General features: G+C 45.4%; 1 long non-coding RNA gene across 1 annotated transcript; it reads left to right on the forward strand.

Moving 5' to 3' along the window:
* Positions 1 to 29,243: 29,243 nt before the first annotated feature.
* LOC135056870 (uncharacterized) lies at positions 29,244 to 100,385 on the forward strand. The gene is made up of 3 exons (XR_010244090.1): positions 29,244 to 29,661; positions 52,426 to 52,456; positions 100,318 to 100,385. It is a non-coding gene; the product is annotated as an uncharacterized LOC135056870 (long non-coding RNA).
* Positions 100,386 to 144,179: the final 43,794 nt, after the last annotated feature.

Here is a 144,179-nt window from a genome sequence, read left to right on the forward strand (position 1 = left end):
GTGGACCAATAATTTGCGGGCAACTTTCAACATTCAGCCACTGCTTGCCACTCCTATATGGGTTAGGTGTTTGTGCCGCACACTTGTGTCGCTTAGCTTAGTCATACAGCTACCTCATTGCACCTCTTTTTCTTCTTTGCATGATGTGTGTCACGAACCGGTCTCTCACCTTTGCGGGTTCTGGGGTTCATCCGTTGCCAGTGCGGTTGCTCGCGGTGCGGTGCACCCGTGTGGGGACGCGGCGTGATCAGTGGCACAGGTAATGCAGAGTCTGGGAACTGTGAGTGCGGGGACCAAATGGCCTAAGGCACTGCGGTGTGTCTGCTGTATAGGAGGTGGCCATGTTGGAGACCAAATAGCTAATACAGAGCACTTGTGAAAACACCTGTGGGCAGGTGTAAGCCAATCCCGTGCTTGTGCTGCCTTTAAGTAGGCTGGGATTATGTTACTCTGGGCCAGTGCTTTGTTGTATCAACGCTGTGCTCTAGTTCTGAGCTCTCTCCGTGCATTCCTGTGTGATTCCCGTGGTCCAGATATCGCCTCCGTTCCCAGAGGTCCGTCTGCAGCCTTCACTGCTAAAAGATCCACCAGCTCCCCGCTGTGCTGTCAGTTAATTGCACACCTACTGGAAGCAGTTGGATTCCCAGAGTCTTGCATGAGGTTACCTTGTCTGCCTACCATACAAAGTTTGGAGGATTCCTTTACCCTCAGCTGTTCGTTTGTTCTACTCAGCATTTAACCCATTCATCACCTTGTCATCAGCTACAGTTTCACAGTGATCTCCGGAATCTGCAAGTAACCCAATTCAGTACTTTTATTTTCTATGTTACCATAACAAGGATAATTCTTCACAGCTTCTCAGTTAACTCTCAAAACTTCATTGCAAATCCTTACAGTTATTTCTTCATGTCCGCATTAACTAGTTAAACACATTCTGCAGTTCAGCATCAAAGCTTGTTTATATTTGGACAATTCAACATTTATTCATCAGCTTGTTTTATATACAGTACCATGAACATTTCTTTTATTTGTCTTTGAGATTTATCCTGCATATTATTTCTGCCATTCCTGCAATACTTCAGTATAATATGATGATTAACAACTTGTCATTTAACTCTTTACTGGAATTGTTAATTTCAATAAATATATGAAACGGAACCTTCTTCGTCCTCCCTGCTTTCTTCATACCCCAGCACCTACACCTGTGGTTGGTCCCGGGTTAACGGATTCACAAAAACACCCGGACCTGACAGTAAGCACTGGCCACATGGATCCGTCAAGTGACCAATTCGCAGGAGGCGGTGCTACGTCAGATATCCTTTCCCGTCTGGAAAACCAGGAGTCTATACAGACACAAATAGTGCAGTTTATGCAAACTATGGCAGACCGTTTAGAGACTCTTCATACGGCTATTAAAACGTCTCAAGTCCAGATTCCAACTCCGGTTGTCCCAGTTACCACTACAGTTTCTCCTGTGACGCTGCCTACGTCCCGCTTGCAGTTACCCTCTCCGAGTAAGTTTGACGGAACTCCAAAACTTTGCAGAGGATTCCTGAATCAATGCGAGATCCAGTTCGAACTGTTGTCCGCCAGTTTCCCATCAGCTCGTTCTAAGGTTGCATATATTATTGCCCTCCTCTCCGGTCAGGCTCTGGAGTGGGCATCACCATTATGGGAAAGGGGTGATCCTATCCTCTCTAATTACAAGGAGTTCGTATCATCCTTCCCGAGAATCTTTGACGAACCAGGCAGAACCACCTCAGCATCTTTGGAGATTCTCCGTCTACGTCAAGGTTTACGTCCTGTCAGTCAATATATTATTCAGTTTCGCACGTTGTCTTCAGAGTTAAACTGGAATGAGGAGGCCCTGATCGCCGCGTTTTGGAATGGACTTTCAGAGAAAATCAAGGATGATTTAACTATCCGGGATGTGCCAACTAAACTGGATGAATTGATTTCTCTCTGTAACAAACTTGACCTACGCTACAGGGAGCGATGTTTAGAGAAATCCAGGGCAGAGCGATCCAGTCCACGTTATCATCCTAGGCCTCGACAAGATTCTTCATCACAGTCTCCGGTAACGACAGAAGAACCTATGCAGATTGGGCGCTCTCGCCTCACAGAGGAGGAACGACTTCGTCGTCGACAGGGTAACCTCTGCATGTACTGTGGGTCTTCCGAACATTTGGTTAAATTCTGCAAACTCCGACCGGGAAACTCTCGCTCCTAGCTTATTCAAGAGAGGTTAAGCTAGGAGTTACTTTAGAATCACGTTCTGGGAAAGAGCCGACCTTGTCTATTCAATTAGAAGTTCCAAGTTCTACAGTGAAAGTTTCAGCTCTCCTAGATTCCGGGGCAGCCGAGAACTTCATCTCCTCAGCCTTTGTCATACGGTCTAAAGTTCAAACCATGCCTCTGGAAGCAGCAGTTGCTGTTACAGCAGTGGATGGAAGTCGAATTCCAGATGGTATAATTACTCATCGAACCGTATGTCTCAAGATGAAAGTTGGTGTGCTCCATTCCGAATACGTCTCCTTCTACGTGATTCCCAAAGCCTCTCAAGATGTGATACTTGGTTTACCTTGGCTGCAGAAGCATAATCCTCAACTTAATTGGCAAACCATGGAAGTCCTTTCGTGGGGTAAATCTTGTACCAAGGACCGTTTAGCCTCAATTGTACCTCTCCGGTCAATTACCCTCCCCGACCTACCTCCGGTGTATCAATCTTTTGCGGATGTTTTCAGTAAACAAGCAGCAGACTCTCTACCTCCTCATCGCGAATGGGACTGCCCAATCGTCCTGGTTCCGGGTAAAACACCTCCTAGGGGACGAATTTACCCGCTATCCATCCCAGAGACGCAAGCTATGTCTGATTATATACAGGAAAATCTAACCAAAGGATTTATCAGACCATCTTCTTCACCTGCAGGAGCCGGATTCTTCTTCGTTAAGAAGAAGGACGGTGGGTTACGACCATGCATAGATTACCGTGGACTCAATGAGATCACTGTGAAAAACAAGTACCCATTACCCTTAATTCCAGAATTATTTGACCGGGTAAAGGGAGCTACTGTGTTTACAAAATTGGATCTCCGAGGGGCCTACAATTTAATCCGCATCCGGGCAGGGGACGAGTGGAAGACTGCTTTTAATACCCGGGATGGGCATTACGAATACCTTGTAATGCCTTTTGGTCTTTGTATTGCACCTGCAGTTTTTCAAAGCTATGTGAATGAACTTTTTCGTGATCTTCTCTACAAGTGTCTAGTAGTGTACTTGGATGATATCCTAATATTCTCTACGGATCTAAAGTCTCACCGTCACCAAGTTAAAGAGGTACTGACACGTCTGAGGAAAAATCAACTCTATTGTAAGTTAGAGAAGTGCACTTTTGAAGTATCTTCCATACCGTTCCTTGGTTACATCATTTCTGGATCAGAGCTATGTATGGATCCCGGTAAGGTACAAGCTATCCGAGATTGGTCCACTCCTACAACTCTCAAGGGGATTCAGCGATTTCTTGGCTTTGCTAATTTCTATAGGAGATTCATTAAGAATTACTCTTCGTTAGCTGCTCCCATCACAGCCCTAACTCGCAAGGGAGCAAATCCTACGAACTGGTCTTCTGAAGCAATCAAAGCCTTCTCCAATTTAAAGCAAGCCTTTGGGTCAGCCCCCATTCTTCGACAGCCTGATTTGAATCGTCCCTTTCTACTAGAGGTGGATGCATCTACAGAAGCAGTAGGAGCTGTGTTATCACAAGTCTTTGAAGATAAAAAGGTCCATCCCTGCGGATATTTCTCCCGTAAGTTCCTCCCGGCAGAACGTAATTATGCAATCGGTGAGCAAGAGTTACTTGCCATCAAGTTGGCATTTGAGGAGTGGAGATACCTTCTAGAAGGAGCACAACATCGCATTACAGTTTATACTGATCATAAGAATCTTCTGTATCTGCAGTCAGCTCAGTGTTTGAATCCACGACAAGCTCGATGGGCGCTTTTCTTCACACGATTCAATTTCAAGCTCACCTATCGACCAGGGTCTCAGAACAAAAAGGCAGATGCCCTTTCCCGGTCCTTTGCTTCTTCTGAATTAAATGATGCTACCACAAATCAAGCCATTGTGAATCCTACGTCCTTTTTAATGACTCGAACCTCTCCAGTTCCTCCGCCTGGCAAGACCTTTGTCGCCACAAGTCTTCGAAAACGGCTGCTTACCTGGGCTCACTCCTCTTCCTTCATGGGTCATCCTGGGGATCTAAAGACTCTCAAATTTATTCAACAGTCTTATTGGTGGCCACGTCTCAAAGCCGATGTCCAAGAGTTTATAGCAGCATGTCCTAAATGTGCCCAACATAAGAGTCCAAGAAGTTCTCCACCAGGTTTATTACATCCATTATCCATACCCAAACAACCGTGGACTCATATCTCAATGGATTTCGTGACCGATCTACCTCCATCAAAAGGGCAAAATACCATTTGGGTGATAGTGGATCGATTTTCGAAAATGGCACATTTCATTCCATTAACTGGGTTACCATCAGCCCCTTTACTAGCCAGATTGTTCATCTCTGAAATCTTCAAGTTGCATGGCCTTCCTCGAGAGATTATCTCTGATCGGGGAACACAGTTTGTGGCCAAGTTTTGGAGGTCGCTTTGTTCATCTTTAAATGTCAAGTTGAATTTTTCTTCTGCATATCATCCTCAGACAGATGGACAAACTGAGACAGTCAACCAAGACCTTGAAACATTTCTCCGGCTATATATATCGTCCTCACAGGATGACTGGGTTGACTACCTTCCATTGGTAGAATTTGCTCATAATAATCTCTTCCATTCATCTTCAGAATCTACGCCCTTTTATATTAACTTCGGCTTTCATCCTCGTGTGCCAGAGTTCCATCCATTGCCAGCCCTAGAGGTTCCAGCGGCAGATCAAGAGCTTCAACGTCTATCTAGAATCTGGAGTTGTGTACGTAAGTCCTTGGTCAAAACTTCCGCTCGTTATAAATCTTTTGCAGATAGAAAACGTAAAGCTGTACCGAATTACAAAGTGGGAGACCAAGTTTGGATTTCTACGCGCAATCTCAGGTTCAAAGTTCCTTCTAAGAAATTTGCTCCCAAGTTTATTGGTCCATTTCCCATTGTAAAGGTACTCAACCCTGTGTCATACAAAGTCAAGTTGCCACCGTCTTTGAGAATTCCTAACGCCTTTCATACATCTTTACTGAAGCCTTTGATTCTCAATAAGTTCCGTACTACCCAGTCCAAATCTCCTAAAGTTCACTCTTTGCAGAATGAGGAATTTGAAGTTAAAGAGATTGTGGACTCACGTTCCCGATATGGACGTTTACAGTTTCTGGTCGACTGGAAGGGTTACGGTCTGGAGAGATCCTGGGTTTTCTCTGAAGATGTTCATGCTCCAAGACTGGTACAGAAATACTTCTCCAAAAACCTGACAAGGTTCAAAGGTGTTCGGAGACCACCCGTAGAAGAGGGGGTACAGTCACGAACCGGTCTCTCACCTTTGCGGGTTCTGGGGTTCATCCGTTGCCAGTGCGGTTGCTCGCGGTGCTGTGCACCCGTGTGGGGACGCAGCGTGATCAGTGGCACAGGTAATGCAGAGTTTGGGAACTGTGAGTGCGGGGACCAAATGGCCTAAGGCACTGCGGTGTGTCTGCTGTATAGGAGGTGGCCATGTTGGAGACCAAATAGCTAATACAGAGCACTTGTGAAAACACCTGTGGGCAGGTGTAAGCCAATCCCGTGCTTGTGCTGCCTTTAAGTAGGCTGGGATTATGTTACTCTGGGCCAGTGCTTTGTTGTATCAACGCTGTGCTCTAGTTCTGAGCTCTCTCCGTGCATTCCTGTGTAATTCCCGTGGTCCAGATATCGCCTCCGTTCCCAGAGGTCCGTCTGCAGCCTTCACTGCTAAAAGATCCACCAGCTCCCCGCTGTGCTGTCAGTTAATTGCACACCTACTGGAAGCAGTTGGATTCCCAGAGTCTTGCATGAGGTTACCTTGTCTGCCTACCATACAAAGTTTGGAGGATTCCTTTACCCTCAGCTGTTCGTTTGTTCTACTCAGCATTTAACCCATTCATCACCTTGTCATCAGCTACAGTTTCACAGTGATCTCCGGAATCTGCAAGTAACCCAATTCAGTACTTTTATTTTCTATGTTACCATAACAAGGATAATTCTTCACAGCTTCTCAGTTAACTCTCAAAACTTCATTGCAAATCCTTACAGTTATTTCTTCATGTCCGCATTAACTAGTTAAACACATTCTGCAGTTCAGCATCAAAGCTTGTTTATATTTGGACAATTCAACATTTATTCATCAGCTTGTTTTATATACAGTACCATGAACATTTCTTTTATTTGTCTTTGAGATTTATCCTGCATATTATTTCTGCCATTCCTGCAATACTTCAGTATAATATGATGAATAACAACTTGTCATTTAACTCTTTACTGGAATTGTTAATTTCAATAAATATATGAAACGGAACCTTCTTCGTCCTCCCTGCTTTCTTCATACCCCAGCACCTACACCTGTGGTTGGTCCCGGGTTAACGGATTCACAAAAACACCCGGACCTGACAATGTGCTGTTTGGCAGTGGCATAACTCCCGCCCCCGCAGCCACTGCTGACGCTTGGAGGTGCAGGGCTGCGGGGGCGACGCCACTGATTGCTGCTGTGAGTCCGGGAAGCAGCCGGAGGGCACAGTGCGCGCCTCTCCTGTGTGTCCCTCCTGGGTCTCCGGCGGTGTGTCTTTTAAATGAAATGCCGGTTCATGAGCCAATCAGAGCTCGTGGAACGGCAGCCAATCAGGAGCCAAAGCTGTCGGTCCACGAGCTCTGATTGGCTCATGATTGGCACTTCATTTGACTGGCACGCTGCTGGAGACACAGAATGGACACAGCCAGGAGAGGCACGCGCTGTGCCCGCCGGCTACTTCCCGCACAGCAACAAGGGAGGGGGTGTACCTGGCACTGAGGGGGCATATTTGGCACTGGGGGCATATGTGTAGCTGGCACTGGAGAGCGGCATATGGGGCACTGGGGGCATGTGTTTCTGGCGCTATGGGGGCATATTTTTAACTGGCACTGTGGGGGAATATATGGCACTTGGGGCATATGTGGCACTGGGAGCACAGCCCTAGCAACAAGCATTACCCACTGGTAACAAGCACAACACCCAGCTCATGAAATCCCTGGCAACAAGCATTAGCCCCTAGCAACGAGCATGACACCCAGCACATGATACCCCTGACAACAAGCAATACACCTAGCGCATGAAACCCCTGGCAATGAGCATGACACCCTGAGCATGAAAATCCCTGGCACTGTGCATGGAACCAAGAGCATGAAACCCCTGGCAATGAACAAGTAATTTACAAGTAATTAGAAGCCTTACTGTAGGGCTTAATGTGTAATGGGCATTGCGGTGTGTGTCATAATTTATCACGGACATTGCGGTGTGTGTCATAATGTGTCAAAGGCATTACGGTGTGTGGTATACTATATCATGGGCATTGTGGTATGTGGTATAATGTCTTGGGGCATTGCAGTGTGTGGCATAATGTATAATGGGCATTGCGGTGTGTGGCATAAGGTATAACAGGCATTGCGGTATGTGTCGCAGGCATTACCGTGTGTGGTATACTATATCTCGGGCATTGTGGTATGTGGTATAATGTCTCAGGGGTATTGCAGTGTGTGGCATAATGTATAACGAGCATTGCGGTGTGTGTCATAATGAGTCACAGGCATGATGGTCTGTGGTGTACTGTATCACAGGCATTGTATGTGCTGTAATGTCTCAGGGGTATTGCAGTGTGTAGCATAATGTATAATGGGCATTGCGATGCGTGGCCTAATGTGTCACAGGCATTACGGTGTGTGGCATAATGTGTAATGGGCATTATTGTGTGTGGCATAATGTCTAAGGGCCATTGCAGTATGTGGCATAATGTATGCTGGGCATTACTATAAGGAGGAAATATGACAAATAATGTAAGGGGCATGAATCAGGATCATTTTTTTTCCTGGCCAACGTCTGGGTGTGTAGGTTGCAAAACTAGGCAGATTCATCACTTTGCTAGTGACAATTATGGGGGGGCGCACCAGAGAATGTTTTGGCTTGGGGGAGAAAAAATGTAAAGTTACGCCACTGCTGTTTGGGGCCTATTTTTTTTTAATCTGCCATCCTGTCTGCCACTGCAGTGCCACTCCTAGATGGGTCAGGTGTTTGTGCCGCACACTTGTGTCGCTTAGCTTAGCCATCCAGCTACCTCATTGCACCTCTTTTTCTTCTTGTCATGATGTGCTGTTTGGGTACTATTTTTTATTTAAGTGCCCTCCTGTCCACTGCAGTGCCACTCCTAGATGGGACAATTGTTTGTTTCGCTTAGCTCAGCCATCCAGCTACCTCATTGCACCTCTTTTTCTTCTTTTCATGATGTGCTGTTTGGGGCCTATTTTTTAAAAATCTGTCATCCTGACTGACACAGCAGTGCCACTCCTAGATGGGCCAGGTGTTTGTGCTGCACACTTGTGTCGCTTAGCAAAGTCATCCAGCTACCTCGGTGCAACCTTTTGGCCTAAAAACAATACTGTGAGGTGTTCAGAATAGACTGGAAATGAGTGAAAATTAATGTTATTGAGGTTAATAATACTGTAGGGTCAAAATTACCCTCAAATTTGGTGATTTTAGCTGTTTTTGTGTTTTTTCAAAAATCATCCAGATCCAAAACCAAAACCCGAAAGGGTGGTTTTGGCAAAACCAATCCAGATCCAAAACACAAGTAAGAATCGAGATCCAAAACCAAAACACGAAAAGTGCCAGCCGCACATCTCTACTCGAGAGATGCTCAATCGGATTCGAGTCTGGGCTCTGGCTGGGCCACTCAAGAACATTCGCAGAGTTGTCCTGAAGCCATTCCTTTGTCATCTTGGCTGTGTGCTTAGGGTCATTGTCCTGCTGAAAGATGAACCATCGCCCCAGTCTGAGGTCAAGAGCGTTCTGGAGCAGGTTTTCATCCAGGATGTTTCTGTACATTACTGCATTCATCTTTCCCTCTATCCTGAATAGTCTCTCAGTTCCTGCCACTGAAAAACATCCCCACAGCATGATGCTGCCACCACCATGCTTCACTGTAGGGATGGTATTAGCCTGGTGATAAGCGGTGCCTGGTTTCCTTCAAACATGAGGCCTGGCATTCATGCCAAAGAGTTCAATCTTTATCTCATCAGACCAGAAAATTTTGTTTCTCATGGTCTGAGAGTCCTTCAAGTGCATTTTGGCAAACTCCAGGTGGGCTGCCATGTGCTTTTTACTAAGGAGTAGCTTCCGTCTGGACACTCTACCATACAGACCTGATTGGTGGATTGCTGCAGAGATGGTTGTCCTTCTGGAAGGTTCTCCTCTCTTAGCAGAGAAATGTTGTAGCTCTGACGGAGTGACCATTGGGTTCTTGGTCATCTCCCTGACTAGGGCCCTTCTCCGCTGATTGCTCAGTTTAGATGGCCGGCCAGCTCTAGGAAGAGTCCTAGTGGTTCCAAACTTCTTCCATTTACGGATGATGGAGTGCTCATTGGGACCTTCAAAGCAGCAGATATTTTTCTGTACCCTTCCAAAGATTTTTGCCTTGAGACAATGCTGTCTCGGAGGTCTACAGACAATTCCTTTGATTTCATGCTTGATTTGTGCTCAGACATGCACTGTCAAGTGTGAGACCTTATATAGACAGGTGTGTGCCTTTCCAAATCATGTCCAATCAACTGAATTTACCACAGGTGGACTCCAATTAAGCTGTAGGAACATCTCAAGGATGATCAGAGGAAACAAGATGCACCTAAGCTCAATTTTGAGCTTCATGGCAAAGGCTGTGAATACTTATGTACATTTGATTTCTTAGTTTTTTATTTTTAATAAATTTGCAAAAATCCCAAAAAAACTTTTTTCACTTTGTCATTATGGGGTATTTGTGTAGAATTTTGAGGGGAAAAATGAATTTATTCTATTTTGGAATAAGGCTGTAACATAACAAAATGTGTAAAAAGTGAAGAGCTGTGAATACTTTCCGGATGCATTGTATATATATATATTTAAGGGCGGTTAAAGTAATGTTCTGTAGAAAGTTAAAGAAATAACAAAATCAGTATATTGATCTGGTAAGACTGTACTGTATGCCACCTTAACTAGCACTAGACCTGCCACTAAGGTTTCCTGATTTTCCATTCATAAAATCGCTGATGACCTCATACAGAACATTTTATCATTGGGTCATCATTCAGGAGCACTGCACCACTGCTTTAAATATAACAACAAAACACTGTTAGGAATCTGGGTTACACTTAGATTACTTTTTTACAAATACGTCTTAGACACCATAGCTTATGTGCCTCCAATGGATTCTTCCATTTAACCAGCAGCATATTTTCATCCAATAAAAGAATGCAACATCTACCTGAAGGCAAATTCAACACTGTGAAAATCGATTTCCCTAAATGTTAAATCTTTTTAATGTAGAAATAAATACAGCTAATTATTTTCATTTCTCAATGATAAAATGCAAATTGTCAGCTCACAGAGATCACTGCCGTTTTATTGCTATTACAAATAAGAGAATTGTTTGCTTATATTTTCCAGCTATGTGGTCTATTCAATTAGTCAGAAAAATTGCACTTTTCGACCTTTTTAGGTCGAATCTGGATTCAACCTATTTCTTTCCAGTGTCGAAAAATCCGACTTGTCAGAAAACACGTGGATTGGCGGATTAGCCGCCGATCCACGTTTTTTGTCGAATTTGCGGGCGTTTCTCCCATTTTGACTTTAAAAAGTCGATTCAACTTTAAAAAAACGTTGGATCGTTATTGTCAAAAACCTGTCAGAAATGCCTGCAAATTGAATAGTGAAGTGTCTAATTGAATATACCCCTATACAGAAAACATTGCGACCATCCACTGAGAAAATTCCAACAGACATTATATTTTCTATAGACCCTGCAGAAAAACCTAATGACTTCACTAAAACCCCAAACTAATATATCTATTGATATGTTACTTGGAAACAAATCATTAGAGATGTGCACCGGACCTTTTTTGCTGGTTTTGGTTCTAATTCATTGTCCGGTTTTAGTTTTGGATCCAGTCTTGGATTTCATCCGTGACTGGTTTTATTTTTGGTTTTGGTTTTTTTTTCTTCAAAAAATTGACAAAAAAGCTATAATCACATAATTTGGGTTATTTTTGTTCCTTAGGTACCATTAATTTCCAGTCAATTTTGACCACTTCACATCTCACAATCTTGTTTTAATCCTCTTTAGTCCTAAGGCTGCTGTGAGCTGGCTGCAGTGGTGCAATCTGCAGGTATGCTCGGGTATGGAGTACCGTTAAGAATTTGTCAGGAGGTACACAGTAAACACCCACTGCACACCTGTGACTGCCATTAACACAATTATAATGCGTTGCTGAGCAACAAGACCATGGTGTTCGGCAGCATGATGGCGCCTCCCACTTTGTTAGGGCTACAGCGAGCGCATTGGCACTGAGCGGCTTCTGTTCTTCACAGGCTTAGCTGCTGGGCATGTCTCTGGCTTCCCTGTGTGGGGTAATTCATTTTATATATAATGTGGACACTAATATATATTTCTATTATTATGGAGGCATTACTATATATTTTTATTGTAATGTTGGACACTACTATACAGTATATGTCTATTATTATTGGGCATTACTATATTATTCTATTGTAATGTGGACACTACTATATATTTCTGTTGTTATTATTAGGGCTTTACCATATATATTTCTTCTGTAATGCGGGACAGTACTATATATGTCTATTATTATGGTGGCATTGTCACTGACCTGAGTTGAGAGAGTTGAGAACTTGGGGGTTCTTCCGATGGTCGGGAAGAGGAACCGCAGCTGTGCCGGAGTAGGGACGGCCGGATATAGGTCTTCCTCATGCAGGATCAAAACGGCAACTGTAGTTCGAGAACGATGCTGAAGAATCACCTATTGAAGGGGAGTTGAGAGCAATGCTGGAACGCACTGAATGATGGAAGACTTGCGGGCAAATGCTGAAGCACTCGGATTTTTGAGAAACTTGTGAACGATGCTGAAGCACACTGAGCGGTGAGAAACTTGTGAGCGATGCTGAAGCACACTGAGTGGTGAGAAACTTGTGAGTGATGCTGAAGCACACTGAATGCACTGGAGTTTGTACAGCGGGGAGACACACTGGATGTCGGAAGTACTGTAGACTTGTAGGGGAGAGAAACACGCTGAATGCTGGAAGCAGTGGAGACTGAGAGGCAGAAGAACACGCTGAATGCTGGAAACACTGGAGACTGTGAAACAGAGGGACACGCTGAATGCTGGAAACACTGGAGACTGTGAAACAGAGGGACACGCTGAATGCTGGAAACCCTGGAGACTGTGAAACAGAGGAACACGCTGAATGCTGGAAACACTGGAGACTGTGGAACAGAGGAACACGCTGAATGCTGGAATCACTGGAGATTGTGAAACAGAGGAACACGCTGAATGCTGGAAACACTGAAGACTGTGGAACAGAGGAACACGCTGAATGCTGGAAACACTGGAGCTCAAACAGCAGAGAGCCACACTGCACAAAGGAGCACTGAAGTATACTACTAAGAAGAGACGATACTCAGGCGCCAGGCTCTATCCGGCATCCACCTTTGAATTCCCCGTCTTCCTCTGATTGGTGGAGGGGAGCCAGCGACGTCACCCGCCCACCACCCACATGATAGCCAGACGTAATGGCGGCGCCCACACTCCGGGGAACCGCCGGGAGCAGCTCCCACCAGACGCCGGGACCCGGCGACCACCGGAGGCGAGGACCGCCAGGAGGACCAGCAGGCATGCAGGGGTAAGCGCGGCAGCCGCTGCCCCTGGTTTGTGATAGTAGCCCCTCCTCCAGGAGTGGCCCCCGGACACTTACCGGGCTTCGTTGGATGTTTGGAATGGAAAATCCGAACTAGTTGAGTAGCAGTGACTTCGGAAGCTTTTACCAAACTTCTTTCCTCAGGACCATAGCCTTTCCACTCCACTAGGTACTAAAGATTTTCGTGGTAGTAACAAGAGTCGAGAATCGTTTTGATCTCAAATTCTGTTCCAACTTCGGTCTCCACCGAGACTGGACTAGGGGACTCTGACTGGAAACGATTTAAAATGAGAGGCCGAAGGAGAGAAACATGGAAAGAATTTGGTACACGAAAGTGAGAGGGCAAACCCAATTTGCAGACTACAGGGTTCAGGACTTGCAAAACTGGATAAGGCCCGATGAACCTTGGAGCAAATTTCATAGCGGGCACTTTTAGATGGAGGTTGCGGGTGGAGAGCCATACCCTGTCGCCAACCTTGTATTGAGGAGCTGCTCGTCGTCTTTTGTCTGCAAAGAACTTGTATATCGAATGGAGATTTTCCTGAGATTAGCATGAACCTTACTCCAGATTTGACTGAAGTGCCGAAGAGTGGAAGTAACAGCAGGAACATCCTCTGAAGGAAGGAGTGGTAATTCTGGAATTCGTGGATGGAATCCATAATTGATGAAGAATGGGGACTCACCAGTGGAAGCGTGATACAGATGGTTATGGGCAAACTCAGCCCAGGGTAACAGCTCCACCCAGTCGTCCTGTGAAGGAGAGAGATAAATGCGGAGAAATGTCTCTAAATCCTGGTTGACTCGTTCGGTTTGACCATTGGTTTGTGGATGATAAGCAGATGAGAAATTGAGTTTTATTTGTAACGCCAAGCAGAGAGCCCTCCAAAACCTTGCAGTGAACTGTACCCTTCGATCAGAGACTACTTCCTGAGGTAACCCATGCAAGCGAAAGTGTTCTCGGATATATAGTAGAGACAACTTGGGAGCCGTTGGTAGACCTGTCAACGGTACAAAGTTTGCCATTTTTGAAAAGCGGTCAATAATCACCCAGATGGTATTGCAACCCTTGGAGAGAGGTAACTCAGTAATGAAGTCCATAGAAATATGGGTCCAAGGTTTCCTAGGAATGGACAGTGGACGAAGCAAACCAGCAGGAGGCAAACGAGGAGTTTTGTGCTGGGCACACTGAGGACAAGAGTTAACATAATCTTGAATATCCCTCCTCATGGTGTTCCACCAATATGACCTTCGTAGAAATTCAAACATTTTCTGGGCTCCCGGGTGACCGGAGAACTTGGAGATATGGGCCCACTGCAGTATCTTTGGTCGAAATTCAACCGGTACAGACATTCTCCCAGGAAGAGGACCTAGAGAAGTAGGATCTGCAGAAATGGAAACTGGACTGAGAATTAAACTCTTCTCAAGGGAATTATCTTCATCCGAGGCCGTTAGGGAACGGCACAGAGCGTCAGCTTTGGCATTGAGAGTCCCAGCCCGGTACTTAATAACAAACGAGAACCGAGTGAAGAAAAGCACCCATCTAGCTTGACGGGGGTTTAGACATTGGGCAGTTTTGATGGGCAGTACGGATGGTGTAATGGTTAGCATTACTGCCTCACAGAACTGAGGTCATGGGTTCGATTCCCACCATGGCCCTAACTGTGCGGAGTTTGAATATTCTCCCCGTACTTGCGTGGGTTTCCTCCGGGTACTCCGGTTTCCTCCCACAATCCCAAAAATATACTGGCAGGTTAATTGGCTCCCAACAAAATTAACCCTAGATTGAATGTGTGTACATGTGGTAGGGAATATAGATTGTAAGCTCCACTGGAGCAGGGACTGATGTGAATGGGCAAATATTCTCTGTAAAGCGCTGCGGAATATGTGTGCGCTATATAAATAACTGGTAATAAATAAATAAATAAATAAATATACAACAAGTTCTTGTGATCGGTGTAAATAGTAATTAGATGTTTAGCACCTTCCAATAAATATCTCCATTCTTTTAAGGCAGATTTTATTGCCAAAAGTTCTTGATTTTCAATAGTGTAGTTTTGTTCAGCAGAGGAGAACTTACGAGAGTGGAAACCACATGGATGCAACTTCCCATCAGAAGAGTACTGTGAAAGAACGGCTCCGATGCCGACTGAGGAAGCATCGACTTCCAAGAAGAATGGTTCTATGAAATTTGGCTGTTGGAGTACCGGAGCTGACATAAAAGCTGATTTCAACCGGGCAAAAGCTACAATGGCTTCAGAAGACCACAGACTTGGATCGGACCCCTTTTTTGTCAATGCAGTAATGGGTGCAACAATGGTGGAGAATCCCTTAATGAATTTTCTGTAGTAATTTGCAAAGCCCAGGAATCTTTGTACTGCTTTGAGAGAGAGAGGCTGAGTCCAATCCCGAATGGCCGTGAGTTTTTCCGGATCCATGCGAAGCTCCGTACCTGAGATGACATAACCGAGAAACGGAATTGAAGGGACCTCAAAGGTACATTTGGAAATTTTGCCGTAGAGACGGTTTCTTCGTAGACAGACAAGTACCTCTTTGACCTGTACTCGGTGCTCCACAAGATTCTTGGAAAAAATCAGAATGTCATCCAAATACACCACTACACTTTGATATAATATATCTCGGAAGACTTCGTTTACGAATCCCTGGAAAATGGCAGGAGCATTACTGAGGCCGAACGGCATTACCAGATATTCGTAATGCCCATCCCTGGTATTGAAGGCAGTCTTCCATTCATCCCCCTGTCGGATGAGTATAAGATTATAGGCTCCTCTCAAGTCGAGCTTCGTAAAAACATGGGCTCCACGAACCCTATCAAATAGCTCCGTGATTAGTGGCAAGGGATATTTATTCTTAATGGTGATATCGTTTAAGCCATGATAATCGATACATGGTCTTAACCCCCGTCCTCCTTCTTCACGAAGAAGAAACACGCTCCAGACGGGGAGGTATGTCAGATTGTGTTTGGTCTGTGTCCCCGGAGGGGGCGCTAGTGGGTCAGTGGAGGTGGAAGGAAGGAAACGAGGAGGTTGAATAACGTTCCTGCGCATGAGCGCAAAGGTATTTTTATTAGGCAGATGTATAACAGTTATTGCAGCAGAAATAATAATAACAGGTGAAAAAAGTCAATCACTCAGTAATGAATCTGAAAGTCTATGGCAAATGAATGATAAATGAATTTGAGAAATAATATCCAGAATATAAATCAGAAGAGCAGAATGTCTTATGGATTGGTTCTGGCTTGGAAACCAGTGCAGGGTTAAAACGGGAAACTAGGCAGTAGATGATATGGCAAACCTGAGCATAAGCAGGAGACCGACTCACAGTGCAGGTGATGGGCACTGGCAGCAGCAAGCTGTGTCACAGGTGGAGGAAATGAACGCACCTGGAGTTTGTCTTCAACTGCAGGCTGAAGCACACAAGGTGGTGATGAGTGTGAGGCCTTATGCAGGTTGCAGGTATTGCTGAGCCTTGAAGTTCCACGGGAGAATGCAGAGTAACCAGGAGTATAATGTTCTTAGCAGAGAACCAGGAACTCAGGAGAGACAGGAACCGATCCTTTCATGTAGGTCGCAGATAGACACAAAGTCCAGGATGCCTGTGAGCTGTACCTGTAGCCTCCTATATACCCCATGGTACGCAGGGATTGGATGAGTGCAGGAAAGGTGGGTGCGGCCACGCACCGGATTGGCCGCAGCATACTGGCTATTGCAGACTGTCATGGCGGCGCCCACGCCGCGGCCCAGCGGGGACGCGGCGCGCTACACGCCTGCTGTCTCAGCAGTGCCCCCAGGATCCAGATGATGACCCATGGCAGGGGCATAGGCGACCGGTGACCGCAGGGAGCCAGGACGGAGTCCGCAGCGGCGGACGGATGTCAGCCTGGTAAGTCGATTCCTGACAGTACCCCCTCCTTTAGGGGTGGACACCGAACACCCACGTGGTTTGGAGGGATGAGTGCTGTGGAAAACACGGACCAACCTAGGAGCATGGACATCAGATGAATTCACCCAGCTTCTCTCCTCTGGGCCATAACCGCACCAATCGACCAGGTACTGGAGACGTCCATACCGGCAACGGGAGTCCAGAATCTTGTTGATCTCAAATTCCACGCCCCGCTGAGTTCGGATCTTGGGACCTGCTGGAAGAGTATTCTGAAAGCGGTTTAGAACTAAAGGTCTGAGGAGAGAAATGTGAAAGGCATTAGGTATACGAAGTGAAGATGGTAATTTCAACTTGTAAGCCACTGGGTTGATGACACTCTCAATAGGGTAAGGACCAATGAAGCGTGGTGCAAACTTCATGGAAGGAACCCTGAGACGAAGGTTGCGGGTTGATAACCAAACTCGATCCCCAGGTTTCAAATAGGGAACCGCACGTCTCTTGCGGTCGGCAAAGATCTTATATCGACTGGAGGCTTTTTTGAGGGAAACGTGAATCTTTTTCCAAATGGTTGAAAACTGAGTTAGTGCAGAAGTGGCAGCTGGAACATCCATATGAGGAAGCTCTTGGAATTCAGGTACACGGGGATGTTGCCCATAAACTGCAAAGAATGGTGTCGTATCAGTGGCAGTATGATATCGAAAGTTATGGGCAAACTCGGCCCACGGGAGCAGATTGAACCAATCATCCTGGGAAGATGACACATATAACCTTAAAAAAGTCTCAAGTTCTTGATTGACTCTCTCTGTCTGCCCATTCGTCTGAGGATGGTATGATGACGAGAATTTCAATTTTACCTGCATGGCAGAACAGAGGGCCCTCCAAAACCTCGCTACAAACTGTACCCCCCGATCAGATATTATTTCAGAGGGTAAACCATGTAAGCGGAAAATCTCCTGTATGAAGATTTGGGCAAGTTTCGGGGCAGAAGGGAGACCCTGGAGGGGAACGAAATGAGCCATCTTGGTGAATCTGTCCACTACAACCCAAATGGTATTATGTCCCTGAGAAGATGGAAGGTCAGTGATAAAATCCATGGACAGATGAGACCAAGGACGACTAGGGACAGACAAGGGTTGTAACTGACCTGCTGGTGACTGACGAGGAGTCTTGTGCTGCACACATTTAGGACAGGATGCCACGAAATCCTGGATGTCCATTTTCATCTTTGGCCACCAATATGATGCGGAAAGGAACTTGAATGTCTTCAGGACACCAGGATGACCAGTGAACTTGGACTGATGGGCCCAAGATAGCAACTTGGGACGGAGCTCTGAGGAAACAAAAGTCTTACCAGGAGGAGGAGCTGGGGAGACTTGAGAGGCAGCGAAAACCACGGGACTCAGGATGGAATGTGGCACAGAGTCAGATGTTCCTTCTTCAGATTCCATGGATCGGGATAATGCATCGGCTTTCACATTCTGTGAACCTGGGCGGAAATGAAGCTTAAAATTAAAACGTGAGAAAAACATAGCCCACCTGGACTGGCGAGGGTTAAGGCACTGGGCTGCTTTTAAATAAAGCAAGTTCTTATGATCCGTGAAGATGTTAAACGGATGTTTGGCCCCTTCTAGGAGATATCTCCATTCCTCGAGAGCCAGCTTGATTGCCAGTAACTCTTGATCTCCCACGGAGTAGTTAGCTTCTGCAGGAAGAAACTTGCGAGAATAGAATCCACACGGGTGGACTTTCCCATCAGATCCCTTCTGGGAGAGAACAGCACCTACCCCAACTGTAGAGGCGTCTACCTCCAACTCGAATGGTCTGTCGACATCTGGCTGTGACAGCACTGGAGCAGACATAAAGGCTAGCTTGATTTTCCGGAAGGCTGCCAAGGCTTCTTCTGACCAGTTGGAATGATCTGCCCCTTTCCGAGTCAGGTTGGTAATAGGAGCGATGAGAGTGGAGAATCCTCGAATAAATTTTCTATAGTAGTTGGCGAAACCCAGGAACCGCTGGATAGCTTTGAGGGAAGTTGGAATGGACCAGTTGGCAATGGCTTCCAATTTCGTCGGGTCCATCTGAAGATCCGATCCGGAGATTATATAACCCAGAAAGGGTATAGAGGGAACTTCAAAGGTGCATTTAGATAGTTTCCCGTAGAGACGATTCTCACGAAGACGTCGGAGAACTTCACAGACTTGTAGGCGATGAGATGGAAGGTCTTGAGAAAAGATAAGAATATCATCTAGGTAGACAACGAGGTATTTATACAGCATATCTCGAAAAATTTCATTCACAAAGTGTTGGAATACCGCTGGAGCATTACTCAACCCAAATGGCATTACCAGGTATTCATAATGGCCATCTCGAGTGTTGAAAGCTGTTTTCCACTCGTCACCACTCCGGATTCTGATGAGATTATAGGCACCGCGGAGATCTAACTTGGTGAAAATGCGGGCCCCCTTAACTCTATCAAAAAGTTCGGTAATGAGTGGTAAAGGATAACTATTCTTGATGGTAATGTCATTGAGACCCCGATAGTCAATGCATGGACGCAGTCCTCCATCCTTCTTTTTGACAAAGAAGAAACCTGCACCAGCGGGTGATGATGACGGACGGATGAATCCTTTCTGGAGATTCTCTCGGATGTAATTACTCATCGCCTCTGTTTCAGGAACAGATAAAGGGTAGGTGCGCCCCCTAGGTGGCTTCTTGCCAGGAAGGAGATCGATGGGACAATCCCATTCCCTATGGGGCGGCAGAATATCAGCAGCCTTTTCACAGAAGACGTCTGCGAAGTCTTGATAAACTGCTGGAAGACTTAGCTGTGACTTTACTTCGGTTGATTTAATGGGACACACTTGGGCTAAGCAGGATTGGTGACAATGTGAACCCCATGAGGTAAGCTGCAACGTTGTCCAGTTGAACTGTGGGTTATGTAGCTGGAGCCAAGGCATGCCCAAGACAATCTCCTGGGTGGCCTGAGGGATGACCAGGAACTTGATCAGTTCTGAATGAAGAAATCCAACTCCCAGAACCACTGGGGTAGTTTGATGTGAAATGTTCCCCTTAGAGATTCTACTACCATCCACAGCAGTAATGTATACAGGACAAGAAAGTTCACAGGTAGACAGACGAAATTTATTTACGGCAGCTTGGGTGATAAAATTTCCTGCAGCACCGCAGTCCACTAATGCTGACGCAGACTGGAGCCCAACGGAGGTTTCTAGCGTCACTGGAAGAATGAGGTCTTGTTGGGAAGGAGCTTGACTGAGAGATCCTAACTTGACTCCTCCCTTACAAGTCAGGATCTGGCGTTTCCCGAACGCATCGTGCAGGAGTTAATTTGATGACCCGCAGCAGCACAGTACAGGCAGAGCCTCTCCCGTATTCTTCTTGCCCGCTCTTCAGGAGATAGGCGGGACCTATTAATCTGCATAGGCTCGTCAGAAGAGGGAGACTGGAACTGTACAGGAGGTATGTACCTTGGTCTGCGAGACTCACTCCGAGCGCGTTCATTATTGCGTTCGCGGATGCGAGAGTCCAGCTTAATACATAGGGAGATCAAATCAGGCAGTTGAACAGGAATGTCACGGGTTGTCAATTCGTCCTTGATCCGATCCGAAAGACCGTGCCAGAAGGCTGCTACCAGAGCTTGGTTGTTCCACTGGATCTCTGCAGCCAACGTCTGGAACTGGATGACATATTGTCCCATGCTTCGGTTACCTTGACGAAGTTGGATCAGGTCTGCCGAAGCTGATGTTGCTCGACCAGGTTCGTCAAAGATCCGTCTAAAGGTTGACACGAAGTCTGAGTAGTTGTTGATCAGAGGGTCAGCACGTTCCCACAGAGGAGACACCCAACTCAGAGCAGAACCAGAGAGTAAGGAAATGATGTAGGCAACCTTGGACCTTGGTGTGGGAAAGTTATGTGGCAATAACTCAAACTGTATTTCACACTGATTGAGAAAGCCGCGACATAGTTTAGGACTGCCATCATATTTGCTCGGCACGGGCAGGTGCAGGCGTGATACTGGAACTGATGCAGCCGACGTAGAAGAATTTACAGCACTGGCAGGTGCTGGAGTAACTGGAACAGTAGGTGAAAGTACACTGGGCAGGGATTGCTGCAGTGTATCCAATCGGGAGGACATCCCTTGTAGAAAGTGAAGCATCTGCTGCTGCGCAACCTCTTGACCATCCAGACGGGAGACCAGATCTTGCAAGGCCTCTGACCCCACACTCCGTCCACCATCCGAGTCCATCGATCCTGGACTTACTGTCAGATTGTGTTTGGTCTGTGTCCCCGGAGGGGGCGCTAGTGGGTCAGTGGAGGTGGAAGGAAGGAAACGAGGAGGTTGAATAACGTTCCTGCGCATGAGCGCAAAGGTATTTTTATTAGGCAGATGTATAACAGTTATTGCAGCAGAAATAATAATAACAGGTGAAAAAAGTCAATCACTCAGTAATGAATCTGAAAGTCTATGGCAAATGAATGATAAATGAATTTGAGAAATAATATCCAGAATATAAATCAGAAGAGCAGAATGTCTTATGGATTGGTTCTGGCTTGGAAACCAGTGCAGGGTTAAAACGGGAAACTAGGCAGTAGATGATATGGCAAACCTGAGCATAAGCAGGAGACCGACTCACAGTGCAGGTGATGGGCACTGGCAGCAGCAAGCTGTGTCACAGGTGGAGGAAATGAACGCACCTGGAGTTTGTCTTCAACTGCAGGCTGAAGCACACAAGGTGGTGATGAGTGTGAGGCCTTATGCAGGTTGCAGGTATTGCTGAGCCTTGAAGTTCCACGGGAGAATGCAGAGTAACCAGGAGTATAATGTTCTTAGCAGAGAACCAGGAACTCAGGAGAGACAGGAACCGATCCTTTCATGTAGGTCGCAGATAGACACAAAGTCCAGGATGCCTGTGAGCTGTACCTGTAGCCTCCTATATACCCCATGGTACGCAGGGATTGGATGAGTGCAGGAAAGGTGGGTGCGGCCACGCACCGGATTGGCCGCAGCATACTGGCTATTGCAGACTGTCATGGCGGCGCCCACGCCGCGGCCCAGCGGGGACGCGGCGCGCTACACGCCTGCTGTCTCAGCAGTGCCCCCAGGATCCAGATGATGACCCATGGCAGGGGCATAGGCGACCGGTGACCGCAGGGAGCCAGGACGGAGTCCGCAGCGGCGGACGGATGTCAGCCTGGTAAGTCGATTCCTGACAAGGTAGAGAGACGGATGAATCCTTTAAGAAGATTTGACTTAATATATTCCGACATAGCCTGGGTCTCAGGTAGTGATAAGGGATACGTGCGACCCCGGGGTGGCATCTTCCCGGGGATAAGCTCAATGGGACAGTCCCAGGGTCTATGGGGTGGTAACTGATCAGCCGCCTGTTCAGAGAAGACATCTGCAAACTCCCGATAGATCTCTGGAAGGAGTTCTTCATCCGACCTGGAAGATGCACGGAGCGGATAAACGGGTGTGATGCAACTAGAGTGACAAAACGAACTCCAGAACAATATTTGCGATGACTTCCAGTCGACGTGAGGGTTATGAGTTTTGAGCCAAGGCAACCCCAGGACAAGATCGTGGGGCATCTCCGGAATCACTAGGAACTCTAAACGCTCTTGATGTAGAGCTCCGACCTGTAGCTTGATGGGCTTTGTGCGACTGTAATAAGACCATTGGTTATTTTGGTACCGTTGATAGCAGTCAACGTAATAGGTCGTTTGATAGGCTGCAGCTTTAAACCCAGCCTCTGAACACAAGAAAGAGAAACAAAATTCCCTGCAGCCCCAGAGTCCAGTAGGGCATTAAGGGGTTTGGCAACTGACTCAGAAAACAGAGACACGGAGAGTAGACAATCCACAGTCGGAGAAGATTTGGTCGTGACCCCCAACTTGACTCCACCAGAACAAGCTAGGCCTGCCTGTTTCCAGGACAGGATTTACAGAACTTGATAAAGTGATCTGCGGCTCCACAGTAAAGGCAAAGTTTACCCTCACGACGGCGCTGTCGTTCCTCCGGAGACAGTCAAGATCGGTTAATTTGCATGGGTTCATCCGGACATGGTACAGCCGCTTGCCTAGGAGAAGGAAGCCGTAACCTGGACCGATCCGACCGACTACGTTCACCACCACGCTCCTGCATGCAGAGGTCCACCTTGACGCAGAGTGAGATCAACTCTTCTAGTGGATCCGGCAGATCCCTAGTGACCAGCTCATCCTTCAGGCAGTCAGAGAGCCCGTTCCAAAAGGCGGCCCTGAGAGAGTCATTATTCCAGCGTAGTTCTGAGGCAATGGTCTGGAAATGAACAACGTAATGACCCACAGTACAGGAGCCCTGACGAACACGAAGCAAATCAGAGGAAGCGGCGGTCGCCCTGCCGGGCTCGTCGAAGATTCTTCGGAAGGACGCAATGAAATTGGTGTAATTGGAAACCAATGGATCAGATCGTTCCCATAACGGAGACACCCAATCCAACGCTGAGCCTTCTAGCAAGGAAATAATATAAGCCACTTTAGACCGATCCGTGGCAAAATTGTGTGAAAGAAGTTCAAAGTGCACCTCGCACTGGTTAAGAAAACCGCGGAAATTCTTTGAATTCCCATTATAGCGGGAGGGAGTAGGAAGCTGAAGACGTGACCTGATTCCAGCCGAGGGTTGGACATTACTGGAAACGGCTACCGGAGCGGGTACAGGAACAGGAGCCGGAACCACTGAAGCTAGAGATGCTTGAATTTGATCCAGACGGCCGGACAATTCCTGGAGATACTGCATCACTTGGCCCTGTGCCGCCTCTTGACTCTGAACTCGGGAAGCCAAATTTTGGATGGCGCTTGACTCTGTGTTCCGATCCCCTGGGTCCATGGGGCCCGAGTATACTGTCACTGACCTGGGTTGAGAGAGTTGAGAACTCGGGGGTTCTTCCGATTGTCGGGAAGAGGAACCACAGCTGGGCCGGAGTAGGGACGGCCGGATATAGGTCTTCCTCATGCAGTATCAAAACGGCAACTGGAGTTCGAGAACGATGCTGAAGAATCACCTATTGAAGGGGAGTTGAGAGCAATGCTGGAACGCACTGAATGATGGAAGACTTGCAGGCAAATGCTGAAGCACTCGGAGTGGTGAGAAACTTGTGAGCAATGCTGAAGCACACTGAGTGGTGAGAAACTTGTGAGCGATGCTGAAGCACACTGAGTGGTGAGAAACTTGTGAGCGATGCTGAAGCACACTGAGTGATGAGAAAGTTGTGAGCGATGCTGAAGCACACTGAATGCACTGGAGTTTGTACAGCGGGGAGACACACTGGATGTCGGAAGTACTGTTGACTTGTAGGGGAGAGAGACACGCTGAATGCTGGAAGCAATGGAGACTGTGAGGCAGAAGAACACGCTGAATGCTGGAAACACTGGAGACTGTGAAACAGAGGGACACGCTGAATGCTGGAAACACTGGAGACTGTGAAACAGAGGAACACGCTGAATGCTGGAAACACTGGAGACTGTGGAACAGAGGAACACGCTGAATGCTGGAATCACTGGAGACTGTGGAACAGAGGGACATGCTGAATGCTGGAAACACTGGAGACTGTGGAAGAGAGGAACACGCTGAATGCTGGAAACACTGGAGACTGTGAAACAGAGGGACACGCTGAATGCTGGAAACACTGGAGACTGTGGAACAGAGGAACACGCTGAATGCTGGAAACACTGGAGCTCAAACAGCAGAGAGCCACACTGCACAAAGGAGCACTGAAGTATACTACTAAGAAGAGACGATACTCAGGCGCCAGGCTCTATCCGGCGTCCACCTTTGAATTCCCCGCCTTCCTCTGATTGGCGGAGGGGAGCCAGCGACGTCACCCGCCCACCACCCACGTGATAGCCGGGCGTAATGGCGGCGCCCACACTCCGGGGAACCGCCGGGAGCAGCGCCCGCCAGACGCCGGGACCCGGCGACCACCGGAGGCGAGGACCGCCAGGAGGACCAGCAGGCATGCAGAGGTAAGCGCGGCGGCCGCTGCCCCTGGTGTGTGATAAGCATTACTATGTATTTCTATTGTAATGTGGGACTCTGATATATACTGTATGTCTATTATTATGGGCATTATTATATATTTATATTGTAATGTGGGACACTACTATATATTTCTATTATACCGGGGGTACTACTACAGTATGTAATTCTGTTTATAATGGGGGCATTACTATGTATTTCTACTTTACTGGGGGCATTACAATATATTTCTATTATACTGGGGGCATTACAATATATATCTATTATACTGGGATTATTACTATGTATTTCTATCATACTGAAGGCACTACTATATATTTCTAGCCTTGCCTCCTGAGTGCAAAGAAAAGGGACTATGCTGTGTTGTCACACCCCTAGTGTAATGTAGCCACTCAACCTAGTGTCATGTGGTCATGCCCCCTCATGGCACGTGACCACGCCCATTTTTCTGCACAATCAGTACCACTAAGGAAATATTTCTACTTGCACCACTGACTGGCTGGTTACTATGCGACAGAGTAGCGGCACACACACACTGCAGTTTATAGCACATCTAATGCTGCTTTCACATCGCAAAACCTGCTTTTGAAATGGTATTTGAAACGGTTCTTAAAACGGGTCTGAGCAGTTAAACCCCTTTCACATCTCATGTTGTAACCAGTAAATTACCATTTCATTCCCGTTTTGGTACCTTTCACACTGAACCCGTTTCACCCATAGAAAACAGTGGTTGTCATTATAAATGGACTTTTCTGGCCCACACATTATTATTAATCACTAATTAATTCATTATTAATAATTTGGATAGTCGTACGATGGAACCCAGCAGCTTGAAGCATATCTATTTTTATTAGATGGGATTAGGTACTTGGTTTGTCTTTTTTGGAGGCACAAGTATTATTTATATATTTTTTAATTTTTTTTTTTTTTTTTTAAGATGGAATGGTTAAAAACACGGAAAAAAATGGCGTGGGGTCCCCCCTCCAAAGCATAACCAGCCTCGGGCTCTTCGAGCTGGTCCTGGTTCTAAAAATGCGGGGAAAAAATTGACAGGGGATCCCCCGTATTTTTAAAACCAGCACCGGGCTCTGCGCCTGGTGCTGGTGCAAAAAATACGGGGGACAAAACGAGTAGGGGTCCCCCGTATTTTTCACACCAGCATCGGGCTCCACTAGCTGGACAGATAATGCCACAGCCGGGGGTCACTTTTATGCCGTGCCCTGCGGCCGTGGCATTAAATATCCAACTAGTCACCCCTGGCCGGGGTACCCTGGGGGAGTGGGGACCCCTTCAATCAAGGGGTCCCCCCCCCCCCCAGCCACCCAAGGGCCAGGGGTGAAGCCCATGCTAACATATGAGACCCCTCTCCCCGAATGCCGGGACATCACGTGACTCCTGTCACTGAAGTCCCTTCAGCCAATCAGGAAGCGCTACTGACCGGCGGGTGACCCCACCGCTAGCCGCAAACTTCCCACCATTGAAAGTAATGGAGCGGCTTTGCGATGCGCTGTCTGACAGCTCAGACAGTGCACAGCCAATCAGGTGAGCGCCACGGAAGTAGCGCTTCCTGATTGGCTGAAGGGACTTCAGTGACAGGAGTCACGTGATGTCCCGGCATTCGGGGAGAGGGGTCTCATATGTTAGCATGGGACCCCTTTCGGTCCGCAGGTCCGGGTGTTCGTTTTCTTTTTTTGCCAAGTCCGTGGATTTATCTCTGGACCATGGCTGAGGTGAGTATATTGAACTTTTATTTTCAGGTACCCCTGGATTCTACATGGAGAAGAGGACCGATGTCGGCGTGTGAACATAGGTAAGTATGTGTGTGTCGGCAGTGTGTAATAAAGTTTTACTGTCGACGGTGTCTGTGTCCTGTTTTTATTTGGGTATTTTTTTTCCATTAGAACTACAGGTACCAGCGGGCCAGTTTTTCTCCCGCATGCTGGTACTTGTGGTTCTCCAAGTACCAGCTTGCGGGGGAGGCTTGCTGGGACTTGTAGTACTACTGGAAAAAACAATATCTTTTCATTTACAACAAAGGCTATCAGCCCCCCCATCCGCAGCCCATTGGATGGGGGGGGACAGCCTCGGGCTTCACCCCTGGCCCTTGGGTGGCTGGGGGGGGGGGGGACCCCTTGATTGAAGGGGTCCCCACTCCCCCAGGGTACCCCGGCCAGGGGTGACTAGTTGGATATTTAATGCCACGGCCGCAGGGCACGGCATAAAAGTGACCCCCGGCTGTGGCATTATCTGTCCAGCTAGTGGAGCCCGATGCTGGTGTGAAAAATACGGGGGACCCCTACTCGTTTTGTCCCCCGTATTTTTTGCACCAGCACCAGGCGCAGAGCCCGGTGCTGGTTTTAAAAATACGGGGGATCCCCTGTCAATTTTTTCCCCGCATTTTTAGAACCAGGACCAGCTCGAAGAGCCCGAGGCTGGTTATGCTTTGGAGGGGGGACCCCACGCCATTTTTTTCCGTGTTTTTCACATTTAAACGTTTATAAAGCCACTCTCTCATGTGTCTCCTGTGTTTTCCAAGCTGTTTCCTGGTTGTGGCTGGTGACATCACACATGGAGACAGCCTATCATCTTCTGGGGCTTGCAAATACCGTTTCAGACCCTTTCACACTGCACAGTGAAATGGGACTGAAACGGGTAGGACCCTGCTTTTTTACCGTTTCAAAATACCGGTATTTTGAAAACGGTAAATTGAAGGGGACCCTTTCACATCGCAGCTTGACCCGTTTAGGAAGCCAGTTAAAACGGCAAAATACCGGGTATAAGCTGCGGTGTGAAAGGGGTATAAGAAACATTGCCACACTGCAGTGGCAGAAATTAAAAGTGGTGAATGACTAGTGGCAGCAGCTGCAGCGCCAGGATTTGGATGATCTTTTCCAAACTGATCATTATCCATTTTTCAATTGGCAGATCATCGTGTGGAGTCACAGGGCTTATGGCTGCACATGAACAAAGAACATGAACAATAGATCTGTATATATATATATATATATATATATATATATACACACACACACACATTATATATATAGATCGACTGGAAAGGATACCCAATTGCGCTACGTGGGGATCTAAAGCAGCACATCTAAAAGAACCTCCTGTTAGTCAAGGTCCAGGACAAACATATACAAAACAGATCAGAGGGCGCTAGATTCCGAAGTACTGTTCAAATAGTATATTAAAATTACTATGCAATAAAATTTACAATTTATTCAAATAAAATTTATTCATAAAAATAAGGATTTTTCTGGATTTACATTCAATAGTTTATGTATTTCTTTGTTGAGATACAAACACTGTGCAACATCACTGTAAGACAATAGATAGACCCAATGCGTTTCGTCCCTTAAGGGACTACCTCAGGAATACAAAATCTAAATGATAGAATAAAATGACTAATTATATAAACAGTACCAATTCCTAGATAATGCATATGATTATCTATAATCATACGTACTGAATGCTCAGATAATGAGGTAGAAGTAACTTGATGAAATATAAACACCTCTATTCTGTATTGGTTAAAAGTGGGTTTAAAAAACCTAATAGGAGAAATTATATAATTTACCTTAAACTCACGAAAGAGGATAGGTGGGTGTACAGGTGGTGTGGAGAAGTTCAATTACATACCAGGTTATGCAAAAGAAAATACTCAAGTATATAGTGCTCAGTGATGTTTCGTGATATTAGCAATATGTACAGTATATATAATACTTAATGTCCATATGCAGAGAAAAAGTCCCAAATCCAGATAACTTTCCTTCAGAAGCTGTTATTCCGTTCTGATGGGGGATAGCCTCCTATTTGCGTGTGTATCTCATGACGATATGGAATATAAAATAATAAAACATCATGGTGCAGTACATCCTTAAGGTTGCAATACGATGTATATTATTATACATCGTGTACCCAGCATAATTAATGTTTATTATTGGAATGATATATATGTGCTATGAATGGGTTTCTGGTTAAGAAGACAGGTTGCTATGGAACCTATGGGCCACGATACTTAAAGTATGGGTTACAGTAGAAGCATATTTGCATGGTTTCTGGGTGATCAGAGGCATTTATATAAGCGGTATTGCGGTATCCAAGCGCGTTACCATGGAGCCTGGTTCCCATGGAGATGCATGGCGGAAATCACAACATTGATGGGCGGAAGTGTCCCGTAGTATGGAACACTGAAGCTAGACTGGGAATCGAGGCAATGGAGCGCGTCACCATGTAGATAAGTTTCCATGGAGACGTGCAGCGGAAATGAGATCAATGTAAGGGCGGAAGTATCCCGTAGTATGGGATACCTGTCTGATATACAGGAAATAGTAAACATCAATTACAACGCAGGGTATGCTGGGTACACGTGGAGATGCGTTGCCATGGCAACCCGTTTTCCAAATTAAATGCTTATTTGTATAAATTTCCGGTGGTTGGGTTTAAATATCCTTGTTGTACTAGCACTCTTGTTCCTTGATAAAGGGTAGAAATGCGTTGGAAGAGTGCAGGCGAGACACATTGTTTTTCTCCCTTGAGGTTGGAATTGTTACAACATCAGACTGGTAATTGCTGTTTTCGGCCGACGGCCTTACCTGTGAATTATATTTCACCCCACGGAGGATCATACATATGTGGCACTTGTCCAGTTGTATATAATATTTAAATTTTTATTAATAAAATGCCCTTTTAAAATATATTGATATTCCCACATTCTCTGCATGGGAGGAGGGGATGCTTTTGGATACTCTGTTAAAAGAAACCGTTATGTGAGGATCAACATCTTTGGACAAGTGAGTACGGTACGCATCATTATATGTGACAGATAAAGATACCTTTACGTGAGGATAGCTACATATAACACTGTGAGTGGGGTACGCTTCAGTGGATCAATAATAATAATAATATACATCGTATTGCCACCTTAAGGATGTACTGCACCATGATGTTTTATTACTTTATATTCCATATCGTCATGAGATACACACGCGAATAGGAGGCTATCCCCCCTCAGAACGGAATAACAGCTTCTGAAGGAAAGATATCTGGATTTGGGACTTTTTCTCTGCATATGGACATTAAGTATTATATATACTGTACATATTGCTAATATCACGAAACATCACTGAGCGCTATATTCTTGAGTATTTTCTTTTGCATTGTATTTTCTATAAGGGTGAAGTGGCCCTTCTCATCCTCAAGTGGCTGCACAAGTGTGTTTGCGCCTTGGGTTACTGACTATTTTTTGTTTATACATACCAGGTTATATTCACAAATAGATGGTATCTCAACACGGGTGGTCTAAATGTGACCTGTTTAATAGTAATGGATAATGGAGGGGATTTACACATAACCTCATACATATGATATTAATGTGACTAAAAGTGGAAGGAGGAGCATACATACTGGTAACAAATGAAAAAACATATAGCACTGAACTTTGGTGGATGATAACCAGCCTTCTGCATGTAAAGTAATAAACTTAATATGCCTAAAACAGTCAATTAATAAATTTTCAGTATAAGAATATTTGAAAGCTCATATTCATCAACTTGGCAATAATTAACATGTTCAAAAGAATAGTAAATTTATACATAGAACAATTTTATATCGAACAATATTTAGTGACAAAATACATGATAAAAATATAGTAGAAAAAATATATAGCTATATATATATATATATATATATATATATATATATATATATATATCCAACAACAGGCTGATTTCAGCAGACGGAAGCTTTAGAGTATGTATGATAGTAAGATAAAATACTGTTATAGCATATACATAATTCCTTACAAAAATATATTTATATTAATGATGATACATAGTCATAAGAAGAGCCTTAATAAAAGGATTCTAATTTTAACAACATAGTTATCAATATATGGGAGCAGTGAAATTAAATAAAAATAAAAACCCCTATTGATACTTACAATGGGACAGTGTGCGCCTTTCAGAGTTCAGTGGATTACTGAGAGGGAGAATTGGAAGCACTACTATGATGTCATTTCCTCTTATACTTTTTAATGGGTTATGTTGATTATATGCAAAGAGAGGGCATAAGGAGTTAAAGGAGATGTCCTATTTATACAATGCAATGAAGCCAACAAAGCGTTTGGGTGCATAAATACGTTTGAGTAGTGAATATAATGTGTGGGAAGCACAGTAAAGTGTTTAAAAAGACGGTGGAATGCATTTCCGGTATGCGCCATGTAACTTCCGGCTATGCATTCCACTCATCCAGCTGGACTTCCTGTGTAGTGCAAGCTACCTAGATTGCGCTCCTGGAGAGGGAAAGAACTCCAATAGAGTAAATAGAAGGGGAGGAGTTACTGGCTTGATAGACAGCCTCATGGACCAGTATAATAAATAAATAAATAATGGGGGTATGACGTATTTTTGGTATGCATTCCATAGTAGAGGAATATAATATATATGCGTTCCATACATCTATTTTACATATTAACAAAAGTGATTACTAATAAAAAAAAATTTTAGATTATAAGATTGGCTCTATTATAAAATGGCACTATTATATAGTATTATACATGAGATTAAACAAAATAATGAGTTTAGGGAATATAATTCCTAAATTATACAGTTGGAGCAGTCTTAACCAGAATAAAGTGGCTCAAATATATCTAATAGCAGGAGAAAGATTCAGGGCCAGTGCATAGAGTGAGCATGAATCATTAAATAGTGATGTGTTATTCTGCATAGAAACGGAAATCAGTGTCTGTCAAGACCAGACCAGTAAAAAAGTCAGTGATGGATAATAATTATGCCTGTGATGGAGCAGGAGAGGTAAGTAATATAATGGGGAGGTAAGTATCCATATACATAATTTAGTATCCAAAGACTGTATCTGGTTTAAATAGTGTGAAAAACATAGAGCAATATCTACAAATAGGTGCTTACCGATGAAGATACCTTCTAATTACAAATTCATTGGGACCAACCCTATACATTACATAGACCAATAACTGAGTAGACGGTAAAGTAAAAAAGGGGAAAGACCACTCAAAAGCATATGGGCAATAGTAATCGGATCTATCGTCTGAAGGGGATCAGGAAAAATAAAAATATTCCCTGTCCTTTTAAACAAGTATAATAGTGATTAAAATACAGTGGATATAACGAGAAAATGGCAAGGGACAAAGAGAATAAATGTAAGTATCAATAACCATGTGATTTTCAATGCTCTCATATTTACAATTTCAGCAAAAGATACTATAGTTCTAGGATAGATATATGTTATAAAGACTCACCAAATCCTCTATTACTGTAAAGATGGAAATATATATCATATCATGTAATGAATTAAGAGCATTGCTAATGTTAGAGAGGATGTACTACAGCTAACAATTAAATTGGTCTACATCTATGCCCTCATTCAGACCACAAGGGGTTAAGTAATTAAGGGGGACATTTACTAAGCAGTGATAAGAGCGGAGAAGTGAGCCAGTGGAGAAGTTGTCCATGACAACCAATCAGCACTACAGTAACATCTATAATTTGCATACTATAAAATTATACAGAGCTGCTGATTGGTTGTTGGGGCAACTTCTCCACTGGCTCACTTCTCCCCTCATATCACTGCTTAGTAAATGTCCCACTTAGGGTAAAAATCCAGAAACTTTCTCTGTTTGCTAGGTTCAAATCTCTGCTACCACCTCCTATCGGTTCCTTGATATGTTCTAAAACCGTAAACTGGAAAATGGATGGATTGACCTCTGATTTATGCCTTTCAGCATAATGACGGGGTAGACTATGAGTTTTAACTTTATTTTTTTATATTGCGCATGTGTTCCTGTATTCGGATTGTGATCTGTCTATTGGTTTTCCCTACAGAACTTAATTTGCAGCTGCATGTGATTTTGTATACAGCATATTCTGATTTGCAGGTCACTAGACTAGTTAGCGTATACATCCTGCCAGTATCTAACTTGTCGCTGAACTTAGTCCAGTCTAAAAATTTGCAGTAAATGCATCGGTTGCAAGTTATACAACCTGTCCTATTGGATGTTAGAAAGTTCTGATTCACAGGAGGTAAGGTTTTTTTCAGTTGTAATTTACTTGGAGCCAGGATACTTTTACGGTTTCTAGATCTATGAAAGACCAAATTTGGTCTCGGTGGACGGTGCGGCCCTAGAATGGGGTCTCTCAAAAGGATCCCCCCCAGTGATGGTCCAAGACTTTACGCATGAGAGAGTTTTCTTTGTTGAATTGTGTGATAAAAGTTCTGTGTTGCCAATCCCTCTTTTTTTTAGGTCTGGACATTAGAAGATCTTCTCTATTTCGTGAAGAGACTTTCGACCGTGCATAATCAATTAAAGATTGGTCATACCATATTTGTATAAAACGGTCATATAGAACTTGTGACCGAATCCAGTAGTCTTTGAGGTTGCTACAATTTCTTCTGACCCAAAGGAATTGGGAATAGGGAACTCCTTTTTTGCAAGTCGCATGGTTGGCAACTTGAATAGGGGATATTCAAAGTTGAAGATGTCTTGAGGAAGGCTCCTGTTGAGCCGAAACGCGTCGACAACCACTGGGCACTGTGAAACCTCTTTTCAACTTTGATAGACAACGACTGAGGTATTTTTGATTCTTATCATTTATCTGCAAATTATGAAGTCCGGACATTTTGTATTGGTGCAGATTATGTTTTTAATGATTTTTTAAGAAGCATTTTTGTTGATATTTTATATGGATGTTTGTCGATTTTTTGTCTGTATTTTTTTATATACATCCCAACTATGGGAATTTTGTGTATAATAAACTTAAAAAAAAAAGATACGGATTGAGCGGCACATCCTTTTCTCTTTGTTTTGGGACCATCAAAATTGACACCTGGTTCCTGTGTTTGAGACGGGTGTGGATACAAAAAGAAACCCAGATGCGAATATCTCTACTTCCTTTAGTGTGAGTGTGGTACGCATCCTTTCACTGTAACAATAGGGGAAAAGATACCTTTATATACTTGACTCATCTATATTTTTAAAATATTCAACTATACATCTGGTCCTAAATCTAAGACGGGTGTGGATTTGAAAATGAAAAGAAACCCGGATAGGAACGTCTTTGCATTATTTCTCATGAGTGTGGTATGCACCATAATTGCTGTAATTATAGAGGAAAAAGATACCTCTATATCTCTAAGTGAGTTTAGGTATGCATTTCCTTGCATGTTAGCTGGTGAAGGCTCCACAGAAGGGGTGAAGAAATATAAAGAAACCTTTATGTGCACGAACACTCTCCCTTAGTGTGAGTCTGGGGTACGCACCTCATATAGACTATTCTTTCTGGTGTTTTTTCCACCCCTGTTGGAACAAGGACTGTTTTCTACATATAAAAGAGGATTGCACAAAACAATATCACACATTGTATGTTTAATTTTTTGTTTTTACATAAAAACATCGAGATCAAATCATCAACATTGAACCTTCTGATGATTAAGAAATTGAAGAAACAACACATCTACAACTGATAAGGGACGTACATGTTATATGTGTTCTGTTATTTATTAGGGCGCTTATACTGGAAGAGTTTGCCTTCTTTTTTTTGCAATTTCTGTTTTTGTGGGGTGTGGTGACACCCTATTAGACAATCACTACCAGTTAAAGCTGCCTTGCGCACATTTTGAGTTCCCCATTTCTCTGCTACTATTGAATAGGGGATATAACTGTTTGCATCGACTGGTTTGAAAAAGGTCCTGGTTTGTATTAGTTCTCCTGGTGTGCTGATTAACTACAAATCCAGATATTCAATGGTGGATTTATCCTTTTTTGGGGTTAACCGTAGATTGTCATTGTTGGCATTGATGTAGGCCATAAGCTCATCAATCTTCTCAGGATCACCTTGCCAAATAATGATAACATCGTCGATGTACCATTGGTACAGGATGATGTATTCTTCATATTTTGAGCCATACACAGAGTTTTCTTCCCATCTATTCATAACGAGATTTGCATAGGATAAGGCAAATTTTGTCCCTATAGCTGTTCCTTGTGTTTGAAGATAAAATTTGCCATTGTATTCAAAATGGATGTGTTCTAAAATAAAGCGAATGCAGTCAACAATGAATGCAATCTCTCTCTGATCAGACCATTGGTTAATCTCTAGTGTGGTTCTGATGGCTTCTATTCCCTTTATATGGGGTATAGAAGAGTAGAGGGCTTGAACATTGATGGTCAGCCAGGTCATTCCTGAAGTCCAAACCAGGTCTTTGATTTTTTTGTAGGATGGATGTTGAATTTTTAGGGTGTGACCTGTTCTTTAGAACATGAGGTAGTAGTTTTAAATCCACATAATGTGAGAGGTTCGAAGTTAATGAATTTATGCCGGCAATGATAGGTCTTGCTGGAGGGTGGTCTTTGTTTTTATGGGCCTTAGGAATATGATAGAAGATAGGGGTCTTAGGAAATTTCACTAGAAGGTAGTTGTATTCTTCAATACACAGGCAACCTTCGTTATGTCCTCTGTTAAGGAGTATATAGAGTTGTTCATAAAACTCATTTGTAGGATCTTCACTTAATGATTTGTAGGTATTTTCGTCTAACAAGATCTTATCCAATTCATCCATATACGTCTGTCTGTCTGTCTTGCACTACAACGGCACCCCCCTTATCAGCTTGTTTGATAGTGATGTTTTCTGCCCTCTTTAATGCTTTAGTGGCTTATTTTTCCTGTGGATTGAGATTGCTGGAATACCTTATGTTTTAATTTTTCTAAAATCGTCTTTCACAGAATCAAAAAATATATCAAGGTGGCTACCTCTGGACTCTACAGGATAGAAGTGAGATGGTGGAGCTACGAATGGTCTTGATTTAACAGGTTGACAAGTTTCAAGTCTCAAGTAAAAAAAAATGTCTTTGAATAGTGAGATTACGTATAAATTTATTAAGGTCTATGAACAGATCAGATTTATCAAGGAGATGGTCTGGAGCGAACTTAAGACCTTTCTTTAATACTGAATGCTCAGTTATTGAAATTTTCTTCTCAGAGTTGTTAATGATCCTGTTTGGTGCTCTCTTGTGTCGCATAACCTCTTTTTTTCTTTGGGGATCTGTCCCCTTCTTCTTGCTCCTCCTTTCCCCCAAAACTTCTTTTGAGGCCTTGTGGGGAATCTAACCATGTAAACAGATCCTCCTTCCATTGTCTTTGTGGTAAAGAGGGTCTTTTCTCCATTCTGTCTCCTAAGAAATGAAGACGTTGTCTTGCTTCGGGAGTAGGTGATCTAAATAATTCATATCTATTATCGTCACCGTACCTCTCATTTCTCCTGCTGTAATTGGAGGGGATCCTTATACATTGATGTCTGTAGCCCCCTGAGTATTCATCTATCTGATGTTCCCATATTGCTCGAAAGGTCTCCAGGGTTGAAAATATTGTTTATTGTAGGTGAACTCATAGTATGACTCTCGTCTATAATGTTCACGGTTCTGTGGATTTTCAACTTTAGAGGTGAACTTTCTATAGTTATAGTTCTTTTCAGCTTGGTTATTCATATTTGGCTGATTGTGGACTTGACCACAAGCATAATCCCTTTTGTCTCTTAAAAAATGTTTGTTTCCTAGAGATAATTTCTTTCTCTAGGTTGTCTATCTTATACTGTAAGTCCTTAATGTCCCTCTGGTACTCCTCACTTTCCTCAAACTTGGTAACTGCTGACTCAATTTTGGCTATCTCATCTTGGAGCCTATTTCGCTTTTTCGATCATTGATAATCAGATTCATTCATTTGGCCGATCATTCATCCAATGTTTAATTCCAGATCTTAAGGAACGGCATATTGCTGCCTCCAAACGTGGGTGATTTTGATAGCCTTAAACCCCTAGGGATGCTGCCGACTTCTAGTTATTTCTCTAAAGTAATTATATCGTACCAAAGGAATTTAAATAACTATAGTATTCATCTTCATCTTCCTCAAACTGAACCACCTGTTCTTCCTCCATGAATATATTTCTAGCTTTTTGGGACCTCTTGGTCCTATCTAAGCAGATGGGCATCTCACAGCTGCAGAAGGGTAGCTAACAGGAGATATGTATGGACAGGAAAGGATACCCAATTGGGCTACTTGAGGATCTAAAGCAGCACCTCTAGAAGAACCTCCTGTTAGTCAAGGTCCAAACAAACATATACAAAACGGATCAGAGGGCGCTAGATTCCGAAGTACTGTTGAAATAGTATCTTAAAATTGCTATACAATAAAATTCACAATTTTTATTCAAGTAAAATGTATTCATATTAATAAATAGAGCATCTGTACAGTTTAACAGAGATGTCTTCAGATTTCTTCGGCTTTACATTCAATAGTTTATGTATTTCTTTGTTGATATACAATCACTGGGCAACATCAATGTATAACAATAGATAGATCCAACGTGTTTCGTCCCTTAAGAGACTTCCTCAGGGGTGCAAAATCTAAATGATAGAATAAAATGACTAATTATATCAATAGTGCCAATTCCTAGATAATGCATATGATTCGCTACAATCATACGTACCGAATGCTCAGATAATGAGGTAGAAGTAACTTGATGAAATATAAACACCTCTATTCTGTATTGGTTAAAAGTGGGTTTAAAAAAACCTAATGGGAGAAATTATATCATTTACTTTAAACTCACGAAAGAGGATAGGTGGGTTGAACAGGTGGTGTGAAGAAGTTCGAATACATACCAGGTTATATTTGGTATTAAATCACATCATGTTGTGGCTCCATTTTGAGGAGGAGACTATTCACAAATAGATGGTATCTCAACACGAGTCTAAATGTGACCTGTTTAATAGTAATGGATAATGGAGAGGATTTACACCTCATACATATGACATTAATGTGACTAAAAGTGGAGGGAAGAGCATAAATACCGGTGACAAATGAAAGAATATATAGCACTGAATTTTGGTGGATGATAACCAGCCTTCTGCATATAAAGTAATACTACACAATATACAGCTGCTTGTGAACAGCCACTTTAGATGGACACCTCACAGCCAAATTACTGCGCAGCATACAGCAGTGTGTCCCCTATGCACTGAATATACACAGAGCACAGCCACTTGTAAGTCTGGAGTCTGACACAGCACAGCCAATACAGCAGCGCAACATACAGTAGCGTGCCTGAGAGTGAAATTGTGCCAAGTCCTGGCAGCAACGAGAATCTGACAACAGAAGGATGACATTTTGCCTCAAAGTGGAATCCGAGTCTGTTAGGAAAAAGTCTTAGCTTGGTAAGACTCTGGGGCAGATGTATTCACCTGTAGAAGGCATAAGGAAGTGATAAACCAGTGATATGTGCAAGGTGATAAAGGCACCAGCCAATCAGTTTCAATATGTAAATTAACAGTTAGGATCTGATTGGCTGGTGCCTTTATCACCTTGCACATATCACTGGTTTATCACTTCCTTATGCCTTCTACAGGTTAATACATCTGCCCCTCAGATCCCTGAATTTTTTAGCAGCTCGGATTACAAGGAATTTGAACCACTCATCTCTGCAAAGAAAGCACACTGGATGTATATGATAAGGATTTATCAATAGGATGCAGATCAGGATAAGAGATTGTTACATAATTTTCAAAATTCTTGTCACAATCCTTCTTTCTTTAGACCTTTTAACCTTATCTTTGATGTACAAAGCAAATTTAAATATTGATAGACAATGATGCTGACCTTTAGATCTCATCAATTTGGTTGAGAACCAACCCTGGCATTCTGAAGGTACTTGTAACTTATATGTCAGATAAAATCGTGCTAAAATAAACAGTCTCCATCACTCAAATAGCTTTTAGTAGTCTGATCACAGCATAGTATCTCACAGCATACAGTGATTGACAGTGTTATGCTCCGTGCAAAGCAGTGGCACCGCACAGTGTCACATGCATGCTGTAGATACAATTCATCTAACATCCTGTTAATGTTAGTTATATATTGAACATCAATAAATGAATAACAAGGGCACATAATCACGTTAAGTAGTTGGACTGATATGGTTAATAGCATCATTGATGGTATTATACTTACTGGCCAAATATGGTGTCACATGACAGATGTGAGGCAGCAAGTAATGTGGCCAGTCGTGGATAATCCTACCACTTTAATGCAATAGTAGCAAAAGGTGACAAACGAAGAGGTCTGAGTGTCCACATCATCTGTGCAAATAATATATAATAATAATATTAATAATAATAATAATCGTTGAGTTAATCTAAATATTCTATCCTAAATGTAAATTAATTAATATAATTTCAAAGGTACATTCGCTGAAAATCCAGTCTACAAAAATTCCCAGAAGACCATATAACAGCACCTAATTATGTAATATAATATCCACCATTCACTAATAAAATTCTGAAATAATTACAGTACTGGTGTAATAAAAGATGTGCATATGAATAAAAGCAATTTTTTTTTTTTTAACTTTCTGGTATTGTTAGGTACTATATTATTATTAGTGATGTGCACCGGAAATTTTTTGGGTTTTGTGTTTTGGGTTCGGTTCCGCGGCCGTGTTTTGGGTTCGAACGCGTTTTGGCAAAACCTCACCGAAATTTTTTTGTCGGATTCGGATGTGTTTTGGAATCGGGTGTTTTTTTCAAAAAACCCTAAAAAACAGCTTAAATAATTGAATTTGTGGGTCATTTTGATCCCATAGTATTATTAACCTCAATAACCATAATTTCCACTCATTTTCAGTCTATTCTGAACACCTCACACCTCACAATATTATTTTTAGTCCTAAAATTTGCACCGAGGTAGCTGTGTGACTAAGCTAAGCGACCCAAGTGGCCGACACAAACACCTGGCCCATCTAGGAGTGGCACTGCAATGTCACACAGGATGGCCCTTCAAAAAAATACTCCCCAAACAGCACATGACGCAAAGAAAAAAAGAGGCGCAATGAGGTAGCTGTGTGACTAAGATAAGCGACCCAAGTGGCCGACACAAACACCTGGCCCATCTAGGAGTGGCACTACAGTGTCACGCAGGATGGCCCTTCAAAAAAATACTCCCCAAACAGCACATGACGCAAAGAAAAAAAGAGGCGCAATGAGGTAGCTGTGTGACTAAGATAAGCGACCCAAGTGGCCGACACAAACACCTGGCCCATCTAGGAGTGGCACTGCAGTGTCACGCAGGATGGCCCTTCAAAAAAATACTCCCCAAACAGCACATGACGCAAAGAAAAAAAGAGGCACAATGAGGTAGCTGTGTGACTAAGATAAGCGACCCAAGTGGCCGACACAAACACCTGGCCCTTCTAGGAGTGGCACTGCAGTGTCACGCAGGATGGCCCTTCAAAAAAATACTCCCCAAACAGCACAAGACGCAAAGAAAAATGAAAGAAAAAAGAGGTGCAAGATGGAATTGTCCTTGGGCACTCCCACCCACCCTTATGTTGTATAAACAGGACATGCACACTTTAACGAACCCATCATTTCAGCGACAGGGTCTGCCACACGACTGTGACTGAAATGACTGGTTGGTTTGGGCCCCCACCAAAAAAGAAGCAATCAATCTCTCCTTGCACAAACTGGCTCTACAGAGGCAAGATGTCCACCTCATCATCATCGTCCGATTCATCACCCCTTTCACTGTGTACATCCCCCTCCTCACAGATTATTAATTCGTCCCCACTGGAATCCACCATCTCAGGTCCCCGTGTACTTTCTGGAGGCAATTGCTGCTGGTGAATGTCTCCACGGAGGAATTGATTATAATTCATTTTAATGAACATCATCTTCTCCACATTTTCTGGAAGTAACCTCGTACGCCGATTTGCTGACAAGGTGAGCGGCGGCACTAAACACTCTTTCGGAGTACACACTGGAGGGAGGGCAACTTAGGTAGAATAAAGCCAGTTTGTGCAAGGGCCTCCAAATAGCCTCTTTTTCCTGCCAGTTTACGTACGGACTGTCTGACGTGCCTACTTGGATGCGGTCACTCATATAATCCTCCACCATTCTTTCAATGGTGAGAGAATCATATGCAGTGACAGTAGACGACATGTCAGTAATCGTTGGCAGGTCCTTCAGTCCGGACCAGATGTCAGCACTCGCTCCAGACTGCCCTGCATCACCGCCAGCGGGTGGGCTCAGGATTCGTAGCCTTTTCCTCGCACCCCCAGTTGCGGGAGAATGTGAAGGAGGAGATGGTGACAGGTCACGTTCCGCTTGACTTGACAATTTTCTCACCAGCAGGTCTTTGAACCTCTGCACACTTGTGTCTGCCGGAAAGAGAGATACAACGTAGGTTTTAAATCTAGGATCGAGCACGGTGGCCAAAATGTAGTGCTCTGATTTCAACAGATTGACCACCCGTGAATCCTGGTTAAGCGAATGAAGGGCTCCATCCACAAGTCCCACATGCCTAGCGGAATCGCTCTGTTTTAGCTCCTCCTTCAATGTCTCCAGCTTCTTCTGCAAAAGCCTGATGAGGGGAATGACCTGACTCAGGCTGGCAGTGTCTGAACTGACTTCACGTGTGGCAAGTTCAAAAGGTTGCAGAACCTTGCACAACGTTGAAATCATTCTCCACTGCGCTTGAGTCAGGTGCATTCCACCTCCTTTGCCTATATCGTGGCCAGATGTATAGGCTTGAATGGCCTTTTGCTGCTCCTCCATCCTCTGAAGCATATAGAGGGTTGAATTCCACCTCGTTACCACCTCTTGCTTCAGATGATGGCAGGGCAGGTTCAGGTGTTTTTGGTGGTGCTCCAGTCTTCTGTACGCGGTGCCTGTACGCCGAAAGTGGCCCGCAATTCTTCTGGCCACCGACAGCATCTCTTGCACGCCCCTGTCGTTTTTTAAATAATTCTGCACCACCAAATTCAAGGTATGTGCAAAACATGGGACGTGCTGGAATTTGCCCAGATGTAATGCACGCACAATATTGCTGGCGTTGTCCGATGCCACAAATCCCCAGGAGAGTCCAATTGGGGTAAGCCATTCTGCGATGGTCTTCCTCAGTTGCCGTAAGAGGTTTTCAGCTGTGTGCGTATTCTGGAAAGCGATGATGCAAAGCGTAGCCTGCCTAGGAACGAGTTGGCGTTTGCGAGATGCTGCTACTGGTGCCGCCGCTGCTGTTCTTGCAGCGGGAGGCAATACATCTACCCAGTGGGCTGTCACAGTCATGTAGTCCTGAGTCTGCCCTGCTCCACTTGTCCACATGTCCGTGGTTAAGTGGACATTGGGTACAACTGCATTTTTTAGGACACTGGTGACTCTTTTTCTGAGGTCTGTGTACATTTTCGGTATCGCCTGCCTAGAGAAATGGAACCTAGATGGTATTTGGTACCGGGGACACAGTACCTCAATCAAGTCTCTAGTTGGCTCTGAATTAACGATGGATACCGGAACCACGTTTCTCACCACCCTGGCTGCCAAGGCCTCAGTTATCCGCTTTGCAGCAGGATGACTGCTGTGATATTTCATCTTCCTCGCAAAGGACTGTTGGACAGTCAATTGCTTACTGGAAGTAGTACAAGTGGTCTTCCGACTTCCCCTCTGGGATGACAATCGACTCCCAGCAGCAACAACAGCAGCGCCAGCAGCAGTAGGCGTTACACTAAAGGATGCATCGGAGAAATCCCAGGCAGGAGAGGACTCGTCAGACTTGCCAGTGACATGGCCTGCAGGACTATTGGCTTTCCTGGGTAAGGAGGAAATTGACACTGAGGGAGTTGGTGGTGTGGTTTGCAGAAGCTTGGTTACAAGAGGAAGGGATTTAGTGGTTAGTGGACTGCTTCCGCTGTCACCCAAAGTTTTTGAACTTGTCACTGACTTATGATGAATGCGCTGCAGGTGACGTATAAGGGAGGATGTTCCGAGGTGGTAAACGTCCTTACCCCTACTTATTACAGCTTGACAAAGGCAACACACGGCTTGACACCTGTTGTCCGCATTTGTGTTGAAATAATTCCACACCGAAGAGCTGATTTTTTTTGTATTTTGACCAGGCATGTCAATGGCCATATTCCTCCCACGGACAACAGGTGTCTCCCCGGGTGCCTGACTTAAACAAACCACCTCACCATCAGAATCCTCCTAGTCAATTTCCTCCCCAGCGCCAGCAACACCCATATCCTCATCCTGGTGTACTTCAACACAGACATCTTCAATTTGACTATCAGGAACTGGACTGCGGGTGCTCCTTCCAGCACTTGCAGGGGGCGTGCAAATGGTGGAAGGCGCAAGCTCTTCCCGTCCAGTGTTGGGAAGGTCAGGCATCGCAACCGACACAATTGGACTCTCCTTGGGGATTTGTGATTTCGAAGAACGCACAGTTCTTTGCTGTGCTTTTGCCAGTTTAAGTCTTTTCATTTTTCTAGCGAGAGGCTGAGTGCTTCCATCCTCATGTGAAGCTGAACCACTAGCCATGAACATAGGCCAGGGCCTCAGCCGTTCCTTGCCACTCAGTGTCGTAAATGGCATATTGGCAAGTTTACGCTTCTCCTCAGACGCTTTTAATTTTGATTTTTGGGTCATTTTTTTACTGATCTTTTGTGTTTTGGATTTTACATGCTCTGTACTATGACATTGGGCATCGGCCTTGGCAGACAACGTTGATGGCATTTCATCGTCTCGGCCATGACTAGTGGCAGCAGCTTCAGCACGAGGTGGAAGTGGATCTTGATCTTTCCCTATTTTTTTAACCTCCACATTTTTGTTCTCCATATTGGCCTACCGTACTGCTATATACAGTATAATGGACCTGGTGGACACTGTCAGCAGACTGCGTTTATAGTATAAAGAAAAAAAGACACCACAGGTATACAATGTAGATGGATGGATAGTATACTTTATGTATGACGACGAGTGACTGAAGACACAGAGGTAGGTACAGCAGTGGCCTACCGTACTGCTATATACAGTATAATGGACCTGGTGGACACTGTCAGCAGACTGCGTTTATAGTATAAAGAAAAAAAGACACCACAGGTGTACAATGAAGATGGATGGATAGTATACTTTATGTATGACGACGAGTGACTGAAGACACAGAGGTAGGTACAGCAGTGGCCTACCGTACTGCTATATACAGTATAATGGACCTGGTGGACACTGTCAGCAGACTGCATTTATAGTATAAAGAAAAAAAGACACCACAGGTATACAATGTAGATGGATGGATAGTATACTTTATGTATGACGATGAGTGACTGAAGACACAGAGGTAGGTACAGCAGTGGCCTACCGTACTGCTATATACAGTATAATGGACCTGGTGGACACTGTCAGCAGACTGCGTTTATAGTATAAAGAAAAAAAGACACCACAGGTATACAATGTAGATGGATGGATAGTATACTTTATGTATGACGACGAGTGACTGAAGACACAGAGGTAGGTACAGCAGTGGCCTACCGTACTGCTATATACAGTATAATGGACCTGGTGGACACTGTCAGCAGACTGCGTTTACAGATTGTCCTTGGACCTCCATTATAGGATATTGGAAGATCTGCAGACAGTTTTGAGCTGGTGGCCATGGTGTATCTCCTGGTGTGGTCATGTATTGTACCCAGATTGATATGGAGAGGTGATTTGCCTGGGGGTGAAGATGGATAAGGCTAGGAGAAAAGCGGATGCTCTTGTGTCTCGGAGAGTGTTGGTCTGAGAGGTTTCATTATAGAGCACTCACAGATTATGTTTAGGGACACCCGCTTGTTTCATGCAGACAGTATTCATTTAACAGATGAGGGCTTAGTTTTGGTTTTGAAGGAGATATTTAGAGATTTAGATGGCATTTGTGTAGGCATGGTGGTGAGTTTAGATCCCCTTTTGGGGCACCATTTGTAGGGGTAAGAAGGGCTGTCTAGTGGCTATGTCAGGGGAATGATTAATTTAGGTGCACTCTCTAGCAATGCAAAGGTTGTCTGGTTTCAATTTCTGTGAGATCAGCAGCACTGGCTGTCTGGCTGTGCTCTGCTTGGCATTGTTAGGGGGTTGGAGCCCTGTAAAGTATACTTGCTCTATAAGGCAATTGGCCCTGCAAGTATTACAATTAGAGATGAGCGGGTTCGGTTCCTCGGAATCCGAACCTTTCCGAACTTCAGCCTTTTTACACGGGTCCGAGGCAGACTCGGATCTTCCCGCCTTGCTCGGTTAACCCGAGCGCGCCCGAACGTCATCCCGCTGTCGGATTCTTGCGAGGCTCGTATTCTATCGCGAGACTCGGATTCTATATAAGGAGCCGCGCGTCGCCGCCATTTTCACACGTGCATTGAGATTGATAGGGAGAGGACGTGGCTGGCGTCCTCTCCGTTTAGATAGAGAGTGAGACACTTGATTTACTAGTAATTTAATTTTAGTAATTTTGGGGAGCATTAGGACTGGAGTACTCAGAGAGTGCAGAGTTTTGCTGATAGTTATACTAGTGACCAGTGACCACCAGTTTTATTTATTATTTAAAATCCGTTCTCTGCCTGAAAAAAAACGATACACAGTCACATACCATATCTGTGCTCAGCCTCAGTGTGCTGCATGATTGATAATATCATCTATGTATATCTGACTGTGCTGAGTGCTCACTGCTCACACAGCTTAATTGTGGGGGAGACTGGGGAGCAGTTATAGCAGGAGTACATAACAGTGCACACTTTTGCTGCCAGTGTGACTGACCAGTGACCACCAGTATATTGTCTGCCTGAAAAAGTTAAACACTCGTGTGGTGTTTTTTTTTTTTTATTCTATAAACGCATTCTGCTGACAGACAGTGTACAGCAGGTCCGTCATTCATTATATTATAATATATACCTGCAGTAGTGATATATATATATTTTTTATATCATTATCATCCAGTCTATACTAGCAGACGCAGTACGGTAGTCCACGGCTGTAGCTACCTCTGTGTCGGCAGTGCTCGTCCATAATTGTATACCTACCTGTGGTGGGGTTTTTTTTTCTATCTTCTTCATACTAGTAGTTTAGGAGTCTGCTGACAGTGTCCAGCAGGTCCGTCATTATATAATATATACCTGTCCTGCAGTAGTGATATATATATATATTTTATATCATTATCATCCAGTCTATACTAGCAGACGCAGTACGGTAGTCCACGGCTGTAGCTACCTCTGTGTCGGCAGTGCTCGTCCATAATTGTATACCTACCTGTGGTGGGGTTTTTTTTTTCTATCTTCTTCATACTAGTAGTTTAGGAGTCTGCTGACAGTGTCCAGCAGGTCCATCATTATATAATATATACCTGTCCTGCAGTAGTGATATATATATATTTTTTATATCATTATCATCCAGTCTATACTAGCAGACGCAGTACGGTAGTCCACGGCTATAGCTACCTCTGTGTCGGCAGTGCTCGTCCATAATTGTATACCTACCTGTGGTGGGTTTTTTTTTTCTATCTTCTTCATACTAGTAGTTTAGGAGTCTGCTGACAGTGTCCAGCAGGTCCGTCATTATATAATATATACCTGTCCTGCAGTAGTGATATATATATATTTTTATATCATTATCATCCAGTCTATACTAGCAGACGCAGTACGGTAGTCCACGGCTGTAGCTACCTCTGTGTCGGCAGTGCTCGTCCATAATTGTATACCTACCTGTGGTGGGGTTTTTTTTTCTATCTTCTTCATACTAGTAGTTTAGGAGTCTGCTGACAGTGTCCAGCAGGTCCATCATTATATAATATATACCTGTCCTGCAGTAGTGATATATATATATTTTTTATATCATTATTATCCAGTCTATACTAGCAGACGCAGTACGGTAGTCCACGGCTGTAGCTACCTCTGTGTCGGCAGTGCTCATCCATAATTGTATACCTACCTGTGGTGGGTTTTTTTTTCTATCTTCTTCATACTAGTAGTTTAGGAGTCTGCAGACAGTGTCCAGCAGGTCCGTCATTATATAATATATACCTGTCCTGCAGTAGTGATATATATATATTTTTTATATCATTATCATCCAGTCTATACTAGCAGACGCAGTACGGTAGTCCACGGCTGTAGCTACCTCTGTGTCGGCAGTGCTCGTCCATAATTGTATACCTACCTGTGGTGGGTTTTTTTTTCTATCTTCTTCATACTAGTAGTTTAGGAGTCTGCTGACAGTGTCCAGCAGGTCTATCATTATATAATATATACCTGTCCTGCAGTAGTGATATATATATATATTTTTTATATCATTATCATCCAGTCTATACTAGCAGACGCAGTACGGTAGTCCACGGCTGTAGCTACCTCTGTGTCGGCAGTGCTCGTCCATAATTGTATACCTACCTGTGGTGGGGTTTTTTTTTCTATCTTCTTCATACTAGTAGTTTAGGAGTCTGCTGACAGTGTCCAGCAGGTCCATCATTATATAATATATACCTGTCCTGCAGTAGTGATATATATATATTTTTTATATCATTATTATCCAGTCTATACTAGCAGACGCAGTACGGTAGTCCACGGCTGTAGCTACCTCTGTGTCGGCAGTGCTCGTCCATAATTGTATACCTACCTGTGGTGGGTTTTTTTTTCTATCTTCTTCATACTAGTAGTTTAGGAGTCTGCTGACAGTGTCCAGCAGGTCCGTCATTATATAATATATACCTGTCCTGCAGTAGTGATATATATATATTTTTTATATCATTATCATCCAGTCTATACTAGCAGACGCAGTACGGTAGTCCACGGCTGTAGCTACCTCTGTGTTGGCAGTGCTCGTCCATAATTGTATACCTACCTGTGGTGGGTTTTTTTTTTCTATCTTCTTCATACTAGTAGTTTAGGAGTCTGCTGACAGTGTCCAGCAGGTCCGTCATTATATAATATATACCTGTCCTGCAGTAGTGATATATATATATATTTTCTATATCATTATCATCCAGTCTATACTAGCAGACGCAGTACGGTAGTCCACGGCTGTAGCTACCTCTGTGTCGGCAGTGCTCGTCCATAATTGTATACCTACCTGTGGTGGGGTTTTTTTTTCTATCTTCTTCATACTAGTAGTTTAGGAGTCTGCTGACAGTGTCCAGCAGGTCCGTCATTATATAATATATACCTGTCCTGCAGTAGTGATATATATATATTTTTTATATCATTATCATCCAGTCTATACTAGCAGACGCAGTACGGTAGTCCACGGCTGTAGCTACCTCTGTGTCGGCAGTCACTCGTCATCCATAAGTATACTAGTATCCATCCATCTCCATTGTTTACCTGAGTTGCCTTTTAGTTGTGCCTATTAAAATATGGAGAACAAAAATGTTGAGGTTCCAAAAATAGGGAAAGATCAAGATCGACTTCCACCTCGTGCTGAAGCTGCTGCCACTAGTCATGGCCGAGACGATGAAATGCCATCAACGTCGTCTGCCAAGGCCGATGCCCAATGTCATAGTACAGAGCATGTAAAATCCAAAACACCAAATATCAGTAAAAAAAGGACTCAAAAATCTAAAATAAAATCGTCGGAGGAGAAGCGTAAACTTGCCAATATGCCATTTACCACACGGAGTGGCAAGGAACGGCTGAGGCCCTGGCCTATGTTCATGGCTAGTGGTTCAGCTTCACATGAGGATGGAAGCACTCAGCCTCTCGCTAGAAAAATGAAAAGACTTAAGCTGGCAAAAGCACAGCAAAGAACTGTGTGTTCTTCGAAATCACAAATCCACAAGGAGAGTCCAATTGTGCCGGTTGCGATGCCTGACCTTCCCAACACTGGACGTGAAGAGCATGCGCCTTCCACCATTTGCACGCCCCCTGCAAGTGCTGGAAGGAGCACCCGCAGTCCAGTTCCTGATAGTCAGATTGAAGATGTCAGTGTTGAAGTACACCAGGATGAGGAGGATATGGGTGTTGCTGGCGCTGGGGAGGAAATTGACCAGGAGGATTCTGATGGTGAGGTGGTTTGTTTAAGTCAGGCACCCGGGGAGACACCTGTTGTCCATGGGAGGAATATGGCCATTGACATGCCTGGTGAAAATACCCAAAAAATCAGCTCTTCGGTGTGGAAGTATTTCAACAGAAATGCGGACAACATTTGTCAAGCCGTGTGTTGCCTTTGTCAAGCTGTAATAAGTAGGGGTAAGGACGTTAACCACCTCGGAACATCCTCCCTTATACGTCACCTGCAGCGCATTCATCATAAGTCAGTGACAAGTTCAAAAACTTTGGGCGACAGCGGAAGCAGTCCACTGACCAGTAAATCCCTTCCTCTTGTAACCAAGCTCACGCAAACCACCCCACCAACTCCCTCAGTGTCAATTTCCTCCTTCCCCAGGAATGCCAATAGTCCTGCAGGCAATGTCACTGGCAATTCTGACGAGTCCTCTCCTGCCTGGGATTCCTCCGATGCATCCTTGCGTGTAACGCCTACTGCTGCTGGCGCTGCTGTTGTTGCTGCTGGGAGTCGATGGTCATCCCAGAGGGGAAGTCGTAAGACCACTTTTACTACTTCCACCAAGCAATTGACTGTCCAACAGTCCTTTGCGAGGAAGATGAAATATCACAGCAGTCATCCTGCTGCAAAGCGGATAACTGAGGCCTTGGCATCCTGGGCGGTGATAAACGTGGTTCCGGTATCCATCTTTACTGCAGAGCCAACTATAGACTTGTTTGAGGTACTGTGTCCCCGGTACCAAATACCATCTAGGTTCCATTTCTCTAGGCAGGCGATACCGAAAATGTACACAGACCTCAGAAAAAGAGTCACCAGTGTCCTAAAAAATGCAGTTGTAGCCAATGTCCACTTAACCACGGACAAGTGGAGCAGGGCAGACTCAGGACTATATGACTGTGACAGCCCACTGGGTAGATGTATGGACTCCCGCCGCAAGAACAGCAGCGGCGGCACCAGTAGCAGCATCTCGCAAATGCCAACTCTTTCCTAGGCAGGCTACGCTTTGTATCACCGCTTTCCAGAATACGCACACAGCTAAAAACCTCTTACGGCAACTGAGGAAGATCATCGCAGAATGGCTTACCCCAATTGGACTCTCCTGTGGATTTGTGGCATCGGACAACGCCAGCAATATTGTGTGTGCATTAAATATGGGCAAATTCCAGCACGTCCCATGTTTTGCACATACCTTGAATTTGGTGGTGCAGAATTATTTAAAAAACGAGAGGGGCGTGCAAGAGATGCTGTCGGTGGCCAGAAGAATTGCGGCACACTTTCGGCGTACAGGCACCACGTACAGAAGACTGGAGCACCACCAAAAACGCCTGAACCTGCCCTGCCATCATCTGAAGCAAGAAGTGGTAAAGAGGTGGAATTCAACCCTCTATATGCTTCATAGGTTGGAGGAGCAGCAAAAGGCCATTCAAGCCTATACAACTGAGCACGATATAGGAGGTGGAATGCACCTGTCTCAAGCGCAGTGGAGAATGATTTCAACGTTGTGCAAGGTTCTGCAACCTTTTGAACTTGCCACACGTGAAGTCAGTTCAGACACTGCCAGCCTGAGTCAGGTCATTCCCCTCATCAGGCTTTTGCAGAAGAAGCTGGAGACATTGAAGGAGGAGCTAACACAGAGCGATTCCGCTAGGCATGTGGGACTTGTGGATGGAGCCCTTAATTCGCTTAACAAGGATTCACGGGTGGTCAATCTGTTGAAATCAGAGCACTACATTTTGGCCACCATGCTCGATCCTAGATTTAAAACCTACCTTGGATCTCTCTTTCCGGCAGACACAAGTCTGCAGGGGTTCAAAGAACTGCTGGTGAGAAAATTGTCAAGTCAAGCGGAACGCGACCTGTCAACATCTCCTCCTTCACATTCTCCCGCAACTGGGGGTGCGAGGAAAAGGCTCAGAATTCCGAGCCCACCCGCTGGCGGTGATACAGGGCAGTCTGGAGCGACTGCTGATGCTGACATCTGGTCCGGACTGAAGGACCTGCCAACGATTACGGACATGTCGTCTACTGTCACTGCATATGATTCTCTCCCCATTGAAAGAATGGTGGAGGATTATATGAGTGACCGCATCCAAGTAGGCACGTCAGACAGTCCGTACTTATACTGGCAGGAAAAAGAGGCAATTTGGAGGCCCTTGCACAAACTGACTTTATTCTACCTAAGTTGCCCTCCCACAAGTGTGTACTCCGAAAGAGTGTTTAGTGCCGCCGCTCACCTTGTCAGCAATCGGCGTACGAGGTTACATCCAGAAAATGTGGAGAAGATGATGTTCATTAAAATGAATTATAATCAATTCCTCCGTGGAGACATTCACCAGCAGCAATTGCCTCCACAAAGTACACAGGGAGCTGAGATGGTGGATTCCAGTGGGGACGAATTGATAATCTGTGAGGAGGGGGATGTACACGGTGATATATCGGAGGATGATGATGAGGTGGACATCTTGCCTCTGTAGAGCCAGTTTGTGCAAGGAGAGATTAATTGCTTCTTTTTTGGTGGGGGTCCAAACCAACCCGTCATTTCAGTCACAGTCGTGTGGCAGACCCTGTCACTGAAATGATGGGTTGGTTAAAGTGTGCATGTCCTGTTTATACAACATAAGGGTGGGTGGGAGGGCCCAAGGACAATTCCATCTTGCACCTCTTTTTTCTTTCATTTTTCTTTGCGTCATGTGCTGTTTGGGGAGTGTTTTTTGGAAGGGCCAGCCTGCCTGACACTGCAGTGCCACTCCTAGATGGGCCAGGTGTTTGTGTCGGCCACTAGGGTCGCTTAGCTTACTCACACAGCTACCTCATTGCGCCTCTTTTTTTTCTTCTTTGCGTCATGTGCTGTTTGGGGAGTATTTTTTGGAAGGGCCATCCTGCCTGACACTGCAGTGCCACTCCTAGATGGGCCAGGTGTTTGTGTCGGCCACTTGGGTCGCTGAGCTTAGTCACACAGCTACCTCATTGCGCCTCTTTTTTTCTTTGCGTCATGTGCTGTTTGGGGAGTATTTTTTGGAAGGGCCATCCTGCATGACACTGCAGTGCCACTCCTAGATGGGCCAGGTGTTTATGAGGTTAATAATACTTTGGGATCAAAATGATCCCCAAATTCTATGATTTAAGCTGTTTTTTAGGGTTTTTTGAAAAAAACACCTTAATCCAAAACACACCCGAATCCGACAAAAAAAATTCGGTGAGGTTTTGCCAAAACGCGTTCGAACCCAAAACACGGCCGCGGAACCGAACCCAAAACCAAAACACAAAACCCGAAAAATTTCCGGTGCACATCTCTAATTACAATAGCTGACATCGAGCATTTGGTAAGCCACAGGACATATGCCCTTCTTTCACCCTGCCACCATTATTCAGTAGGTTAATTCGATTGTCTTTTCTTTTTGTGTTTATTAATAAAGGATTGGCCAGTTTTAAACACCACATATGTTGTCAGTATCTTCATTCTAGATAAGCGTAAGTAAGTTGTTATGTTAAGGTTAAAGGTGTTGCAATACAGCATCTATCGATAGATAGTTTAATTATTTGATTTGGTCCTGGTCCTGGACCACCTACCCAGGGCACCCAAGGCACCCAGTTTGGGAACCATTGCAGTACTGCACCTATTACTACCATGTGTTTATAAATGTGAAATTGCATCATTTACCATTTCCTGTTTGTGACTAAAATATTTTCCTTTATTTTTTAGAAGTAAAAATCATCTGGTTATTGCACACATGGTGAGCTCCATTTCTGATTAATGCACAGTAATACTGCCAACAAAATCCTTGGCACTAAGAAATCCATTGATGCCTTTTAGCTTCTTGTCAGCAGAATCCTTGGCACTGAGGGATGTGTAGACTCCTTATACTTTTTATTTTCATGAATACAGTCTGTTTCATACTGAAGATTGGGAGTTTTTATTTGAGCCTTAGGCTGTATGTGCAAAGTGTAAAAAAGAGACAGTTGATTTTGCTGTTCAGTCTACCTCATTTGATTGCAAACAGTATTTTCACGCTTATAATAGAAATTGGTAGCCTATGTACTGCGCAAGTTAGTGTAGCGTATCTTACATGATATTGCTATGCACATGACCAGAAAGTGGATGGACGCTTGTCCACCTATGCATATTAATATGATTCTGCTACTTAGACACCATTCTGCGCTGAAGAGGAGTACTGGCGGAGGAGCGTTCTAATTTAGACCAAACAAAGTACTTGCAAACACATTCAGAATGGAACACAGAAGTACTCCTGGAAATGCTGGGCTGTCAACAGAGATTGTTCCCGCATTGTGTAGATGCCTTGCGCATGTGCACAGCATCTATTTACCCGCTGCTCACATAGCAGAGCAGCAGTGTGTGATCGCCCCAACTGAGGTGACTCATAACTATCACTTACTGGCCATAGGCTCTATTAACAACTGTACCAGCCTGTCCACACCACCCCAGCGACTCGCATTCTCTCATGTTACACGCAATTTTTTTGTTGGTGTTTGTTTACTCATGCACTAGACTGGACTTTTTTCTTATTTATTTAAGAAGTAGTTGACATTTTGTTGATGCCTAAGAGCATACTTGCCGACATCCTGGCTGCTCTCTCCGTGATAGAGCAGCCAGATTGGCTCAGCAGGGAGGCGGGGCAGGGCTATGATGCATATAGAGGGTAGGATAGAGGCAAAACAGAGTGTGGTTACTGCAACCACACCATTGAAGCCATGCCCTCTGCTCTGTAATGCCGATATTACAAGCATTATACTGCAGGGGGCGTGGCTATGATGACGCAATTCAGCTAGAATCACGTCATCAACTGCCCAGACCCCCCACTCTACTCATTTATACCTCTTTCACACCAAAAATGCAGGGTCTTACCCGGGAATACGGTCCCGGGATCATGCAGGGACATTCCCGGGTAAGACGCCTTGCATACCGCAGTCAGCAGCCCGGCATATTGCCGGGTTTCTGACGTCAGCGGTGATGCTGCGGGGGTGGCGCTAGAGATCACATGATCTCCAAGCGCCGCCTGTACATAGAGAGTGAACGGGAGCCGGGGCGCATTTACCGGCTCCCATTCACACCGCACAGTGAGCCGGGTTGAACGCGGGTTCAACCCTGGTCAAGAGCAGGGTTGAAATACCGGGTCACTGGACCCGGTATTTCAGCCCGGTACCCTTTCATACCGCACATGAACACGGGTTATGCGCGTTCATGTGCCAATAACCCGTGGGATCAACCTCTAATTCTGAGTTCTGCTATGCAGTCACAACTGAATTGCAATCACATCGCGAGGTGGCACCATACATGCTGGGTGGCCTTACCTTGTGCTAGGCAGCCCCCAGCATGTAATTTGATCCTTAGCCGTTTTTGCTAATTTTTGCTAATTTAGCAAAAACTGCTAAGGACTCTGAATAACCCCCTGAATGTGTGTTTAAAAAAAGAAAATTGTATCTATCTATCTATCTATCTATCTAGATAAATGATAGATATAAATAATAGAGAGAGAGAGAGAGTAAGGAGAGAATCACTGGGTGAAATACAATTGTTTTTTGGGTGCCAATAAGTGATTGGCATCCAAAGGAAATATTAAATTGTTTTGCCAATCGAGCATGACTGCATGATTTCTGCTTGCAGCCTTTTGAGGTGACGAGCGGAAATCTGCAAAAAGATGGTTGTTGGAGCAGCCAGCAAAACTCAGTGCTTTTGTGTGTGATAAGTAATGGGTGCCCGCAGCACTTGCTCTCTCGGGCACCTATTAGTTATGGGTGTGCAAGAAACAATTGAATTCCCCCCACTATGTCCAAGGGCACAGTGGTGGAAATTTACTAAGGTTCCGATTCCATTCGGGATTGTTTTTTTTTCTAAATGTCATCTCGGGAATTTACAAAACTCAAATCTCGGCAGTGTTGGGGCTATTCGTATTGAGATACACCGCCAAACACATAAATATGAATCAATAGACCATCGGTCAAATGCGGCTGTTATTTTATACAACATAGGAATTTACTATGAATTTGTATTCTCAATCACTGCCGACAATAGCCAAATGCTGCCGGGAAAGCATGGAATTCGTACAGAAATGGAGCTTTCAAATAAAATTGCTTTTTTTCTGGCATGTTTTGATCTGTGCATGCTTCTCTATGCAAATGTGTGTGAAAGAGTTAAAAAAAATTGTGTGGGTTGCCCCCTCCTAAGCATAACCAGCCTCTTTGAGCAGGTCTGGTTGTTAAAATACCTGGGAAAAATTGTGTAGGGGTCCCCAGTATTTATACAACCAGCACCAGGCTCTTGATCCGGTCCTGTTCCAAAAATACGGGGACAGAAGAAGTAGGGGTCCCCCATATTTTTAAAACCAGCACTGGGCTCCACTAGCCAAGAAGATAATGCCACATCCGGGGGCACATTTATATTGGTCGTGGCATTAGCTCCGCCTCAACTAGTCACCCCTGTCCGGGGCTCCCTGGGGGAGTTGAGACCCTTTAAATCAAGAGGTCCCCCCCTCCAGGCACCCAAGGGCCAGGGGCGAAGCCTGAGGCTGTCCTCCCTATCCCTGGGCGGTGGATGGAGGGCTGATAGCCTTTAAAAGCATGGACCGGGTGTTTCGATTTATTTTTTTAACCCTGTGGATACCTACTTGGACAGAAGAGGACCGATCTTCACTGGACTATAGGTGAGTATATTGGGCTTTTTTAACAGGTACCTCATGGATTCTACCAGACAAGGGGACCAATGGGCTCTATGGGACAATAGTAGAGATATGCTGTGGGCACTTTTTGAGTTTTGAGTTTTAGTTTTGTTTTTGGTTCCATGCACGTGTTTTGGATCTGGATTGGTTTTGCAAATATCACCCTTTCGTGTTCTGGTTTTGGATCTGGATGATTTTTAAAAAAAAACCCATAAAAATAGCTAAAATCACAGAATTTGGGGGTAATTTTGATCCTACTGTATTATTAACCTCAATAACATTCATTTCCACTCATTTCCAGTCTATTCTGAACACCTCACACCTCACAATATTGTTTTTAGGCCAAAAGGTTGAACCAAGGTAGTTGGATGACTAAGCTAAGCGACACAAGTGTGTGGCACAAACATCTGGCCCATCTAGGAGTGGCACTGCAGTGGCAGACAGGGTGGCAGATTTAAAAAATAGGCCCCAAACAGCACATCATGCAAAGAAGAAAAAGAGGTGCAATGAGGTAGCTGGATGGCTAAGCCAAGTGACACAAGTGTGCGGCACAAACACCTGGCCCATCTATGAATGGCACTGCAATGGCAGACAGAATAGCACTTAAAAATACTAGCCTCAAACAACACATCATGCAAAGAAGAAAAATAGGTGCAATGAGGTAGCTGTATGACTAAGCTAAGCGACACAAGTGTGCGGCACAAACAACATGGGACATCCTGGAATTTGCCCAGATGTAATACATGCACAATATTGGTGGCACAGGAGAGCGTACCCCTAAACCACAAACACACGGCAAAGCCTGTAAAATTTATTTGGATAATAATAACCCTTTTATTTGGAGCTATTATGATAATATGCAGCACAGGCGAGCGTACCCCTACAGCCCACAGGGCACACCCTGGAAAAATTATTTGGATAATAATATAAGTAATGTATATAAGCCTTTTATTTGGAGTAAATAACATACAGTACAGGACAACACCACTGGACTTATGGCAGCACAAGACACCACCACTGGACTGATGCAGCACAAGACAGCACCACTGGACTGGACTTATATGGCAGTTCCACTGGACTTATATGGCAGTACCCCTGGAGTTGTACGGCAGTGTCAGACAGGATGGCACTTTTAAAAACTAGTCCCCAAACAGCACATGATGCAAAAAAGAAAAAGAGGTGCAAGATGGAATTGTCCTTGGGTACTCCCACCCACCCTTATGTTGTATAAATAGGACATGCACACTTTAACAAACCAATAATTCCAGTGACAGGGTCTGCCACATGATTGTGGCTAAAATTACTGGTTTGTTTGGACCCCCACCAAAAAAAAAGCAATCAATCTCTCCTTGCACAAACTGACTTTACAGAGGCAAGTTGTCGACCTAATCCTCATCCTCCGATTCCTCACCCCTATCAGTGTGTACATCCTCCTCCTCACAGAGTATTACTGTAATTTGTCCCCACTGGAATCCACCATCACAGGTCCCTCTGTACTTTCTGGAAGCAATTGCTGGTAAAGGTCTTCCTGGAGGAATTTATAATTCATTTTGATGAACATCATCTTCTCCATATTTTGTGGAAGTAATCTCCTACGCCGATCACTGACAAGGTTACCGGCTGCACTAAACACTCTTTCGGAGTACACACTGGAGGGGGGGCAACTTAGGTTAAATAAAGCCAGTTTGTGCAAGGGCATCCAAATTGCCTCTGTTTCCTGCCAGTATACATATGGACTGTCTGACATGCCTACTTGGATGCGGTCACTCATATAATCCTCCACCATTCTTTCATTGGTGACAGAATCATATGCAGTGACAGTAGACATGTCAGTAATCGTTGGCAGGTCCTTCAGTCCAGACCAGATGTCAGCACTCGCTCCTGACTACCCTGCATCACCACCATCGGGTGGGCTAGGAAATCTTATCCTTTTCCTCGCAGCCCCAGTTGCGGGAGAAAATGAAGGAGGAGCTATTGATGGGTCACGTTCCGCTTGAGTTAATCATTTTCTCACCAGAGGGTCTTTGAACCTCTGCAGACTTGTGTCTGCCGGAAAGAGAGATACAACGTAGGCTTTAAACCTAAGATCGAGCACGGTGGCCAAAATGTAGTGCTCTGATTTTAACAGATTGACCACCCTTGAATCCTGGCCAAACAAATAAAGGGCTTCATCACAAGTCCCACATACTGTACTTTGCGGAATCGCTCCATCGTAGCTCCTCCTTCAATTTCTCCAGCTGCTTCTGCAAAAGCCTGATGACCTGACTCAAGCTGGCAGTGCCTGAACTGACTTCACATGTGGCAAGTTCAAAGGATTGGAGAACCTTGCACAAGATGTAAATCATTCTCCATTGTGCTTGAGTCAGGTGCATTCCCCCTCCTTTGCCTATATCGTAGGTGGATGTATAGGCTTGAATGGCCTTTTGCTGCTCCTCCATCCTCTGAAGCATATAGACAGTGGCGGATCTTGCCACGGGCAAGCAGTACTTTTGCCCGGGGCGCCGCCTTCCGGAGGGCGCCAGCGCCATCCGGAGGGCGCCGCACCATGGCAAGATCCACCACTGTGCCCGCCGCTGGTCCCCCGCTTTGAAGGGAACCAGACGCTACGCGTCTAGTTTCCCTTCATGGAGAGGACCTGTGCTGTGCGGTGCGCGATGACGTCATCGTGCACCGCACAGCAAAGGTCCTCTCCATGAAGGGAAACTAGACGCATAGCATCTAGTTTCTCTTCATGGAGAGGACCTTTGCTGTGCGGTGCGCGATGACATCATGGCGCACCGCACAGCATAGTGGCACAGACATTAGGGGTCATAATTGACCTCTAGTGTCTATGATGTGCTATGGGAGAGAAGTAATGACGTCTCTCACATAGATCCGAGGACTGGAGGAGAGCGGTGCCGGCGGAGGAGGAGATCTGGAATCAGGAACGGGGATTGTAAATATACTTTTATTTTATTTTTATTTTTCTTCCAGCTGCGCTACAGGGGCACAAATGGGGGCGTAACTGACCACGCCCCCATATAAAGCCACGCCCCTATTTTTGTCCGGGGCACCACAAGGGCAAGAACTGGCCCTGCATATAGAGTGTTGAATTCCACCTTGTTACCACCTCTTGCTTCAGGTGATGGCAGGGCAGGTTCAGGAGTGTTTGCTGGCGCTCCAGTCTTCGGCACACAGTGGCTGAATGTCGACAGTGGCCCACAATTTTTCGGGCCACCGACAGCATCTCATGCACGCCCCTGTCATTTTGCAAAAAATTCTGCACCACAAAATTAATTGTATGTGCAAAACATGGGACGTGCTGGAATTTGCCCAGATGTAATGCACGCACAATATTGGTGGCATTGTCCGATATCACAAATCCCCAGGAGAGTCTTAGTGGGGTAAGCCATTGTGCGATGATGTCCCTCAGTTTCCGTAAGAGGTTGTCAGCAGTGTGCCTCTTATGGAATGCGGTGATACATAGCGTAGCCTGCCTAGGAACGAGTTGGCATTTGCGAGATGCTGCTACTGGTGCCGCTGCTGTTTTTGCTGCGGGAGGCAATACATCTACCCAGTGGGCTGTCACAGTCATATAGTCCTTAGTCTGCCCTGTTCCACTTGTCCACATGTCTGTGGTTAAGTGGACAGTGGGTACAACTGCATTTTTTATGACACTGAGGACACTTTTTCTGATGTCTCTATACATTCTCGGTATTGCTTGCCTAGTGAAGTGGAACCTAGATGGGGTTTGGTACCGGGGGACACTACCTCCATCAATTCTCTAAGTCCCACTGAACTAATGGCTGATAGCAGATGCATGTCTAACACCTACATAGCTGTCAAGGCCTCTGTTATCTGCTTTGCAACAGGATGACTGCTGCCATATTTCATCTTCCTCACAAAGGACTGTTGGACAGTCAATTGCTTACTGAAAGTAGTACAAGTGGTCTTCCGACTTCCCTTCTGGTTTAACGATTGACTCACATCAGCAACAGCGGCAGTGGCGGCAACAGCAGCAGTAGGTGTACCACTCAAGGATCCTCCAGAGGAATCCCGGTTAGGAGAGGACTTCTCAGTCTTGCCAGTGACATGGCCTGCAGGACTACTGACGTTCCTGACTGAGGAGGAAGTTGACATTGAGGGAGTTGGTGGTGTGGCTTGCAGGAGCTTGGGTACAAGAGGAAGAAGAGATTTAGGTGTCAGTCGACTGCTTACGCTCTTACCCAAAGTTTAAAAACTTGACACTGACTTATGATGAATGCGCAGCTTATTACAGATTGACAGAGGCAACACACAGTTTGACACCTGTTGTCCGGATTTGTGGAGAAATAATTCCACACCGAAGAGGTGGATTTTTTGGTATTTTGCCAAGACTTCACAATGGGCTTATTCATACCACGGACAACAGGTGTCTTCCCCGGTGCCTGATTTAAACAAACCACATCACCATCAGAATCCTCATCGTCGACTTCCTCCTCAGCGCCAGCAACACCCATATCCTCATCCTGGTGTACTTCAACAGTGACATCTTCAATTTGAATATCAGAAACTGGACTGTGGGTGCTACTTCCAGCACTTGCAGGAAATGGTGAAAGGAGCCACCTCTTCCCATCCAGTGTTGGGAAGGTCAGGCATTGCAACCGCCGACACACTTGGACTCTCCTTGGGGATTTGTGATGCCATCTTAGAACGCACAGTTCTTTGCTATGCTGTAGGCCAGGTCCTTAACCGTTTTTTGCCACTCTGTGTCGTAAATGGCATATTGGCAAGTTTACGTTTCTCCTCAGACCATTTAAATTTCTTTTTTGGGATCTTTTTACTGAACTTTGACTTTTTGGATTTTACATGCCCTCTACTATCACATTGGGCATCGGCCTTGGCAGACAATGTTGATGGCATTTCATTGTGTATGTCATGACTAGTGGCAGCAGCTTCAGCACTAGGAGGACGTGGTTCTTGTTCTTTCCCTATTTTATCTTCCAAATTTTTGTTCTCCATTATTTTTCTGGAGCTATATAACAATATGCGGTACAGGAGAACGTATCTCTACACCGGACATATACGGCAGTATCACTGGAGTTATATGGCAGTACCACTGGACATATATGGCAGTATCACTGGACTGGATTTATATGCCAGTACCACTGGATTTATTTGGCAATACCACTGGACATATACGGCAGTATCACTGGATTTATATGGCAGTACCACTGGACATATATGGCAGTTTCAATGGACTGGATTTATACGCCAGTACCACTGGACATATACGGCAGTACCACTGAACATATACGGCAGTATCACTGAAATTATATGGCAGTAAAACTGGACATATACGTTAGTATCATTGGACTGGACTTTTACGCCTGTACTACTGGTCTTATACACCAGTACCACTGGAATTATACGGCAGTATCACTGGAATTATACGGCAGTGCCACTGTGCTTATACGGGCAGCACCACTGGACTGGATTTATACGGCAATATCACTGGATTTATACGCCAATACCACTGGAATTATACGGCAGTATCACTGGAATTATCCACAGTACCACTGGACATTTATTTTACGGCAGTACACCTGGACTGGATTTATACGGCAGTATCACTGGATTTATACGCCAGTACCTCTAGAATTATACAGCAGTATCACTGGAATTATACGGCAGTACCACTGGACATATATGGCAGTATCACTGGACTGGATTTATACGCCAGTACCACTGGATTTATACGGCATGACCACTGGAATTATATGGCAGTACCACTGGATATATACTGAAGTATCACTGGACTGGATTTATACACCAGTGTCGCTGGAATTATATGCCAGTACCACTGGAATTACACGGCAGTATCACTGGAATTATACGCCAGTACCACTGGAATTATACTGCCGTACCACTGGACATATATGGCAGTATCAATGGACTTGATTTATACACCAGTACCAATGGAATTATACTGCAGTATGACTGGAATTATACGGCAGTACCACCGGAGATATATACGGCAGTATCACTGGACTGGATTTATACGACAGTACCACTGGACATATACGGCAGTATCACTGGATTTATACGGTAGTACTGCTGGACATATATGGCAGTATCACTGGACATATACGGCAGTAACACTGGACATATACGGCAGTACCACTGGACATATTTAGCAGCACAGGGACACCACCACTGGTCTGATGCAGGATAATATAGAACCACTACAATGGACTGGAATTATACAGCAGCACTGGACATATGTCAGCAGAGGACACCACCACTGTGACTGGACTGATGCAGCACAATACACCACCACTGAACTGGTGCAACACAACACAGCACCACTGGACTTGACATATACAGCAGCACTGGACAAATGGCAGCAGAGGACACCACCACTGTGACTGGACTGATGCAGCACAAGACACCACCACTGGACTGATGCAGCACAACACAGCACCACTGGACAGGACTTATACATCAGCACTGGACATATGGCAGCAGAGGACACCACCACTGTGACTGGACTGATGCAACACCAGACACTACCACTGAACTGATGCAGGACACTGAGGATGGAGACACGTCCTCTCTCTACACTCTCCAATGCCGGAGTGAAAATGGCGGCGATGCGCCGCTTCTTATATGGAATCCAAACCCCGCGAGAATCCGACAGCGGGATGATGAAGTTTTGCCTCGTTCTGGTTTCTAAGTCAGGCGGGAAAACCCGAGCCTGACTCGGATCCGGGCTCGGGTAGTGATGTTTGAGGGGGTTTGGTTCTCAGGGAATGGAACCCGCTCATCTTTAGACAATAGATAAGTACTGTATGTGTGAGTGTGAAAGTGTACATGTTTGTGTATCAAACTTGTACTTTCACAGTGTGTGTGTCCAGTTTTTTTGGGGGTATATATTTTGTTGTGGATCTACACTTACCAGCGGGCCCGTTAATTCCCCACATGCTGGTACTTGTAGTTCTCCAAGTACCAGCATGCGGGGGAGGCTTGCTGGTACTTCTAGTTGCACAGCAAAAAGACAATATTATAATTTTTTTACACAATTTTGGCTATCAGCCCGGCAGTTACCGCCCTGGGGTGCTGGGGACAGCCCCTGGCATCACCCCTTGCCCTTAGGTTCCAGGAGGGGGGACGCCTTGATTCAAGGGGTTCCCACTCCCCCCAGGGGTGACAAGTTGGAGGGGTAATGCCACATCCGCAGGGACCAAAATGGCATTATGTCCCTGGTGGAGCTTGGTGCTGGTTTCAAAAATACAAGGGACCCCTACTTCTTTTATCCCCCATTTATTGCAGCTCCATCCGCCCCATTGTTATTCTGGCCCTGGCTATAGTATGTGAATGGTCAGGAGAAAAAAATAGCCTTCATATAAGTACTTTAGAACGGAGAACTGAGAAAAAAACAACTTTTCAATCTCTTTAACCTCCAGAGACAGACAATATTCTAGTTCTTCTCTGGACAGTATGACAGCTATGTCCTACATAAACTAGTGATGTGCACCGAAATTTTTCGGGTTTTGTGTTTTGGTTTTGGATTCGGTTCCGCGGCCGTGTTTTGGATTCGGACGCGTTTTGGCAAAACCTCCCTGAAATTTTTTTGGCGGATTCGGGTGTGTTTTGGATTCGGGTGTTTTTTTTACAAAAAACCCTCAAAAACAGCTTAAATCATAGAATTTGGGGGTCATTTTGATTCCATAGTATTATTTCCTCAATAACCATAATTTCCACTCATTTCCAGTCTATTCTAAACAACTCACACCTCACAATATTATTTTTAGTCCTAAAATTTGTACCGAGGTCGCTGGATGACTAAGCTAAGCGACCCAAGTGGCCGACACAAACACCTGGCCCATCTAGGAATGGCACTGCAGTGTCAGACAGGATGGCAGATTTAAAAAATAGTCCCCAAACAGCACATGATGCAAAGAAAAAAAGAGGTGCAATGAGGTAGCTGTGTGACTAAGCTATGCGACCCAAGTGGCCGACACAAACACCTTGCCCATCTAGGAGTGGCACTGCAGTGTCAGACAGGATGGCAGATTTAAAAAAATAGTCCCCAAACAGCACATGATGCAAAGAAAAAAAGAGGTGCAATGAGGTAGCTGTGTGACTAAGCTAAACAACCCAAGTGGCCGACACAAACACCTGGCCCATCTAGGAGTGGCACTGCAGTGTCAGACAGGATGGCAGATTTAAAAAATAGTCCCCAAACAGCACATGATGCTAAGAAAAAAAGAGGTGCACCAAGGTCGCTGGATGGCTAAGCTAAGCAACCCAAGTGGCCGACACAAACACCTGGCCCATCTAGGAGTGGCACTGCAGTGTCAGACAGGATGGCACTTAAAAAAATAGTCCCCAAACAGCACATGATGCAAAGAAAAAAAGAGGTGCATAAAGGTCGCTGGATGGCTAAGCTAAGCGACCCAAGTGGCCGACACAAACACCTGGCCCATCTAGGAGTGGCGCTGCAGTGTCAGACAGGATGGCACTTCAAAAAATAGTCCCCAAACAGCACATGATGCAAAGATAAATTAAAGAAAAAAGAGGTGCAAGATGGAATTGTCCTTGGGCCCTCACACCCACCCTTATGTTGTATAAACAGGACATGCACACTTTAACAAACCCATCATTTCAGCGACAGGGTCTGCCACATGACTGTGACTGAAATGACTGGTTGGTTTGAGCCCCCACCAAAAAAGAAGCAATCAATCTCTCCTTGCACAAACTGCCTCTACAGAGGCAAGATGTCCACCTCCTCCTCATCCTCAGATTCCTCACCCCTTTCACTGTGTAAATCCCCCTCCTCACAGATTATTAATTCGTCCCCACTGGAATCCACCATCTCAGGTCCCTGTGTACTTTCTGGAGGCAATTGCTGGTGAATGTCTCCACGGAGGAATTGATTATAATTAATTTTGATGAACATCATCTTCTCCACATTTTCTGGATGTAACCTCGTACGCCGATTGCTGACAAGGTGAGCGGCTGCACTAAACACTCTTTCGGAGTACACACTGGAGGGGGGGCAACTTAGGTAAAATAAAGCCAGTTTGTGCAAGGGCCTCCAAATTGCCTCTTTTTCCTGCCAGTATACGTACGGACTGTCTGACGTGCCTACTTGGATGCAGTCACTCATATAATCCTCCACCATTCTTTCAATGTTGACAGAATCATATGCAGTGACAGTAGACGACATGTCAGTAATTGTTGGCAGGTCCTTCAGTCCGGACCAGATGTCAGCACTCGCTCCAGGCTGCCCTGCATCACCGCCAGCGGGTGGGCTCGGAATTCTTAGCCTTTTCCTCACAGTCCCAGTTGCGGGAGAATGTGAAGGAGGAGCTGTTGACGGGTCACATTCCGCTTGACTTGACAATTTTCTCACCAGCAGGTCTTTGAACCTCTGCACACTTGTGTCTGCCGGAAAGAGAGATACAACGTAGGTTTTAAATCTAGGATCGAGCATGGTGGTTAAAATGTAGTGCTCTGATTTCAACAGATTGACCACCTGTGAATCCTGGTTAAGCGAATGAAGGGCTCCATCCACAAGTCCCACATGCCTAGCGGAATCGCTGTTTTAGCTCCTCCTTCAATCTCTCCAGCTTCTTCTGTAAAAGCCTGATGAGGGGAATGACCTTACTGAGGCTGGCAGTGTCTGAACTGACTTCACGTGTGGCAAGTTCAAAGGGTTGCAGAACCTTGCACAACGCTGAAATCATTCTCCACTGCGCTTGAGTCAGGTGCATTCCCCCTCCTTTGCCTATATCGTAGGTAGCTGTATAGGTTTTAATGGCCTTTTGCTGCTCCTCCATCCTCTGAAGCATATAGAGGGTTGAATTCCACCTCGTTACCACCTCTTGCTTCAGATGATGGCGGGGCAGGTTCAGGAGTGTTTGCTGGTGCTCCAGTCTTCGGCACGCGGTGGCTGAATGCCAAAAGTGGCCCGCAATTATTCGGGCCACCGACAGCATCTCTTGCACGCCCCTGTCGTTTTTTAAATAATTCTGCACCACCAAATTCAATGTATGTGCAAAACATGGGACGTGCTGGAATTTGCCCACATGTAATGCACACACAATATTGGTTGCGTTGTCCGAAGTCACAAATCCCCAGGAGAGTCCAATTGGGGTAAGCCATTCTGCGATGATGTTCCTTAGTTTCCGTAAGAGGTTGTCAGCTGTGTGCCTCTTATGGAAAGCGGTGATACAAAGCGTAGCCTGCCTAGGAACGAGTTGGCGTTTGCGATATGCTGCTACTGGTGCCGCCGCTGCTGTTCTTGCTGCGGGAGGCAATACATCTACCCAGTGGGCTGTTACATCATATAGTCCTGAGTCTGCCCTGCTCCACTTGTCCACATGTACATGGTTAAGTGGACATTGGGTACAACTGCATTTTTTAGGACACTGGTGACTCTTTTTCTGACGTCTGTGTACATTCTCGGTATCGCCTGCCTAGAGAAATGGAACCTAGATGGTATTTGGTACCGGGGACACAGTACCTCAATCAATTCTCTAGCTCCCTGTGAATTAATGGTGGATACCGGAAACACGTTTAACACCACCCAGGCTGCCAAGGCCTGAGTTATCCGCTTTGCAGCAGGATGACTGCTGTGATATTTCATCTTCCTCGCAAAGGACTGTTGGACAGTCAATTGCTTACTGGAAGTAGTACAAGTGGTCTTCCGACTTCCCCTCTGGGATGACGATCGACTCCCAGCAGCAACAACAGCAGCGCCAGCAGCAGTAGGCGTTACACTCAAGGATGCATCGGAGGAATCCCAGGCAGGAGAGGACTCGTCAGACTTGACAGTGACATGGCCTGCAGGACTATTGGCTTTCCTGTCTAAGGAGGAAAATGACACTGAGGGAGTTGGTGGTGTGGTTTGCAGGAGCTTGGTTACAAGAGGAAGGGATTTAGTTGTCAGTGGACTGCTTCCGCCGTCACCCAAAGTTTTTGAACTTGTCAATGACTTCTGATGAATGCGCTCCAGGTGACTTATAAGGGAGGATGTTCCTAAGTGGTTAACGTCCTTACCCCTACTTATTACAGCTTGACAAAGACAACACACGGCTTGACAAATGTTGTCCGCATTTCTGTTAAAATAATTCCACACCGACGAGGTGATTTTTTTTTTGGTATTTTGACAAGGCACGTCAATGGCCATATTCGTCCCACGCACAACAGGTGTCTCCCCGGGTGCCTGACTTAAACATACCACCTCACCATCAGAATCCTCCTTGTCAATTTCCTCCTCAGCGCTAGCAACACCTATATCCTCATCCTGGTGTACTTCAACAGTGACATCTTCAATTTGACTATCAGGAACTGGACTGCGGGTGCTCCTTCCAGCACTTGCAGGGGGCATGCAAATGGTGGATGGCGCCACCTCTTCCCGTCCAGTGTTGGGATGGTCAGGCATCGCAACCAACACAATTGGACTCTCCTTGGGGATTTGTGATTTAGAAGAACGCACAGTTCTTTGCTTTGCTTTTGCCAGCTTAAGTCTTTTCATTTTTCTAGCGAGAGGATGAGTGCTTCCATCCTCATGTGAATCTGAACCACTAGCCATGAACATAGGCCAGGGCCTCAGCCGTTCCTTGCCACTCCGTGTCGTAAATGGCATATTGGCAAGTTTACGCTTCTCATCAGACGCTTTTAATTTAGATTTTTGGGTCATTTTACTGAACTTTTGTTTTTTGGATTTTACATGCTCTCTACTATGACTTTGGGCATCGGCCTTGGCAGACGACGTTGATGGCATTTCATCGTCTCGGCCATGACTAGTGGCAGCAGCTTCAGCACGAGGTGGAAGTGGATCTTGATCTTTCCCTATTTTACCCTCCACATTTTTGTTCTCCATTTTTTAATGTGTGGAATCATATGCCAGTAATATATCAATAGCAATGGCCTACTGTACCGTACTGCTATATATTATATACTGGTGGTCAGCAAAATTCTGTACTGTCCTCCTACTATATATACTGCGCACAACTAAAATGCACCACAGGTATGGATGGATAGTATACTTGACGACACAGAGGTAGGTAGAGCAGTGGCCTACTGTACCGTACTGCTATATATTATATACTGGTCGTCAGCAGAATTCTGCACTGTCCTCCTACTATATATACTGCGCACAACTAAAATGCACCACAGGTATGGATGGATAGTATACTTGACGACACAGAGGTAGGTAGAGCAGTGGACTACTGTACCGTACTGCTATATATTATATACTGGTGGTCAGCAAAATTCTGCACTGTTCTACTATATATACTGCGCACAACTAAAATGCACTACAGGTATGGATAGTATACTTGATGACACAGAGGTAGGTAGAGCAGTGGCCTACTGTACCGTACTGCTATATATTATATACTGGTGGTCAGCAAAATTCTGCACTGTCCTCCTACTATATATACTGCGCACAACTAAAATGCACCACAGGTATGGATGGATAGTATACTTGACGACACAGAGTGTAGGTAGAGCAGTGGACTACTGTACCGTACTGCTATATAATACTGGTGGTCACTAGTCAGCAAAATTCTTCACTGTCCTCCTACTATATACTACAGTGCAGCACAGATATGGAGCGTTTTTTAGGCAGAGAACGTAGATATTTTCAGCACACTGAGCACAGATATTTGCAAGCACACTGAGCACAGATATTTGCAGCACACTGAGCACAGATATTTGCAGCACACTGAGCACAGAAACTGAGAGAACACTGCACGTCCTCTCCCTATCATCTCCAATGCACGAGTGAAAATGGTGGCGACGCGCAGCTCCTTATATAAAATACAAATCTTGCGAGAATCCGACAGCGGGATGATGACGTTCGTGCGCGCTTGGGTTAACCGAGCAAGGCGGGAGGATCCGAGTCTGCCTCGGAACCATGTAAAATGGGTGAAGTTCGGGGGGGTTCGGATTCCGAGGAACCGAACCCGCTCATCACTAACATAAACATAATGGGGAAAATAAGATTTTACTTACCGGTAAATCTATTTCTCGTAGTTCGTAGTGGATGCTGGGGACTCCGTAAGGACCATGGGGATAGACGGGCTCCGCAGGAGACATGGGAACTTTAAGAAAGAATTTAGGTTCTGGTGTGCTCTGGCTCCTCCCTCTATGCCCCTCCTCCAGACCTCAGTTAGAGAAACTATGCCCAGAAGAGCTGACAGTACAAGGAAAGGATTTTGGTAATCCAGGGCAAGATTCATACCAGCCACACCAATCACACCGTATCACATGAGTTTATAATAACCAGTCAACAGTATGACAACAACAGTGCATCAGGTCCAACCCTGATGCAACCATAACATAACCCTTATTGAAGCAATAACTATATACAAGCATTGCAGAAGAAGTCCGCACTTGGGACGGGTGCCCAGCATGCACTACGGACTATGAGAAATAGATTTACCGGTAAGTAAAATCTTATTTTCTCTAACGTCCTAGTGGATTCTGGGGACTTCGTAAGGACCATGGGGATTATACCAAAGCTCCCAAACGGGCGAGAGAGTGCGGATGACTCTGCAGCACCGATTGAGCAAACACAAGGTCCTCCTCAGCCAGGGTATCAAACTTGTAGAACTTTGCAAAAGTGTTTGAACCTGACCAAGTAGCCGCTCGGTAAAGCTGTAATGCCGAGACCCCTCGGGCAGCCGCCCAAGAAGAGCCCACCTTCCTAGTGGAATGGGCCTTAACTGATTTTGGCAGCGGCAATCCAGCCGCAGAATGAGCCTGCTGAATCGTGTTACAGGTCCAGCGAGCAATAGTTTGCTTTGAAGCAGGAGCACCAAGCTTGTTGGAAGCATACAGGAGAAACAAAGACTCTGTTTTCCTGACCCTAGTCGTTCTGGCTACATAAACCTTCAAAGCCCTGACCACATCAAGCAACTCGGAATCCACCAAGTCAGTAGTAGCCACAGGCACCACAATAGGTTGGTTTATATGAAAGGATGAAACCACTTTCGGCAGAAATTATGGACGGGTCCGCAATTCTGCTCTATCCGCATGGAAAACCAGATAGGGGCTTTTATGTGACAAAGCCGCCAACTCTGACACATGCCTATCCGAAGCCAAGGCTAATAGCATGACCACCTTCCACGTGAGATATTTAAACTCCACCGTTTTGAGTGGTCCAAACCAGTGGGATTTCAGGAAACTCAACACCACGTTAAGATCCCAAGGTGCAACTCGAGGCACAAAAGGGGGCTGAATATGCAGCACTCCCTTTACAAACGTCTGAACTTCAGGTAGAGAAGTCAACTCCTTTTGAAAGAAAATGGATAGGGACGAAATCTGGACCTTAATGGAACCCAATTTTAGGCCCAAATTTACTCCTTACTGTAGGAAGTGAAGGAATGGCCCAGCTGAAATTCCTCCGTAGGGGCATTCCTGGCCTCACACCAAGCAACATATTTTCGTCATATACGGTGATAATGTTGAGCTGTTACATCCTTCCTAGCCTTTATCAGCGTAGGAATGACCTCATACGGAATGCCTTTCTCTGCTAGGATCCGGCGTTCAACCGCCATGCCGTCCAACGCAGCCGTGGCAAGTCTTGGAACAGACAGGGCCCCTGTTGCAACATGTACTGTCTTAGAGGAAGAGGCCACGGGTCCTCTGTGAGCATTTCTTGCAGATCTGGATACCAAGTCCTTCGTGGCCAATCTGGAACAATGAGTATTGTTCTCACTCCTCTTTTTCTTATTATCCTCAGTACCTTGGGTATGAGAGGAAGAGGAGGGAATACAAAGACCGACTGGAACACCCACGGTGTCACCAGGGCGTCTACAGCTATCGCCTGAGGGTCTCGTGACCTGGCACAATACCTCTGTAGCTTTTTGTTGAAGCAGGATGCCATCATGTCCACCTGTGGCAGTCCCCACCGACTTGTAATCTGTGCGAAGACTTCCTGATGAAGTCCCCACTCTCCCGGGTGGAGGTCGTGTCTGCTGAGGAAGTCTGCTTCCCAGTTGTCCACTCCCGGGATGAACACTGCGCTTACGTGATTCTCCGCCCAGCGAAGAATTCTGGTGGCTTCCGCCATCGCCACTCTGCTCCTTGTGCCGCCTTGTCGGTTTACATGAGCCACTGCGGTGATGTTGTCTAACTGAATCAGAACCGGTTGGTCGCGAAGCAAGTTCTCCGCTTGACGCAGGGCGTTGTATACAGCCCTTAGTTCCAGGATGTTGATGTGAAGGCAAGTCTCTTGACTTGACCACAGACCTTGGAAATCTCTTCCCTGTGTGACTGCTCCCCACCCTCGGAGGCTTGCATCCGTGGTCACCAGGACCCAGTCCTGAATGCCGAATCTGCGGCCCTCTAGAAGGTGAGCGCTCTGCAGCCACCACAGAAGAGACACCCTGGCCCTGGGGGATAGGGTGATTAACCGATGCATCTGAAGATGTGATCCGGACCACTTGTCCAGTAAGTCCCATTGAAAGGTCCTCACATGGAACCTGCCGAAGGGAATGGCCTCTATGATGCCACCATCTTTCCCAGGACTCGAGTGCAGTGATGCATTGACACCTGTTTTGGTTTTAATAGGTTCCTGACCAGTGTCATGAGTTCCTGAGCTTTCTCTATCGGGAGATAAACCCTTTTCTGGTCTGTGTCTAGAATCTTGCCCAGGAAAGGCAGACTAGTCGTAGGAACCAACTGCGACTTTGGAATATTTAGAATCCAGCCGTGTTGCCGTAACACTTCCAGAGAAAGTGCTACGCTGATCAGCAACTGCTCTCTTGATCTCGCCTTTATGAGGAGATCATCCAAGTATGGGATAATTGTGACCCCTTGCTTCCTCAGGAGTACCATCATTTCCGCCATTACCTTGGTAAATATTCTCGGTGCCGTGGAGAGACCAAACGGCAACGTCTGAAATTGGTAATGACAATCCTGTACCACAAATCTGAGGTACGCCTGATGAGGCGGATAAATGGGGACATGAAGGTATGCATCCTTTATGTCCAGAGACACCATAAAATCCCCCCCTTCCAGGCTTGCGATGACCGCTCTCAGCGATTCCATCTTGAACTTGAACCTTTTCAGGTATATGTTCAGGGATTTTAAATTCAATATGGGTCTGACGAACCGTCCGGTTTCGGGACTACAAACATGGTTCGAATAATAACCCCTTCCCTGTTGAAGGAGGGGAACCTCGACCACCACCTGTTGAAGATACAATTTGTGAATTGCAGTTAACACTATTTCCCTCTTGTGGGGGGAAGCTGGTCGGGCCGATTTGAGGTATCGGTGAGGGGGCATCTCTTCGACTTCCAGCTTGTATCCCTGAGACACAATTTTTATTGCCCAGGGATCCACCTGGGAGTGAACCCACTTGTGGCTGAAATTTCGAAGACGTGCCCCCACCAGGCCTAGTTCCGCCTGTGGAGCCCCAGCATCCTGCGGTGGATTTTGTAGAGGCCGGGGAGGACTTCTGTTCCTGGGAACTAGCTGTGTTGTGCAGCGTCTTTCCTCTGCCCCTTCCTCTGGCAAGAAAGGACGCACCTCGGACTTTCTTGCTTTGTGATCGAAAGAACTGCATTTGATAATGTCATGCTTTCTTAGGCTGTGCAGGAATATAAAGCAAAAGATTAGAATTACCAGCTATAGCTGAGGAGACCAGGTCCGAGAGCCCTTCTCCACACAATTCCTCAGCCTTGTAAGGTAAACCTTGCATATGCCTCTTTTAGTCGGCATCACCTGTGCATGTTCCACAGGACACGTCTAGCAGAAATCGACATAGCGTTGACTCTAGAACCCAGTAGACTAATGTCTCTTTGGGCATGTTTTATATATATATATATATATATATATATATATATATATATATAAGACAGCTTCTTTTTTATATATATATATATATATATATATATATATATATATATATACATATATATATATATATATACATATGTATACACATACTAGGGTCTCAATGTCCACGCTGCTACAGCGCTATAACACCATGCCGACACAATCGCCGGTCTGAGTAGTGTACCAGCATGTGTGTAAATGGACTTCAAAGTACTTTTACTGCATGCTATCTGCAGGATCCCTTAAGTCAGCGCTACCTTTTGGGTAAACGTGACAAGCTTTGTCCACCCTAAGGGAAGATTCCCATCGTATCCCGAGAATTCTTTGTGGGAAGCTGCAGCTTCTTGTCTGGAGATTCCCGCTCTTTTTCTTCATGAGAGGAGGGAAATTTACCTCAGCTTTCTTCCCCTTAAACATGTGTACCCTTGTGTCAGGGACAGATAAGTCATCAGTGATATGCAAAACATCTTTCATTACAATAATCATATATTGAATACTTTCCTGCCATTTTGGCTGTAACTTTGCATTATCGTAGTCGACACTGGAGTCAGACTCCGTGTCAATATCAGTGTCTATTATTTTGGATAGTGAGCGTTGTGAGACTCTGAATGTCTCTGCGACATAGGGACAGACATGGGTAGATTCCCTGTCTGTACTCTAATCTTTTGTTCAATAAATTTACCTCAGCACTTAATTTCACATATTCAATCAGGTGTCGGCGTTGTCGACGGAGACACCACACACACACACACACACACACACATTTGCTCCATCACCTCCTTAGGAGAGCCTTTTACCTCAGACATGTCGACACACACGTACCGACACACCACACACTCAGGGAATGCTCATCTAAAGATAATTCCCCCACAAGGCCCTTTGGAGAGACAGAGAGAGAGTATGCCAGCACACACCGCAGCGCTATATGACCCAGGAAAAAACACAGCAATTTAATGTTTACCCAGTAGCGCTGTTATTATCTGCGCCGAATTATGTGCCCCCCCCTCTTCTTTAAAACCCTCTCTTCTACCGTGGTATAAGCAGGGGAGAGACCGGGGAGCTTCCTCTCAGCGGTGCTGTGGAGAAAAAACATGGCGCTGGTGAGTGCTGAGGAAGAAGCCCCGCCCCCTCGACGGCGGGCTTCTGTCCCGCTTAAATATACATTTTCTTGGTGGGGGCTCATACATATATACAGTGCCCAACTGTATATATGTTTACTTTTGCCAAAAGGAGTTCCAAATGCTGCCCAGGGCGCCCCCCCCCCCCTGCGCCCTGCACCCTTACAGTGACCGGAGTATGTGAGGTGTGTGAGAGCAATGGCGCACAGCTGCAGTGCTGTGCATTACCTCAGTGAAGAACGGAGTCTTCTGCTGCCGATTCCGAAGTCTTCTTGCTTCTCATACTCACCCGGCTTCTGTCTTCCGGCTCTGCGAGGGGGACGGCGGCGCGGCTCTGGGATCCGACGGCGAGGGTGAGATCCTGCTTACGATCCCTCTGGAGCTAATGGTGTCCAGTAGCCTAAGAAGCAGGACCTAGCTTCAGAGAGTAGGGCTGCTTCTCTCCCCTCTGTCCCACGATGCAGGGAGTCTGTTGCCAGCAGAGCTCCCTGAAAATAAAAAAACTAACAAAATACTTTCTCTCAGCAAACTCAGGAGAGCTCACTGAAAAGCACCCAGCTCGCTCTGGGTACAGTATCAAACTGAGGTCTGGAGGAGGGGCATAGAGGGAGGAGCCAGAGCACACCAGAACCTAAATTCTTTCTTAAAGTGCCCATGTCTCCTGCGGAGCCCGTCTATCCCCATGGTCCTTACGGAGTCCCCAGCATCCACTAGGACGTTAGAGAAAATCTTTTAACGTTCCTTTACATGGAAGCTTTGGATATTTGGCAGGAGACCATAGAAAGGAACATAATTCTAAATGCAATAAACCTGCCTGGAAATATTAACTAATTAGCAGATTCCCTTTCCTCTATTTGACTACCTTGACTTCTTTATCAAATATTATGCCTTTTCTAAGACACTGACTTCCCTCTTGGCTTTAGTACAGTATTCGAAACAAGTTGAATTTACCTTCCTAATTTTCTCATACCCATGATTTCTCAACCCCTAGAAGTCAGGGCCGGCTCCAGGCCTACTAGCACCCTGAGTTAGAAAATTTTGAAGCGACAACACCCCCCCCCCACACACACACACACACACACACACACACACACCATGTGCACGCGCTCCTGGAAAAGTGGGTGTGGCCTCACAACTTTATATTATCAAACTATAAATAAATATATTTTCACACCCCCTTTACACACACAATTAGCAGCCTTACACATAACGGCCGCTGTAGTGTTCCTTACACATTATGGGCTGTATCAATTATTGTCAGAAACTGCCATCTTGTTGGAAAAACAGCAGTTTCCGTCAGGAATAGGTTGGAAGGGGTTCCGACCTATTCAATGCCGGCTGTTTTTTTCTGACAAGTCGGGAATTCCCGACTTGACAGAAACCTGTCGGAAAGCAAACCTGTCGGGTTTGGCCGGCCATTGAATACACACATGTCGGATCATGATTTGAATATAGCCCAGTGTCTCCAGTATAGTGCCAGATAAACATAATGACCCCAGTAGTGCAGTGCCAGATACACATGATATGCCCCCCCCCAGTAGTGCCAGATGCACATGATATGCCCCCATCAGCGGTGCCAGATACACATGATATTCCAACCCAGCAGTGCCAGATACACATGATATGCCAACCCAGCAGTGCCAGATACACATGATATGCCAGATACACATGAGATGCCAACCCAGCAGTGCCAGATACACATAATATGCCAACCCAGCAGTGCCAGATACACATGATATATCAACCCAGCAGTGCCAGATGCACATGATATGCCCCCCAGCAGTGCCAGATGCACATGATATGCCCCCCAGCAGTGTCAGATACACATGATATGACCCCAAGGACACATCAGCAGTCTTCCTAGCCCCGGCCCCAGATTTGCCCCTTTATCTCTCACAAAACCCCCGGTCACACTGCCAGCTCATTACTATGCAGGGTTTACAGGGGTGGTGGTGGGGGGGGGGGGGGGGGGGAGTTTCCTTATTGAACACCTATATGAACTGTAGCATACCACACACAAACACATACATACATACATACTGTACAAATGACACATACACATTGGACACACATACAGAGCATACCATACATACAAAATCATTGCACAAACATACATAGCACACTGTACATACATACACACACATTGCACACATATACATAGTGCACCATACAAACATACACCTTGCACATAGATAAACAGCACACCATGCATACACATACATACACATTGCACACATACAAATAGCACACATATACATACACACTGCCAGGGGCAGACGCAGGATTTACTGTGTGTGTGTGTGTGTTTGGGGGGTCCGGCATTGAAACCTATACATACTGTAGCATACAACACACATACACATTGCACATATACACATTGCACATACATACAAACATGCACAATGCACACACATAAATAGCACACCGTACACACATACACTTGCATGCACATACATAGCACACCATACACATATACACTTGCAAACACATACTGTACTAACATATCATACACACATAGCACATAATATATACACAAATACTGTAGCACACCACACATCTTTCACTTAAAAATACATATGCAGGGAGATAGATACAGCTGACACCCCCGTTGACCCCTCCCCCCCCTCCCGCCGGCATGACACATACACACACACACACACACACACACACACAAACCACACACCTGCGGCTCTGGTACAAAGCTCTGGGAAACCAGTGAGCCACCCAGCGGGAACTGCCAGCGGGTGGAACAGCACGCTGCCACTGTGCAGCTCTTCCAACTGGCGCTGAGCTGGGGAGGAGGAGTGCCACCTGGTGGGGGGAGGAGTAAACTGTTCTGAACGGAGATGGGAGAAGGAGCCTCAAGCCAGCACGAAATTTAAAAACTGACCGCGTGCCCTTAGTAGCCCAGCGTCCTGCGCGGCCGCTCTATTCGAACATGCCTAGAGCTGGCACTATTAGAAATGTAACAAATTATTATCAAGGGTCATACCAAAACATCTCATATGTTAAATTCTTAATTAGAATTAGACATACAGTACAATAGTAAAACATGATAAGCAAACAAACCTTTACATACAGTATGGCCAGATTCAATTAGATGTGGTAAATTTCTGCACCAGGAAATTGGTGGTAGCCTCAGTCTTTAACTCTCTGGACTATTCAATTATAACCCCTTTTCTTTGTTTTTCTTGTGCGATATATACCCATTAACACACGTTAAACCAGAGAGCCCAAGATAAGTTCCCAAATCTATAGGTTAACAGGTTCACGCAACCTGCAACTAGGGCATTTAAACCGGATTTCTGTTCAAGCCTTCTCAAAATATGAACAGAAATCTGTGCTAACTGCAGCCTGTGGTCTGATCTTCAGGTTGACTGCATCTAAATGAGGGTCAGATGTATTAAGCCTGGAGAAGTGATAAAGCAGTAATAAGTGGAAGGTGATAAAGCACCAGCCAATCCGCTCCAGTATGCAAATTAACAGTTAAGAGCTGACTGGCTGGTGCATTGTCACCTTGCACTTATCACTTCTCCAGGCTTAATACATCTGCCCCTGAATCTCTTATTTATCTTCTTACCTTGCTCTTACCCGACTTGTTAGAATATACAGCAATTATTAACTATGGAAAACCTTATTGGACAGCTAAGCCCTCAACCCTTACAGGGTACATTGCTTGTTACATGATAATACCTAGTATTAATAGTTCTCAATTTAAAAGCTCTCTTTATTGGGCGATGCTGCATTTAAAGATGTCTCAGTGTCTTACCTATTCAAACTATCATGTAAACTGCAACCTAGTCATCTGCACTAGAGATGTGAGATTGTTTTCTGGTTCTGGCAAAACCACCCTCACATGTTTTGGATCTGGATGTTTTTTTAAAACAAATGCTAAAAACAGCTAAAATCATGTAATTTGGTTCTGCTTTTTGTTCCTACAGTATTACCTCAATAACATTGATTTCCTGTCAAATTTGATCACCTCACAACTCATCAATATTGGCCAAAAGCTAGCTGGCTAAAGTAAGCAACAGAGCAGCGGCAGAAATACACGGCAGTTATTTCTGTTTAAAAATTAGTTGCAAATTAGTAATGTGTTATAGCAATAACCAATAAAAATGTCTGTCTATGCAAAAATGTCCATCACCAATAACCCCCCCAAAATACAGTCCATAATAAAAAGAAAAGTGGTGCAAGATGGAATTGTCATTTGGCCCTCACACCCAGCCTTATGTTGTATATTAAAAAGGGTATGAACAGTTTAACAAACCAATCACATCAGCAACAGGAATTGACACTTTTGTGGCTGAAGTGCTTGGTTTGTTGGACCCCCACAAAACAAACTACCAAACTTAAGGCAGCTAACAGTGTTGTTAATCCTCATTACAGCTGACAGATGTCATTCTCCTCCTCATATTTTAGGCCTGACCAGATGTCATAATGTTGTTTCACTCTGGTGCACTTAGTGGATTATTTCTCATCACCAATGGGCTTTGGAAAGAGTTTTAATTTCTCTAACGTCCTAGTGGATGCTGGGGACTCCGTAAGGACCATGGGGAATAGATGGGCTCCGCAGGAGACTGGGCACTCTAAGAAATATTTAGTACTACTGGTGTGCACTAGCTCCTCCCTCTATGCCCCTCCTCCAGACCTCAGTTAGAATCTGTGCCCGGACAGAGCTGGGTGCATTTTAGTGAGCTCTCCTGAGCTTGCTAATAAGAAAGTATTTTAGTTAGGTTTTTTATTTTCAGAGAGCTTCTGCTGGCAACAGACTCTCTGCTACGTGGGACTGAGGGGAGAGAAGCAAACCTACTAACTGCGGCTAGGTTGCGCTTCTTAGGCTACTGGACACCATTAGCTCCAGAGGGATCGAACACAGGAACCTAACCTTGGTCGTCCGTTCCCGGAGCCGCGCCGCCGTCCCCCTCGCAGAGCCAGAAGACAGAAGCCGGCGGGTTGAAGCAAGAAGACATCAAAATCGGCGGCAGAAGACTCCTGTCTTCATATGAGGTAGCGCACAGCACTGCAGATGTGCGCCATTGCGCCCACACTAACCCACACACTCCAGTCACTGTAGGGTGCAGGGGGGGGCGCCCTGGGCAGCAATTGATTACCTACTGGCAAAAAAGCAGCATATATACAGCTGGGCACTGTATTATGCATGAGCCCCCGCCATTAATTTTACACAAAATTGCGGGACAGAAGCCCGCCACTGAGGGGGCGGGGCCTTCTTCCTCAGCACTCACCAGTGCCATTTTCTCTCCACAGCTCCGCTGAGAGGAAGCTTCCCAGGCTCTCCCCTGCAGACTCACGGTAGAAAGAGGGTAAAAAGAGAGGGGGGGCACATAAATTTAGCGCATTAATCATATATACAGCAGCTACTGGGTAAACACTAAGTTACTGTGTGATTCCTGGGTCATATTGCGCTGGGGTGTGTGCTGGCATACTCTATCTCTGTCTCTCCAAAAGGCCTTGTGGGGGTCCTGTCCTCATATAGAGCATCCCCTGTGTGTGTTGTGTGTCGGTACGCGTGTGTCGACATGTTTGACGAGGAGGGCTATGTGGAGGCAGAGCAGGTGCAGATGAATGACGTGTCTCCGCCGACGGCGCCGACACCTGATTGGATGGATATGTGGAAGGTGTTAAATGATAATGTAAACTCCTTGCATAAAAGGTTGGATAAAGCTGATGCCTTGGGACAGTCGGGGTCTCAGCCCATGCCTGATCCTACAGCGCAGAGGCTGTCAGGGTCTCAGAAGCGCCCACTATCCAAACTTGTTGATACAGATATCGACACGGATTCTGACTCCAGTGTCGATGACGATGATGCAAAATTGCAGCTTAAAATGGCTAAAGCCATCCGCTACATGATTATAGCAATGAAGGATGTATTGCACATATCAGAGGTAAACCCTGTCCCTGACAAGAGGGTTTATATGTATGGGGAGAAAAAGCAAGAGGTGACTTTTCCCCCTTCACATGAGTTAAATGAGTTATGTGAAAAAGCGTGGGATTCCCCCGATAGGAAAGTGCTGATTTCCAAAAGGTTACTTATGGTGTACCCTTTCCCGCCAACGGACAGGATGCGCTGGGAATCCTCCCCTAGGGTAGATAAAGCTCTGACACGCTTATCTAAGAAGGTGGCCCTGCCGTCACAGGATACGGCCTCCCTAAAGGATCCTGCCGATAGGAAGCAGGAAAGTATCCTGAAGTCTGTTTATACACATTCAGGTACTCTACTGAGGCCGGCGATTGCGTCGGCCTGGATGTGTAGTGCTGTAGCAGCATGGACAGATAATCTGTCTGAGGAACTGGATACCTTAGATACCATTTTGGATACCATTTTACTGACCCTGGGGCATATAAAAGACGCTGTCCTATATATGAGGGATGCCCAGAGGGACATTTGCCTACTGAGCTCTAGTATAAATGCAATGTCAATTTCTGCCAGAAGGGTCCTGTGGACTCGGCAATGGACAGGTGATGCCGACTCCAAAAAGCACATGGAGGTTTTACCTTACAAGGGTGAGGAATTGTTTGGGAACGGTCTCTCGGACCTAGTTTCCACAGATACGGCTGGGAAGTCAAATTTTTTGCCATATATTCCCTTACAGCCTAAGAAAGCACCGTATTACCAAATGCAGTCCTTTCGATCACAAAGAAGCAAGAAAGTCAGAGGTGCATCCTTTCTTGCCAGAGGCAGGGGTAGAGGAAAGAAGCTGCACCATACAGCTAGTTCCCAGGAACAGAAGTCCTCCCCGGCTTCCACTAAATCCACCGCATGACGCTGGGGCTCCACAGGTGGAGCCAGGAGCGGTGGGGGCGCGTCTCCAAAATTTCAGCCACCAGTGGGTTTGCTCACAGGTGGATCCCTGGGCTATACAGATTGTATCTCAGGGATACAAACTGGAATTCGAAGTGAAGCCCCCTCACCGTTACCTCAAAACGGCCCTGCCAGCTTCCCCCATGGAAAGGGAAGTAGTGTTAGCGGCAATTCACAAGTTATATCTCCAGCAGGTGGTGGTAAAGGTTCCCCTCCTTCAACAGGGAAGGGGATACTATTCCACAATGTTTGTGGTACCGAAACCGGACGGTTCGGTCAGACCCATATTGAATTTAAAGTCCCTGAACATTTATCTGAAATGATTCAAGTTCAAAATGGAATCGCTCAGAGCGGTCATTGCAAGCCTGGAAGAGGGGGATTTTATGGTGTCTCTGGACATCAAGGATGCTTACTTGCATGTCCCCATTTATCCACCTCATCAGGAGTACCTCAGATTTGTGGTACAGGACTGTCATTACCAATTCCAGACGTTGCCGTTTGGGCTCTCCACGGCACCGAGAATATTTACCAAGGTAATGGCAGAAATGATGGTGATCCTGAGAAAGCAAGGAGTCACAGTTATCCCATACTTGGACGATCTCCTCATAAAGGCGAGGTCCAGAGAGCAGTTGCTGATCAGCGTAGCACACTCTCAGGAAGTGTTGCAGCAGCATGGCTGGATTCTGAATATCCCAAAGTCGCAGCTGATTCCTACGACGCGTCTGCCCTTTCTGGGCATGATTCTGGACACAGACCAGAAGAAGGTATTTCTCCTGGCAGAGAAGGCTCAGGAGCTCGTGACTCTAGTCAGAGACCTCTTAAAACCGAAACAGGTGTCGGTGCATCACTGCACGCGAGTCCTGGGAAAGATGGTGGCATCGTACGAAGCCATTCTGTTATGATTCCCGTACTCCAGACCAGAGGAGATCTTATGGCAGAGGTCTGAGTACAGGAAAGATATACTGGTTGTGGGAGCAGGAGAGCCTAGTAACCCCTGGCGCCCTAACTCCGTTGTCTCGCCCGTGTTATCAGAAATCCCCTGCGAGACTATGGTTGCTTGAGCCCATGGCAGCCGCGTTCGAAGGGCGGATTATGTCTGCCCAACCCCGATGCCCCCTCAGGTCTTAATGGGAGACAAAGGGAAATCCGAGACAGGGTGATAACAAGGGGCCCTCTGACTAAGCAACCAGGCCAGGGGTTACAAGCTAACTAACTTAACCAAAGAAGTATGTGCGGACTAGCCGCCAGGGAAAAGGACAACCAAAGATCCCCTGATCCGTCACTCCTATCCAGCACCGCTGGATACCAGAGTGGACCAGGGAGAGCGGAATCCTCCGCAAAAGCTCCAGAACACAAAGATACAAAATAAAAAACAGTAAGCGGTCAAGCCGCAACACACGGCTATGCCGCGACTCACGAACACCACAGGATGTTAAAGGTGCTCGGTCAGACTCCAGGAATAGATGACAAACTTCCGAGTACAGGATCACTGAGGACAGGAACAACCGGATTGAGCAGGACTGGAAACTCTCTGTAACTGACACAGGCAAACAGGAAGCTATCACCGGCGTCTGTGAGAAGTCCAAAGGGTGCTTATAACTGTGAGCTCCCCAATCAGGAGCCAGAATGGGTAATCACAAGTAATGCCGTGCAGCTTGCATGCTGCACGGCCAGCACACCATTAATACAATTTAGAAAAGACCCAGCAACGGGGAACGCGGCCCGAACGTGGCGTCCCCGTTGCTAGGGTCTGAGCGGCTCCGTGCGCCCGGCGTCCAGCGTTGCCAGGGAGCCGGCGGCTGTACGCGCACGGCGTCCCTGGTTGCTAGGCGCCGGGCCGCACCGACGAGCGGACCCCGGCGCCTAACAGTACCCCCCCCTTGAGGAGGGGTCAAGGAACCCCTAAAGCCAGGTTTCTGGGGAAATTCTCGAAAAAATGCCCTCTTGAGCCTCGGGGCATGGAGATCCTTATCCAGGACCCAAGACCTTTCTTCTGGACCATAACCTCTCCAATGCACCAAAAAATAAAGCCGACCCCGGGACAACTTGGAATCGAGAACCTTCTCCACCAAGAACTCCTGCTGACCCTGTACATCAATTGGTGATCTCCCCTGAGATATCTTACGAGGAAATCTACTGGACGAGACAAATGGTTTCAGCAATGAGCAATGGAAAGTATTTCCGATCCGTAAAGTTTTTGGTAAACGTAACCGGAAGGCAACTGGATTGACTTTTTTGATAATGTGAAATGGTCCAATAAATTTAGGACCCAATCTGGCTGAGGTTTGTCGAAGTTTAATGTTGCGAGTCGACAACCATACCCTATCTCCTACTTTAAAAGTGCACGGCCGCCGGAGCCTGTCAGAAAATTTCTTTTCCTGAAATGCCGCTTTTCTGAGAGCCAGGTGCACTTTTCTCCAAATGAGCCTAAGATGAGAGGTCAAGGTCAGTGAGGAGACAGAGGAATGTTGAAAAAAGGAATTAGCTCTGGGGTGAAAACCAAAAACTGCAAAAAATGGAGACACATTGGTGGAGGAATGACAGGCATTATTGTAAGCGAACTCCGCCAATGGAAGAAACTCAGACCAGTCATTTTGGAGTTTGGCCGAGTACAAACGCAAATATTGTTTTAGTGATTGATTAACTCGCTCAGTCTGCCCGTTGGATTGGGGATGGTAGCCTGACGTTAAAGATAATTTCATCTTCAATGAGACACAAAAAGATTTCCAAAACTGTGCAATGAATTGTGGACCCCGATCAGAAACAATATCAGTGGGTAACCCATGGAGTCTGAAAACATGGCGGAGGAATAAGACTGCCAATCCCTGGGCAGATGGCAATCGGGGAAGAGCAATGAAATGGGCCATTTTGCTAAAACGGTCCACTACCACCCATATGACTCGGCATCCGGCTGACAGAGGGAGGTCCACCACAAAATCCATGGAGATATGAGACCATGGCCTAAGAGGAACATTCAAGGGCATAAGCTGACCGATAGGCAAAGAACGGGGAACTTTATGCTGTGCACAGACCTGACACGAAAAAACAAACTCTTTAATGTCTTTGGAAAGACCAGGCCACCATACTGAGCGGGAGACTAATTCCAAAGTCTTAGCGATTCCCGGATGCCCGGCAACTTTGCTATCATGAAACTCCGTCAAAACAGTTGCTCTCAAAAACTCAGGGACAAAAAGACGACCAGCAGGAGTATTTCCAGGAGCTTGATGTTGAAGCAGTTTTAACTGGGTAAATAAATCCTGTGTGAGGCCTGCCCGAATGACTGAAGACGGAAGTATGGAAGTAACAGGACTGTTGTCTTGAACTGGAAGAAAACTGCGTGACAGGGCATCTGCCTTGGTATTCTTGGAACCTGGCCTGAAGGTGATAATGAATTTGAAACGAGTAAAAAATAAAGCCCAACGAGCCTGCTGGGCATTCAGTCGTTTAGCTGATTCAATGTATTGAAGATTTTTGTGATCAGTCAAAACTGAAATGATATGAGTCGCTCCCTCAAGCCAATGCCTCCACTCCTCGAAAGCCCATTTAATAGCCAGCAATTCCCGGTTACCAACATCGTAGTTGGATTCAGCAGAAGAGAATTTCCTGGACATAAAGGCACAAGGATGTAATTCAAGGGAATCCGGATCCTTCTGAGACAGGATAGCCCCTACTCCAACCTCTGAGGCATCAACCTCAACAATGAAAGGCAATTCTGGGTTGGGGTGTCTGAGGACAGGGGCTGAGACAAAGGCTTGTTTCAAGGCCTGAAAAGATAACTCAGCTTCACGTGACCAATTGGTAGGATCTGCTCCCTTTTTAGTCAGTGCCACAATGGGAGCAACTAGGTCAGAGAAAGAGTGAATAAATCTTCTATAGTAGTTCGCAAACCCTAAAAAGCGCTGAATTGCTTTTAAGTTGGTGGGTTGCGCCCAACTGAGGATGGCTTGGAGCTTTTTTGGTTCCATACGGAATCCCCGAGGGGAAATAATGTATCCTAAAAAGGATACCTCCGTGACATGAAATTCACACTTCTCCAGCTTGGCATATAGGTGATTTTCACGTAATTTTTTTAGAACCTGACGCACCTGGGTAACATGTTGTTCTACAGAGTCAGAATAAATCAAAATATTATCTAAGTAGACTACAACGAATTTTCCAAGAAATTCACGGAGCACATCGTTAATGAGATCCTGGAAAACTGCTGGAGCGTTAGACAGGCCGAATGGCATAACCAGATACTCATAGTGGCCTGACTGAGTACTGAATGCCGTTTTCCACTCATCCCCTGACTTGATTCTGATGAGGTTATATGCTCCTCTCAGGTCAATCTTAGAAAAAATCACAGCCGAACGTAGCTGATCAAAGATGACAGAGATCAGTGGCAGAGGGTAAGTATTTTTTACTGAGATTTTATTCAAGGCTCTAAAGTCAATGCAGGGTCTGAGTGAACCATCCTTCTTCTCTACGAAAAAGAAGCCTGCACTTAAAGGGGATTTAGATGGCCTGATAAATCCTTTCCCTAGGCTTTCTTTAACATACTCATTCATGGCCATGGTTTCAGGTCCGGACAATGCATATAACCTTCCCTTAGGCAAAGTGGCACCAGGAATTAGCTCAATAGCACAATCATAAGGCCTATGGGGAGGCAGAATATCCGCATTGCCCTTGGAAAAAACATCAACAAAATCCTGGTATTCCACAGGAATGAGTGCGGGAATGGCAGCAGCTATTCTGATGGGAAGCGTAATACATTCTTTATTACAGATGGTACCCCATTGTGAGATCTCCCCCGACTGCCAATCAATGATGGGATTATGAAAGGCCAGCCAAGGGTGACCCAGAACCACTGGAACTGCTGGGCAATGGGTAAGGAAAAACTCAATTTTTTCAGAATGCAGAGCTCCTACCGAGAGTAGAACAGGAGGTGTACAGAGAGAAATAACCCCATTGGACAAGGGACTCCCATCTAAACCATGCATGGTGATACACCTACCCAAGGCTAACTGAGGAATACCTAAGGTCTTGGCCCATGTTAAATCCATAAAGTTCCCTGCAGCTCCACTGTCCACAAAAACAGAGACCGAGGAACAGAGGCTGCCAAAGGAAACTTTAGCTGGGACTAACAATGAATTATTTGAGGAGATAAGCTGCAGACCAAAGTGAACCCCCTCACAATTCACTTGGTCGAGACGTTTCCCGACTTGTTCGGACAACTACGGGCAAAATGTCCCTTACCTCCACAGTATAAACAAAGACCAGAATTTTGCCTTCTGGTTCTTTCTTCAGGAGACAGTTTGGAGAGACCTATCTGCATAGGCTCCTCTATGTCCACAGGGATGGAAAAAACACAAGGAGTTGACCCGACAGATGCTCCTTTTTCAGCCCTCCGCTCTCTGAGCCGACGATCAATCTTAATAGAGAGCTCCATGAGTTTATCGAGAGTCTCAGGAGCGGGATACTGAAGGAGACTGTCTTTTATAGACTCAGATAAGCCGAGGCGAAACTGACTGCGCAGGGCTGGGTCATTCCATCCACAGTCATTCGACCAACGGCGAAACTCCGTACAATAATTCTCTGCGGGATTCCTACCCTGTCTGAGAGCACGCAACTGAGTCTCGGCGGATGCCTCTCTATCAGGGTCGTCATATAACAGTCCTAAAGACTTCAGAAAGGCGTCTACAGAAAATAAAGCCGGATCGTCTGTCTTTAAACCAAAAGCCCAGGTCTGAGGATCCCCCTGAAGCAGAGAAATAATAATTCCAACCCGCTGAGCCTCCGTACCTGAGGAGACTGGTCTCAAACGAAAATAAAGTTTACAAGACTCTTTAAAATTAAAAAACTGTTTTCTATCCCCAGAAAAACGGTCAGGCAGATGCATTTTTGGTTCAGGAATGACCCTTGGGGAAGTCCGTAACAGATCTTCCTGTGACCTCACCCGAAGGGACAGATCCTGAACCATCTGAGTAAGTTCTTGAATCTGACTAACTAGAAGCTGGCCAGGATTTGGCCCGACACCGGTGGGATTCATGAGGCCGACAAATCTCCCAACTGAACAAGGGAAAAATTAACTCCTGTTAATTTTAATTTTTAGTTGGGCCGGTGATAATGTTATGATTCCCGTACTCCAGACCAGAGGAGATCTTATGGCAGAGGTCTGAGTACAGGAAAGATATACTGGTTGTGGGAGCAGGAGAGCCTAGTAACCCCTGGCGCCCTAACTCCGTTGTCTCGCCCGTGTTATCAGAAATCCCCTGCGAGACTATGGTTGCTTGAGCCCATGGCAGCCGCGTTCGAAGGGCGAATTATGTCTGCCCAACCCCGATGCCCCCTCAGGTCTTAATGGGAGACAAAGGGAAATCCGAGACAGGGTGATAACAAGGGGCCCTCTGACTAAGCAACCAGGCCAGGGGTTACAAGCTAACTAACTTAACCAAAGAAGTATGTGCGGACTAGCCGCCAGGGAAAAGGACAACCAAAGATCCCCTGATCCGTCACTCCTATCCAGCACCGCTGGATACCAGAGTGGACCAGGGAGAGCGGAATCCTCCGCAAAAGCTCCAGAACACAAAGATACAAAATAAAAAACAGTAAGCGGTCAAGCCGCAACACACGGCTATGCCGCGACTCACGAACACCACAGGATGTTAAAGGTGCTCGGTCAGACTCCAGGAATAGATGACAAACTTCCGAGTACAGGATCACTGAGGACAGGAACAACCGGATTGAGCAGGACTGGAAACTCTCTGTAACTGACACAGGCAAACAGGAAGCTATCACCGGCGTCTGTGAGAAGTCCAAAGGGTGCTTATAACTGTGAGCTCCCCAATCAGGAGCCAGAATGGGTAATCACAAGTAATTCCGTGCAGCTTGCATGCTGCACGGCCAGCACACCATTAATACAATTTAGAAAAGACCCAGCAACGGGGAACGCGGCCCGAACGTGGCGTCCCCGTTGCTAGGGTCTGAGCGGCTCCGTGCGCCCGGCGTCCAGCGTTGCCAGGGAGCCGGCGGCTGTACGCGCACGGCGTCCCTGGTTGCTAGGCGCCGGGCCGCACCGACGAGCGGACCCCGGCGCCTAACACATTCCCTTCGGCAGGTTCCATACGAGGATCTGTCAGTGGGATCTGTTGAACAAGTGGTCCAGATCGCATCTTCAGATGCATTGGCTGATCACCCTGTCACCGAGGGCCAGGGTGTCTCTTCTGTGGTGGCTGCAGAGTGCTCACCTTCTCGAGGGCCGCAGGTTCGGCATACAGAACTGGGTCCTGGTGACCACGGATGCGAGCCTCCGAGGATGGGGGGGCAGTCACTCAGGGAAGAACCTTCCCAGGGTTGTGGTCAAGTCAGGAGGCTTGTCTGCACATAAATATCCTGGAACTAAGGGCCATATGCAACGCCCTGAGTCAAGCGGAGCCTCTGCTTCGCAACCAACCGGTGCTGATTCAGTCAGACAACATCACCGCAGTGGCTCATGTAAACCGCCAGGGCGGCACAAGAAGCAGAGTGGCGATGGTGGAAGCCACCAGGATTCTTCGTTGGGCGGAGAATCACGTGCAAGCACTGTCAGCAGTGTTCATTCCGGGAGTGGACAACTGGGAAGCAGACTTCCTCAGCAGGCACGACCTCCACCCGGGAGAGTGGGGACTTCATCATGAAGTCTTCACTCAGATTACAAATCGATGGGAACTGCCACAGGTGGACATGATGGCATCCCGTCTCAACAAAAAGCTACAAAGGTATTGCGCCAGGTCAAGAGACCCTCAGGCGATAGCTGTGGACGCACTAGTAACACCGTGGGTGTTCCAGTCGGTCTATGTGTTTCCTCCTCTTCCTCTCATACCCAAGGTGCTGAGAATCATAAGAAAAAGAGGAGGGAGAACAATACTCATTGTTCCGGATTGGCCAAGAAGGACTTGGTACCCGGAACTGCAAGAAATGCTCACAGAGGACCCATGGCCTCTGCCTCTCAGACAGGACCTGTTGCAACAGGGGCCCTGTCTGTTCCAAGACTTACCGAGGCTGCGTTTGACGGCATGGCGGTTGAACGCAGGATCCTAGCGGAAAAAGGCATTCCGGATGAAGTTATTCCTACGCTGATAAAGGCTAGGAAGGACATGACAGCAAAACACTATCACCGTATATGGCGAAAATATGTTGCCTGGTGTGAGGCCAGGAAGGCCCCTACAGAGGAATTCCAGCTTGGCCGGTTCCTGCACTTCCTACAGTCTGGAGTGACTATGGGCTTGAAGTTGGGGTCCATAAAGGTCCAGATTTCGGCCCTATCCATTTTCTTTCAAAAGGAACTGGCTTCTCTTCCTGAAGTTCAGACATTTGTTAAGGGAGTGCTGCATATTCAGCCCCCTTTTGTGCCACCAGTGGCACCTTGGGATCTCAACGTGGTGTTGGGTTTCCTGAAATCCCACTGGTTTGAGCCACTTAAGACCGTGGAGCTAAAGTATCTCACGTGGAAGGTGGTCATGCTATTGGCCTTAGCTTCGGCTAGGCGTGTGTCAGAATTGGCGGCTTTGTCATGTAAAAGCCCCTATCTGGTTTTCCATATGGACAGGGCAGAATTACGGACTCGTCCGCAATTTCTGCCGAAGGTGGTGTCATCTTTTCATTTGAACCAACCTATTGTGGTGCCTGCGGCTACTCGTGACTTGGAGGATTCCAAGTTGCTTGATGTAGTCAGGGCTTTGAAGATCTATGTAGCCAGGACGGCTGGAGTCAGGAAAACTGACTCGCTGTTTATCCTGTATGCATCCAACAAGCTGGGTGCTCCTGCTTCAAAGCAAACCATTGCTCGCTGGATCTGTAACACGATTCAGCAGGCTCATTCTGCGGCTGGATTGCCGCATCCAAAATCAGTGAAAGCCCATTCCACAAGGAAAGTGGGCTCTTCCTGGGCGTCTGCCCGAGGGGTCTTGGCATTACAGCTTTGCCGAGCAGCTACTTGGTCGGGTTCAAACACATTTGCTAAGTTCTACAAGTTAGATACCCTGGCTGAGGAGGACCTTGTGTTTGCCCATTCGGTGCTGCAGAGTCATCTGCACTCTCCCGCCCGTTTGGGAGCTTTGGTATAATCCCCATGGTCCTTACGGAGTCCCCAGCATCCACTAGGATGTTAGAGAAAATAAGATTTTACTCACCGGTAAATCTATTTCTCGTAGTCCATAGTGGATGCTGGGCGCCCGTCCCAAGTGCGGACTTTCTGCAATACGTGTATATAGTTATTGCTTAATAAAGGGTTATGTTATGTTGGCATCCATTGTTTGATGCTCTGTTGTTCATACTGTTGACTGGGTAAGTTTATCACAAGTTATACGGTGTGATTGGTGTGGCTGGTATGAGTCTTACCCTGGATTCCAAAATCCTTTCCTTGTAATGTCAGCTCTTCCGGGCACAGTTTCCTTAACTGAGGTCTGGAGGAGGGGCATAGAGGGAGGAGCCAGTGCACACCAGTAGTACTAAATCTTTCTTAGAGTGCCCAGTCTCCTGCGGAGCCCGTCTATTCCCCATGGTCCTTACGGAGTCCCCAGCATCCACTACGGACTATGAGAAATAGATTTACCGGTGATTAAAATCTTATTTTTTCCTGGCAGAAGTAGTTGTCAGAGAAACTGAAGCAGGAGACTTTGCAATGCCATGTGCCACTTGGGCTGACAACTTGCTCACAAGGAACTCTTTGCATCTCAAGATCTGTGTCAGCTGGAAAGAAAAACATTACATAAGCCTTAAACCAAGGATCAAGCATGGTTATCAAAATTATGTGATCTGATTGCAAGATGTAGATAACACTTTATTCCTGGCAAATCAAATAAGGAATTTGACCTACAAATCCAACATACTTAGTGGAATTGCTTCATTTTGTCTCCTCCTTATGTTTCTCTTGCTACTTTTCCAATTGTTTAAGGAAATCACCTGCTTCAGGATGACAGTATCTGAACTCACTTCACATCACGCCTCTTAGTGAAACCCTTGATACAGAGAGTAGCCTGGCATTTTGTTTTATATTCTGCAGCTGCTGAGGCCAATACATCCACCCAGTGGGCTGTCATAGTCATGTGACCTTAGTTTGACCAGTACCGCGTGTCCACATATCTGCGGATTGGTGGATTGTGGGTATAATGGCCTTTTCTAGGCCAAATTAGGTTTTTTTCAACCTTATGGTACAGGTGAGAATTTGCTGTTCTGGTCAAATGGAACTGAGATGGAATTTGGTGGCAGACTACAATTAACTGTGTAACATCAGATGCATTAATGGTGGCTATTGGACACAAATCTAATACTATCATAACTGTCATGGCTTCAGTGATCTGATGTGCAACTGGATATATATACATTATCCGAGTGTAGCCATATCGCTGCAGTATATGTGGATTCCACACCCCACCAGTAGAGGCCGGTGCAGGGCACAGGAATCCTGGCCAGAGGAGTTGCTGCCATGTCCCGTAACTGCCTGCAACAGAGCTGGACCCAGAAGAGCGGGCGCACACTCTCACCACATAGTCACTGTGTGTGAGAGGCTCCTGTCACTCTGACTTCGCCCACACCGTTTAAACCTAATGTAGCTACCCTATTTGGAAAAGAAGGGCACTAAACAGCATATCCTTGGGGCCCCTCTGGTCCTTGGACCTGGAACAGGTATACATTTTAATTGCCTCTGTTGCTGGCCCTGACAGCCTGTTCTGATTCCTCCCTCTATCCTGCTCAGTCTGCACAGCCTGCCCCCGAGTTCTCCCCTCCCTCTCTCCTTCTCTGTACAGCCTGTTCCAAGTCCCCACACCTCTGTCCTGCTGTGTACAGTTTGTCATGAGTACCCCTTCCCTCTCCCCTGCTCTGCAGAGCCTGTCCTGAGTTCCCCCTCCTTCTCTCCTGCTCTATACAGCCTGTACCGAGTCCCCCCTGCCTCTTTCCTGCTTTGCACTGCCTTTCCCAAGTCCCTCACAGCCCAGGGCCTGATTAACCAATAGGCTGATAAGACTGCAGCCTGGAGATCTGGGTCCTGGGGGGGCACAGCACCCTTGCAATACATTGTGCTGGAATGGCAGCACTTCCTGGTGCCACTGGAGTAAGGGACGAGCAAGGTCTCATGAGATTCCCCCCGGGAACTGTGGGGGCAGCGGTGTCTGCTGGAATTGCCGGCGTCACAGAGGCAGGGACACTGGGAAAAGGAGAATCTGTGAGAGCCATGGTTTCTCTGCTGCAGTGGTTGTGATACTGTGGGAGCAGCGGTGCCTGCTCGGATTGCCTGCAACACCAGGAAGAGGAGAAAGCCATGGCTGGCTCCACTGCCAAGGCTGTGATTGATGCTACTGCTGCCATTGTCAGCACTGCTAGGGCAGTAAGTGGCAATATGAATGGAGCCACTTTTGTATTAGCCTAAGGAGGGTGGAACCCTTAATAAGGCCCTGCCCCAGCCATTCCTCTCTCCTGCTTTGAACTGCCTGTCCTAAGTTCCCCCCACCCCTCCCTCTCTCCTGATTTGCACAGCCTGTCCCAAGTGCCCAGCTCCTTATCTTTCCTACTGTGTACAGAATGTCTTCACCTGCAGGAGGAGTATGAGTTTCCATCTGCTTCGTAATCATGTGTGTGTGTGGGGGGGGGGGGGGCGGGATAGGCGGTATAGTACTGTCACATGGGAGGCTGATGAAGGAGGGGCCAATAGAGTATTTATGCACCTGGGCCCACCACTCGCTAGTAGAGATGAGCGGGTTCGGTTCTCAGAGAACCAAACCGTACCTAACTTCACCATTTGAGTCCGGTTCCGAGCCAGGGTCGGGTTTTCCCACCTGACTTGGAAACCAGAACGAGGCAAAACATCATCATCCTGCTGTTGGATTCTCATGGGGTTTGGATTCCATATAAGGAGCAGAGCATCCCCGCCATTTTCACTCCGGCATTGGAGAGTGTAGAGAGAGGACGTGTCTCCATCCTCAGTGTCCTGCATCAGTTCAGTGGTAGTGTCTGGTGTTGCATCAGTCCAGTCACAGTGTTTGTGTCCTCTTGCTGCCATATGTCCAGTACTGCTGTGTTGTGCTGCATCAGTTCAGTGTTGCTGTGTTGTGCTGCATTAGACCAGCGGTAGTGTCCTGGCCATCAGTCATTCCAGTGACCAGGCAGTCACAGTGGTATACGCTGCTGCTATATGTACACTGCTGCCATATTATAATAATAATAATAACAACAACAACAACAAGAAGTCACTTACAGTGTTGCTGTGTTGTGCTGCATCAGACCAGTGGTAGTGTCCTGGCCATCAGTCATTCCAGTGACCAGGCAGTCACAGTGCTATACGCTGCTGCTATATGTCCACTGCTGCTGTATTATAATAATAATAATAATAATAATAATAATAATAATAATAATAATAATAATAACAAGTCCCTTACAGTATTGATGTGTTGTGCTGCATCAGACCAGTGGTAGTGTCCTGGCCATCAGTCATTCCAGTGACCAGGCAGTCACAGTGGTATACACTGCTGCTATATGTCCACTGTTGCTGTATAATAATAATAATAATAACAACAACAACAACAAGTCCCTTACAGTGTTGCTGTGTTGTTCTGCATCAGACCAGTGGTAGTGTCCTGGCCACCAGCCATCAGTCATTCCTGTGCCGCATATTGTGCTATATAACTCGAAAAAAATAATGGAGAACAAAAATTTTGAGGAGAAAATAGGGAAAGATCAAGAACCACTTCCTCCTAGTGCTGAAGCTGCTGCCACTAGCCATGACATAGACGATGAAATGCCATCAACGTCGTCTGCCAAGGCCGATGCCCAATGTGATAGTAGAGGGCATGTAAAATCCAAAAAGCCAAAGTTCAGTAAAAAGACTCAAAAAAAGAAATTTAAATGGTCTGAGGAGAAACGTAAACTTGCCAATATGCCATTTACAACACGGAGTGGCAAGGAACGACTGAGGCCCTGGCCTATGTTCATGACTAGTGGTTCAGCTTCACATGACGATGGAAGCCCTCATCCTCCCACTAGAAAAATTAAAAGAGTTAAGCTGGAAAGAGCACAGAAAAGAACTGTGCGTTCTGAGATGGTATCACAAATCCCCAAGGAGAGTCCCAAGGGTGTCGGTGGTTGCGATGCCTGACCTTCCCAATACTGGATGGGAAGAGGTGGCTCCTTCCACCATTTGCACACCCCCTGCAAGTGCTGGAAGGAGCACCCGCAGTCCAGTTTCTGATATTCAAATTGAAGATGTCACTGTTGAAGTACACCAGGATGAGGATATGGGTGTTGCTGGCGCTGAGGAGGAAGTTGACGATGAGGATTCTGATGGTGATGTGGTTTGTTTAAGTCAGGCATCGGGGTAGACACCTGTTGTCCATGGGATAAAGAAGCCCATTGTGATGCCTTGGCAAACTACCAAAAAATCCACCTCTTCGGTGTGTAATTATTTCTCCACAAATCCAGACAACAGGTGTCAAGCTGTGTGTTGCCTCTGTCAATCTGTAATAAGTAGGGGTAAGGATGTTAACCACCTAGGAACATTCTCCCTTATACCTCACCTGCTGCGCATTCATCATAAGTCAGTGTCAAGTTGTGAAACTTTGGGTAAGAGCGTAAGCAGTCCACTGACACCTAAATCCCTTGTTCCTCCTGTACCCAAGCTCCTGCAAGCCACACCACCAACTCCCTCAACGTCAACTTCCTCCTCAGTCAGGAACGTCAGTAGTGCTGCAGGCCATGTCACTGGCAAGACTGAGGCGTTCTCTCCTAACTGTGATTCCTCTGGAGGATCCTTGAGTGGTACGCCTGCTGTTGCTGCTGCCGCTGCTGTTGTTGCTGCTGGGAGTCAGTCGTCATCCCAGAGGGGAAGTCGGAAGACCACTTGTACTACTTCACCTAAGCAATTGACTGTCCAACAGTCCTTTGTGAGGAAGATGAAATATGACAGCAGTCATCCTGTTGCAAAGCGGATAACTGAGGCCTTGACACTTATGTTGGTGTTAGACGTGCGTCTGGTATCCGCCATTAGTGCAGTGGTATTTAGACAATTGATGGAGGTATTGTGTCCCCGGTACCAAATCCCATCTAGGTTCCACTTCACTAGGCAGGCGATACAGAGAATGTACAAAGACGTCAGAAAAAGAGTCACCGGTGTCCTACAAAATGCAGTTGTACCCAGTGTCCACTTAACCAAGGACATGTGGACTAGTGGAATAGGGCAGACTAAGGATTATATGACAGTGACAGCCCACTGAGTAGATGTATGGCCTCCCGCAGCAACAACAGCAGCAGCACCAGTAGCAGCATCTCGCAAATGCCAACTTGTTCCTAGGCAGGCTATGCTATGTATCACAGCTTTCCGTAAGAGGCACACAGCTGACAACCTCTTACGGAAACTGAGGGACATCATCGCAGAATGGCTTACCACAATTAGAATCTCCTGGGGATTTGTGATATCGGACAACGCCACCAATATTTTGCGTACATTACATCTGAGCAACTTCCAGCACGTCCCTTGTTTTGCACATACAATTAATTTGTTGTGCAGAATTTTTTTAAAAATGACAGGGGTGTACAGGAGATGCTGTCGGTGGCCCGAAAAATTGTGGGCCACTATCGACATTCTGCCACCACGTGCCAAAGACTGGAGTGATAGCAAACACTCCTGAACCTGCCCTGCCATCAACTGAAGCAAGAGGTGGTAACAAGGTGGAATCCAACACTCTATATGCTTTAGAGGATATTGGAGCAGCAAAAGGCCATTAAAGCCTATACATCCACCTACGATATAGGCAAAGGAGGGGGAATGCACCTGACTCAAGCGCAGTGGAGAATGATTTCCGTCTTGTGCATGGTTCTCCAACCCTTTGAACTTGCCACACGTGAGGTCAGGTCAGACGCAGATAGCTTGAGTCAGGTCATTCCTTTCATCAGGCTATTGCAGAAGCAGCTGGAGAAATTGAAGGAGGAGCTAAGACAGAGCGATTCCGCAAAGTATGTGGGACTTGTGGATGGAGCCCTTCATTCGCTTTGCCAGGATTCAAGGGTGGTCAATCTGTTGAAATCAGAGCACTACATTTTGGCTACCGTGCTCGATCCTAGGTTTAAAGCCTACTTTGTATCTCTCTTTCCGGCAGACACAAGTGTGCAGAGGTGCAAAGACCTGCTGGTAAGTAAATTGTCAACTCAAGCAGAACGTGACCCATCAACAGCTCCTCCTTCAATTTCTCCTGCCACTGGGGCTGCAAGGAAAAGGATAATCATGACTGGGACATAGCTATACCGGGATATACTTTATTTAGGAAGGACAGAATTGGAAAAATCGGAGGAGGGGTAGCAATGTATGTAAAAAATACCATAAATACTACATTAATACAAAGTATTGAAGAAAAAACTGAGGCCCTTTGGGTGACCATAGAAACAGGGGAAAAGTTGATTATTCGTATTGGCGTGATATACAGGCCACCAGGTCAGGAAGAGGAACTCGACAAGAACCTATTGCAGGACATAACTAAAATGGCATTAAAAGGAGAGGTAATAATCGTGGGAGACTTTAATCTTCCTGATGTAAGCTGGGAGGTGTCTGTTGCTAGTTCCACTAGAAGTAGGAACATTTTAAATTCCCTTCAGGGAGCATCCCTCCACCAATTGGTGAGGGAGTCCACTCGGAGAGACGCAATATTAGCCTTAATACTTACAAATGGAGACAGATTATCGGACGTAAAAGTGGGTGAAAACCTGGGATCCAGTGATCATCAAGCAGTATGGTTCAGCATTAAGACAGAGACTGACTCGTCCCATACAAAAACAAAGGTGTTGGATTTTAGGAAGGCTGATTTTGTAGGGATGGGAAAATGTGTAAGCGATTCTTTGGCAGAGTGGAGGAACTTGGAAGCAGTGCAGGAGAGGTGGGAAACATTAAAATGTGCAATATTGAAGGCAACAGACCTTTGTATCAAAACTGTTAGGAAAAACACAAGGAAAAGGAAGCCAGTGTGGTTTGCAAAATAAGTAGCAAATATTGTGAGAGCAAAAAAGATGGCTTTTAGGAAATATAAGCAGACACAAAATAATGAAGACAAAGAGATATATCTTGTTAGACAGAAGGAGACTAAGAAGGTAATCAGATGTGCAAAGGCACAAGCTGAGGAGAAAATGGCCCAGTCAGTGGGTAAAGGAGGCAAAACTTTTTTTAGGTATATAAGCAAAAGGAGAAAAACAAAAGGCGAATTATAAAACTAAAGATGGACACTGGGAGTTTGGTTGAAGGAGACAATTTAATAGCAGATCATCTTAATGATTATTTTTGCTCAGTATTTACTACTGAAAGAGAGGGGAAGGGGCCACAGTTAAGTTGCAGGGATATTCAGGAAAATGAAACAAGTACATTTACAGAGGAGAAGGTCCTAACAGAACTCTCAAAGCTGAAAGTGGACAAATCTATGGGGCCAGATGGGATACATCCAAGGATACTAAAAGAACTTAGAGGTGCTGGTAGCACCATTGACAGAATTATTCAACCAGTCATTAGCTACAGGAGTAATTCCAGAGGACTGGAAAAGAGCAAACGTAGTCCCACTGCACAAAAGTGGAAGCAAGGAAGAGGCAAACAACTACAGACCAGTGAGTCTTACATCAGTAGTAGGGAAATTGATGGAAACACTCTTAAAAGAAAGAGTTGTAGATTATCTCAAATCCGGCAATTTACAGGATCCCAAACAGCATGGATTCACTGGGGGGAGATCATGTCAAACAAATCTTATTGACTTTTTTGATTGTGACTAAAGTGATGGATAAAGGTGGAGCCATGGATATAGCTTATCTAGACTTTAGTAAGGCTTTTGACACTGTTCCACATCGCAGACTGCTAAATAAACTTGAAAGTTTGGGATTGGATATTAGGATTATTGAATGGATAAGATCTTGGTTGAAGGATAGAAAACAGAGAGTTGTGGTAAATGGAGTGCATTCACAGGAGGGAAATGTTACCAGTGGAGTACCCCAGGGATCTGAACTTGGACTAGTGCTTTTTAATATCTTTATTGGTGACATTGCAAATGGCATTAAAGGGAAAGCATGCCTTTTTGCAGATGACACAAAGGTATGCAACAGGGTAGACACACCAGGCGGGGTAAAACAAATGATTGAGGATCTAGGTAGACTAGATGAATGGTCAAGAGTCTGGCAATTACAGTTTAATGCCAAAAAATGCAAAATCATGCACTTGGGTCTCAAAAATCCTAAAGCTAAATATAGTATTAATGGCACTATACTGGAAACTACTGAGGAGGAAAGGGATCTAGGAGTCACTATTTCAGATGACTTAAAGGCAGGTAAGCAATGTAACAAGGCAATGAGGAAGGCTAGTCAGATGCTTGGCTGCATTGGGAGAGGAATCAGCAGCAGAAATAAAGAAGTAATAAGGCCACTGTATAGGTCATTGGTACGGCCTCATCTAGAATACTGTATTCAGTTCTGGAGGCCATATCTTCAAAAGGATATTAGTACATTAGAAACTGTACAAAGGAGGGCAACTAAAATGGTGCATGGCCTACATCACAAAACATACCCAGAAAGACTAAGAAATCTCAATATGTATAGTTTGGAGCAGAGAAGGGAAAGGGGAGACATGATAGAAACTTTCAAATATATCAAGGGTTTTAACAAAGTCCAGGAGGGAAACATTCTCCAAATGAAGAGAAGCAATAGGACACGAGGACATGCACTGAGTCTGGAGGGGGGGAGGTTCAGGGGAAATTTGCGGAAAAATTATTTCACAGAAAGGGTAGTGGACAAGTGGAATAGGCTCCTATCAGAGGTGGTAGAGGCTAAGACAGTAGAGCAATTTAAACATGTATGGGATAGACATAAGGATATCCTTACAAAGAAATAAGGATCAAATAAGGTTAGAGATAAAAATAATGTAAAAAAAAAAAAAAAGGGGCAGACTAGATGGGCCAAGTGGTTCTTATCTGCCGACAAATTCTATGTTTCTATGTTTCTATGATAAGATTTCCTAGCCCACCCGCTGGCGGTGATGCAGGGCAGTCAGGAGCGAAAGCTGACATCTAGTCCGGACTGAAGGACCTGCCAATGATTACTGACATGTCTACTGTCACTGCATATGATTCTGTCACCATTGAAAGAATGGTGGAGGATTATATGAGTGACAGCATCCAAGTAGGCATGTCAGACAATCCATATGTATACTGGCAGGAAAAGAGGCAATTTGGATGCCTTTGCCCAAACTGGCTTTATTTTACCTAAGTTGCACCCCCTCCAGTGTGTACTCCGAAAGAGTGTTTAGTGCAGCTGGTAACCTTGTCAGCAATTGGCGTACGAGGTTACTTTCAGAAAATGTGGAGAAGATGATTTTCATCAAAATGAATTGTAAATTCCTCCGGGAAGACCTTTACCAGCAATTGCCTCCAGAAAGTACAGAGGGACCTGTGATGGTGGATTCCAGTGGGGACGAATTAATACTCTGTGAGGAGGAAGATGTACACAGTGAAATGGGTGAGGAATCGGAGGATGAGGATGAGGTCGACATCTTGCCTCTGTAGAGCCAGTTTGTGCAAGGAGAGATTGATTGCTTCTTTTTTTGATGGGGGCCCAAACAAACCAGTCATTTCAGCCACAGTCATTTGGCAGAACCTGTAGCTGAAATTATTGGTTTGTTAAAGTGTGCATGTCCTGTTTATACAACATAAGGGTGGGTGGGAGGGCTCCAAGGATAATTCCATCTTGCACCTTTTTTTCTTCTTGTCATCATGTGCTGTTTGGTATCCGGACTCCAGGTCGACAACAAAAAGGTCGACACACCTTAGGTCAGCACCAATTGGTCGACACACCTTAGGTCGACATGGACAAAAGGTCGACAGGAACATGGTCGACATGGAAAAAGGTCTACATGAGTTTTTCACGATTTTTTTCTTTTTTGGAACCTTTTCATACTTAACGATCCACGTGGACTACGATTGGAACGGTAATCTGTGCCGAGCGAAGCGGTAGCGGAGCGAAGGCACCATGCCCGAAGCATGGCGAGCGAAGTTCCCGGTCACTCTACGAAGAAAACGACACCCAAAAAACATAAAAAACTCATGTCGACCTTTTTCCATGTCGACCTTGTTCCTGTCGACCTTTTGTCCATGTCGACCTAAGGTGTGTCAACCTTTTTGTTGTCGACCCTGAGTCCCAGACCCCCAGTGATTTGGATATATAATTCCAGTGGGAATTGTTTGTGTCGCTTGGCTTAGTCATACAGCTACCTCATTGCACTTCTTCTACATCTTTGCATGAGGTGCTGTTTGGGGCTTAATTTTTGAAAAGTGCCATCCTGTCTGACACTGCAGTGCCACTCCTAGATGGGCCAGGTGTTTGTGCCGCACACTTGTGTCGCTTAGCTTAGTCATCCAGCAACCTCGGTGCAACCTTTTGGCCTAAAAACAATATTGTGAGGTGTGAGGTGTTCAGAATAGACTGGATATGAGTGGAAATGAATGTTTTTCAGGTTACTAATATCGTAGGACCAAACTTACCCCCGAATTCTGTGATTTTAGCTGTTTTTATGTTTTTTTCAAAAACCATCCAGATCCAAAACCAAAACACGAAAGGGTGGTTTTGGCAAAACCAAGCCAAAATCAAAACACGGAAGTGGAATTAGAACCAAAACCAAAACACAAATCACGAAAAGTGCCAGCCGCACATCTCTAGTTCTGCCACTGTGACATACATTGGAAACATTTGAAGGAAATTTGGGTTCTGCTGCAGATATTATGGAAGCAAGTAGATCCAAATGATACTGTAATCAAAATGGCATTTGTATAAACCACGTCGTCGTGTTTTGGTGATACAGAAGCAGTTTATTTGAATGTTCAATTTTAGTAGTATCTATTTTTTCTGAAAGTAATTATTAAATGGTAATATTTCTCCATTTTTAAACAATCTTTGAAAATTATTCATTTATATGTAAATATTTTCTGGGGTTACAGAATTCATTGATTCTTCTTGTGTAATTATTCTAACTTTACCGCTAGACCTTTATTCTCTTTCCATTGTTCTTTTTATGAATCCTTAGCTACCTCTCTTTGTTTTCCCAAGGACAAACGTTCATTCCTATAATTGTACTAAATTATTTCTCAATCGGTTTTAAATAATTTGGTTGACAAAATAATAGCTTGTTCCCATGCTTTCAGGAAAGAAAGAAAAACAGGTCATTGAAAAGTTCATTGGACATTAAAGGTTGATGGCACAGGCATTGTGGGTATGTTGGTCTTTTTTTCTTCTTCACATACTCAGACACATAATTCAAGTAGACTAAACTGTGATAATAAATCGGCTCTACAAGAAAAAAGAGTGCATCTGTACTGTTGGCTGCAATATTACATTTTAAAAATGTGATTGACTATATATTATATATACAGGTTGAGTATCCCATATCCAAATATTCAGAAATATGGAATATTCCGAAATACGGAATTTTTTGAGTGAGAGTGAAATAGTGAAACCTTTGTTTTCTGATGGCTCAATGTACACAAACTTTGTTTAATACACAAAGCTATTAAAAATATTGTATTAAATGACCTTCAGGCTGTGTGTATAAGATGTCTATGAAACATAAATGAATTGTCTGAATGTACACACACTTTGTTTAATGCACAAATTTATTAAAAATATTGGTTAAAATTGCCTTCAGGTTGTGTGTATAAGGTGTATATGAAACATAAATGCATTCTGTGCTTAGACTTGGGTCCCATCACCATGATATCTCATTATGGTATGCAATTATTCCAAAATACGGAAAAATCCGATATCCAAAATACTTCTGGTCCCAAGCATTTTGGATAATGGATACTCAACCTGTACTGTATTAAGCTGTACCATCTGTACTATGCTCAGTGGGAGTGTATAGAGGTACCCAATATATTAGTGTGTGAGTGTACTGTATATACGCATATAGATAGATAGATAGATAGATAGATAGCACCCCATTCCTAGGTGCACAAGTAGGGATAGCTAGTTAGTATCCGGAACTACTTTCCACACCGTACAGCTTTCATGTACGGCAATTATAGGAACCAATACACTACCATCACAGACTCTTACAACTATTCAAAAAAGGGCCGTACAGATGGAACCACATTAGTCGTGGCTCCGTCTGTGACTAGGCGCGCCCCTAGAGCGTCTTCATCTGTCCAGGCGCAAGCACCCGCAACGGAGACATGTCCCATTCACTTGAATGTGCCCGTGCCCGGACAGAGACGCTCTGAATGGGAGCGTCTCTGTGCACTCCCGGCATTACTAGGCTGACGCATCGCCTAGTCACGCTAGGAGTGCTCGTTTGTGATGGAACTGCCTCAGATGAGCGCGGCTCCATCTGTACAACATTACTATTAACTAGAGATTATCGGGTTCGGGTTTTACTCGGATTTACTCGGCTCTCAAAACGGCATCTTATTGGCTATCCAAAACAAGAGACATCCGTGAGCCAATAAGATGCCGTTTTGAGAACTGAGAAACTCAGAGTAAAACCGAGTAAAATCCAAACCCACTCATCTTTACTATTAACCCCCCTTTTTTCCACAGGTACTAGCGTTTATATACCTTATTCAGCCATACTTTTATCAAGCGCTCCCTCTTACCTTTTAAAGAAGACCTTACGATAATAGCCAAAGTCAGTTTAGTGAATATTGGTTAATAGTATTGATTCAGTACACTGGTTTATAGCGCTAAATGCTAATTTATTCATCATCCACCACCTGAAGTAATTCTGTTTTGTAAACTGCATTAAATACATTTTAATATTAATTGTAATTGCTGCTAATTAATTATACACCTTATTCATCTATTTGGTGTCAGAACCATTAAAGTTCACTGGGTGCTTTGCATATTAATGGTTTATTATTTTTCTTTTTACTGACAGAATAAAGGTACCATTGTGGTTTCTGCAGTATTATATGTCTATAATATACTGTGTGTGCGTGGGTTTTATAGTAGCTGGGCAGGCAGTCTCCTGAATCTCCCTTTGGTGTTCCTGTATCGGGAACCCCCCAGAAGATTGATTTTTTATGGTCTGGCCTATAGGAATAGATGTGTGGAACTGAAAAAATTGTATGACATATCACAGCTCACCTCCACTGTCTGTAAATGACAGTACAGTAGGTCTGGAGAATGGCCCATGTTAATTTATTGGCAGGTGCTTAAAGATTACACAATCACAGATGTTTCTTTGTAAAATGTCTCAATTCTTTGACAGCATAAAAGGCACAGTCAGGGCGGCCTCCAGGGTGTTATGTGCTATTTCCCTTTCTTGGTCTCTTTGCAGGTGTTCAAGGAGCCTCTTCGCCAGGTGCACTGTCAGTGAATCTCGGTCTTCTTGCTCCTATAATGCACAAGTATTAATTAGAATCAAAGCAGATTTTTACGTGAGGTGATCCTCATATGCAGGATGTTTTGCATTCACGGACAGTTGTTGAGTGCACAATGGGACTTTATCATTGCGCAACAAATATAAGGTTATATTTTACAGGAAATTTTCCATATAATAATGTATTCCTTCCACTGGTGTTTGTCTGTTAAGGTTGCACACACCAAGGATTTTCTATTTGTGAAGTTATAATGTGATATGATGTTGTGGCAAATGAGTGTATGTAGTCTGTCCCAAAGGCGTAATTTAACCAACACCAGAGGTGTGTGCATTGTTTTGATGGTCTTCACACAGGCTATGAATCAAGATATTGCAGCATATATTCACACTTAAGGTTGGTACACACTGGCCAATATATCGCAGGTCCGTTGGCCAGTGTGTACGGTCGATACACCTGTGAACTCCGTCGTTCACAGACGTATCGCTTTGGCCCTGCAGCACGGCTACCGATATATTGGCATGTCGCTGTGTGTGTACGGGCGGTCGGCCGACCACCCGTACACATGCTGCAGCAGCCGGCGGTTATTGACAGCTGAACCCACGCCTGCCCAGTTCATGACGTCAGTCCCCGATGGATCGGGCAGTGTGTATGCTCAGTGTGTATGCTCTATCGATCCGTCCATAGATATATCTGCCGATCAATTGATCGGCAGATATATCTACCAGTGTGTACCCACCTTAAGGTGAGTACAGAAAGCTGGATCTAGAGAAATGACTAAATGGATACAGTGTAAAGCCTAACCAATAAGCCTGGTATTGGTAGTGGTAACGTCTAAGCCTATGGAAGCAAAACAATTAAACTTAAACCTAAACTTACACAATTGTTACACAAGTGTATACAGATATTGTATAAATAGGACAGGATACAGCATACATAACACAACACAGCACTTTGCTGACATTGTGACTATTTGCTCTTGACTGATCTGAGATTACTGACCTCTCTTTTATATACATGAACTTTGTGGGCATAACTAAAGCTGGTATGTCAGCCTCGCCTCGCCTTCCCCATAATGGCCCCTTAATGAATTATTATATACTTTCAGGTATATTAGTGCCAGTCCTACTGTTTATCCTCTTCCATCTCCTTTACAAATTCTGGGAGCAGATGTGTCTGTCTTACAGTTTTACAGTATCGTAAAGTACAGTAGCTGCAGAAATAATTAACTCCTTCCTAGGTGTTATTTGAAATTAAGATAATTTTATTACCATTATTATCCTTTATTATGGAAGCCATGGAAGCTACTATTAGATTAGAACTAAGATTATTCATTGCTAAGGTCTTTTTGTATCCCATGCTATCATGACTATCCTAACAAAAGTGTTTTTAGTTTGTGTGCAATCACAAATACTGGCAAATAATGAGCAACGTTTTAGGGTGTAAATCTGTAGCAATAAATTCTTGTTTCCCTACAAATATAAATGTTATGCAGTCAAATATTATAGTGGGTGGGAAGAATCCTTAGTTTTCCAGTATATGATTACCAAAATAATGTAAGGGGCAACATTTATACCGTGATGGAATATCATGAAAAACAGATCTGCCAGTACTCTCTCTGAAATGTTGGTACCCCTAGATATTTATCCCCTCAATGCATGCTGGGCAATATTTGCAATCAGGTGTACAAGGAATCATCTCAGTCACAATGGAGGTCATTCCGAGTCGTTCGCTCGGAAAATTTCTTCGCATCGCAGCGTTTTTCCGCTTAGTGCTCATGCGCAATGTCCGCACTGCGACTGCGCCAAGTAAATTTGCTATGAAGTTTGGATTTTTACTCACCGCTTTTTGGCCCTCATTCCGAGTTGTTCGCTCGCAAGGCGATTTTAGCAGTATTGCACACGCTAAGCCGCCGCCTACTGGGAGTGAATCTTAGCTTCTTAAAATTGCGAACGAAAGATTCGCAATATTGCGATTACACATCTCGTAGCAGTTTCAGAGTAGCTTCAGACTTACTCGGCATCTGCGATCAGTTCAGTGCTTATCGTTCCTGGTTTGACGTCACAAACACACCCAGCGTTCGCCCAGACACTCCTCCGTTTCTCCAGCCACTCCCGCGTTTTTTCCGGAAACGGTAGCGTTTTTTCCCACACGCCCATAAAACGGCCTGTTTCCGCCCAGTAACACCCATTTCCTGTCAATCACACTACGATCGCCTGAGCGAAGAAAAAGCGGTGAGTAAAAATACAAACTTCATAGCAAATTTACTTGGCGCAGTCGCAGTGCGGACATTGCGCATGCGCAGTGGCGTAAGTTCGTCCTAGACGCCCGGAGGCAATATAAATACAGGTGCCCCCCTATATAGAGGCAAAAAAAAATTTTTATATATATATATATATATATATATATATATATATATATATATATATATATATATATATATATACATACACACACACCACACCAATATTGATCCTGCAGGCTATATATATATATTTATATATATATATATATATATCCTGCCATTCTTTGCAAGCATAATGGCGTATGCATGAAGAAATTTCCAAAGGACAGCTCTTGCGGTGAGAGCTATTCTTTGCCATGATACAGTAGAACTTCCCGGTGTATGATCCGGAGTCCTATCTGTGCATGCGTGGGCTGATGCGCCCCACTAGGGGGTGCTGGGAGGGGTCCAATGGGTAATGTGATAGAAGCCCATCTAAAGATGGTGTTGCCCACCGCATCCAAGCCCTGGGGTCTAGGCTTGGTGGATAAGTAGTAAGCCGCCAAACCTCTGAAAACTGCATTTTTGGAGGTTTGGCTGCATTTTTAACCTTGTGCCAATGATACATCCCTGCAGACCAGTGCCAGTTTGGGGTCCACATGGGCCTGGAGCTGAAAGTGAGTCTATTATGTGACCGATACTGCGGGAGGGGAGGCAATCATTTTGCTGGCTGTCGGGATTCCTAGCGGTCAGGATACCGACACCAGAATACCGTCTCACAGGTCTTATTCCCATTCGTGGGTGTCCACAACACCAATAGAGTGGGATGGGAACCACCGAGACCACTGCGTTGCGAGCGCAACAAGCAAGGGCCTTCATTGCGCACGCCCCCTGCCAGAATTCTGACGGACGGGATGCTGCTGTCAGGATGCTGACAGACGGCATCCCGTCTGTCGGTAAAACATATGTATTCCCTGCGGGAGGACAATTAATTATGGGAGGAAGATGGGGAGGGATGGTCGCGGGCGGGCAGAAGGACTTGGCAAATGGGGGGGGGGGGGGGCAGATGGAGTAACAGAGGTCTGGAGGACGGGATGAGGCAGAATGGGGGTCATTGTATATATGACAAAAATGCAGATTCATTGAACGGGCATTGAAACGTTGCACTACTTCAATTGGTGTCAGTGTGCAAATCATTGGAGTGCCGCACCACCTCTATTTTGCTAAACTACTTTGCTGTGAGGGCACCCAATGTATTAGTCTATTATGTGGCTGTGCCAGACCCCTACCTCAATCTATATATACAAACATACATACAGTATACTGGCAGTGCACTTATGCAGGGAGAAAGGGAGCATAGATGGATACCTTGTGTAGTGAAAGAAGGCTCTTCTCTCCTCCCCAATTACCAGAGGCAGAGCGCAATAAGAAGTGTAATCCAAGGCAAGCGTGGTACCAGCTCTTAAACTCCGCCTCGCACGTGTGTCCATCCATCCCGTCCCCCCCTTCCCCACAGCAGCGGGGCAACGGTAGCAGCAGCTCCTCTCCTACCTCCCACAGCAGGCGCGCACCAGCGTACTCTCCTGGGGTTTGCGCTGTAGTGGCGGCTTACAGGAATGAGTCAGTTCAGTGACGTAACTAGAAATTTTTCTCCCCCAAGCCAAAAAATTATTCGCCCCCCCCCCCCTCCATAATTGGCAGTATAGAGTGTGTGGCTTCATTGGGACGGGCGTGGCTTACCATAAAGGGGTGTAACATTGCAGGAAAAGACTGCGTTATACCCCAGTTTTCCAACCTGCACGCCCAGGCGGGAAAGAAAATTAATCCTGATTCATGCCCCTTACATTATTTGTAATTTTTCCTCCTTATAGTAATGCCCAGTATACATTATGCCACATACTGCAGTGGCCCTTAGACATTATGCCACACACAATAATGCACATGACACAATATGAACACACCATAATGCCCCCGACACATTATGCCACACACCGTAATGCCCCCGACACATTATGACAGGAATCGTAATGCCCGTTATACATTATGCTACACACTGCAATGCCCCTGATACATTATACCACACACCGTAATGCCTGTGACACATTATGACAGGAATCACAATGCCCGTTATACATTATGCTACACACTGCAATGCCCTTGATACATTATAGCACATACAATGTCTTTGACACAGTATAACACACACCACAATGAGCCTGAGACATTATACCACATATCACAATGCCCGCGATATAGTATACCATACACCGTAATGCCCGACACATTATGACACACACCGCAATGTCCGTGATACATTATGCCACACACCGTAATGCCCATTATACATTAAGTTCTACAGTAAGGCTTCTAATTACTTTTAAATTACCTGCTCGTTGCCAGGGGTTTCATGCTCTTGGTTCCATGCACGGTGCCAGGGGTTTTCATGCTCAGGTTGTCATGCTCGTTGCCAGGGGTTTCATGCACTGGTGTCATGTTCGTTGCCAGCGGTTTCATGCTCTTGGTTCCATGCACGGTGCCAGGGGTTTTCATGCTCAGGGTGTCATGCTCGTTGCCAGGGGTTTCATGCACTGGGTGTCATGCTCGTTGCCAGCGGTTCCATGCACGGTGCCAGGGGTTTCATGCTCAGGGTGTCATGCTCGTTGCCAGGGGGTTCATGCACTGGGTGTCATGCTCATTGCTAGGGGGTAGTGCGTGTTGCTAGGGCCGTGCTCCCAGTGCCACATATGCCCCCAGTGCCAGATATTCCCCCACAGTGTCAGGTATATGCCTCCAGTGCCAGGTACATGCCCCCAGTGCCAAATATACCCCCCCAGTGCCACATATGCCCCCTCAGTGCCTGCTCCCCCCCGTGCCAAATATTCCACCACAGTGCCACATATGCCCCCTCAGTGCCTACTCCCCCACAGTGCCAAATATTCCACCACAGTGCCACCTATGCCCCCTCAGTGCCAGCTATATGCCCCCAGTGCCAGATATTTCTCCACAGTGCCAGGCATATGCCCCCAATGCCAGATATTCCCCCACAGTGCCAGGTGTATGCCCCCAGTGCCAGATATTCCCCCCACAGTGCCGGGTATATGCCCCCAGTGCCAGATATTCCCCCACAGGGCCAGGTATATGCGCCCAGTGCCAGGTATATGCCCCCAGTGCCAGATATTCCCCCACAGGGCCAGGTATATGCCCCCAGTGCCAGATATTCCCCCACAGGGCCAGGTATATGCGCCCAGTGCCAGGTATATGCCCCCAGTGCCAGATCTTCCCCCATATGCCCCCAGTGCCAGATCTTCCCCCACTGTGCCAGGTATATGCCCCCAGTGCCAAATATACCCCCCTCCCCAGTGCCACATATGCCCCCCGCCCCAGTGCCAGGTCTCCTCCCCCAGTGCCAGGTATATGCCCCCCAGTGCCAGGTCTTCCCCCACAGTGCCAGGTATATGCCCCCAGTGCCAAATATACCCCCCTCCCCAGTGCCACATATGCCCCCCGTCCCAGTGCCAGGTCTTCCCCCCCAGTGCCAGGTATATGCCCCCCAGTGCCAGGTATATGCCCCACAGTGCCAGGTATATGCCCCCCAGTGCCAGGTCTTCCCCCCCAGTGCCATGTATATGCCCCCCAGTGCCAGGTCTCCCCCCCCCCAGTGCCAGGTATATGCCCCCCAGTGCCAGGTATATGCCCCCCAATGCCAGGTATATGCCCCCCAGTGCCAGGTCTTCCCCCCCCAGTGCCAGGTATATACCCCACAGTGCCAGGTATATACCCCACAGTGCCAGGTATATGCCCCCCAGTGCCAGGTCTTCCCCCCCAGTGCCAGGTATATGCCCCCAAGTGCCATGTATATGCCCCCCAGTGCCAGGTCTCCTCCCCCCCCAGTGCCAGGTATATGCCCCCCAGTACCAGGTATATGCCCCCAGTGCCTGCTCCCACCTTGTGTTGGAGGGACATGGAGCGCATCGCGCGTCTCCTGTGTCCCTCCCTGGCTCTCTCCCCCGGCCGGTCTAATACAGGAAGTGCCGGTTCGTGAGCCAATCAGAGCTCACGAATGGCACTTCCTTAGACCGGCCGGGAGAGAGCCAGGGAGGGACACAGGAGACGCGCGATGCGCTCCATGTCCCTCCAACACAGCAGGGAGGGAGACATCAGATTGACATGCGGGCGCTCGTCCGCATGTCAATCTGTGTAATGTCAGAGGCGCCACTGCGAGGCGCCCTCTGCGGGTCAGGAGCCCGGCGGCAGCCGACTCCGCTGCCTCCCGGACTTCCGCCCCTGCGCATGCGCACTAAGCGGAAAAACGCTGCGATGCGAAGAAATTTTCCGAGCGAACGACTCGGAATGACCTCCTTTCTTCGCTCAGGCGATTGTAGTGTGATTGACAGGAAATGGGTGTTACTGGGCGGAAACAAGCCGTTTTATGGGCGTGTGGGAAAAAACGCTACCGTTTCCGGAAAAAACGCGGGAGTGGCTGGAGAAACGGAGGAGTGTCTGGGCGAACGCTGGGTGTGTTTGTGACGTCAAACCAGGAACGATAAGCACTGAACTGATCGCAGATGCCGAGTAAGTCTGAAGCTACTCTGAAACTGCTACGAGATGTGTAATCGCAATATTGAGAATCTTTCGTTCGCAATTTTAAGAAGCTAAGATTCACTCCCAGTAGGCGGCGGCTTAGCGTGTGCAATACTGCTAAAATCGCCTTGCGAGCGAACAACTCGGAATGAGGGCCAATGTACATTATTCTAACAAAAGGTTAGAGCATACACAAAACCTACCTCTACTAGATTCCTCCTAGACAGCTGCTCCATGAGAGGTTTGCTCAGTCTGATGAAATGGAACACCAAATTGTTTTCCCTGGCTACAGTATCCTGCACTTCTGGTGAGAAAACACAAACCACACATGATTACTATCCATTGGGGTACATTCAATTAGTGCCAAATTTTCTGACAGTCGGAAAATCGGCACTAATTTGACGTCAGTGTCAGAATATTCAATAGCGGGCCCATTTTTTAATTAATTTTCGCCCATGCCCTTTTCATTTATTTTTTGGTCGAATTGGCATGGGCGAAAACAGAGCCAAAAACTGTTGAAAATGCCCACAAATTTGACGAAACACGTGGATCGGCGGTGAATTCACCGATTCACGTGGTTTTCATCCGTGTGGATATTTCGATCAGTCGAAAAAATGCAGAGGCACTTAATAGGTTGATTGTAAATTCGACCTAAAAAAGGGCCAAAATTAGTACCCTATTAGTCTTATACAATTGCGTAGAAGGATGTGAGAAATGCAAATTTGGAGAAGATGCTTACATTAGTGGACATATAAACATAACAATTATAAACAACCCAAATGGTGTGATTGACTGTGACCCAAAGGTGGGAAAAGGAGAAGCACTTGTTTGGTTCTCCTGAAAACTATAAATGCTAAATTTGTTTTACCATACAAAATGTTTTGACATGGGGCCCTGGGCCCCTAGACATAGTAACATAGTTAATGAGGTTGAAAAGAGGCAAAATGCCCATCGGGTTCAACCTGTATTCTGTATTAAGCTGTGCACATTATAATGCACCAGCTAAAGTAATGGTTTGGTACCAATTGACAACTATATTTCATGCCACTCCCAGATACTTAATGTCAATCTATTAATTGCTATAGCCTTGGATACTTTTTTCAGCTAGAAAACTGTCCAATCCGTTTTTTAAATGCATTTACAGAGTCTGCCATTATTACCTTCTCTGGCAGACAGTTCCAAATCCTTATTGCCCTTAGGGTGAAGAATTCTTTCCTATGTTTTGTACAGAGTTTTCTCTCCTCTAGCCTCAGTGAGTGTCCACGTGTCCTATACAGAGTTCTATTAATAAACAACTGCCCTGCTAACTCCTTGTAATGACCCTTTACATATTTGAAGATATTAATAATGTCTCATCTTAGTCGCCTCTTTTCTAGTGTATACATATTTAACCTAGTGAGCCTTTCCTCATACTCCAGTGTCTCTAACCCTTTAATCAGTTTAGTAGCTCGCCTTTGAACTCTTTTGAGTTCCCCAGTATATTTTTTATAATATGGTGCCCAGAACTGAACACAATAGTCCAGGTGTGGACGTACCAATGATTTGTACAGCGGCAGGATTACATTCTCGTCCCTTGTCTCAATCCCCCGTTTTATGCACATAAGTACTTTACTTGCCTTCTTTGCTGCTTTTTGACATTGTGTACTGTTATTAAGCCTATTATCTACAGTATGAGCACCCCCAAATCTTTTTCCACTACTGTTACCCCTATATTTTCCCTATTAAGTGAATAGCATGCAAGTTTGTTTTTAATCCCAAAATGCATAACTTTGCATTTTTCAATATTGAACCTCATTCCCCATTTAGACGCCCAGGTTTTAAGTTTAAATAAGTCATTCTGTACAGACTCCACATCTATTTCTCAATTAATTATTTTACACAGTTTAGTATAATCTGCAAAGATTGACACTGTGCTTCCCAGGCCTATTTCTAGATCATTAATAAATACTGTATATTGAACAGTAGTGGCCAAGTACAGACCCTTGTGGTATTCCGCTGACTACTGGTGCCCAGCTGGAGAACATCCCATTGACCACTACTCGTTGTACCCTGTTATCCAGCCAATTACCTATCCATGTACAAATAGTTTTTCCTAGGCCAAGTTCCCTTAATTTGATGATCAGTCTCCTGTGAGGCACTGTAACGAAGGCTTTTACAAAATCTAAATAGACCACATCCACTGCTTTGCCTAGGTCAAGATTATTGCTCACTTCCTTTTAAAAGCAAATTACTCTAAGTTAGTTTGACATGATCTGTCCCTCACAAACCCATGCTGACTCTTGCTAATAAATTTAGTATTCCGCAGATAATCCTCAATGCTATGCCTCAAAATTCCTTCCAGTATTTTACCCACTATAGAGGTTAAACCAGGGCCGTAACTACGTGTGTGCCAAGTGGGCCTGGCACACAGCGCAGTTGCCCTGAGGGCGCTCGGCCAGCGGCATGTAATGAGTCAAATTGACTCATTACATGCCGCCTCTGCTGTGTGCGCCGCCGCGCTGTGGAGGGAGGTGAGAGCAGCGCAGGGCATCGGACAAGGAGGAGGAGGGAGGGGGACTGGAGCCACAGCAGCGCTATTTCATTGGTAGTAAGCGCCGCTGCAGCAGTCCCCTCTCCTTCCGTATTGGCTGCCCGGCACTGCTGTGGATGCTGGGATGCGGTTCCTCCATCCCAGCATCCACAGCAGCGCCGGCCAGCCAATACGGAAGAAGAGGGGACAGCTGCAGCGGCGCTTACTACCAATGAAATAGCGCTGCTGCGGCTCCAGTCCCCCTCCCTCCTCCTCCTTGTCCGATGCCTGCACCGAGGGAGCTGCCAGCACGAGGAGCCTGTCAGCGGGGAGATGGAAAGTATCTCTCTCTCTCTCTCTCTCTCACTCTCTCTCTCAGGGGGACACCGTCTGCCATAATGTGTAAAAAGGGGGACTGGCTGCCGCAATGTGTAAACAGGGGTACACCGTCTGCCGTAATATGTAAAAAGGGGGCCTGGCTGCTGCAATGTGTAAAAAGGGGGACTGGCTGCCGTGATGTGTAAAAAGGGATACTGGCTGCCGTAATGTGTAAAAAGGGGGACTGGCTGCTGCAATGTGTAAAAAGGGGGACTGGCTGCCATAATGTGTAAAAAGGGGGACTGGCTGCCGCAATGTGTAAAAAGGGGGACACCATCTGTCGTAATATGTAAAAAGGGGGCCTGGCTGCCGCAATGTGTAAAAAGGGGGACTGGCTGCCATAATGTGTAAAAAGGGGGACGCTGGCTGCTGCAATGTGTATAAAGGGGGACACCGTCTGCCGTAATGTGTAAAAACGCGGACGCTGTCTGCTGTAATGTGTAAAAAGGGGACGCTGTCTGCCGTAATGTTTAAAAGGGGACGCTGTCTGCTGTAATGTGTAAAAAAGGGGACGCTGTCTGCCGTAATGTGTAAAAAAGGGGACGCTACCTACTGCAATGTGTATAAAGGGGGACACCGTCTGCCGTTATGTGTAAAAACGGGGACGCTGTCTGCTGTAATGTGTAAAAAGGGGACGTTGTCTGCTGTAATGTGTAAAAAAGGGGACGCTGTCTGCCGTAATGTGTAAAAAGGGGGACTGTCTGCTGTAATGTGTAAAAAGGGGGACGCTGTCTGCTGTAATGTATAAAAGGGGCTCTACCTGGTGTAGTGGCGCTACTGTGCAGCGTAATTTGAATAATGGAGACTACTGTGCACCGTAGTATGAATTGCTATTATTTTGTGACCACGCCCCTTCCCCATGAAGCCATGCCCCTATATATTTTTCACGTGCCTACGGTGCGCATTGCCCCTATCTTACATGGAGGGGGGGGTGCCAATGTCGTTTCTTGCACACAGCGCTAAAATGCCTAGTTACGGCACTGGGTTAAACTAACTGGTCTATAGTTCACAGGATGATTTTTAGATCCCTTTTTAAATAATGGCACTACCTCAGCTATACGCCAATCCCTTGGTACCATACCTGATCTAACTGAACTATAGAAAATCAAGTATAGGGGTCTTTCAAGCTGTGCTTTAAGCTCCATAATAACCCTCAGGTGAAAACCATCTGGTCCTGGTGATTTATTAATCTTTATGTTGCTTAGTCTCTCCAGAACTACTTCCTCACTTAAACAAGCATCTAGCCAAGAATCATTACCATCACTGTCGTTATGCTGTATTAACACCACCTGATCCTCCCTGGTGAATACTGATGATAAAAAGTTGTTCATTATATCCACTTTTATTTTGTCATCGTTTATCAAGGCTCCCAGTTCCTCTTTTAATGGGCCTACGTTCTCCTTTTTTAACTTTTTACTGTTTATGTATTTATAAAACATTTTAGGATTGGCTTTATTCTCTGTAGCAATTTGCTTATCATTTACAATTTTAGCTGCTCTTATTACTTTTTGGCATCTTTTATTGCATTCATTGTAATACTGGAATGACTCCTCCCCTCCAATAGATTTAAATGTTTTGAAAGCACTCCTCTTTTTAGCCATTTCTTTTTTGACCTCCTTATTAAGCCACATTGGCTTGTGTTTAGTACTCCTGTGTTTACTGCCCATTGGAATGAATTTGTGAATATTGCAACTGTTTTAAAGCTACCCACATTTCCGATGTGTCCTTACTATGAAACAAAATTCCTCAGTCAATGTCGTTTAGTGGAGAGATAAGCGGGCTCGGTTCTCTGAGAACTGAACCCCCCCCCCCCCCCGAACTTCACTACCCGAGCCCAGATCTGAACCCGGCTTGGGTTTTCCCGCCTGACTCGGAAACCATAATGAGGCAAAACATCATCATCCAACTGTCGGATTCTCGCGGGTTTTGGATGGCGATTCTAGTGCTGTCTTGTGCTGCTCAGTCCGGTGCAGTGTTTTATGCTGAATCATTCCAGCTGTATAAATCCAATGCAGTGGTGCTGTTTTGTTCTGCAACAGTACAGTGGTAGTGTCTTGTGCTGCATCAGTCCAATCACAGTGGTGGTGTCCTCTGCTGCCATATGTCCAGTGCTGCTGTATAAGTCCAGTCCAGTGGAGCTGTGTTGTGCTGCATCAGTCCAGTGAAGGTGTCTTGTGTTGCATTAGTTAAGTCACAGTGGTGGTTATAAGTCCAGTCTATTGCAGCGGTGCTGTGTTTTACTGTGTCAGTCCAGTGGTGGTGTCCCTGTGCTGCTGTATAAGTCCAGTAGTACTGCCGTATATGTCCATTGATACTGCCGTATATGTCCATAATTAAATGTCTATAATTACAGTGATACTGCAGTATAATTATAGTGGTACTGCCATATAAAACCAGTCCAGTGATACTGCCATATAAATCCAGTCCAGTGATACTGTCGTATAAGTCCAATGATACGGCCATATTATTCCAGTGGTACTGCCGTATAAAACCAATCCAGTGATACTGCCATATAAGTCCAGTGGCACTGACGTAAAATTCTAGTTATACTGTAATATAATTACAGTGATACTGCAGTATAATTACAGTGGTACTGCCATATAAAACCAGTCCAGTGATACTGCCATATTAATCCATAAAAGTCCAGTGATACTGCTGTATAAATTCAGTCCAGTGGTACTGCCGTATTAGTCCAGTGGTTCTTCAGTATAATTCAAGTGATACTGCCATATAATTAGAGATGAGCGGGTTCGGTTCCTCTGAATCCGAACCCGCCCGAACTTCATGTTTTTTCTCACGGGTCCGAGCGACTCGGATCTTCCCGCCTTGCTCGGTTAACCCGAGCGCGCCCGAACGTCATCATGACGCTGTCGGATTCTCGCGAGGCTCGGATTCTATCGCGAGACTCGGATTCTATATAAGGAGCCGCGCGTCGCCGCCATTTTCACACGTGCATTGAGATTGATAGGGAGAGGACGTGGCTGGCGTCCTCTCCATTTAGATTAGAAGAGAGAGAGTGAAATTGATTTGAGACAGAGACACTTGATTTACTGGAGCTTAGGAGTACTGTAGAGAGTGCAGAGTTTACTAGTGACTGACCACAGTGACCACCAGACAGTGCAGTTTTATTTAATATAATCCGTTCTCTGCCTGAAAAAAACGATACACAGTGACTCAGTCACATACCATATCTGTGTGCACTGCTCAGCCCAGTGTGCTGCATCATCTATGTATATATCTGACTGTGCTCACACAGCTTATAATTGTGGGGGAGACTGGGGAGCAGTGCCAGTTATAGGTTATAGCAGGAGCCAGGAGTACATATTATTAAAATTAAACAGTGCACACTTTTGCTGCAGGAGTGCCACTGCCAGTGTGACTGACCAGTGACCTGACCACACTGACCACCAGTATAGTTAGTAGTATACTATATTGTGATTGCCTGAAAAAGTTAAACACTCGTCGTGTGACTTGTGTGGTGTTTTTTTTATTTATTCTATAAAAAACTCATTCTGCTGACAGACAGTGTCCAGCAGGTACGTCATTATATAATATATACCTGTCCGGCTGCAGTAGTGATATATATATATTTTTTATATCATTATTTATCATCCAGTTGCAGCAGACACAGTACGGTAGTTCACGGCTGTAGCTACCTCTGTGTCGGCACTCGGCAGTCCATCCATAATTGTATACCACCTACCCGTGGTTTTTTTTTCTTTCTTCTTTATACATACTACATCTCATTATCATCCAGTCTATATTAGCAGCAGACACAGTACAGTACGGTAGTCCACGGCTGTAGCTACCTCTGTGTCGGCACTCGGCAGTCCGTCCATAATTGTATACCACCTACCCGTGGTTTTTTTTTCTTTCTTCTTTATACATACATACTACATCTCATTATCAACCAGTCTATATTAGCAGCAGACACAGTACAGTACGGTAGTCCACGGCTGTAGCTACCTCTGTGTCGGCACTCGGCATTCCGTCCATAATTGTATACCACCTACCCGTGTTTTTTTTTTCTTTCTTCTTTATACATACATACTACATCTCATTATCAACCAGTCTATATTAGCAGCAGACACAGTACAGTACAGTAGTCCACGGCTGTAGCTACCTCTGTGTCGGCACTCGGCAGTCCATCCATAATTGTATACCACCTACCCGTGGTTTTTTTTTCTTTCTTCTTTATACATACTACATCTCATTATCATCCAGTCTATATTAGCAGCAGACACAGTACAGTACGGTAGTCCACGGCTGTAGCTACCTCTGTGTCGGCACTCGGCAGTCCGTCCATAATTGTATACCACCTACCCGTGGTTTTTTTTCTTTCTTCTTTATACATACATACTACATCTCTTTATCAACCAGTCTATATTAGCAGCAGACACAGTACAGTACGGTAGTCCACGGCTGTAGCTACCTCTGTGTCGGCACTCGGCAGTCCATCCATAATTGTATACCACCTACCCGTGGTTTTTTTTTCTTTCTTCTTTATACATACATACTACATCTCTTTATCAACCAGTCTATATTAGCAGCAGACACAGTACGGTAGTCCACGGCTGTAGCTACCTCTGTGTCGGCACTCGGCAGTCCATCCATAATTGTATACCACCTACCCGTGGTTTTTTTTTCTTTCTTCTTTATACATACTACATCTCATTATCATCCAGTCTATATTAGCAGCAGACACAGTACAGTACGGTAGTCCACGGCTGTAGCTACCTCTGTGTCGGCACTCGGCAGTCCATCCATAATTGTATACCACCTACCTGTGGTTTTTTTTTCTTTCTTCTTTATACATACATACTACATCTCATTATCAACCAGTCTATATTAGCAGCAGACACAGTACAGTACGGTAGTCCACGGCTGTAGCTACCTCTGTGTCGGCACTCGGCAGTCCATCCATAATTGTATACCACCTACCCGTGGTTTTTTTTCTTTCTTCTTTATACATACTACATCTCATTATCATCCAGTCTATATTAGCAGCAGACACAGTACAGTACGGTAGTCCACGGCTGTAGCTACCTCTGTGTCGGCACTCGGCAGTCCGTCCATAATTGTATACCACCTACCCGTGTTTTTTTTTTCTTTCTTCTTTATACATACATACTACATCTCATTATCAACCAGTCTATATTAGCAGCAGACACAGTACAGTACGGTAGTCCACGGCTGTAGCTACCTCTGTGTCAGCACTCGGCAGTCCGTCCATAATTGTATACCACCTACCCGTGGTTTTTTTTTTCTTTCTTCTTTATACATACTACATCTCATTATCATCCAGTCTATATTAGCAGCAGACACAGTACAGTACGGTAGTCCACGGCTGTAGCTACCTCTGTGTCGGCACTCGGCAGTCCGTCCATAATTGTATACCACCTACCCGTGGTTTTTTTTTCTTTCTTCTTTATACATACATACTACATCTCTTTATCAACCAGTCTATATTAGCAGCAGACACAGTACAGTACGGTAGTCCACGACTGTAGCTACCTCTGTGTCGGCACTCGGCAGTCCGTCCATAATTGTATACCACCTACCCGTGGTTTTTTTTTCTTTCTTCTTTATACATACATACTACATCTCTTTATCAACCAGTCTATATTAGCAGCAGACACAGTACAGTACGGTAGTCCACGGCTGTAGCTACCTCTGTGTCGGCACTCGGCAGTCCGTCCATAATTGTATACCACCTACCCGTGTTTTTTTTTTCTTTCTTCTTTATACATACATACTACATCTCTTTATCAACCAGTCTATATTAGCAGCAGACACAGTACAGTACGGTAGTCCACGGCTGTAGCTACCTCTGTGTCGGCACTCGGCAGTCCGTCCATAATTGTATACCACCTACCCGTGGTTTTTTTTTTCTTTCTTCTTTATACATACATACTACATCTCTTTATCAACCAGTCTATATTAGCAGCAGACACAGTACAGTACGGTAGTCCACGGCTGTAGCTACCTCTGTGTCGGCACTCGGCAGTCCATCCATAATTGTATACCACCTACCCGTGGTTTTTTTTTTTCTTCTTTATACATACATACTACATCTCTTTATCAACCAGTCTATATTAGCAGCAGACACAGTACGGTAGTCCACGGCTGTAGCTACCTCTGTGTCGGCACTCGGCAGTCCGTCCATAATTGTATACTAGTATCCATCCATCTCCATTGTTTACCTGAGGTGCCTTTTAGTTGTGCCTATTAAAATATGGAGAACAAAAATGTTGAGGTTCCAAAATTAGGGAAAGATCAAGATCCACTTCCACCTCGTGCTGAAGCTGCTGCCACTAGTCATGGCCGAGACGATGAAATGCCAGCAACGTCGTCTGCCAAGGCCGATGCCCAATGTCATAGTACAGAGCATGTCATATCCAAAACACCAAATATCAGTAAAAAAAGGACTCCAAAACCTAAAATAAAATTGTCGGAGGAGAAGCGTAAACTTGCCAATATGCCATTTACCACACGGAGTGGCAAGGAACGGCTGAGGCCCTGGCCTATGTTCATGGCTAGTGGTTCAGCTTCACATGAGGATGGAGGCACTCAGCCTCTCGCTAGAAAAATGAAAAGACTCAAGCTGGCAAAAGCAGTAGCACCGCAAAGAACTGTGCGTTCTTCGAAATCCCAAATCCACAAGGAGAGTCCAATTGTGTCGGTTGCGATGCCTGACCTTCCCAACACTGGACGTGAAGAGCATGCGCCTTCCACCATTTGCACGCCCCCTGCAAGTGCTGGAAGGAGCACCCGCAGTCCAGTTCCTGATAATCAGATTGAAGATGTCAGTGTTGAAGTACACCAGGATGAGGAGGATATGGGTGTTGCTGGCGCTGGGGAGGAAATTGACCAGGAGGATTCTGATGGTGAGGTGGTTTGTTTAAGTCAGGCACCCGGGGAGACACCTGTTGTCCGTGGGAGGAATATGGCCGTTGACATGCCTGGTGAAAATACCAAAAAAATCAGCTCTTCGGTGTGGAACTATTTCAACAGAAATGCGGACAACAGGTGTCAAGCCGTGTGTTGCCTTTGTCAAGCTGTAATAAGTAGAGGTAAGGACGTTAACCACCTCGGAACATCCTCCCTTATACGTCACCTGCAGCGCATTCATAACAAGTCAGTGACAAGTTCAAAAACTTTGGGCGACAGCGGAAACAGTCCACTGACCAGTAAATCCCTTCCTCTTGTAACCAAGCTCACGCAAGCCACCCCACCAACTCCCTCAGTGTCAATTTCCTCCTTCCCCAGGAATGCCAATAGTCCTGCAGGCCATGTCACTGGCAATTCTGACGAGTCCTCTCCTGCCTGGGATTCCTCCGATGCATCCTTGCGTGTAACGCCTACTGCTGCTGGCGCTGCTGTTGTTGCTGCTGGGAGTCGATGATCATCCCAGAGGGGAAGTCGTAAGCCCACTTTTACTACTTCCACCAAGCAATTGACTGTCCAACAGTCCTTTGCGAGGAAGATGAAATATCACAGCAGTCATCCTACTGCAAAGCGGATAACTGAGGCCTTGGCATCCTGGGTGGTGAGAAACGTGGTTCCGGTATCCATCATTACTGCAGAGCCAACTAGAGACTTGTTGGAGGTACTGTGTCCCCGGTACCAAATACCATCTAGGTTCCATTTCTCCAGGCAGGCGATACCGAAAATGTACACAGACCTCAGAAAAAGAGTCACCAGTGTCCTAAAAAATGCAGCTGTACCCAATGTCCACTTAACCACGGACATGTGGACAAGTGGAGCAGGGCAGGGTCAGGACTATATGACTGTGACAGCCCACTGGGTAGATGTATGGACTCCCGCCGCAAGAACAGCAGCGGCGGCACCAGTAGCAGCATCTCGCAAATGCCAACTCTTTCCTAGGCAGGCTACGCTTTGTATCACCGGTTTCCAGAATACGCACACAGCTGAAAACCTCTTACGGCAACTGAGGAAGATCATCGCGGAATGGCTTACCCCAATTGGACTCTCCTGTGGATTTGTGGCATCGGACAACGCCAGCAATGTTGTGTGTGCATTAAATATGGGCAAATTCCAGCACGTCCCATGTTTTGCACATACCTTGAATTTGGTGGTGCAGAATTATTTAAAAAATGACAGGGGCGTGCAAGAGATGCTGTCGGTGGCCAGAAGAATTGCGGGACACTTTCGGCGTACAGGAACCACGTACAGAAGACTGGAGCACCACCAAAAACTACTGAACCTGCCCTGCCATCATCTGAAGCAAGAAGTGGTAACGAGGTGGAATTCAACCCTCTATATGCTTCAGAGGTTGGAGGAGCAGCAAAAGGCCATTCAAGCCTATACAATTGAGCACGATATAGGAGGTGGAATGCACCTGTCTCAAGCGCAGTGGAGAATGATTTCAACGTTGTGCAAGGTTCTGATGCCCTTTGAACTTGCCACACGTGAAGTCAGTTCAGACACTGCCAGCCTGAGTCAGGTCATTCCCCTCATCAGGCTTTTGCAGAAGAAGCTGGAGACATTGAAGGAGGAGCTAACACGGAGCGATTCCGCTAGGCATGTGGGACTTGTGGATGGAGCCCTTAATTCGCTTAACAAGGATTCACGGGTGGTCAATCTGTTGAAATCAGAGCACTACATTTTGGCCACCATGCTCGATCCTAGATTTAAAGCCCACCTTGGATCTCTCTTTCCGGCAGACACAAGTCTGCTGGGGTTGAAAGACCTGCTGGTGAGAAAATTGTCAAGTCAAGCGGAACGCGACCTGTCAACATCTCCTCCTTCACATTCTCCCGCAACTGGGCTGCGAGGAAAAGGCTCAGAATTCCGAGCCCACCCGCTGGCGGTGATGCAGGGCAGTCTGGAGTGACTGCTGATGCTGACATCTGGTCCGGACTGAAGGACCTGACAACGATTACGGACATGTCGTCTACTGTCACTGCATATGATTCTCTCCCCATTGAAAGAATGGTGGAGGATTATATGAGTGACCGCATCCAAGTAGGCACGTCACACAGTCCGTACTTATACTGGCAGGAAAAAGAGGCAATTTGGAGGCCCTTGCACAAACTGGCTTTATTCTACCTAAGTTGCCCTCCCACAAGTGTGTACTCCGAAAGAGTGTTTAGTGCCGCCGCTCACCTTGTCAGCAATCGGCGTACGAGGTTACATCCAGAAAATGTGGAGAAGATGATGTTCATTAAAATGAATTATAATCAATTCCTCCGCGGAGACATTGACCAGCAGCAATTGCCTCCACAAAGTACACAGGGAGCTGAGATGGTGGATTCCAGTGGGGACGAATTGATAATCTGTGAGGAGGGGGATGTACACGGTGATATATCGGAGGATGATGATGAGGTGGACATCTTGCCTCTGTAGAGCCAGTTTGTGCAAGGAGAGATTAATTGCTTCTTTTTTGGGGGGGGTCCAAACCAACCCGTCATATCAGTCACAGTCGTGTGGCAGACCCTGTCACTGAAATGATGGGTTGGTTAAAGTGTGCATGTCCTGTTTTGTTTATACAACATAAGGGTGGGTGGGAGGGCCCAAGGACAATTCCATCTTGCACCTCTTTTTTCTTTTATTTTTCTTTGCGTCATGTGCTGTTTGGGGAGGGTTTTTTGGAAGGGCCATCCTACGTGACACTGCAGTGCCACTCCTAGATGGGCCCGGTGTTTGTGTCGGCCACTAGGGTTGCTTATCTTACTCACACAGTCAGCTACCTCATTGCGCCTCTTTTTTTCTTTGCGTCATGTGCTGTTTGGGGAGGGTTTTTTGGAAGGGCCATCCTACGTGACACTGCAGTGCCACTCCTAGATGGGCCCGGTGTTTGTGTCGGCCACTAGGGTCGCTTATCTTACTCACACAGCGACCTCGGTGCAAATTTTAGGACTAAAAATAATATTGTGAGGTGTGAGGTATTCAGAATAGACTGAAAATTAGTGGAAATTATGGTTTTTGAGGTTAATAAAACTTTGGGATCAAAATGACCCCCAAATTCTATGATTTAAGCTGTTTTTTAGGGTTTTTTGAAAAAAACACCCGAATCCAAAACACACCCGAATCCGACAAAAAAAATTCGGTGAGGTTTTGCCAAAACGCGGTCGAACCCAAAACACGGCCGCGGAACCGAACCCAAAACCAAAACACGAAAAATTTCAGGCGCTCATCACTACATATAATTCCAGTGATACTGCCGTATACTTCCAGTGGTACTGGTGTATATGTCCAGTGATATTGCTGTATAAATCCAGTCCAGTGGTACTGCCGTATAATTCCAGTAGTACTGGCATATAAGTGCAGTGGTACTGCCATATAATTTCAGTGGTCCTGGCGTAAAAGTCCAGTGATACTGCCGTATAAGTCCAGTGGTTCTGCTGTATAATTCAAGTGATACTGCCATATAATTTCAGTGGTACTGCCATATAATTCCAGGGGTACTGGTGTATATGTCCAGTGATACTGCCATATATATCCAGTCAAGTGGTACTGCCATATAAGTCCAGTGGTACTGCCGTATAATTCCTGTGATATTGCCTTATAATTCCTGTGGTACTGCCGTATAAGTCCAGTGGTACTGCCGTATAATACCAGTGGTACTGGCATATAAGTCCAGTGATACTGCCGTGTAAATCCAGTCCAGTGATACTGCCGTATAAGTCCAGTGGTACTGTCCTGTGTTGTATATTATTTACTCCATTTAGAGGGGTTATTAATATTTAATCCAAATAATTTTTACAGGGTTTGCCCTAGCGATATGCTGTGCTGTTCAGCATATTGTGTTATATATCTCCAGAAAAATAATGGAGAACAAAAATTTGGAGGATAAAATAGGAAAGGTCAAGAACCACTTCCTCCTAGTGCTGAAGCTGCTGCCACTAGTCATGACATAGACGATGAAATGCCATCAATGTCGTCTGCCAAGGCCAATGCCCAATGTGATAGTAGAGGGCATGTAAAATCCAAAAATACAAAGTTCAGTAAAAAGACCCCAAAAAATAAATTTAAATGGTCTGAGGAGAAATGTAAACTTGCCAATAAGACATTTACGACACGGAGTGGCAAGGAACGGCTAAGGCCCTGGCCTATGTTCATAACTAGTGGTTCAGCTTCACAAGACGATGGAAGACCTCATCCTCCCGCTAGAAAAATTAAAAGAGTAAAGCTGGCAAAAGCAAAGCAGAGTACTCTGCATTCTAAAATGGTATCACAAATCCCCAAGGAGAGTCCAAGTGTGTCAGGAGTTGCGATGCCTGACCTTTCCAACACTGGACGGGATGAGGTGGTTCCTTCCACCATTTGCACGTCCTATGCAAGTGCTGGAAGTAGCACCTACAGTCCAGTTTCTGATATTCAAATTGAAGATGGCACTGTTGAAGTACACCAGGATGAGGATATGGGTGTTGCTGGCACTGAGGAGGAAGTCGACGATGAGGATTCTGATGGTGATGTGGTTTGTTTAAATCAGGCACCAGGGGAGACAGTTGTTGTCCGTGGGATGAATAAGCCCATTGTGATGCCTGGGCAAAATACCAAAAAGTCACCTCTTCGGTGTGTAATTATTTCTCCACAAATCCGGACAACAGGTGTCAAGCCGTGTGCTGCCTTTGTCAATCTGTAATAAGTAGGGGTAAGGACGTTAACCACCTAGGAACATCCTCCCTTATACGTCACCTTCAGCACATTCATCAGAAGTCATTTTCAAGTTCAGAAACTTTTGGTAAGAGCGTAAGCACTCCACTGACACCTAAATCCCTTCTTCTTCTTGTACCCAAGCTCCTGCAAGTCACACCACCAACTCCCTCAATGTCAACTTCCTCCTCAGTCAGGAACATCGGTAGTCCTGCAGGCCATGTCACTGGCAAGACTGAGGAGTCCTGCCCTAACCAGGATTTCTCCGGCGAATCCTTGAGTGGTACGCCTACTGCTGCTGTTGCTGCCACTGCTGTTGTTGTTGCTGGGAGTCAATCATCATCAGAGAGGGGAAGTCGGAAGACCACTTGTACTACTTCAGCTAACCAATTGACTGTCCAACAGTCCTTTGCGAGGACGATGAAATATGACAACAGACATCCTGTTGCAAAGCGGATAACTGAGGCTTTGACAGCTATGTTGGTGTTAGATGTGCATCCGGTATCCACCATTAGTTCAGTGGGACTTAGAGAATTGATGGACTTACTGTGTCCCCGGTACCAAATCCCATCTAGATTCCACTTCACTAGGCAGGCGATACCGAGAATGTACAGAGACATCAGAAAAATTGTCCTCAGTGTCCTAAAAAATGCAGTTGTACCAACTGTCTACTTAACCACGGACATGTGGACAAGTGGAACAGGGCAGACTAAGTACTACATGACTGTGACAGCCCACTGGGTAGATGTATTTCCTCCCGCAGAAACAACAGCAGCAACACCGGTAGCAGCATCTCGCAAACTCTACCTCGTTCCTAGGCAGGCTACGCTATGTATCACCGCTTTCCGTAAGAGGCACACCACTGACAACCTCTTACGGAAACTGAGGGACATCATGGCTTACTCCACTTAGACTCTCCTGAGGATTTGTGATATCAGACAACACCACCAATATTGTGCGTGCATTATATCTGGGCAAATTCCAGCATGTCCCATGTTTTGCACATACAATTAATTTGGTGGTGCAGAATTTTTTGAAAAATGACAGGGTGTGCTGTTGGTGTGCGGTTGGTGGCTCGAAAAATTGTGGGCCACTTTCGACATTCAGCCACTGCATACCGAAGACTGGAGCACCAGAAAACACTCCTGAACCTCGCCTGACATCACCTGATGCAAGAGGTGGTAACGAGGTGGAAAGCAACACTCTATATGCTTCAGAGGATGGAGGAGCAGCAAAAGGCCATTCAAGCCTATACATCCACCTACAAAATAGGCAAAGGAGGGGGAATGCACCTGACTCAAGCGCAGTGGAGAATGATTTCCGTGTTGTGCAAGGTTCTGCAACCCTTCGAACTTGCCACACGTGAAGTCAGTTCAGACACTGCCCGCTTCAGTCAGGTCATTCCCCTAATCAGGCTTTTGCAGAAGCAGCTGGAGAAATTGAAGGAGGACCTAAGATGGAGCGATTCCGCAAAGTATGTGGGACTTGTGGATGGAGCCCTTCATTTGCTTTGCCAGGATTCAAGGGTGGTCAATCTGTTGAAATCAGAGCACTACATTTTGGCCACCGTGCTCAATCCTAGGTTTAAAGCCTACATTGTATCTCTCTTTCCGGCAGACACAAGTCTGCAGAGGTGCAAAGACCTGCTGGTGAGAAAATTGTCATCTGAAGTGGAACATGACACGTCAACAGCTCCTCCATCATTTTCTCCCGCAACTGGGGCTGTGAGGAAAAGGATAAGATTTCCGAGCCCACCTGCTGGTGGTGATGCAGGGCAGTCTGGAGCGAGTGCTGACATCTGGTCCGGACTGAAGGTCCTACCAACGATTACTGACATGTCTACTGTCACTTCATATGATTCTGTCATCATTGAAAGAATGGTGGAGGATTATATGAGTGCAAGCATCAAAGTAGGCATGTCAGACAGTCCATATGTATACTGGCAGGAAAAAGAGGCAATTTGGATGCCCTTGCACGAACTGGCTTCATTTTACCTAAGTTGACCCCCTCCAGTGTGTACTCCCAAAGAGCGCTTAGTGCAGCTGTAAACCTTGTCAGCGATTGGCGTAGGAGGTTACTTCCACAAAATGTGGAGATGATGTTCATCAAAATGTATTATAAATTCCTCCAGGAAGACCTTTACCAGCAATTGCCTCCAGAAAGTACACAGGGACCTGTGCTGGTGGATTCCAATGGGGACGAATTAATACCATGTGAGGAGGAGGATCTACACACTGAAAGGGGTGAGGAATTGGAGGATGAGGATGAGGTCGACATCTTGCCTCTGTAGAGCCAGTTTGTGCAAGGAGAGATTGATTGCTTCTTTTTTGGTGGGGCCCAAACAAACCACTCATTTCAGCCACAGTCATGTGACAGACCCTGTCTTCTTTGCATAATAGGCTGTTTGGGTACTAGTTTTTTAAAGTGCCATACTGTCTGACACTGCCTTACAAGTCCAGGGGTACTGCCGTATAAGTCCTGTCCAGTGGTGCTGTCTTGTGCTGCATCAGTCCAGTGGTGGTGTCTTGTGCTGCCATAAGTTCAATGGTGGTGTCCTGTGCTGTGTATTATTTACTCTAAATAAAAGGGTTATATACATTACTTATAATATTATCTAAATCACTTTTACAGGGTTTGTCCTGTGTGGTGTAGGGGAACGCTCTCCTGTGCTGCATATTAATATAATAGCTCCAAATAAAAGGGTTATCATTAACCAAAATAATTTTACAGGCTTTGCCGTGTGTGTGTGTGTGTGTGGTGTAGGGGTACGCTCTCCTGTGCCACCAATATTGTGCGTGTATTACATCTGGGCAAATTCCAGCACGTTCCATGTTGTTTATGTCGCACACTTGTGTCACTTAGCTTAGTCATACAGCTACCTCTTTGCACCTCTTTTTCTTCTTTGCATGATGTGCTGCTTGGGGCCTAGTTTTTTTAAGTGCCATCCTGTCTGCCACTGCAGTGCCACTCCTAGATGGGCCAGTTGTTTGTGCCGCACACTTGTGTCACTTAGCTTAGTCATACAGCTAACTCACTGCATCTCTTTTTCTTCTTTGCATGATATGCTGTTTGGGGCTTAGCCTTTTTAAGTGCCATCCTGTCTGCCACTGCAGTGCCACTCCTAGATGGCCCAGGTGTTTGTGCCACACACTTGTGTCGCTTTGCTTAGCCATCCAGCTACCTCATTGCACCTCTTTTTCTTCTTTGCATCATGTGCTGTTTGGGGCCTAATTTTTAAATCTGCCATCCTGTCTGACACTGCAGTTACACTACTAGATGGGCCACGTGTTTGTGCCGCACACTTGTGTCACTTAGCTTAGTCATCCAGCCACCTCGGTTCAACCTTTTGGCCTAAAAACAATATTGTGAGGTGTAAGGTGTTCAGAATAGACTGGAAATGAATGGAAATGAATGTTTTTGAGGTTAATAATACCGTAGGATCAAAATTACCCCCAAATTCTGTGATTATAGCTGTGGGGTTTTTTTTTATCATCCAGATCCAAAACCACAACCAAAACACGAAAGGGTGGTTTTAGCAAAACTAATCCAGATCCAAAACATGAGCATGGAACCAGAACCAAAACCAAAATACAAAACCCGAAAAGTGCCTGCTGCACATCTCTAGTTCAGTGCCTGTCTCAGCATATTGAAGTTAGCTTTTGTAAAGTTTAATGTTTTGGTTGATCCCTTTACAGCTGTTTCCTGAAACTGATGTCGAATGTGATCATATAGTAATTGCTGTTTGCCAAGGTCTCCCAACTGTAATGTTTGATATAATGTCCACATTATTGGTAATCATCAAATTGGACTGAAGTGCTAAGTGGTGTTCCACAAGGGTCTGTACTATGACCACCCACTATTGTTCAACATTTTCAACATTTTCATTAATGACCTAACAGTTGGTCTAGAGAGCATGGTGTCAATTTTTGCAGACAATACCAAATTATGTACAGCTATAAATACTGAGGAGGATGCTGAGTCTCTTCAGAATTACTTAGTTAAACTAGAAGCATGGGCAGCCAAATGGAGAATGTGCTTTAATACAGACAAGTGCAAGGTAATGTGGTAGCAAGAAAAAAAATTACACCTACATACTAAATGGGGTAATATTAGGGGATTCTGTACTGGAAAAGGACTTAGGTGTTCACATAGATAACAAACTAAGCAGCAGTACCCAAAGTAGAATTGCAGCAAAGAAGGCTAATAAGATATTAGTATGCATAAAACGGGGAATTGATGAGAGTGTTATACTCCCATTATATAAATCACTAGTGAGGCCAAATCTTGAATACTATGTGCAATTTTGGGCACCATACTACAAAAAGGATATTCTGGAGGTAGAAAAGGTTCAGAGGTGGGCGACCAAACTAATTAAGGGCATGGAGACGCTGGAATATGAGGAAAGGCTTGCAAGGCTAGGCATGTTTACACTGGAAAAGAGGAGACTAAGAGGGGACATGCTCAACATCTACAAATGTATAAGGGGACCATACATAGAGCTTGTGAGGGACCTGTTTTTGGTAAGATCAGCACAGAGGACACGTGGACACTCGCTTAGGTTAGAGGAGAGGAGATTCCGCACAATGCAGCGTAAAGGTTTTTTTACAGTAAGGCCAATACATGTTTGGAATTCCCTGCCTGAGGGAGTTGTAATGGCGGACACAGTCAACACCTTTATGAATGGGTTAGATAAATTTCTAATGGATATGGATATCCAGGGTTATGGTGCGCAGTCACACACTATAGTTACTATGAAAAGAGGAATAAAACAGAACGGCTGACATCAGCATCAGACAAAATTTAGACCAAAATAATCCTGCTTGGGATACCACAAATAGGTTGAACTCAATGGACAAATTGTCTTTTTTCAACCTTAAATACTATGTGACTAACTAGGTCCAGAATATTATTACCTCTGGTTGGGTCCACAACTAATTGAGACAAGTATTGATCCTTTAATGTGTTTAGGAATCTGCTCCTCCTAGCTTTTACACATGAATCATTACTCCAATTAATATCAGGATAATTTGAAATCCCCTATCACTAGGATGTCTCCCATTCCCGCAGCTTTTTCAATTTGCAGTAAGAGTTGTTCCTCCTCATGTATGCTAATAACCGGTTGTTTGTAGCACGTGCCAATGACTAGTTTTTATGCTTCAATGCCCCCACTTGTGATCTCAACCCATAGCGATTCCACGTTATCTCCAGTCCCCTCGTAAATAACATCTATTAAGTTTGGTTTTAGAGATGGCTTTACATAGAGACATAACCCTCCTCCACGTTTGGTAGCCCTATCCTTCCTGGAAAGTGAATATCCCTACAAATTTGCAACCCAGTCGTGAGAGTCGCCCCACCATGTTTCCGTAATACCTATAATATCATACTGATTTTTTGATACAAGCCATTCCAATTCCACCAATTTACCTGATAGGCTTCTTGCATTTGCAAGCATACATTTTAGCTTAATATTTCCTTTGCCCATTTGTTTTAATGGTAACTTACTATTATTCCCAAGTGCCTTTCTAGAATTACTATTACCGACTGTTATTCTCTTCCCTCCCTTACCACCCCAGCATACTTAATACAGGCTTTATTTCTACTATCCCTATTAGGTCTTTCTAAACACCCCCCCCCCCCTTCCCCCCGATGTAGGTATTTTTTCTTATGATATGGACATCATTTTATATATACCGTAATGTTGAACCATAATCGTCATAAGTTAATAATTTGGGAATACCATGGGCAATACCTATGTCAGTAATTCCTGTGTCAATGCCCCTGTATATACCCTTGCAGGTAGAACTTTCCCTCCCCCCTTCATCGCCCCCATTTTGTTCATTACCCCCATCCTTAGACACATTATAAACTACAAGCACAACACACTGACAGCTGGAAGCTTCTCACTCTGCAGAATTGCATTGTGCCTCTTCATGTCTCGATCTCACTTTCACAGGCTGAAGGAAAGTCTGCTCACCCAGAAGTCAAATAGAACTTGTGTTTTTGCAGCATATGAAGGTGGGACAGACCTTGCACTAAAGAAAAGTTCAGAGAAGAGAAAAGTCTCTTTTCTCCATAAATAGCATAACTGATCACCTATACCCCTATTTCACTGCGACCCAGGAAATTGCGACCCTGTGACCCTGGTCAGGAGCAGGGTCGGGGATCTGGGACTTAGTCTCCTTTTCCACTGACCAAACTCCCTGGCTTTATGCGTTCACGTGCAAAAACCCATGATTTTTATGTCAGTGGAAAAGAGGTCTTAGTGAAATCATCGACTAGAGCCCCTAGAACTAGAGATGTGCGGCAGACACTTTTCGTGTTTTGTGTTTTGGTTTTTGATCTGGATCTCCACTTGTGTTTTGGATCTGGATTGGTTTTGCCAAAACCACCCTTTTGGGTTTTGGTTTTGGATCTGGATGATTTTGAAAAAAACCATAAAAACAGCTAAAATCACAGAATTTGGGGGTAATTTTGATCTTACGGTATTATTAACCTCAATAACCTTAATTTCCACTCATTTCCAGTCTATTCTGAACACCTCACAATATTGTTTTTAGGCCAAAAGATTCCACCGAGGTCGCTGGATGACTAAGGTAAGCGGCACAAGTGGGCTGCACAAACACTTGGCCCATCTAGGAGTGGCACTGCACTGGCAGACAGGATGGCAGATTTAAAATCTAAGCCCTAAAGAGCACATCATGCAAAGAAAAAAAGATGTGCAAGATGGAATTGTCCTTGGGCCCTCCCACCCACCCTTATGTTGTATAAACAGGACATGCACACTTTAACAAACCAATCATTTCAGCGACAGGGTCTGCCACACGACTGTGGCTGAAATTATTGGTTGTTTGGGCTCCCACAAAAAAGAAGCAATTAATACCCCCCACCAAAAAAGAAGCAATTCATCTTTCCTTGCACAAAGTAATTTCCATTCCTTCACCGATTGCTGACAAGGTTACCAGCTGCACTAAACACTCTTTCGGAGTACACACTGGAGGGGGGCAACTTAGATAAAATGAAGCCAGTTCATGCACGGGCCTCCAAATTGCCTCATTTTCCTGCCAGTATACATACGGACTGTCTGACATGCCTACTTGGATACTGTCACCCATATAATCCTCCTCCATTCTTTCAATGGTGACAGCATCATGTGCAGTGACAGTAGACATGTAAGTAATCGTTGGCATCTCCTTCAGTCCAGACCAGATGTCAACACTTGCTCCTGACTGCCCTGCATCACCGCCAGCGGGTGGGCTAGGAAATGTTATTCTTTTCCTCGCAGCCCCAGTTGCGGGAGAAAATGAAGGAGCAGCTGTTGACGGGTCACATTCCTCTTGAGTTTACAATTTTCTCACCAGCAGGTCTTAAAGCCTCTGCAGACTTGTGTCTGCCAGAAAGAGAGATACAACATGGCTTTAAACCTAGTATTGAGCACAGTGGCCAAAATGTAGTGCTCTGATTTCAACAGATTGACCACCCTTGGATCCAGTATTTGGCATGCAGTCACTGAATATCGAAAGTGGCCCCCAATTTTTTGGACCACCGACAGCATCTCCTGCACACCCTGTCATTTTCAAAAAATTCTGCACCACCAAATTAATTGTATGTGCAAAACACGGGACTTGCTGGAAGTTACCAGATGTAATGCACGCACAATGGCGGTGCAGAGAGAGTTAGATTTGGGTGTGGTGTGTTCAATCTGCAATCTAAATTGCAGTGTAAAAATAAAGCAGCCAGTATTTACCCTGCACAGAAACAAAATAACCCACCCAAATCTAACTCTCTCTGCAAATGTTATATCTGCCCCCCTGCAGTGCACATGGTTTTGCCTAACTGCTAAAAAATTTCCTGCTGCGATCAACTTGGAATTACCCCCAATATTGGTGGCATTGTCAGACATCACAAATCCCCTCGAGAGTCTAAGTGGGGTAAGCCATTGTGCGATGATGTCCCTCAGTATCCGTAAGAGGTTGTTAGCGTGGTGCCTCTTACGGAAACCTGTGATACACAGCATAGCCTGCCTAGGAACGAGTTGGCATTTTTGAGATGCTGCTACTGGTGCCGCTGCTGTTGTTGCTGTAGGAGGCAATTCATCTACCCAGTGGGCTGTCACAGTCATGTAGTCCTTAGTCCATGGTTAAGTGGAAAGTGGGTAAAACCGCATTTTTCAGGACACTGAGGACACTTTTCTTAATGTCCCTGTACAGAACAGGAATCGTTTGCCTAGTGAAGTGGAATCTAGACGGGATTTGGTACTGGGGACACAGTACATCCATCAACTGTCTAATTCCCACTGTACTAATTGCAGATACCGGATGCACGTCTAACACCAGCATAGTTGTTATGGCCTCAGTAATCCGCTTTGCAACAGGATGACTGCTGTTATATTTCATCTTCCTCGCAAAGGACTGTTGGACAGTCAGTTGCTTAGTTCAAGTGGTACAAGTGGTCTTCTGACTTCCCCTCTGGGATGATGATTGACTCCCAGCAGCAACAACAGCAGCAGCAGTAGGTGTACCACTCAAGGATCCTCTGGAGGATTCCCGGTTAGGAGAGGACTCATCAGTCATGCCAGTGAAATGGCCTTCAGGACTACTTACGTTCCTGACTGAGGAGGAAATTGACATTGAGGGAGTTGGTGGTGTGGCTTGCAGGAGCTTGGGTACAACGGGAAGAAGAAATTTAGGTGTCAGTGGACTGATTATGCTCTTACCAAAAGTTTCTGAACTTGACAATGACTTCTGATGAATGCGCAGCAGGTGACGTAAAAAGGAGGATGTTCCAAGGTGGTTAACGTCCTTACCCCTACTTATTACGGATTGGCAAAAGCAACACATGGCTTGACACCTGTTGTCCGGATTTATGGAGAAATAATTCCACATCGAAGTGGTGACTTTTTTGGTATTTTTACCAGACATGACAATGGGCTATCTCATCCCATGTACAACAACTGTCTCCACTGGTGCCTTATTCACACAAACCACATCACCATCAGAATCCTCATCGTCAACTTCCTCCTCAACACCAGCTACACCAATATCCTCCTCATCCTGGTGTACGTCTACAGGGACATCCTTATTCTCAATATCAGCAGCTGGACTGGCAATACTCCTCTCAGCACTTACAGGGGGTGTGCAAATGGTGGTAGGAGCCTCCTCTTTTCATATAGTTTTGGGAAGGTCAGGCCTAGACATCGCAACCACAGACATACTTGGACTCTCCTTGGGGATTTGTGATATCTCTGAAAGCACAGTTGTTTTTTCTAGTGATGTGCACCGGACATTTTTCAGATTATGTGTTTTGGTTTTGGATTCGGTTCCGCGGCCGTGTTTTGGATTCGGACGCGTTTTGGCAAAACCTCACCGAAAATTTTTTGTCGGATTCGGGTGTGTTTTGGATTCGGGTGTTTTTTTCAAAAACCCCTAAAAAACAGCTTAAATCATAGAATTCGGGGGTCATTTTGATCCCATAGTATTATTAACCTCAATTACCATAATTTCCACTCATTTCCAGTCTATTCTGAACACCTCACACCTCACAATATTATTTTTAGTCCTACAATTTGCACCAAGGTTGCTGGATGACTAAGCTAAGCGACCCAAGTGGCCGACACAAACACCTGGCCCATCTAGTAGTGGCACTGCAGTGTCAGGCAGGATGGCACTTCCAAAAAATTGTCCCCAAACAGCACATGATGCAAAGAAAAAAAGAGGCGCACCAAGGTCGCTGTGTGACTAAGCTAAGCGACACAAGTGGCCGACACAAACACCTGGCCCATCTAGGAGTGGCACTGCAGTGTCAGGCAGGATGGCACTTCAAAAAAATTGTCCCCGAACAGCACATGATGCAAAGAAAAAAAGAGGCGCACCAAGGTGGCTGTGTGACTAAGCTAAGCGACACAAGTGGCCGACACAAACACCTGGCCCACCTAGGAGTGGCACTGCAGTGTCAATCAAGACAGGATGGCACTTCCAAAAAATTGTCCCCAAACAGCACATGATGCAAAGAAAAAAAGAGGCGCACCAAGGTGGCTGTGTGACTAAGCTAAGCGACACAAGTGGCCGACACAAACACCTGGCCCATCTAGGAGTGGCACTGCAGTGTCAGGCAGGATGGCACTTCCAAAAAATTGTCCCCAAACAGCACATGATGCAAAGAAAAAAAGAGGCGCACCAAGGTGGCTGTGTGACTAAGCTAAGCGACACAAGTGGCCGACACAAACACCTGGCCCATCCAGGAGTGGCACTGTAGTGTCAATCAAGACAGGATGGCACTTCCAAAAAATTTGTCCCCAAACAGCACATGATGCAAAGAAAAATGAAAGAAAAAAGAGGTGCAAGATAGAATTGTCCTTGGGCCCTCCAACCCACTCTTATGTTGTATAAACAGGACATGCACACTTTAACGAACCCATCATTTCAGCGACAGGGTCTGCCACACGACTGTGACTGAAATGACTGGTTGGTTTGTGCCCCCACCAAAAAAGAAGCAATCAATCTCTCCTTGCACAAACTGGCTCTACAGAGGCAAGATGTCCACCTCATCATCATCCTCCGATTCCTCACCCATTTCACTGTGTACATCCCCCTCCTCACAGATTATTAATTCGTCCCCACTGGAATCCACCATCTCAGGTCCCCGTGTACTTTCTGGAGGCAATTGCTGCTGGTGAATGTCTCCACGGAGGAATTGATTATAATTCATTTTGATGAACATCATCTTCTCCACATTTTCTGGAAGTAACCTCGTACGCCGATTGCTGACAAGGTGAGCGACTGCACTAAACACTCTTTCGGAGTACACACTGGAGGGAGGGCAACTTAGGTAGAATAAAGCTAGTTTGTGCAAGGGCCTCCAAATTGCCTCTTTTTCCTGCCAGTATACGTACGGACTGTCTGACGTGCCTACTTGGATGCGGTCACTCATATAATCCTCCACCATTCTTTCCATGGTGAGAGAATCATATGCAGTGACAGTAGACGACATGTCAGTAATCATTGGCAGGTCCTTCAGTCCGGACCAGATGTCAGCACTCGCTCCAGACTGCCCTGCATCACCACCAGCGGGTGGGCTAGGAATTCTTAGCCTTTTCCTCGCACCCCCAGTTGCGGGAGAATGTGAAGGAGGAGATGTTGACGGGTCACGTTCCGCTTGACTTGACAATTTTCTCACCAGCAGGTCTTTGAACCTCTGCAGACTTGTGTCTGCCGGAAAGAGAGATACAACGTAGGTTTTAAATCTAGGATCGAGCACGGTGGCCAAAATGTAGTGCTCTGATTTCAACAGATTGACCACCCGTGAATCCTGGTTAAGCAAATTAAGGGCTCCATCCACAAGTCCCACATGCCTAGCGGAATCGCTCTGTTTTAGCTCCTCCTTCAATGTCTCCAGCTTCTTCTGTAAAAGCCTGATGAGGGGAATGACCTGACTCAGGCTGGCAGTGTCTGAACTGACTTCACGTGTGGCAAGTTCAACGGGTTGCAGAACCTTGCACAACGTTGAAATCATTCTCCACTGCGCTTGAGTCAGGTGCATTCCCCCTCCTTTGCCTATATCGTGGGCAGATGTATAGGCTTGAATGGCCTTTTGCTGCTCCTCCATCCTCTGAAGCATATAGAGGGTTGAATTCCACCTCGTTACCACCTCTTGCTTCAGATGATGGCAGGGCAGGTTCAGGAATGTTTGGTGGTGCTCCAGTCTTCTGTACGCGGTGCCTGAATGCCGAAAGTGGCCCGCAATTCTTCGGGCCACCAACAGCATCTCTTGCACGCCCCTGTCGTTTTTTAAATAATTCTGCACCACCAAATTCAATGTATGTGCAAAACATGGGACATGCTGGAATTTGCCCAGATGTAATGCACGCACAATATTGCTGGCGTTGTCCGATGTCACAAATCCTTAGGAGAGTCCAATTGGGGTAAGCCATTCTGCGATGATCTTCCTCAGTTGCCGTAAGAGGTTGTCAGCTGTGTGCCTATTCTGGAAAGCGGTGATACAAAGCGTAACCTGCCTAGGAACGAGTTAACGTTTGCGAGATGCTGCTACTGGTGCCGCCGCTGCTGTTCTTGCTGCGGGAGGCAATACATCTACCCAGTGGGCTGTCACAGTCATATAGTCCTGAGTCTGCCCTGCTCCACTTGTCCACATGTCCGTGGTTAAGTGGACATTGGGTACAACTGCATTTTTTAGGACACTGGTGAGTCTTTTTCTGAGGTCTGTGTACATTTTCGGTATCGCCTGCCTAGAGAAATGGAACCTAGATGGTATTTGGTACCGGGGACACAGTACCTCAATCAAGTCTATAGTTGCCTCTGAATTAACGATGAATACCGGAACCACGTTTCTCACCGCCCAGGATGCCAAGGCCTGAGTTATCTGCTTTGCAGCAGGATGACTGCTGTGATATTTCATCTTCCTCGCAAAGGACTGTTGGACAGTCAATTGCTTACTGGAAGTAGTACAAGTGGTCTTCCGACTTCCCCTCTTGGATGACGATCGACTCCAGCAGCAACAACAGCAGCGCCAGCAGCAGTAGGCGTTACACTCAAGGATGCATCGGAGGAATCCCAGGCAGGAGAGGACTCGTCAGACTTGACAGTGACATGGCCTGCAGGACTATTGGCTTTCCTGGGTAAGGAGGAAATTGAAACTGAGGGAGTTGGTGGTGTGGTTTGCAGGAGCTTGGTTACAAGAGGAAGGGATTTAGTGGTCAGTGGACTGCTTCCGCTGTCACCCAAAGTTTTTGAACTTGTCAATGACTTATGATTAATGTGCTGCAGGTGACGTATAAGGGAGGATGTTCCGAGGTGGTTAACGTCCTTACCCCTACTTATTACAGCTTGACAAAGGCAACACACGGCTTGACACCTGTTGTCCGCATTTGTGTTGAAATAATTCCACACCGAAGAGCTGATTTTTTTTGTATTTTGACCAGGCATGTCAATGGCCATATTCCTTCCATGGACAACAGGTGTCTCCCCGGGTGCCTGACTTAAACAAACCACCTCACCATCAGAATCCTCCTTGTCAATTTCCTCCCCAGCGCCAGCAACACCCATATTCTCATCCTGGTGTACTTCAACAGTGACATCTTCAATTTGACTATCAGGAACTGGACTGCGGGTGCTCCTTCCAGCACTTGCAGGGGGCATGCAAATGGTGGAAGGCGCAAGCTCTTCCCGTCCAGTGTTGGGAAGGTCAGGCATCGCAACCGACACAATTGGACTTTCCTTGGGGATTTGTGATTTAGAAGAACGCACAGTTCTTTGCTGTGCTTTTGCCAGCTTAAGTCTTTTTTTTTTTTCTAGCGAGAGGATGAGTGCTTCCATCCTCATGTGAATCTGAACCACTAGCCATGAACATAGGCCAGGGCCTCTGCCGTTCCTTGCCACTCCGTGTCGTAAATGGCATATTGGCAAGTTTACGCTTCTCCTCAGATGCATTTAATTTTGATTTTTGGGTCATTTTACTGAACTTTTGTGTTTTGGATTTTACATGCTCTCTACTATGACATTGGGCATCGGCCTTGGCAGACGACGTTGATGGCATTTCATCGTCTCGGCCATGACTAGTGGCAGCAGCTTCAGCACGAGGTGGAAGTGGATCTTGATCTTTCCCTATTTTAACCTCCACATTTTTGTTCTCCATTTTTTAATGTGTGGAATTATATGCCAGTATCAATAGCAATGGCCTACTACTATATTTACTGCGCACAACTAAAATGCACCACAGGTATAGAATGTAGATGGATAGTATACTTAATGGATGACGAGTGACGACACAGAGGTAGGTACAGCAGTGGCCTACCGTACTGCTATATATAGTATACTGGTGAACACTGTCAGCAAACTGCAAAACTAAAATGCACCACAGGTATAGAATGTAGATGGATAGTATACTTAATGGATGACGACACAGAGGTAGGTACAGCAGTGGCCTACCGTACTGCTATATATAGTATACTGGTGGACACTGTGTCAGCAAACTGCAAAACTAAAATGCACCACAGGTATAGAATGTAGATGGATAGTATACTTAATGGATGACGAGTGACGACACAGAGGTAGGTACAGCAGTGGCCTACCGTACTGCTATATATAGTATACTGGTGGACACTGTCAGCAAACTGCAAAACTAAAATGCACCACAGGTATAGAATGTAGATGGATAGTATACTTAATGGATGACGAGTGACGACACAGAGGTAGGTACAGCAGTGGCCTACCGTCCTGCTATAAATAGTATACTGGTGGACACTGTCAGCAAACTGCAAAACTAAAATGCACCACAGGTATAGAATGTAGATGGATAGTATACTTAATGGATGACGACCCAGATGTAGGTACAGCAGTGGCCTACCGTACTGCTATATATAGTATACTGGTGGACACTGTGTCAGCAAACTGCAAAACTAAAATGCACCACAGGTATAGAATGTAGATGGATAGTATACTTAATGGATGACGAGTGACGACACAGAGGTAGGTACAGCAGTGGCCTACCGTACTGCTATATATAGTATACTGGTGGACACTGTCAGCAAACTGCAAAACTAAAATGCACCACAGGTATAGAATGTAGATGGATAGTATACTTAATGGATGACGAGTGACGACACAGAGGTAGGTACAGCAGTGGCCTACCGTAATGCTATATATAGTATACTGGTGGACACTGTCAGCAAACTGCAAAACTAAAATGCACCACAGGTATAGAATGTAGATGGATAGTATACTTAATGGATGACGACACAGAGGAGGGTACAGCAGTGGCCTACCGTAGTGCTATATATAGTATACTGGTGGACACTATCAGCAAACTGCAAAACTAAAATGCACCACAGGTATAGAATGTAGGTGGATCGTATACTTAATGGATGACGAGTGACGACACAGAGGTAGGTACAGCAGTGGCCTACCGTACTGCTATATATAGTATACTGGTGGACACTGTCAGCAAACTGCAAAACTAAAATGCACCACAGGTATAGAATGTAGATGGATAGTATACTTAATGGATGACGAGTGACAACACAGAGGTAGGTACAGCAGTGGCCTACCGTACTGCTATATATAGTATACTGGTGAACACTGTCAGCAAACTGCAAAACTAAAATGCACCACAGGTATAGAATGTAGATGGATAGTATACTTAATGGATGACGACACAGAGGTAGGTACAGCAGTGGCCTACCGTACTGCTATATATAGTATACTGGTGGACACTGTGTCAGCAAACTGCAAAACTAAAATGCACCACAGGTATAGAATGTAGATGGATAGTATACTTAATGGATGACGAGTGACGACACAGAGGTAGGTACAGCAGTGGCCTACCGTACTGCTATATATAGTATACTGGTGGACACTGTCAGCAAACTGCAAAACTAAAATGCACCACAGGTATAGAATGTAGGTGGATCGTATACTTAATGGATGACGAGTGACGACACAGAGGTAGGTACAGCAGTGGCCTACCGTACTGCTATATATAGTATACTGGTGGACACTGTTAGCAAACTGCAAAACTAAAATGCACCACAGGTATAGAATGTAGATGGATAGTATACTTAATGGATGACGACACAGAGGTAGGTACAGCAGTGGCCTACCGTACTGCTATATATAGTATACTGGTGGACACTGTGTCAGCAAACTGCAAAACTAAAATGCACCACAGGTATAGAATGTAGATGGATAGTATACTTAATGGATGACGAGTGACGACACAGAGGTAGGTACAGCAGTGGCCTACCGTACTGCTATATATAGTATACTGGTGGACACTGTCAGCAAACTGCAAAACTAAAATGCACCACAGGTATAGAATGTAGATGGATAGTATACTTAATGGATGACGAGTGACGACACAGAGGTAGGTACAGCAGTGGCCTACCATCCTGCTATATATAGTATACTGGTGGACACTGTCAGCAAACTGCAAAACTATAATGCACCACAGGTATAGAATGTAGATGGATAGTATACTTAATGGATGACGACACAGAGGAGGGTACAGCAGTGGCCTACCGTAGTGCTATATATAGTATACTGGTGGACACTATCAGCAAACTGCAAAACTAAAATGCACCACAGGTATAGAATGTAGATGGATAGTATACTTAATGGATGATGACACAGAGGTAGGTACAGCAGTGGCCTACCGTACTGCTATATATAGTATACTGGTGGACACTGTCAGCAAACTGCAAAACTAAAATGCACCACAGGTATAGAATGTAGATGGATAGTATACTTAATGGATGACGACACAGAGGTAGGTACAGCAGTGGCCTACCGTACTGCTATATATAGTATACTGGTGAACACTGTCAGCAAACTGCAAAACTAAAATGCACCACAGGTATAGAATGTAGATGGATAGTATACTTAATGGATGACGAGTGACGACACAGAGGTAGGTACAGCAGTGGCCTACCGTACTGCTATATATAGTATACTGGTGGACACTGTCAGCAAACTGCAAAACTAAAATGCACCACAGGTATAGAATGTAGATGGATAGTATACTTAATGGATGACGAGTGACGACACAGAGGTAGGTACAGCAGTGGCCTACCGTACTGCTATATATATAATACTGGTGGACACTGTGTCAGCAAACTGCAAAACTAAAATGCACCACAGGTATAGAATATAGATGGATAGTATACTTAATGGATGACGACACAGAGGTAGGTACAGCAGTGCACTCTGCACTGTACTCCTCCTATGTAATATTAATTATACTGGTGGTCCCCAGTCCCCACAATAAAGCAGCACACTGAGCACAGATATGGAGTGTTTTTCAGGCAGACAACGTATACTGGTGGTCACTGTCAGCAAAACTCTGCACTGTACTCCTGCTATAGCTGCTCCCCAGTCCCCACAATTAAGCAGTGTGAGCACTCAGCACAGATATATTATGCAGCACACTGAGCACAGATATGGTATGGAGCGTTTTTTTCAGGCAGAGAACGGATAAAAACTGTTGGTCACTTATCAGCAAAACTCTGCACTGTACTCCTCCTAACAGCTGCTCCCCAATCCTCCTCACAATTAAGCAATAAACCAATCAACTTCTACATTAAATGGAGAGGACGCCAGCAACGTCCTCTCCCTATCATCTCCAATGCACGAGTGAAAATGGCGGCGACGCGCGGCTGCTTATATAGAAGCGAATCTCGCGAGAATCCGAATAGCGGGATGATGACGTTCGGGCGCGCTCGGGTTAGCCGAGCAAGGCGGGAAGGTTCCAACCTGCCTCGGACCCGTGTAAAAAAGGTGAAGTTCGGGGGGGTTCGGTTTCCGAGAAACCGAACCCGCTCATCACTAGTTTTTTCCTGTCCTTTAACAAGCGCTCTCTTTCCTTTTTTGCTTCTTTAACAAGCTTATTTTTTTTTATTTTTTGAGAGGGAGGAGGGCTTCTATCTTCATGAGAAGCAGACCCACCAGTTATGAACCTAGGCCAAGGCCTTAGCCTTTCCTTGCCACTTCGTGTCTTGAATGGCATATTGCCAATTTTACGTTTCTCATCAGATAGTTTCTTTTTTTTCTGATTATTAATTTTTGATTCTTGGATTTTACATGCCCTTCATGACAATGGGCATCGGCCTTAGCAGATGTCGTTGATGGAATTGCATCGTCAATGTCATGACTGGTGGCAGCAGCAGCTTCAGCACTAGTACTAGGAACTGGAAGTGGTTCCTGATCTTCGACTATTTTGTCCTCCAAATTATTTCACATGACAGTACTCATTTATTATTATAGCACACAGAACAGTGCCCCTTTCTTTTCACAGCACCCCTGTATTCTTTCAGCATACAGGACCAGAGTGCTTTTATTTTAACGAAAGAAGCATCCCTGAATTTTCACAGCATAAAAGACTAGGCCAGCACCTCTGTATTTTCACAGCATAGAGGACCAGTGTGCTTTTATTATAACAACAGCACCCCTGAATTTTCACAGCATACAGGGCCAGTGTAATTTTTTTTAACAGCAGCACCCCTGCATTTTTACAGCATACAGGACCGGTGTGCTTTTATTTTAAAAAGCAGCACCCCTGAATTTTTACAGCATACACGACTGGGCCAGCACCCTTGTATTTTCACAGCATACAGGACCATTGTGTTTTTATTTTAACAACTGCACCCCTGAATTTTTTTAGCATACAGGACCAGTGTGCTTTTCTTTTAACAACTGCACCGCTGAATTTTTACAACATACAGGACCAGTGTGCTTTTATTTTAACAACTGCATCTCTGAATTTTTACAGCATACAGGGCCAGTGTAATATTTTAACAGTAGCACCCTTGTATTTTTACAGCATACAGGACCAGAGTGCTTTTATTTTAACGAAAGAAGCATCCCTGAATTTTCACAGCATAAAAGACTAGGCCAGCACCTCTGTATTTTCACAGCATAGAGGACCAGTGTGCTTTTATTATAACAACAGCACCCCTGAATTTTCACAGCATACAGGGCCAGTGTAATTTTTTTTAACAGCAGCACCCCTGCATTTTTACAGCATACAGGACCGGTGTGCTTTTATTTTAAAAAGCAGCACCCCTGAATTTTTACAGCATACACGACTGGGCCAGCACCCTTGTATTTTCACAGCATACAGGACCATTGTGTTTTTATTTTAACAACTGCACCCCTGAATTTTTTTAGCATACAGGACCAGTGTGCTTTTCTTTTAACAACTGCACCGCTGAATTTTTACAACATACAGGACCAGTGTGCTTTTATTTTAACAACTGCATCTCTGAATTTTTACAGCATACAGGGCCAGTGTAATATTTTAACAGTAGCACCCTTGTATTTTTACAGCATACAGGACCAGTGTGCTTTTATTTTAACAACAGCGCCCCTGAATTTTTACAGCATACAGGGCCAGTGTACTTTTATTTTAACAACTGCACCCCTGAATTTTTGCAGCATAAAGGACCAGTGTTTTTATTTTAACAACTGCACCCCTACATTTTACAGCATACAGGGCCAGTGTAATATTTTAACAGCAGCACCCCTGTATTTTTACAGCATTCAGGACCAGTGTGCTTTTATTTTAACAACTGCACCCCTTAATTTTTACAGCATACAGGGCCAGTGTAATATTTTAACAGCAACACTCCTGTATTTTTACAGCATACAGGGCCTGTGTTCTTTTATTTAAACAACACACCTGAATTTTTACAGCATACAGGGCTAGTGTCATATTTTAACAGCAGCACCCCTAAATTTTTACAGCATACAGGACCAGTGTGCTTTTATTTTAACAACTGCAACCCTGAATTTTTACAGCATACAGGGCCAGTGTACTTTTATTTTAACAACTGAACCCCTGGATTTTTGCAGCATACAGGACCAGTGTGCTTTTATTTTAACAACAGCAGGACTCCTGAATTTTTACAGCGTAAAATACTGGGCCAGCACTCCTGTATTTTCACAGCATACAGGACCAGTATGCTTTTATTTTAACAACAGCACCCCTGAATTTTCACAGCATACAGGAGGACAGTGCCCCTGCCCCTGTACAACACAGTAATAGCCAGGACAGCAACAACACCTATGTACAGCTGCAGCACCCATAACAGCACATGAAACACCAGTGACAGCAAGTGCCGCACACCTAACAGCATAGGTACACCACATTGACAGGAGCAGCACCCCTACAGAGCTCACACTGACCCCACCCAATGCCACCACCCACAGAGAGACAGGTCTGTCTCCCTCACTCTTCAAGTCCAAAGTGAAAATGGTGGTGATGTGTGGCTGTCTATATGGAATCCAAAACCCGAGAGAATCCGACAGCGGGATGATGATATTTTGCCTCGTTCTGGTTTATGAGTCTGGTGGGAAGTCCCGAGCTGGACTCGGATCCGGGCTCGGAGCATGATGTTCGGGGGGTTTGGTTCTCAGAACTCGCTCATCTCTATTTAGAACCAATGGGACTCCAGGTGAGATACTGGTTTGGGCTCCTTCCAACCTTACTATGTATAAAATGTACATAAAAACAGGTTAGAGTAATCCAGATCCCTCCGTGTCCTTTGCGCCATAGACAGGATCCTAGGCTTCATAATGGATAATCCGCCTCTAACCTCCTCAGCCATTTGTATGCTGTTATTAGCAGGTAAAATGCTAGTAACAGTATGATTTTCCAAAGAGTACCAGAAGTAATCATTTTGTGTCCGTTGTTATATGAACAATGTAAAAGTAACTATTCAATGTTATCAATGTTTAGATTTGATTAAACATTCTAAAGACTATCTGCACTATAAGAGCAAGCTTATTATAATATAAATGTCATCATAGTGTCAGGTGCTGCAGACTGTGTGGGTCATTCCGAGTTGATCGCTAGCTGCCGTTGTTCGCTGCGTAG

The sequence above is a fragment of the Pseudophryne corroboree genome, chromosome 1, assembly GCF_028390025.1.
Source record: "Pseudophryne corroboree isolate aPseCor3 chromosome 1, aPseCor3.hap2, whole genome shotgun sequence".
In the NCBI taxonomy this organism is placed as follows: Eukaryota; Metazoa; Chordata; class Amphibia; order Anura; family Myobatrachidae; genus Pseudophryne; species Pseudophryne corroboree.